Genomic DNA, 143,314 nt, shown 5'->3' with positions numbered 1-143,314 from the left:
TCAATTTTGGTTTTCAAATTTAAAGCACAAATTGATCTTGCACATTAAAAGCAACTTATACATCATTTCTTTTATATTATTCATGTTTTAATATACCTAAGGGATCGTAGTTGCCATGCAAATTAATCGCAAAATTTGCGTCAGTTAATTGAAAGACCAAATTTTTACTTTGCCTCGCCTTATTCCTGACGAAGGTTAATCATGCTGTTGTTTAATAGAGAAAATTTTCATTTAGTAGACCGCATTGCATAAATAAAAAGCTGCCTTTCGGAAAGTAAGGTTTTAAAAGCACAAAGTCATTCGATTAGGCTGCAGAATTTAAGCTGGTGGTTTTAATTTACCACCCATCGGTAGTGGTATTTCATAATACTCCGGGTTGATTTTCTGGTCCCCCGTTATAAGACTGAAAAGTCCAAGATCACGTCAATAGAACCTTTTCCCTTGCCGGTCAGTTAATTAAACTGTTTGGAGAATATAAAAAGGAGTTGGGTGGTCCAGTAAAAAAACCGCCCCCGTTGAGTTTTGTGGAAATTTCCGTTTTGAAATATAAATTTCAGCGATGCTTAAATCATGTAATCAGTTAATGTGCCACTTAAACTCGTTTCAAGAAAAAATGAGCATATTTATGAATTCCATTTACTAATAAAACTCTCCGATAAGAAAATCAAGCAGACACTCTTCCTTGGGGAGTATATCTGTATATTTAAACGGAAGCGCATTTAGATAGAAAGACGTGCATGTTAAAGCCATTACGGAACTACTATGTAATGCATAGGTAATACACGACGTGTTCGAAATGTTCAACTCATATTTGCATCCTTTGCTGCCACTCTAAATTAGTTGGTTAAACATTCAATACGAAATCGAAATTTTCCTTTTGTTTTTTGCACGGTGTATAATAATAACAGGTGTATAAACTCCCTATCACTAATATAACACACAAGGTGAATCCAGTTTAATTTATGATTGATGCACTGTAAAAGAAAGGGAAAACTATAGGCTCGGTAATTTACGCTGTTTCGTAGGAAAATCAAGATCGCGAGCATTTTCAAAGCCCATGGCAAACCTTTGACTTTTACAAGTTACAACTGACTATAACAAGTAAATCTAAATAGTACAATAACGGGGGTTCCAGAACTGATGTTTCCAGGAAAAAATTCCCGAAGTTTTTTTCTCAACGGGCCTTGACCAAGCCATTAAGGGTATTCAAGAGCCTTTTAGAACGTTTAGTAAACATTTAGTCTTTTCCTGTGAAAGTACAAAATGAGATGTCAAAGAAAATTTAATAGTTGATAGTTACCTTTACATGAATTTCTGGTTTGTGCATTATATTTTATAGTCATATACTGGCTAACGGCACGTAAGAAGATCGATAAATTTGGCACCTCCACTTTACCCAAATCAAATATAACTATGCTTATAATTTAGGACTAATTAAAGACAAATTTTGTACCCACAAAATCAGAATTTGTACTCATTTCGTACCTCCGGAAACCCGATATTTAAAGTTGGAGTGCTAATTTGAAATCAAGCTAGCACCCACGATTGATTGAAATTGTATTAGTATCAAAAACTATAAATTAACGACTAATTTTCACCCACAAATATTTTTTATACACAAATTATAAATAAGTCGTCTGAGTCAGGGCGCATGTTGAGAGGGAATATCGAGATTGAAAGAATCTAAATCTGCTAAATTATTAACGATCCTTGAGATCTGTTTCTGTCTGTCCGTGTGCACGATAACTTTGTTTAGAAACGTCCGATCGTTTTGAAAATTGCTACACATTTTCCTCAGGATATAAGAAAAGTCTCTAATGTTTTTCAGCTATGTATCGGCTCAAAAAGTTATTATAAAAATGATGGATGCATGAAGATCTTGAGGATCCCTCGGTATTCAGGTGTATCAGATCTTTAGTTTGCAAAGTTTAGGACAAACTCACATCACTGGTACAATTTATTAGCAAAACTTAATACTATCTGTTTAGCAATTAGGCATGTTCCGTATACTTCTGCTCAAGCTTCTGCTTCTTCGTTCCTGTCTCGGTTAAGCCGACCAGTTTTACTACGTCGAGTGGGTGAAAGGGAACAAAGATTTTTCCAAGTAGACTATCCAAAATGTTTCGTTTAGTAACATTTCCAGATGTCCCAAAATGTGCAATTTTTTCTTTCATCTTTTTTCCAGAAACCGTAAGAGCATAACGCAAACCTTAATTTCCTATATGATGTATAAAAAAGACAAAATACGGCATCGTGTAAAACCATATAGAAAGAAATGGTTTCTTATTATGTGGATCGGAAGGGACATTTCTACAGTTAAACATACCCTAAGCTTTTATCTTAGTATAAAAGCTTTCCTGTCCAACTATTTTGTCTCGAACACGAAGATAAAATCCACAAAAGAACCTTTTTCCATCGGTATTCTAATCAGCAATGCGGTGAAAACAAGTGGAACTGTTATTGCAAGGTTTGGTTTATTATTAGAGGCCCCTTTTGAATCTAAAGTGTGCTATTTTAAAGCAAAGACAGTTAAATGCTAAATGCCACTTTTGCAATTGTAAGAGACCAAATCGATTCCTACAGTAAAAGTATCGCCCGAGCTCATTACGAAATGAATTTTAATACAACAGGATGGGGATGGTTTTCTTCATTGCCTTCCGCCAATCGACATCGCATATCATTTTTACAGACAACAGCGAGTTTATTAAGGAATAGTCCATCTGGAAGTCCTGTTTTATTCATCGAGCGTATGCATACGAAAAGACTCTACTTGGGTTGCTGTTACAGGATTTGACATAAAATTTGTATCTCATACGTCTATTTAAGAAGCTATGCAGGGAAATGTATTAAGAAGGTTGTTTCATAATTCAGACTTGGGTGTGGATATTGTACATCGTTTACTAGGCGTTCTCCCAACAAATGAATATAATTATAATTTATAATGTAGGATTGTAGGTACGTTTCGTGTAGAAATAGAGCTCAGTCACATAGAGCCAAGTTAACAACGTCAGGCATTTTACAATGAAGAGTGTAAGGTGTTTCATTGGTTGGGGCGTTTCTAAACTCATTAAGTACTCAAATTGCGGAAACGGGGAAATTCTAAAATAGGTACGCACAATCGGAAGATAAAGAAAAAAAACCATAACAGAGTATAAAGTGTAAGTGCAAAGATGTACGTTGACTTCCTAACGAAAGTTTAAATTATTAATTTATTATAAAAGATGCCAGAATGCTAATTGTTTGCACTAGAATTATTTAAATCTCGTTTAATATGATTTTCTGTATGTAATTTTATATGTATTTCAATTTACAGGGTGAACATTTTGTCTGGAACACTGAATACATCTTTAAAACAACATTTTTAGCTTCCTAGCATGTGCTAGGTAGCTATTGCGATAGCCGTTTTTTGAACATTTCAAAATTTCATCAAATGTCGACGTTTTAGACCATTTTAAGCAACTTTTAAAGAATAAAATGTTTTTCCGTCTGTATGTACGTACGTACGTTTGTTGGCAATTTTCTGAGAAAACGGCTCGACGGATTTTGTTGAAATTTTGTTTATATGTTTTAGGCATACCGAACAGAAAAATAACGGGCTGGATTTTTGAAAAAAAATTTTGGAGCGCCGTAACGGCATCGAACTTTTTTTTCAAATAGCAACCTAAAATCAAATGTTGACGTTTTAGATCATTTTAAGCAACTTTTAAAGAATACATTTTTCCCGTCTGTAAGTGCGTACATATGTTGGCAATTTTTGGTTTCAGCTAGGAAGCTATTCTGTCAAGAATTTGACACCTGGTTTTAAGAAACCTTTTATAGTATCCAAAATTATATACAGGTACTACCAATCTAGGTTCTTAAATTTGTGGTCAGTGGCGGACTTGTGCATGATCAAAGGGGGCATATTTTAAGTAGTAACCACTCCTATTTTTAATAAAAAACACACTTTTTTGGATATAGTAATCAGTAGCATAAAATTTTAATTTTACTATACTTAGATGGAACAAAGTCCCTAATGTAGCCAAAACAGACAAATGGAGTTTGTTAAAAAAACAGGAGAACAAAATTAAATTAAAGATAAATACAAATATTAGCAACTTCATTATCGTTTTACATTGTGCGATTTTTTCATGTGAGGATTGAAATGCGTCCATGTAACCAATACTGCTAGATCACGTGCATAATTAATTACCAGTTTAATTTTGTAGGCGTTTCACAATTTTCATAAAATAATAAACGTTTCGGCGCAAATTTGCATATTACATCTACATATAGCATAAAGTGGAAACGCTTGTAAAATCTGGCATTTGAGCAATTTACATTTGCGGGAATCGCTGTAACTCGTCGGATTATATTTGAAGTTTACCAAGCATTTAGATTTAATTAGATAAGGTTATGAATAAAATTGTTTCTATAATAAATTGGCTGTGATCGTGTGTATGCATGTCCAACTTAACCTATGGTCAAACTTTGTTCCTCACTTAATAAAACCCAAGAAATGAGATCTGCCTCTTATAATACTCTTCAGATAACAACTTTCCAATAAAAATCCATTTCAAAATGTGATGTTCTGATATCAAAGCTCCTTCCAAGGAGTCAATTAAATTTAGTGGTTCTTTCAGTGTGGGACAGACGGGATCGTGGAATTAAAAGCCCAGAATGTCAAATTTATTCCCTTTGCCATGTAGAAAAGGAACTATACTCCACCTATTTTAACACAGTCAGTCAATTACCTATTAATCGAGATCCCAACTCTAACCGTATTAATTTGACAATGAAGGCCAAATGTGGTCGCACGATCCCTCATCACACTGGGTTTATGATTACAATTTTCGCTTAAATTGGTTTTGAAATTAAAATTCGCGTTGACAGGTGGTAGCATTACGTTCCGTGATAAAATCGAACGGCCATTTCCGTTTCTTGAAAGAGAGGTAGATGCTAATGATTCCATAGCAATTCAATTTCGAGTTAATTTGTGATAGTGTTTTTAACTAATTTGGAGTGGCAGCAGGCGATGCAAATAATAAATGTAAAAGATAACACTGCATCGTTGAACGTCGCCGTCGTGTATTACCTATGCATTAGATAATGGTTCCGTAATGAGTCTAACAAGCACGTCTTTCTATCTAAATGAAAATGCCTATAGCACATCGCGCTCTTGTGTAAATAAAAGCTATTCCTAAGGAAGAGTGTCTGGTTTTCTTAACGGAATTCATAAATATGTTCGTATTTACGTAAAACAAGTTCAGGCAGCACATACCTAAGGATAATTTCAGCAACTGTGCAATTTACGTTCCGAAAAATTGACGTAATTCCAATTGGTAGCGGAAACTTCCACAGAACTAAGCGGAAGCAATTTTTTTAGTGGGCCACCAAATTCCTTTTCACATCCTCCAAGCAGTTTAGTTAACTGATCGGCGGCGAGGAAAACGATTTCATTGACGTGATCGTGAATTTTTCAGCCTCATAACGTCGAATCGGAGGACGGACCAGTAATTGGGGTGATAAAGTAAAAGTTGATCTCGGATAACAGAGAAAAATCACCTGAAGTCTGCAGCTCAATCATCTGTAAAGAAGCTGCGGGACTTTGTGCTTTTCAAAGTTTATTTTTCCGACTTCCCGAAAGGCAGCTTTACTTTCACTGTTTACAAGAAGGGACATGGATGTTATATAATTATCAACTTTGCGTACTAAAAGAAACTTTTCTCTATAAAACAGCCCGATAAGGTTCACCAAGAAAAAAAGGCGACTAAAAATTTGCTCTTGCAAATGGAATTTAACTGACCCAACAAATTTTTGCGTGGAAATAGTGTAAAAGGTCACAAAACCCTTCAATTGCAGGTGACATTGAACTTCTGAACTTCTATTATTGAACTTGAAAAGTAAAATTGATAAAATGTGATTGCTCCAAACACGCACTCGCCAATTTAATTAACAATTTCGGCAATTTTTAACCGAACTTCACCACCGCAAACGTTGATGATTACAACCCTACGTTAACCAAATCAACCCCATCGCCGATTACTTGCTTTGAGGTAATATCGAAATTGTCCCTTAGGGATTTAGTTCCTCGAGAAATTTGTGGGTTATCTAGAAGTGATTATGCGAAGGTTATACACGAATTGAGCAAACACTACAACTTTTAGGTCTCTAAGGTACTGTCGTTTGTTAATGTAGTTAATACATGTTAAGTTTAGGTAGCAGTTCAGGTCCCTACCCTGACACTGCCTTTTTTTGAGCCCCGAAAAAAAATTTTTCTTATAGAATGTGGCCTGTAGAATCCATAATTTCAAACAGTTGCAAGATTGGGCTACTAGTTCAAAAGTTACAGCCCTTTGAATTTTCTTTCGAAATTGGTTTCTAGTCTATAACTTTTGATTGAGAAGTCTGATCAAAAAAGTACGAATTGTTTTGGATTCTACGCACCAAAATTAATAAGAAAAAGTGTTTTCCCGAGAAATTTTGGTGCAGTCGATTTTTGGTAAAAAAGGAAGGTTATTATACACTGCCTTTTTTTGAGCCCCGAAAAAAAAATTGTCTCAGATCGACCCGGAAAAAAAATTTTCTTATAGAATGTGGCCTGTAGAATCCATAATTTCAAACAATTCCAAGATTGGGCTACTAGTTCAAAAGTTACAGCCCTTTGAATTTTTTTTCGAAATTGGTCTATAACTTTTGATTAAGAAGTTTGATCGAAAAAGTACGAATTGATTTGGATTCTACGCACCCAAATTAATAAGAAAAGGTGTTTTCCCGAGGAATTTTGGTGTAGTCGATTTTTGGTAAAAAAGGAAGGTTATACACTGCCTTTTTTGAGCCACGAAAAAAAATTCTCTCAGATCGACCCGGAAAAAAATTTTCTTATAAAATGTGGCCTGTAGAATCCATAATTTCAAACAGTTCCAAGATTGGGCACTAGTTCAAAAGTTACAGCCCTTTGAATTTTTTTTCGAAATTGGTCTATAACTTTTGATTAAGAAGTCTGATCGAAAAAGTACGAATTGATTTGGATTCTACGCACCCAAATTAATAAGAAAAAGTGTTTTCCCGAGAAATTTTGGTGCTGTCAATTTTTAGTAAAAAAGGAAGGTTATACACTGCCTTTTTTTGAGCCCCGAAAAAAAATTGTCTCAGATCGACCCGAAAACAAAATTTTCTTATAGAATGTGGCCTGTAGAATCCATAATGTCAAACAGTTTCAAGATTGGGCTACTAGTTCAAAAGTTACAGCCCTTTGAATTTTTTTTCGAAATTGGTTTCTAGCCTGGGTCATACCTTTACTAATTGCTATTCCAGAAATCCGGATAAACATTAAGGCGCCATGAAAAATATGTCACCGGCGATAAAGAACGTAGGCGAATGTGATGCAATCTTTCATTTTTTCATTTCATTTTTTTTTTAATTTTAGGACTCGACAAAACTTGACCAGACGTTACTTGATTTTAATCCGTACGATTAGTTAACCAGGCTAGACCTGAGTTCTGACAGGAAACACCGACCATAATTTCATTACCTTGCGTAAATATATAAATTAAAATAAGATATAAATGTAAAATAAAAATTTTATTTAAGGTAAAGGAACCTATAGTGGCGAGGGTCAGCATTGAGAGAGAGTTCCACTTGCTGATCTTCCACCTATATGACATGTTTGTTTTAGAACATTCTGAAGCGCCCTTGAACATTCAAGAATATTCTAGAAGGAATGTTGTTTGCGATATAACCAAATCGAATTGTGGTTCGGGTTCAGTTCCAAGTTCAATGCGCTTGTGTTATCTTATAAATTGTAAGCGATACATAATAAACGCTGTTATAAATTAATCCATTTTAAGACTGTTATAAATTTATTGTTAGTTAATCCTAAATAAATAAAACCGCGTAATTAAATTTACGTTACAAGTTTCTGGTTTTGAGTACAGTATTGTCAACACTGCAATGGAATTTCGCAAGTAAAAGGGTTAACTATTGCTTCTTTGAATTAAATTAAACTAACTAAATGAGAACTTGAAATTTTTTTGCTAAATAAATAATTAAATGATAGAAACGTGTCTCTTGCTTAAAATTTTACGAAAGTAGGTTTACTGAAAATGTCCCCTTTGACTGAAAATGTTGTTTCTCACACTTTGTTTTCTGACTTGCTTGCTAGCAATAATAAAAATACAAAATTAAATATAAAATAGACTCAATTACATAAATTTTATATGTGTTCTATTGATATCGTTTACTACTAATTTCAACCAAACTTAAAGCGAATTCGTGGTCACGCTCTTTTTAACTATCCTTATACTTTAATATCAAAGACAATATCATTAATCGGTAAATTTCTATACAAAATGCACTTTATGACTAGTCAACGAATCCATTTACATGGGTATTCTTTTCCTTGCTTAACTATAACTAAACCTATTAAATAGGAAATAGGAAAAACCAACGTTTCTTTCAAAAACCACAGCAGATTATGTTGAACGTGATGACTTACTCGCCACTTTATCCCAGTTAATGGGGCGCCATCTTAGACAAAATATTTTCAAAACCAGAAAAGAGATAACCCAAAAAGAAAAAAATTAACGGAAACACGCGCATTTTGGGAATTTTGGGAGAGAGGGTAACTCCCTTTGCGGCATAAATTTTGCGACATACGTAACTTGATACACCCCGTATATGTATACCCACAGAACATAATTTCCTAATCAGCTTTGTTTATGAACTATAACTTTACTTTGGCTCTCAGAAACCGATTTCAAAATCTTAGCCTCAACATTCCTCTTCAAACTACGCCCGTTTCTATTCACTTAGAGAAGACGTGAAACCAGTCTTCGGCCGCGAGGGAGATATTCCTTTTGCATTGCGGCAAAAAGTCGAAAAAGAACGTACAGTACTGGTAGCAAAAACAAAGCTTGGAAGTGCTATGGTGACTTTCCAAGCGCAGCATTTGTTCCAAAACGCTAAATGAACGTTGCTAAACACCATTCCACATGGGTGCCTAAAAGTAATAGGTAACAAATTTCAAAAGTCTGACAATACGATGAAGCTTTGAATACTTATTCAAATAATTCAAAATTGAAAACAGTTCCGAGCCCCTACAAAGTGAATCCGTCGCGTGTTTACTCAATTATGTGCGCAAACAAACGACAAAAATAAATCCGATTTTCCGACCAACAAAATGTCAAAAATAACAGCTTTTTTAGGATTTTTCTTGCGAATTTAATCGAACGCTAATACTATAATCGCATTTGGTAATTTATGTACGGTCTAAATTAATCCTATACATTAATCAGATTGGAAAGTTTTTAATTATATACATTTTCGAAAATTTTAATTGAGTTTAAACAACTTAGAACGTACTTTGAAGGCAAGTGCGCCATAGCGGGCAACTTAATTTAAAGTGCAAAATTAGAACAAGTTACGGATTTAATGCCGAAGTCGCCCTATGTTTGCGAAACTGTTATTTAGTGGAAATGCGTTATCATAAACGTCTAACAGCAAACTGTTTCCAAATTGAATTTATTACCCCACGGTACTTTGTACGTTAAGTTCTGAAAGGCGGTTTCGGAAGCGGTCGAATTTTCTTTCCGCTTGTGATGCTAGATTTTAAACTTGGAAATGCGGAAGTATAGGAAAAGTATATTGTAAGTAAATGCAAACAATCTGCTTCATGTGGTGTAGTGTAGCTTACTTTATGTCGATTTGTGAAATAATTAAAGTTGTTGATACTGTACAATAAACTAAAATTAGTTTTTTTATTAAATTTAAACGTCCTACATCAAAAGGTTGGCCGCAGGCAATTTTCTTCAAGTTTTAAAATATATAAAGTTTCTGTAACCCTGGGGATGAAATAAGTCAAAAGTAGGCTATTTGAGGGTCACTGAATTCAAATACGATTTTCAGAAGGTAATTCAAACTGGGCCACATGGTGCATCTACTGTATCTGGGTTTTCTAAATTTCTCCTGCTGGGTGACAAATGTATCTGGGGGTTCGTTTATTTTCCCCTCGCTACTCCCTTGGTAGAAAATAAAATTCCAATTCTGTGTCATAAAAATACTAAATTGAAATTAATTGCACCGGTTACTAGCACAGTCAGTTCTAGTTTTTTTTATTTTTTTACCTGTCTCACGTTGGTTTGCTCAAGGGACTTTCCACAGCTGAAATAATTACTACAAAAGTGGGAGTTCTGGTGTATTTCACTGTCCAATTCAATAGCAACGACAGGAAACTGTTCATTTTTTGATATATTGAAATTAAAACGGACAAGGAAAATATTGGGACAATTAAGTATACATCTCCCTAATTACAGAACTTCTTTAGGTAATGGGTTAAATATAAATTCCTACCTATCTTAAACATGAGCAGGTACTATTTCCGAGGTAGAAATGGCCACCTCTGTCTTAAATTAAAAAAAGTTTCGATATTGATACTTCAAAAACTTCAAATTTGTTGATATCGATACCATAAAGAGTGGAAATTCTCTGAGTTCGACTTCCTTGGTCTGAAATTTAATTGGGATTGTCTTTGATTCCCGAAAATAAAAAGTCTGTTAAGACGGGTTGCAAACGCAGAGATTTCTTTCGTTGGAATTACAAAAAATTATACGCACAATTTTACATAAGTTTTCCACAACTTTACGATCCTTCGTCTTGATTGAATGTTAATAGTAATAATTCAAAATTCTTAATCCGACGATATGATTGACTCCAACATCTCTTGGAAAGAAACGGCTTTGAAAAGGATCGGTTTATCTGCAGATTTCGGTCGTAGTTCTTTTTGGTCAGTAGTCAGTACACAAACTTGAGGTTGTAAAAGAAACGAGCACTAAGATCTACTCGCTTTTTAATTTTTATTTCTGATTTTTAGGTTTTTTAGCGTGTGGAAAATTTCTTTCGTAAACTTCTCACCGGGTTTTAACAACACAAAACTGGACATAACATTTTATATAAATGGGCTACCACTACCAGTTTCTTATATTGAAATTTCACTTTCTGCTGTATTTTTTAGCGAAGAACTAAAACACTCGTGTAAATAACCCAAAATGGGAACTGGACTTTTTCCACTTGGGCTAAATACTAACTTCCAAAAAAACTATGATGGATAATAACTGTCACTTGGAACTGGATAAATTTCTTCTCGCTCGAATCTCGGTTTATTCCGATCGCCATTTGTAGTAAATTTTAATTTTAAAGGTAATACGTTCTGTATAGTTTTAGACAATCGCATGTATGTATTACTTGCTCGGCATATCTGAGCATATTTTAAAAGCAATAGTTTTAACACAATGCATATTACTGAACAGAAAACCGATATGTAGAATTTATTGACTAGCTTACCAATTCGAATGGATTGGAACAATTGCCTCAATTTATACTTTCTATTATTTAGAGATGTATGTTTCGGACGTACATAACGGTTTTTTATTTACTTTTTTTGATATGAAATAAAATCTACATTTCTTTAACCGTTTTATTCATGACATTTAGAAAATTCGTTCTTGACTCAGTTGTTTGGAAAAAACCAACGAACCTATTGTCATTATCTTGCTACGAGAAACATTCCAGAAAGTGAAATTTCAACAGGACCTTAATTAACATATCGCTCGCAGTTTTATGGCTACACCGCTAAAGAGTCGCTATTGAACGAAATAGTCATTTATTCAGTGAGTAAGTCTATTAATAGAACTTAATTATAAATGAAATTGAATAAATCAATAAGCGCTTTTATATGTGCCACAGTCTTGCATTCAATGTTGAAAATATAGCTTTACTGTGGCTTTCTAATTACCAAAAGTTGAAATGTTAAACGATATTGTGTACCTACATCGATAGTTTTCAAAGGTTTCTTGCCAACCAAATATTTGTTGAGTCTCTCCACTTCTGTCATACCAACAAAGCAACCACAAGGTCCAGGTTTCAAAAATAGATGGGAAAATACGGAGCAGTAATGGTTTAGGAGAGAAATAATGGTTAGCTTTTGAACAAGGAAAAATGAATTTTTTTTCATGGAACTGACTCGATAAGTGTTGCTCAAAGAAGACGTTTTCAAAGAAAAAATCGATTGAGGTAGTTATAGAAAAAAAAGATGATTCCCAAATGATTGGATGAACGTGTTTTCAAGCTTCAAAGGAAGACCAATTTTCCAGGAAAGTTTTGTTACAATAACAAATTAATAGAGACCACCTTGGAAACGCGGAAACTTTTTCGATAACTGCCTCTAATATCTTCCAGTTTCTTAATTGTATTTTATACAAGCATTCTAGTAAACGAAATCGAATACGTTCGCTAATTGGAACATGAGAAACTTGCGGCAAACTCGCTAACATATGTTCTCCGTAAAATCGCAATAAATATCAATCTACCTTTGCGGAAAAGTTATCCCCCTCAAGACATTAGTGGTGCCGCACCTACTAAAGTTTTTAACTTGTAAAATAGGGCAAGGCGAAAAGTTTGAAAACTTACCGTTGTCCAAGTAGGGACCCGCCTCAACCTCTTGGAAAAGTTGTCCCGTCGCGAAAATGAATGATACTAGCAGCAGCCAGGATGTATGCATGTTGTTAAATTAATTGGGAAACCGCTTAACAAAACTAAACGAAAGATTAAAGTGTCGTGTGTTTCGTAGGCGGTGGTACAAGAGAAAACCGCCAAGAACTGACCGTCTGTTAGCGTCGCGACAAGAATATATTGTGGGTCGCGAATGCGCGACGCCACCCCGCCTTTAATATCAACAGGCGCAACCAGCATGCGTATATTCATCTAGCATTATTTTTTTTCGCCCCTTCTGATAGTTATGCCTTTTCCCAATTACACCCCATTAGAGTCTAATAAGCAGTATAATAAAACTCTCTATAATAAAGTTCGTTAAGTCAGTGGGAGCCAATAAAATTAGTTATTAGTTCGAGTAAATACCCGCTACATTTCTTTAATTTTAATATCGCACAATTTAAGAATGGAAACATTGAAACCGTGGGAGTAGCGTAATACCGGGGCTTATATAAACATCTGGGAGCATTAAATTTCATGTTAAGTACAAAAAGTTAAAAGAAACGAGAGTTTTTGCGATTTAGAGGTAACAAAAAACATGCTGTTATTTATTAATTTCGCAAAAAATAATAAATCAGTTATTAATTTTTATTTTTACCTACAACCCCTAACGTTATTTAACCTATTTTCATAGAATCTCCACCTCGAAAACCTTTTTATCATCGGCATTTTTATGGTGGAGCTCTAGATCAAGAGCTTTGAGACAAAATTTAAACAAACTGGTGGGGAAGTGACGAAACGTGACGGGTAACGGTACTTTCTAATATAGTCCCAAATTTGTTCGCTTCTGTACGTATGTATTACCCGTGTAGAGGCGGGAAAGAATAACCCTACCGCACAGGGCACTGCTTGTCATAAGAGGCGACTAAACAACAGCAAGTCAGTCGTAACCCTAACGCTGAAAGTTGGAGTGTTTGTGATATGATAAGGTTTCTGACTTTTATTTTACCGATTGTGACTTATGTAGAAGGCCACCAGGAATGGTGAAGATCCTGTAGGTGATGTTGTGGTCGTTTAAAGATGTAGAGGGTTCAGGATGGGAGTGTGAATTAAAATATATAGTTTTCATGAATGTTAGGTTCCCTCTGTAGGTTCCCATCCCTCTGTTTCAAGTTCAATCTTTGTTATTGGTTAGTTGGAAAAGTGGCGTTTGCAGATTCAGAGAAGAAGAATTTTTTAAAGGCAACTGACAAAAAGTATAGAACGCCAATTTTTTGTTCAGATCATAATTGGAGGCTAAATAGTATTAAAAGTCCTGGAGAATCCACTTTTCACTACCCCCTTTCCTTCGCCAACAACCCTTTTAATATTTTGGGGATTTTCTCAAAAAATTTCAGCTGAACGGAAAAATGTCAAGTAAGAATTTCAGAAGCTGGTAAAATTCCCCTTACAATGACGTATTGCGAGCCCATATAGTACCACGGGGTACACACCAGTGCCGTATCAAAGGAAAGTCTGACTCGAGATTAAATTTCTTTGCGAAACATATCGTTACCAATTTTTTTGTAGGTTATAAAATTGTTTTAAACTTACAAAAAAATTGGTAAGTTTAATTCGACGAACTCTTTAAGAAATTTCAATCTCGAGTCAGACTTTCCTTTGATACGCCACTGGTGTGTATCCCGTGGTACTATATGGGCTCGCAATACGTCATTGGAAGGGGAATTTTACCAGCTTCTGAAATTCATTCATGTATAGAACGACCCCCATAGAACCAAAATATTGAAACTGTTGTCTAATTTAATTATTGTTTAGTTTCAAAACAGCATTTTAAACATCTTCCTCAAGAGTAGAATCTTCTGTAACGGTTTCACAATATTATTGCATGTTTCGCCATTGGAAGGGGAACAAAATGTGCTTTTGGTCTGAGTGCAGTCTACGTGAGCACCTACCAGCACAATTGGTTTTGCAATGGCAGTAAACCAGAGAGAGAGAGAGGAGTGCAATTTTGACAGACAACAATTGTCCTTCGACTATCTTTCATCCCCATTCAGTAGGCGGTAACCTTTTTCCCAGCCACTCTTGTACCTTAAAAAGCGACACAAATTCATTTCTGTTTACCCGTTGCTCATCTGAAGGTATACTCTCAGCGAATGTTTTGTGACCGGCAAACTGGATATCTGAAGTAGTTATGATGAACTTCTAAAATATTCGCAGTAGACCACCTTCTGAGGATCGTTTTAGAGAAAAATTTCTTCTGAGAAAATGTTGCATAGATAGCAAAAAGTATATTTTTAAAAAGTAACTCTTCATTTGATACGCCACTGGTGGGTGCCATCTGCTACTGAATATGGACTGCGATATGGGAATTTTATCAGCTTCAAAAAATGCTCACTTGAGATTTTTCCGTTAAAGTTGATTTCGAGAAAATCACCAAAATATTAAAAGGGGTGGCGAAAAAAGGGGATTACGGGTGGAGGATTCTCCGGGACTTTAAATATGTCGCAATTTAGCCCGCAGAAGGGCAAAAGTTGATTGCGAGAAAATCACCAAAATATAATAGACCTCTGCCAATTGAAGACTGGAAACCTTACACCCAAATACAAGTGAAAGCATTAGCTAAATACGAATTTAGCCGGCCGTGCTAACTTAGTGCTTGTCCTGTCCTGATACGATTCATTCCAGTTACGAATTTTGACCTAGCATGTCATCTCTTCTTCTCACGTGATTTAATATCAGTTTCACGTAATCCTTAGCTCCCAGGAGCACGTAACTGATGTGTGTGCTGTTTATTTTGTTGTGCTACTGGCGAAAAGCTTCCTGTTTTCTTCGTCTACTGTGGTGCACAGGCACATTGACCTAAATCGCATCAGTTGTGGAAACTGTGGTTTTTTTTCTTTTTTTCTTTGGCGAATGCATGCAGTTCGGAAGAGAAAGAAAGTTCTACTAGCAACGGCGGTAGTTAGAATTAATGACTTCTTCGCGGAGTTCCACTCACTATAGTTATTGGTCGACCCAAGGTCGCAGGCATCGTTCAGAATTACTAAAACTACTAAAAGTAACCATTCAGCTGAGGCCAGGAGGACCATAATGGTACAGACGCACGGACTGACGCTAAAAAGGATTACGGAAAATCTCCTTATGAGACCGTTAAATGGAAAAATCAATCATTAGTCACGACCTATAGGCGTGCTCCTGAGAGCTAAGCACTGCCCGAAGCTGGTAGGTATTAGATGACTCGAAGAACTATTCTCTTAAAAGGAACCAATTGATAAGCTGGTCAAGAAAGCAGTAAAAGATGGCCTTGTGTATAATAACTTATTAACGCAACCAAATAAAAATGATTATTTTTGCCACCAATGGCAGCGACACTGGCAAAATGCGGACTTTAGCCCACTCAATACTTTCCTGTAATCAATAATGTAATATGGAAAATTTCTTAAGTCGAAGAGACTACCTCCATAACACCGCTTAAAATTGGTGATGGTAAATTTCAGAAAAACAAAAGCTCATTAGTAGTACCTACCTAATGTATCCTCGTATTATGAAAATGATTGTCAGAAATTCACCGATACTATATACTTGACAACTCTACGTTTACCGGATATGAAGCTGTGAAATATGAATTCAAATTTATATATACGAGCCAATCTCATTATGGTTATCATCCACCTCAGAATACTTGTTAGAATCGTAAATAAGGGTAACCGGTGTATGACAAGTCAAATTTGGCTTTATTAAGTCACTCGAGTAATTTTCCTAATTGGTAAGTGCAGAAAACGCAAAACCCCATTCGTACAGGCATCTGCGCTTTCGCGTTCAATTATAGACTAATAAATTTGTATGAAAGGGGATCACTTATCAAGGCGCGCAACAGGATTATACGTACCATGGGGTTTAATTATATAGAATATGTATTTGATACGTGTTGTACGTCACTTCTAGAATTTAGGGAATTATTTTTTCGTCAAGGCAAATATTCGGTGCACGTATTTCATTTTCACGATAAGAAAGTAACTATAGCTTTGTTTACATATTGTAGGTCTTACGTAACATACGCATACGTATAAGGCTCAAAGAAATGCAATATAGGGTACGAATTCGTTGTTTGAATGTAGTAGATTTTGTTTTGCGATCTTTTTGTACACAAAGTTGCAAGGAAATACGTGATTCTAGGATCGTTTCAAGTGTTCCAATTTAGAATATTTCGCTTTTATCCTGTCAATCGTACACCGATTTTGTTTCTCGGCATGTTTTCGCCCACATACTCTTCTTCTTATGTAAGTTTTATTTGAAATTCCGTTAAACATGTGAAAAATCTAAAATCTAAAATTTATTAAAGAAATCGAACAGCTAAAAAACGGCGCTTCTAGCTATACTAGTGGAGGCAAGGAAATGTTTACCACTGTTTTAGATCATGAGGCAACAAGGTGTCTACCTTTGTTTTTCCTAACGGGGTAATTTACGATAGATAATTAATTTTTTAGACAGTTTTTGATTGAACCTTTAATTCCATGACTTGCGAAATGAAAAAAAAAACTGTGTGATTTAGAAATGAGAGCGGGCTACCCATTGGAATGATTTCATATTGTAGTCCAGGAAATAGAGACTGAAAATGGACCATTTCCTGCAAAACGAGAAGTAGTTCCAATTTTTTTTGCATGTCATGAAAGAATATCTGGTGGTTAAGAATCCAAGTTTTCGACCTCCCACCCCCTGTGCTTCACCCGTACCACCCTTAAAACCAAAAAAATTTGGTTGGTTTTTTAGTTTTTCAATCATATCTTTTTATAGGTTCATATTACAAAAAAGAAAACATGGATACCTACCCTCAATTTTACAAAAAAATGTTGTTACCAGAAATTGTAGACTATAAAATTCTCCACAATTTTGATATACACTATTTTTTGTGAAATGTTTATTAAAAACGATATAGAGCTTCAGAGTTGTTTATATTTTTAAGAATTCTAAAATTTGTATGTAGATGTTTTAACCAAATTTCATACTTTATCTCTATAATTAAGAGTTGTATGAGAAAATATCTTGAACTTATCGTATATAAATCCCCCTACGCGGCACCCTTATCAACGGGGATGCATAATAATTCAACTTTCAACCCTTGCTATAGAGCATTCGCACCTTAGTATGCAGTATATGGGGTCTTATGGACTATATCCCTCCTTTACTAATTTGCGTCATTCTTCAATAACGCTATCCTTATTCCTTACCGCAATGATGCCAAACTTACATATGATTGAATTTAAGCTTTAAAACAAAATATAACGTCAAATCTTCTTGTATTGTCATTACGTGTGTGGTTCGTTTTTGTCTTTCGTATTTAACACATTTTATTGTCTCATTGCTTTAAAAATCGTTCTTTTAAGAACGCCTCCATCTCGTACTTTATATACAAGGTAACTTTGAGTGTTCTTGTAGAACCGTTATTTGATTTCATCTTTTTAGAATATCCCATTAAATGGAAGCCGAAGCTGAAGCAGGATCTGCTAACGTGAAACGCCATAAAGGAGAGTGTTTTAGCCGGAAGGAGAAACACCTCATTATCAACGTGCTGAACTATTTCTCGGGAACGATGAACGTTACTGCAGCTGTGAAAGAAGCAAGTAAAGCTTTATGTTGTTCTGAACGGAGCATCTATGCCATTAAAAAGGAAGACGGAAACGAAGGTGTATCAAGCCCGAAAAAACGCAAGCAAAGAAAAGGGAAACAAAGCAATGATCGTCTTCATGTGTATGATGAAAATGTGCAATCAGTTATTCGACGTAAAGTGCATAACTTCTTCATTACAAATATTCCACCAACTATGAACAGCATCTTAGCTTCCGTAAATGACGATAACGATCTACCCAACTTTAAACGCACCACATTATTCAATCTCTCGAAAGATATGGGTTTTGAATTTAAGAAGGTTGGCCGCAAGAGTATCCTTATTGAACGGGATGATATTATACGATGGAGACATAAATACCTACGTCGCATCAGGAAGTTGAGAGAAGAAGGTGCTTAATCTTTTTATTATATTTAATTGCAAATTACATAATATTTATATTTTAGGTAAAAATATTGTGTATACGGATGAGTCATGGGTTAACATTGGTCATTCGGTGAGCAGGGCGTGGCATGACACCACCGTTGAAAGCAATCGTCAGGCATTCATCAAAGGACTCAGTACAGGTTTAAAATCACCCACTGGTCTAGGGCCTCGCTTTGCGTTAGTACATGCTGGTGGTGATAATGGTTTTATTCCGGGCGCGGAACTGACTTTTCTCTGCAAAAAGAACACTGCTGATGCACACAACGAAATGGATGCAGACACTTATGAAAAGTGGTTTTTTGAACAGCTTCTACCAAATGTGCCACCGAATTCAGTCATTGTTATTGACAATGCCTCGTACCACAGTAGAAAGTTGGAGAAGATACCAACAATGTCGTGGAGAAAAGAACACATTATAGATTGGCTTCGTGAGAAAAATGTACCGATTGAAGAAAATCCATTAAAACGAGACCTACTGGCTTCTGTTGCGCATGTTCGGCATCACTACGACAAAAATAAGCTTGATGTTATTGCACAAGAAAAAGGTTACGAGATTCTCCGTTTACCTCCATACCATTGTGAATTAAATCCCATTGAAATGGTGTGGGCTCAAGTTAAACATCATATCAAAATGAATAACAAAACATTTAAAATAAAGGACATGGAAGAATTAATAAAAATGGGTTATTCACAAGTTACGGTTCAAAATTGGCAACATTATGTCAATCACGTGAAAACTATCGAAGATGGCATGTGGGCAGCAGATTATCTTCAAGATGATGTTGAAGAATTTATAATTCAAGTGTCGCAGTCATCTTCCGATGAATTTCAATTCGATTCCAGTGACTAATATGTATACTGTACATTTGTAAATTTTTGGGACTTAATAAATACAAGCTGTTCTCGGCCACATTTGACAAACAATTACAACTTGTTATTAATTTACCTTTTTGACTTCTGAGGTTAGGTTAAAAAGTAATAAATAGTGTCTAAACTACCGTTTTACGGTGCAGTAATCGATCCTATAATAAGTTTGGCAAGCATGTACTGTTTCTCCATAAGCCCCATACTGCATACTAAGGTGCGAATGGTCTATAGTGGGGATATTTGAATCACATTAGTCTAATTACCTACCCTTTCTAACTTACATTAATCTGATGGTTTATTATTGTTTCAATTCCAGCTCTCATAGTAGATATAAACTATATCAGTGTCGTTAAACATACCTACTATAAACTATAGTGCATCCATTAACAGTGCAATTTACACATATTAATAAAATGCAGACAGGTACCTATTTACGTACTTTTTACTTACAATAACAAATAGACTTGTAATGTAGGTACCTACATTAAATTCCTCAAGTGCGCAGTAAATAGATTAACTTTCTAATCTAAGTACTAATGTACCTAGTTCTCATTTTTCTTTCTCATTTTTGTGTAGGTATGGTTTTCATTGAATTGCCTAATGCCTATATGTAAATATATACCTAATACAACGAAAAACTTTGCATCATTTTCAGGTCTAAAGGAAGTCTATAGTTTGGGTTGCTATGACCCAAAAAAGTGTACATACATTTAATGAATGTACATTTATTTCTCACAACAGGCAATGGGAGGACACAACTTTATACTCGCGTTTATACTATACTATTCTCTCCAGGAAAGTGAGTTACAAACCAAATTTTTGGAGTACTCCTAACTAACTACTACCATTGAATAAAATAGTTTTTTTTACATAGTGATTAAATTATCGGACTTTTTTTAACCAAAAATCTTATGGAAAGTGGTACTTTTTTTCACGATTTTTACTATGCGTTTCCATGGAGTTTAGTCCTGTCTATGAACAATAGCATCCATTTTTGAGTGACAGTAAATTATCAAATTATTCAATTGTGGGTTATTATGGACCACTATGCAAAAAAATTTCGTGTACAACACGTGTTGAAAGTGTCTTTTTTCCATGAATTTGCTTGATTAACTCGGGCTTCGCCCTCATTAATCAAACTGCAAATTCATGAAAAAAAGTATCACTTTCAAAACTAGTACAAATAACTATTTTTTTCAATGCTACTACTTATTATGACGACTTACTAACGATCTACGAAGAGATTTTTAATTTTGCAATAAACCCACTGCTAACTTCCTGGTTCCCAAGTTAAGTCCGTCCGTATAAATCTAATCTTGTCTGTAAGCAAAAGGTAACAGCGTTAAACGCACATTTTTGGCTGTGTACGTAATATGATAGGTAATCGCAGGGAGAAAGAATCTTTGCCAGTGATGGCGCAAAATTATTACATTTTTATTAAATTTATAGACCGCCACGTTAAAACACTATTTCCAATTTTCGATACAATTGAATACTATTATGATTATCAAACAGTCTCTGTTACGTATAAACCAAACATCAACAACAGAAAGGTAACAATAAAGGTGAAAGCAGAAAGCAATAATGCTTCATTTTAATACCTCCCACCAATGTAATATCTATTTCGTTTCATTATTGCTTCGTTTGCTGAATTTATTGTAAATTGTTGTGTGTTTGATAGCTCCCGCTTTTATTAAAATTAAAGAAAAGAGATTATTTGCATTACCTTATTACATATCCTTTGTCATTTCTAAGCCGTCGAAAAGATCTCTCTTGTTGGGTAATTACACATAGCATTAAAATTTTGAAAGAGGATAGATAATAGGGGATTATAAGGCGCTTTCATATAATTAAGTGTCAGCATCCATGAAGGACTTTAGAGAAATTGCGCGATTACAAGCTTATAAATCACTCTACGATTTAAAGAAACGGCTTCCTTCTTGTAATCGAGTATAAGACGTTTCATTTACTCACAAAGCCGTATTCTCAAATCGATTAGTTCCTTTAGGAATTGGCAATCTAAAAGAATGGTTGTGGATCAAAATGGCGTTTTATGCTAAAAAAATATTTTTACCCAAAATCGTCATGAAATCTTATTTTTCATGCCTACTTTATGCCAGGAAAGTTTAGTTTCCATGACAGAGGCAGATCAGACTGTCACATTACTAAGTGTATGTAATGACTCCTGTCATCACTGACTATTTGACATTAATCAAATGTTCTATATGAAAATTGAAATTTTAGATTAATTAATTAATAATTAGAATTGTATAATAAAATTTAATACAAAATCCGCCAGTAAAATGACATTACTTGACTCGGAAATTAAAGTACTCGGCCCCAAACTATTTCTACAATCGATACCCAAAGTAGACATTTGCGCTCGGATCTAACAACGCAAACGTCATCTTTTTCGAGGAACGTCACTTTGTCGCTTATAACCGACTGAATAAAAAAACGCTTGCTCTCCCAATTATTAACTATAAATCAAATATGCATTGCTCAGACTCTCAGAGTATCCAATGACAACGAGTAAATGACATCTTTCATTTGAGTGAAAAATTAAAATTTTTGGAAATATTTGAACTGCTCGATTGTAGAAAAAATCTAGTGTGTAATTCGAGCGCAAATTGACTGTCTCTTTCAATCGTAAATATATCATTTGCGCTCTTAATACACAAATATAGCTATTTCATTATAGCGACGTATTTTCTAAAGGAGAGCACAATGACGGGATCCCTTTATTTTTTAAAATCATTGCAGGTTGAAGTCCAATTGTACCGTAATGGCTTCAATTTCATGGTGAATTTGCCACAGACCTTATTGTGCCTTTGCCATATGCGTTACTGAGTATTCGGTATATTTTTCAGGGCATAGGTACTAGATGCATAGGTACCTATACAATATTGAAATGTTCGCGTCTGAATAAATCAACACTGTAAAGGCAATAACTGAGGCGTACAGTGATTTGAAAAATTTCCGAACTTTAACAAAGGATCAAATCAATTGTGATTTTATCGGAACTAAAATCGCTATATCAAGTAAAATTCCCACAGATTCTATAAAAAATGATCGAGCTTTTCATACGATAGATGTTTTCAATCATGCAATTTTTAAAAGTCGTTTTTAGAGTATTCCCAATTGACTGCATTTTGAATTGTTGAAACTTTCAATGCAACAAATGAAATAAAATTGCTCTGAAATGAGTGCAATACAGACAAATATAGTATATTAAGTATGGAGAACGGTAAGGGATTTTTACCGTTCGAAGACAATTGTTTGGAGGAGGAGCGAAGCGACGACTCCAATTATTGTCTGAGAACGGTAACCCTTAACGTTCGACGTGCTTATAACATTTTTTGCGCGATCGAAATTAAAATTATGCAACCAATATAAATATGCACTAAGAAATTAACGAGCAGAATAAATCGAAATGATCGAAGTGGTATGGTGTACATCACTAGGCAACCAGTTTAAATGTCAAAATTGAAATTAATAATTTCATAAAAATGTGCATGTGTCTGATGTAGTTTACTAGCTTTGCACTTCCTTTATGACTTTATGAGCGTCTTGCTATAGGAAAAACAGCAAAAATTGTACGTTTAATTTACCTAACAATAATTAAAGATTAAATGTAATGTAAGACTGTTGATTTTTAAAAAGGCGTCGGTAAGTATTTTTGCTGTTCTGTTTTTAGATCGGTAAGTAATTTTGGCGTCGTCGTAATCATAGTAACTGGTAAATTCTACGTACTGTCATGGAAACACCCATGGTAAATAGTCAGAAATGACCGATCGCGCAAAAAACTTTATTAGGCAGCTTGAAAGTAATTTAATACTGCCGTAACTACACTTGCCATCTTTGCATGGATATCTATTGTTGATACAATCTTGATCCGATATAATCGAACATTATTTGGGCCAAGGAAATACCAGTTCTTAGTGATTGTGTAATTTCTGTTCCTTAGTGCCGAACTTTGACTAACAAACCATTAGTGGGTTCTATAATTAGTATCAACGAGCATCTTACATACCTAAAGATAGGGAAGTGTTGCACTGAGTTTCTTTGTGAGAATAATAGCAAAGGAACTTCTCCGCAATAATGAGAAATGCAGGACCAATTATAAATTTAGATCCCACTCAAACAAGCTCGCCGTTAACCGTTTGAAAAGGAGAACCCCTTTGGTTACAGGGCCAACATTGAAATGAAAACTTGAAGTTAAACAGTTGCAAATTTATTCAACACTTTCACCCCCAACTTGTGTTTTTCCTTATAGACTTTCGTATCGTCTACTTACCTTTATGTAGAGTTAGGTCCGTTACGTTTATTTCAAAGTGATCAGCATAATAGGGTAGGTACAACATAGTTACTGTTATTAGAAAAGTCGTTCGGCTGAAATTGTTAACTTTGCCCATTAAAACGGCAGAACTGTTCAACAAAGCAAAGTTTGGTTGATTATTGTATATTAGTGTGTTTTGTGGCAAATGAGCCACAGAAATGATTGCGGCTTCCATAGAAACCTGTAATAGTACGAGTATAACATTAATTTATTGTCCAACAAACATTATTCCAAAATTGCAGGGCAAAATCAACATCACAACTAAATATCTAAGGTTGTCTATCAGATACATTTAACAGTAACTTGAAAGATCCATCGTTAAGCGTTTAGTCTTTCGAGTGTTTGGCTCTTGACAGTGAATGAGGTTTAATCCTAAGACACTCTCAACAGAAATGAGACTTCTTTCATTAGGAAACGTTCATTTCTCCTACCTTCTCGAACCGCCCTCCTCTCTCTTCCTTCCCCACCCACATTCCTTCTTCTTACTACCATATATAATCAATGCTACTACCTTTTTCCGATATACTGTTTGTTGTTTGTGTTCCTTCCTCTTTTTACCGACGCGACGCATGTCCTATTCCTTTTACTTTTCTTATCATTCAGTATACCTCACTAACACTTAGTTTTTCTTTCTCTAAAATCTTAAAATTTTGTTAATTATCATTTTTAGGGCCTTTTGATTTTGAGTTTTGAAACATCCTCCACATCTTCCACATCCGTGCTTCTCGGTGTTCTGTTTATTTTTTGTATGTATGTATTTCTATCCTCTTTATCATTTCCCCTACCGTCTTCTTTTGCTTCCTTTACCCCTTCCTATCTCTTTGGACTACCGCCCTATGTGATCGGTTTCATTTTTTTTTCATTAGAAACCTTTGAATCTTCAAAATGTTTATCATCTTCGGAACTCTTCCCATGTTTACGAGTTTTGGTATATAGGAACTATGGAGATTCTGATTTCAGGGATCTCTATCTTCAATAATAATTGGAGAAGTTTTCTAAAGTGTTTCAAAAAAAGTGTAAAAAAACATGAAACAGTCTTCAGGACTATTTTAATAATAATTTAAAACGATCTGATTCCAAAAAAAAAGGTTTGAAAAATTCCATGGGGGTTTTTAAGGTGACCTTTTTCAAGAAGATTTGCAGCGATCTGGAATCCTATTTTCTTTGGTGAAAGTGGAAACACATTTATGAATTTTCACGATTATTCCCAGGTTTTCCGGGCAAACGTTGATAGTTTTCCTCGTCTCATTGCTAGGCAACAGATTTTCATTATACAACCCAAATTTTCTCGGCAAAATACAAACCTCTTGTGCAATTATAAGTGAGAAAACCTAAAACGAACAAAACGACACCTACGAAGAATCGCATACGATTTTCAGTATGGGAATTTTTTGCTTTTCGTTCTCAAGTTAGACGAGGAACAGACGGACGGACAGACAAACGTACAAATCCATCACATAAGGGGAATTTTTTTCTTTCGAAAAATTGCCCTAAAATGCGTATCATTTTAATCGTATCGTTTTAATAGAAATGATCGGATTATTTTGACAGCGTTTTCATTACCCTACTTTAATGTACGCATATTTACAAATTACCTAAAAAAACAATGTATTGAAGGTCCTACCAATTCCGGATCGTTGATATAACGTCATGATTTCCGTCAACTTGTATTGTGGTACACAGGATTCGATTTGTTTAATTCTTTCAGAAACTCTTTGTAGTACTCCAACAGAGGCGTGGAATCCTTTCCGAAAATAATTAAAATTGGGCAGGTAACAGGATGTTCTTTTATCATTGAAATACAAAAATCCATACTGGCAAACAGACAATGATTTTCTTTTAGTCTTAGGTCGTTTGTAATTTAGTATTGATCTTCACCGATAGGCACCATTTCAATAAAGGTTCTGCAGCCTCTGGCTTTAGTTTTCCATGCATTCGTCCATTAATTACGGCATGCTTTGCTTTATCAAACGAATACACTGGAGGCTTACTCGTTTTGGATTTATCTAGTAAAGTTATGGTATTATCAACATTGATAATACTCCGTGGTGCACTGCTTAAAGTAGTCGACCGACACAGGTGAAAAATAGACTGCGTCAATTAGCACTAGTCGCAAAACATGCTCCGGGAAAAATTGCGAAAATAACATGGTCAGTTGTCCTCCCCGGCTATGTCCGATTAGAATGATCTTTTCCCTGTTGATGTAATTGACCACCATGTTAACGGAGAACATGTCGTTAATTTCGTGTAGCGGCATGTTGCCAGGGAAATGACTTGATTTTCCGTGACCGGGAAGATCAAACGCAATGTAGTAAAATGTGTCCGGCAAATGAGAAATTAATCTATCAAAAGATCCAGTGTTATCCATATTTCCGTGGATCATGAAGACCAACTGGTTCTTTTCATTTCCCCATGATTTAGCTAAAAGGAAAACAACTAAACAATCGTTTGATCAATTCAAGGCAAACCTGCAATATGTCCCCAAGGCACCGGAATTTCGAACTCTCTTTCTTCCATTTGTAGATGTTGTTTGGTTGACTGTTAGGATAAAACGGTGACTCTTTCTGTTATCGGGCAAACATTTTGTCTCTTCGATTAACAAGTTAAAGGTTAAGAACCAAATAATTTTTTTTATAATCACCAGCTCCGCGATATAGCATTTGATATTATAAGAGACTTGTTTTGTGTAATACACGTAAGATAGAGATCTTTTGTACCTAGTATGAAAACTTATTCATATTGAAACATTTTCAAAGACTATTCCTAAGAATGCTTCACAAATATACTTCATAAAGCACTCTAAAATATTTTTTAAGAAGATTACTAGTAAAACACCTATTTTCTAAGAATTTTTCCCACGATTGATAGGCAAACTTCGAATACGGATGTAGGGCAGTTTACAAGAAAATGATTTCGAAACTAGTATCCTGAGGATGTGACTAAGATACTTAAGTCTCTTTAATAAACACTTCTACGAATATTTGTAAGAAAACATATTTACAAATTGCTAATAGTTAAAAAACTATGTATTGGAGGTCCTACTAATTCCGGATTATTGATATGAACGTCATGATTTCCATTAACTTCCATTGTGGTACACTTAGGATTCGCATTCTTTAATTCTTTCAGAAACTCTTTGTAGTATTCCGACAGAGGTGTGGAATCCTTTCCAAAAATAATTAAAATTGGGCAGGTAACAGGATGTTCTTTTATCACTGAAATACAAAAATCCATATCGACGAACATACAATGTTTTGTTCTTAGTCTCACGTCGTTTGTAATCTGATATTGGTCTTCGCCGATAGGATTTAGGCATCGTTTCAATAAAGGTCCTGCAGCCTCTGGCTTTAGTTTTCCATATATTCGAGCATTAATCATGGCATGCTTTGCACTATCGAACGAATACACTGGAGGCTTGCGCGTTTTGGATTTTTCTAGTAAAGTAATGCTATTATCGATGTACTCCCTGGTGTACTGCTTAAAATATTCGACCGACACAGGTGAAAAATAAACTGCCTCAATTAGCACTAGTCTCAAAACACGCTCCGGGAAAAATTGCGAGAATAGCATGGCCATTTGTCCTCCCCAACAATGGCCGATTAGTATAACCTTTTCCCTGTTCATGTAATTGACCACCATGTTAACGGCGAGCACGTAGTTAATTTCGTGTAGCGGTATATTGCTAGGGAAATGACTTGATTTTCCGTGACCAGGAAGATCAATCGCGATGTAGTAAAATGTGTCCGGCAAGTGCAAAATTAATCTATCAAAAGATCCAGCATTATCACTATTTGCATGAATCATAAAGACCAACTGGTTCTTGTCATTTCCCCATGATTTAGCTAAAAGGAAAAAAAACTAAGATCTCATTTGATCGATTCAAGGCAAACCTGCAATATGTCCCCAAGGCACCGGAATTTCGAACTCTTGTTCATCCATTTTTAGATGTGGTTCGGTTAAGTGTTGGGATAGAACTATGACGCGTTCTCTTATCAGCCAACTATTCTAGCTCGTCGATTAATAGGTTAAAGATTAAGCATTAGCAAATATTTTAATTCCTATTTTCGCAAAGTGCGCAATATAGCGAAATACCTATTAATATTTCAGCTAGATTGTCACAGCGACATAGCTTTTAACTCATTTTCAAAAAAGTGTCCCACTTTCAGATCTTTGAGTCCTACTTTTTTCTTATTTCTATATAGCTTTTAACCTTTTACAATGTAAACACGTTGCGTCGTCTTCTCTTCTATAGAATGGAAAGTTTTATTGTGGTTCAACTGACATTTCATCTATTTGGTTTTGCTTACATTATGGATTGACCATAACGAAACTTTTTCGACCAAAGTTTTACTTTCTATTATGTATCATTCTCGTTGTACCTCCTCTTTAGTTAAACATTTTACTCAGAACACTTATAAATACTGCCTGAAGCTGTTTGACAAGAGTGATTGAGTATCATTTGCGTTTACATAAGAATGTCCCCCATTACACAAAACGAAAAATCTGATTAAATGAAACAGAAACAGTACATGGGATTATCTAAAGTCCATTTTTAGGTTGTTTCCAGTTCCATGTTGGAATGTTTTTACGTCGATTTTATAACGATGTAAAAATGAAAATAGTAAATAAGTCAACATTACGCTCTTATTCTTGTAAAAATCCTCTTTAAGAGCGTGTTCGTATATAACTTATTCTACATATGTCTTGTAACGAAGCACCCGTTTTCCGCCTGGTATTTACCCGTTGTACTGTTTTAGCAATCACTCTATAGATGAACACCCGGTATCTGGCGCGTTTTAAGGTGTGCTCGATATGCTCTTGTAATTTTCTCAGTATGGTTTTGAAATCTTCTCGGAATGTTGTTGAAAAATATCTTGAAACTCCCTCAAAAACTGCTCGGGTTGCTTAGGTTTTTGAAATATTAACCCGAAGTTTTGCTTTAATTCCCTTGAAATCTCTCTGAAATGTTCTGAAATTTATCGAAACCTTTTATGTGTATTTCAAACTTTATCGGAACTTTAACAAGGGAATTAGGTATTATATCAGACTCTATGGGCAGAAATGATGAAGCCCTCTGATCACACAATCTTTGGAGGCTCAAGTGGACTACAATGGGAACATGCTGCTAGCCGAGGAAAATTTGCACTTCCAACAAGTTGGGGCTTCGTCAGTACTCTGACTGTTAGGTAGTGTCCTGGTAAACGGATTGGCGGAGGGGTGCCATAATTGCTACCACAATCTTCCGACTTGACTGCTTGATTGAAAACGGTAGTGTACAAGACTCGACCTGACAATATTTCAAGAATTAAGGCACAGAATGCAGACAAATTACAAAGAAACACTTTTGAATGTAATAAATTTTTTGCAATCAAAATCATTAATTTTGCATTGGTGATGTTGACGCATATTAAACTTTTAAGGTCGGGTAGCTGAGGGTGCAGAGTGAAAAACCTTTCATTAAACTTCCCCCTATCTATCTAAATGGACGTCTTATTGCTTTTTTTAATTTTTTATCAAAATTACATGTTACAATCTGTGGTTCCTTTTCCAAGGGAAGTCCTGTATGTAAAAATGAATAAGAAACTTATACAAGTCCGTAAATGTACTTTATTAATAAGTGCTAAATATATCTATCAAAAATTATAACATATCTTTAGCTTGATAATAACGACGATACACACTTATGATATCACTACATCTTACCTTCCAGAATTATTGCCAAATATAATAATCAACAACAGTAACATTACTTAACATAACAATTACCCGTTACAGTATAAAGTTATACAAATTTGTTACATTTTACATTTAGGATTCTTAGGATACTTTTTTGATAACCTTTTAACAATTGCAGTGTATTGTCTTGAGTTCCATAATTGATGCGGATATCTCCACTTGCTTACGCTTTTCGATTGCGGAGATTTCCTTTTAATTCCGGGCCAATGGACCAAGAACGCGCCGTCCAGTATCAGAAAACGATAACCCATAAGGCACATCTCCAGCATCTGAAACAAGTGCTAATGTTATTAAAACGTTCGAACCGCAGCTACCATCATTCCCACTACCGTTCCATAAACGACTTGAAACGAATCTATTCCATTTAGTTCATCAAATTAGGCAACTTCTAAATGAACTTTGCAAAACGCTCTGAGAAGAGACTTGCAAAGTATATCGGATTAAAAAGTTTTGTGCTGTGACTTTGAACGTTATACAAGCAGAGGCATACATCCTGCGTGAAAGAAGATAAATTCCCTTGTAAGGATTATTTGTTTTTTATAAACTTATACCACAAGTTAATTCTCCTTCGTTCTTATTAAAAAGTCAGAGATATAGTATGGAAGTTTCTGCCCGAAACCGTATAAATTAAAATCAGTTGAAATAACGGGTAATAACATCAAATATTACAAAATTAGTCGGTAATTTGACTTTTGATCAAAGAACCATACAAAGAGTTTCATTTAAACGACAACGTGCGAATTCTCTCCCAGCGGAAACGTTTAATTTCTAACGGAGTTGTCCTAAATTTGCCTGAATAAGTAGATAAGGGAATGCAACTAACGTCGCGGAGCAATCTAAGAATTTACATCTTTCCAAATTTAAATGCGAGATGGCAAGCAAAGCCCTAAAAGTTGTAATGTCGACTTGAATGTGCTAATCTTTTCTAATTGCGTTTGTAACACTATAATATACAAATTGCAGATTCGGCATTCAACACTTTTTGTCAATTCGGTAACGGATCAATAATAAGTTCGTTCATGATTTTAAAATAAAAGGTTGCAACGTTTCTCCAAATTTTTGATTCCTTTCAAATATCAGTACTAGTAGATGCTATCAAAATAAGCATCGTTGAAATGAAATTCATTTGCACATTGGCCGCTTACCGTTTTTTAGACCAGGAAAATAGAAATGTGGTTTTTTGTTTGCTTCGGATGGGAATTTATTTATTTATTAATGGGTCAAGCATACAGTGACCCAGTGACCCGGTGACCCAGTTAGTTTACTGACCCAGTGACCCGGTGACCCAGTTGACCCGGTGACCCAGCTTGACCCGGTGACCCAGCTTGACCCAGTTTGACCCGGTGACCCAGCTTGACCCGGTGACCCAGCTTGACCTGGTGACCCAGCTTGACCCGGTGACCCAGCTTGACCCGGTGACCCAGTTTGACCCAGTTTGACCCTGTAGCCCAGCTTGACCCAGTGACCCATCTTGACCCAGCTTTACTCAGTGACCGGTCTTGACCCGGTGGCCCAGTAATTAAATTATTGTTAGGTATCATCCAAAACAATTTCAAGTAACTTTTAATTTTAAAAAAAACTTCCTCAATAATATTCGCCAACAAGCACGTAGCCCAATTTCATTCAAGAGAACTGATACCTAAAAAAATCAAATGCATTTGTTTATAGTTTGTAGTCAAGTAGTCAATGAAAGTATTTAGAGAAAAGATTTATTTGGATTAAGCTAACTAGTAGAAAAAAATTAAATGTGAATGAACACCTGTAAGCAAACTGGTAAGCCCTGAAGCAAAGAAACGAAGGAGGGAACTGTTTAGAAATAACATTATTCTAATACAATTCGGGACATGGAAAGTTTTTTACGGCAGTATTAAAGCAAACATCACAGAAATGGCAGTTGTCAAGCAATCGAGTATTATTTTCAACAAACCAGCATTTCATTTATTTCATAATCTGTACACTTGAACCGAGGGGACTGACTTAACTGCGTTATTCGATCAAACTAGTTACTGGGTCGAATTGGGTCTCCGGGTGAAATTGGGTCGCTGGGTCAAACTGGGTCACTGGGTCAAACTGGGTCACTGGGTCAAGTTGGGTCACTGGGTCAAGTTGGGTCACTGGGTCAAACTGGGTCACTGGGTCAAACTGGGTCACTGGGTCAAACTGGGTCACTGGGTCAAACTGGGTCTACCTGAAAAGAGTATGACGTGACCCAGCGACCCAGTGACCCAGTTTAATTTAGTGACCCAGGTGACCCAGTTGACCCAGTGACCCAGTGACCCAGTCCAACTCTGGGCACTATATAATTTCAGCAATACATCAGTAAATTTAAACAATTTGCAACTTCTAGTTATATAACCCAGGACTTTAATACTGTCTATACATAATTGTATAATATGAGTATAATATAAGTCAATTTTTTGTCTAAGTGACACCCAAGTCCTTAATTTCACACACTCTCTCTCTACAGAATAATTCTGAAGTCTATATTCATAACAAGTGTTGTTCATTTCATGTAAAAAGTGGCCCCAAATTGGATCCTTGGGGAACACTGCTTGGTGACACATATTCAAATGAGGTGTACCCATTTACAACCACACATCTGATGTTTTCTATTGGTCAAATATGATGAGACACCATTAATGAGGTTATGATTTACACCCATATTGCGCATTTATGTAGGCATAGCGCTCTGGATCTTTCTTTAATACTTAATTGGCGCAATATATCACCATTAAATCAAGGAGGATACTTTAATTGGTTTTTGTTTCCGGTTTAGGACAAATTGGTCTAAGGTGGAATACACATTCTCGTACAAATATTTACAAGCAATATTGACATCAACACAAGAATAAAGGACTTCCCAGTCGATGTTGGCCAAAATAACTAGCCTTTTTAAAATTGCAGGACGGTATTATGCATTATCACAGATTTAAATTAGTATATTTAAATCTGTGGTATTATTTTCCGTCGGAAATTTATTGATTTAACTTTGCTAGGAACTTGCAACCAAGACATTAGGTGTGGGTGATAGCTGTCAACCTTCACTAAAGAGAGAATGTCCTGTATAACGTCACACGTTAGCGTTCTAGGTACAATAATAAGATCAAGAGTGCAATTATTTATATTAACAACTTTATTGATTTGAATATAATCTCCGAAATGACATGAGACTCCGTTACAATACCTTCTCCAATGCATGAAAGAGCTTTTCGTAAATATGTGCTGTATTTGGCGGTATATAAACATTCACAATGATGAAGTACTGACTGGCATTAATTTTTAATTTAATCCAAGAGTTATTTCCTAGTCTCCGATATCACTACCTACAAACGTTTCGGTCGAACAGATAACATCAAAGTCAAATTTAGGTTCACGTTATTTAAAAGTTCGTTTGTTTTAGCGCCATAAACCTCGCACATTTTGGTAATATAAGCAAATGGTCAAAGGAATCACTTAGTTTTTTTGTGATTGAAGTTTAATTTAATTAACACAAACACAACTCCGAGGCATTTCCCCTTCTCTTCTCAAACGGAACATAGTTTTAATTTTTGCAGCACCGACAATGGGTGCTACAACGGCATCAACTTTGATAAAGTCTTCATTTTTATATTTATATTACCTATATTTAGCATTTCCGCCTTAAATGTTGTAAAGATGGTATCCATCAATCAAATAAAAATCGCTTCCTGCTTAGCACACATCTATTACAAGGGTGACATTTTTACATCAGCTCGTCAAACCTTCTTTGATTGTCGGTGCTAAAAAGGATCACCTATATATATCCCTATATAAGGGATCATACATACATTTATCATAAAAGGGTTTGCCAACATCCACTATACATGGTCATTATTGACGAGAGATATTGAGAACCTTTGAAAACGAAACTAAACTGTGATAAGTCTCGTACGGGTTTTGGCACATGATGAATTGAACTAAAATATTTTCAAGAGGCCACCACTTCCGCAAATACCGGAAGTATCCATCAGCTTTGTTATTTTAAATAAGGACGCCTTATTTTTTCTACATTTTCGGATTCTACGTCGAATTTGGAGTACAACGATACCCCATAGTTGACCCTTTATTGTAATTTCATAATATGAAGAGTGATATGAGAAGACAAAACCACACAATCACGAATCGTTCAAAATAAAAGGTGTTAATGAATTGAATGCATCTCTAACTCGTCTCTCCATATCAGCTTTTGTTCTTGGTGCTGTAGCATAAACCATATCTTTGATAGTTCCCCAAAGAAAAAAGTCTAGGGGCGTAAGATCGGGTGAACGCGCGGGCCATGCATAAGGACCTAAATACCCGATCCAGTTACCATTAAAGGTTCTCTCCAATCCTTTCAAATACAAAATTACCCCAGCATTATGACCTGGCACCCCATCTTGTTGGTAAAATACAATATTCGATTTCCTTTTGTGGCACAAAAATCAATAAACGACCATGTTATTTGATGGTACACTTCAGGTGTTACTTTCGGATTTCTATAAAATGAGAATTACGATTGCACAACATACCATTTTTAGTGAATCTTGCCCTATCAGACCAAATCACATCACTTAAAAATCCAATTTGTTCTTGAAGTTTTACTAACATCCACTCAGAAAATTGAATTCTGCATTCATGATCGCCATCGTAAAGGCAATGCATTTTCTTAAACAAATATGGGTGCCATTTATGCTTTTTGAGTATTCTTTGTGCCCTCGTGTCTGATATGTCAATTTCTCTTTGAATATGTAGTTGGATTTGCAGCAAAATAAGCCAGTACAGTTATTTCTTGTTCTTCAGAGTTCAACAGGCTTCCTTTTTTGTATTTTTGTTTGAAACATACCGTTCCTATAATGTTGTAGTAATTTGCGAATTGTATCCCGGGGGTCGCACCTTGTCAGGGTATCTTTCGGAAGCAAGACGGCAGGTCCTGGCCGCTATTCGATTTCATTCACCGTGTAATTACTAATAAATTCAAAAAAACTGCATTTGTGTAACCTAAACGAGCCATTATTGACGGGAAATAAATGTTCAAAACTGTTCAAAAAGCGAAAATTTAATAAAAGCAAAAACGACTTAATATCTTTAACAATTTGCTACAAGAAGTAAACCAAAACATGGAATATCTCGGAAACCGTTTGAAGCAGCCCTTGACATTTGTGTATCAAATTAAAGGTCTCGGAAAAAGGGAAGGGTGCCATTTGAAAAAATGGAGTTACGGAAATTTAAAAATTTTAAAGTTTAGAGCTTTTAAAAAGTGACGTAACGTAGTCTCACTTTTTTAGACGGTTACGCTTCCCATAAGAAAATTCGATCTTTCCTTGATAAAGCCGTGAAAACTGTTTTGCAATATCTCTTACCGTTTTCGAATAATAAATTTTTAAAATAAATCCTGCAAATTCAATTTTTGACATAAAAACTTGAATTTTGGAGCAAAGGGTTAATATGGGGTATCGTTGTACTCCAAATTCGACGTACCTAGAATCAAAAATGTAGAAAAAATAGATGGTCCCTATTTAAAATAACGAAGTTGAGGACTACTTCTGGTATTTGCGCAAGTGGCACCATCTTGAAAATATTTTACTTCAATTCAACGTGTTAAGGGACTTATCAGTTTAGTTTCATTTTCAAAGGTTCTCCGCATATCTTTCCAACTGACGCTCATCAAGAATGACCCTGCATAAGTTTGTGATTATAATTGTTGTCACGTTACACTTGCCCTCTTTATTTTTCATGCATAGAATGTAACTTGCAGTTTGTCTACAATTAATTTTTTTTTTTTTTGAAATATGAATTTAATTATTTTGTTGTTGTTTAGTTATGTTAAGATTTTTGAGTTTTTTGTTGTGTTTCTTTCTTTTTCTTTTTTCTTATTACACTAAATAATTGCGCGTTAACTATTATGTATTGTCCTGTAATTGGAATGTCTGTTCTGTTGGGCAATAAATCTCTATTATTATTATTATTATTGTCGGTGTTTCTTGTGAGAACTCAGGTCTAGCCTGGTTAACTAATCGCACGGATTAATATCAAGTAACGATTAGTGTTTATTAATTGTTAAAATGCAGCCCCTTTTAAATTTTTTTATAGAGGGTGAATGGTGCTGCCTTTCTAGTTACAAACAACTTGGTTTTCACGTTTTTAATTTAAATTATCCTATCTGCTTCAACCGAAAGTGCCCATGTAAAAACAGTTTTTTTTTATATCAGTTAGGTTCACTATCTGCCGAGTCAAAACCCAATCTCCCCTGTTCCCCCAGAGAAGTGGGTCCAGAATAATTGATTCGCCCGCGTGATTTTAGCGGGGGTATTTGGATCCACTTTGCGATCTCTGCTCCCCTCAATTTTCTCCAAGGAACTGGTTCTACCCTCTGTTCCTTTCTATGAAACTCTTTGAAGTCTGCCATCTTCTGGAATTTGTTCAATTTCCTCGAAGTGCCTGTTCCATGAGTCTCCTTTTGCCTTCCTTAGTGTAGTGCGGTGTGAACTGCATTCCCCCGTGTTTTTGTTTTATTAAAAAGCTTCCTAGTCTCTGCCCGAGTGACTCCCTCGTGCCACCAGGGCCCTTGATTTGAGGTTTTTCTTTCTTTTGTAGGACAGCTTTGCCTCGTAGGCATCTTTGATATGGCCATGCGAAGATTTGATTCCATGACCTCCAGTTCCGCTGAATGATTGGCTTATGCGGGACAATTCTGGAAATTGATCTTTAGATTCTCATTATAGAGTTCCCAGACAGTATACGGAGTGTTTTTTTTAAAGATGGGCTATAGAAAGTACACATCTAGCATAACGCAATGTAAAGGCGTTGAGTTATTTAAAATGGGCCATAGGGAAATTTACATTGCGCCAATTGTTCTCAAATCTTGGCCTTGCGCTTAGTTATTTCACTGACAGTTCTCGATCTGATTTCTTCAAACTGCATCAACGAAGCAGCAACATGTATTCCGCCGCTCGAAAAGGTGTTCATGTAGTACAATTTGTACAGGAGTGGGCACAGTAGCTGTGTGATAATGCGAGGTATTCAGTGCCGAGTACCGGATATTGTTTGGTTGCCGGTGGAAAACAATTCGAGCACCGATTGTAATATTATACGTTTTCATCTCATTTGAATAAATTTGGCCTATGGCTCATTTTAACTAACTCAACGCCTTTACATTGTCGTATGGCCCATCTTTAAAAAAAACACACTGTATGTAGACGTTTCACGCCTTTGAAGTAGATGTACGAAAGTGAATTCTCCCTCCCAGATACCTCTGATTGACCATTAATAGAATATTTTACAATTACCTACTATGATAATCTTCAGAAAATTGTAATAATAAAGAACTATGTTGGGTGTTTATTTGCGAGAAACATTGAAGGCTAAGGAATACAAAAAGTATAAAACAATATGTGTTGTGCAATCAGACGCGTTCACATAAACTTCCTGTATTGTGAGGGAGTAACTGAATGGACGCCGGACAATGGTATAAATAAAACATATCTTCAGCTTTCTGTCAAAAAAAGATCTGCTAAAACGGAAACCGTGTAGCGCTTTTTTTTCTGTGAAAATATAAAGCGCTTTCGCGAAACTTAACTAGAGCACAAATTATTTTTCGAGGACACTACAGGCTGCAAAGTATACAATAGATGTAACTGATGACCCACATGTAGAATGGCGGTATAAGTATAATGATGTCAGTCTGAACAACGTAAACATTAGTGACAACTTAAGTGCAGAAAAATTTATTGACAGTGCTATTTCCGTCGAGAACTGACATTAATTCGTTTGTGGGTCGAAATATGTTTACCTACATTTTGAGCAAAGAAAGTGGTTGGCAAATTTTATTTATCTCAACTAGAAATCGCTCAGATTTGCAGTACAGAAATCGGATTTTCCATGAAAACCCATCCAAAAATTAGTTAACTTATGCCTTAACGATCTTCTATGATGATTTACCAATTTTAAAGGTCTGGGTGCAGAAAAAAAATGATGCCTCACTGAAGATAATGAACTATTTACAACCGACGGCGCTTTTGAAATACAAGTTTCAGTGCGGGAATAATCCTCCACACGAATCCTATCCCTTTTGATTCCTTTTTTATATACTCGTAATTCTTGGTGTGGAAAAGCTTTTGTTAGACTAATTTGAATTAATGGCAGTCTCAAGTTTCTGTAGTATATCAGTAACGTAAGATTGAAAGGAAGAAGTGGAAGTAATTGAAAAAACTAATTTTAAGCCTAATTCAAGCGTTACTAAAACTGTGGCTATTACATTTATCCGACTTTGTGCAATCAGTAGACGATTGTAAGTACATGGTGCACAACTTTACTACGTACCTACCTCTAAAAATGGCTTTGTCTTTTCATACAAATCTTTGTGTAAGTAAGTAATTTGAGTTCCGTACAAATTCCTCTCTAATATATAAAGAAAACCCAATATCAAAAAGTAAATATAAAGGCAAATCAAATTAATTAGAAACCAAGTTTTTGGATCACGAGAGAGTAAATTAATTACTTCTTTAGAGAAAGTTACGTTAGTTACATTTATACATCAATTATTGTTAACTTGAATTAAGCCTACCTGCAGACTATAATGTTACTTTTTGTCTGCATTTGAAGTTGGGTAGGAGATGTTTGAGGAATTTACCTAATCAGACGTACGGTTTCTGCTTTAACTTGATTATAACTTATTAATTATAATTTTAATTTAATACTCAGCGAAGGTGTTTATCGAGCTTTCATCGCATAACTACGTAGTACCTACCTTACAGCTTGTTTCTAAAAAAACCATAATGGAAAAATTCCTCCAAAAAAATATTTAACGCGACCATTCACTAAGAAACAAACTGTCGGAGGAATCCATTCAATTTGCAATAAAAGTCGGACACCGATTTTGGATTCATCTCTTAAAAAATTCTCCAACGAAACATTTTGTACTCTCAGTTTTTAGAAAATAGTACTAATTTTGGTGCTTTCCATCACCAATTTACTATATATAGTAGTGCAGGATATGACGGGAAAAATGTAAGGCGCCTCCGAATTTTTTTAATAGTTTCAAGTTTCAAGGCATCGATTTGCATTAACATTTCTAATTAAACTAAACTCATTTTAAAATCTACCATACTCCAATATCCGCTTATTAGTTTTAGGCTCCGTCTTTTCACCTCTCAATAACTTTATTCTCCGAATAAATTCCATGGATACCATTGTTATCCAATCGTTGTCAAAGTACTTATTTGCCAAATAAATTTATAGAGAAGTGGAAAGATTGGCCCTGGCCTTAAGAGATTAAAACCATCCATATATATTATCGCCAAAACATATAAAAGTACCAATTAAAGCTTATAACAGATCGTAATTAAGTAGCAATATGAATTATGGCTCTTTGATATACTAAAATCTGATTTCCAATTCTAAACCCCTCAAAACCACCTTCTACTATGATTAAATTTTACGAAATTATTAATTTGCTGACATTTTCAATTAATTTAACATTTCAATCCAACTTAATTAGCTGTAGCGTTTTAATAAAACGTAATTTACGTAATTCATCGCTACTTTGTCTTAAAACTCGGGCAGTGCAATATTGCAACCCTCAGATACGCATCGATTTGTTTAACAATATCTTCCACTTGAAATCCACCCTATGCCGATGGGTGCTTTTTATTTTATAGTGGTGAAAACTATTTCTTTGAGCCAAAACAACAAATTAACGCTTATAACAAACTAAAATCATATCCAAATAAATTGATTTATTATTTAAATTTGTATTTTCTATATTTTCTTTAAACTATTAAAACCACCAGGCTCAAATATATTCGTCCAATTACAACAATAACAGAAACTTAATTTTTTAATATAACAAACTCAATAACAACAATATAATAAAAGTGATGTCGACTCCCGATCTAACTGGAAGTCCCGCCATCTTAGGGCATTAAGGCGATATTTATTAATCGGCAGAGCAAAGCGATGCAAGCTTTATAGGGGAGTCGATGGTGTCCGTCTGTCCTTGAACAAGATAACTGTAAACTAGTTGACCTATATGCCACAAGTAATAAGCCTAATGAAAATGGGTCAAATACAATGATCCCGTGGGGTTACGCTTCTCTTCTCTGTCTCTGCCAAACGCTTGAACCTATCCTGTTGAAACTTTGCACAAATCCAAGGTGCTCGGCCGCTTTTTTAGACGCTCTTTATGGATTTATTTATATCGAACGCGATTGAGCCCGAGGGATTATAGGTCGCCCGATGGTTAAATATAGATTAATGCCTGAGGTGCATACGGCATTTTATTTTTTATAATTCCAAATAATGTATTTCCATATATACCAATGTAATGATTATTGTTGCACAACATAAAGTGCTTCATACGAATCAAGTAATATCTTTTTTAATACATTATAACCCTATCAATATATTTGGCAGGACGTCTAATGAGATAACGGATCGATTCTATTCTTTTATTGAGAGAGTCTTTCTTCTATTTCTCGTTAATCTTACAGACGTTTTGCTTTGTTAGCCGTTACCGATAGCTAAACAAGCAACTAAATACCAACTTTGTGGGTAAGAAATAAATTTGTCTTTAAAAATCTTTGTTTGCTCAGCAAGTTCAAGGAATATTGAATACAAAAGAATTTTTTTTACAGTTAGTGTAAAATATTCCTCTCTCAACTCCTGGACTCTCCAACAATGCGGCCCTGACGCCACCCACTGAATTGTAAACTAAGCAGCCCCATCATTTCCATCTATATGGAAACATTTATCTCTAAAAACCTTTCACGTTTCAATAAGTACTGATAAAAACCTATAAAAATAAATTCATATAGAAAGTTATCTTAGTAGAGATTGTAGGTAAATATTTTATGTGGTCCATAAAATCCCTAATCGGTTTCGTCTGCTCCTTGAGTTTGTGTTAGTAAATATTTACCTTATACGTATACTTTTACAACCAGATAAAATGGAAGTTTTATGGCCGCTCATGGCAGCATTACCGGGATTTTCGTTTAATAATTTCATTTTAACAACGTTATTTGGGAGCAAGAAAATCTAGTCCAAGATGTATCGATCACACAGAAGCTTTTAATCAGTATCAACTGCTTGTTTTAAGTTGCGAGCTTTATTTTGTTATTTTATTTTATTGGTGACTCTAGACTTTTGCCTATGGCAGTAGATGAGCTTACTTGTGTCATCTTATCTTGTTTTCCTTCCCATGAGAGGGTTTCACTGTAGAGTGGCTCGTCTTTAGTTCCAATGTAAACGGGCTCCCATCTGTGATAGGGGTAGATTCTCTTCGTTGCGCTGAAAATCTGAAAACAAAAGTGTGTGCTTAATTCTTCATTTTCTTCTGCGTAAATAAAATTCGCAAGCAGAGTACAAATACGTAATTCATTGCGTTTCAAAAATTAACTCCATGTTCGACTTCATCAATATTCATGTAATGTTTTACATGATAGCAGATACTTGCATTCACTATTTCATAGTAAACCAGAACATCAATGCAACTGGGAAGCAATATAATAATTTTATAAATTACAAGCCTCCCCCGTCTACTAAATTGACTATTTCCGTTGTCTGCCATTAGAAGTTAGTAATTATTTTATGCATATTAGCTATTATATGTCTCCAATAGAAGATTTAATTTGCACTTTACCCCACATATTTGCATACCCACCAGTGATTGCGAATAATAAATTAAGGCAAGTTGTGAATATTCTAAAAGGCCTTTATCAGCATCAGTCAACTTTTAGCATGATTAATATTTGGTATCTGACACGTAATTAATGACACTTCTTAGCTAAATACTAACCAAATTTAAGGTAGGTATTCGGTGTCTTGAAAACAATACTTTTAATGCTAAAATATATACATGTTTATTAGATTTCACCAGTAATGTATAATGTAAACAGTCAGAAATATAAACGTGTGAAGCAAAAATGAGCATAATATTTAACTCCTGCGCACTAAAACAATGTATTTAGTTTCCCTAATGACATTGGTGAACAAGTAACAGGTTTGATAACATAACCAAAAAGGCTCTCTCGTGACCATCCTGCATGTAGAACACTACAGCGGCCATTCCAACTTGGTAGCGTCTTGAATAATCTTGATCGGCTTCAATTTTAGCTTCCATCAATTGTAGACTAGCTTCGATTTTATCTTGACCGGTTTCCATTTCTTGCATTAACTGCAGCAGAAGCTGTTCCATTTTTTTGGTCACTACTTTCAATAATTGTCCACTTAAACATAATTTCACAACCCGACGCTTGACACGAGTGTATTATTTATTAACAATTAACTAACAATAAATTTTTAACAGTAATTATTATTTATCACTTACAATTGATAACATAACACAGGCGCATCACATTCATGGCGCCTCGATGTCAATCGGGATTTGTAGAATATTCGCTACATTCAAATTTGGGGGCTAAGCATACTAGGGGGTTAGAGGTTAACGCCCTGTATTTAGCGGAAATGTTTTACCGCGAGTATTAGCAATTCAAATTGCACAAAGGCGAAGGTTCGTAAGGCAATCCGCGTCATACTTTTCAGCTCTAGCGAGAAAAAGAACGTGGCGAAGTTTTTCGCTGAGGCAGTAGAATAATTGTGGCATGCAGTGTGTATGTGTTTGATTCGCAAATATAGGGAAATGTATCGTTTATTTTTTCTTTTATAATTACAGTAATTAGCATAGGATGTAATTGTTCTGTTTTACTTGCTTGTTGATTTAAGAGGATGTGTGCGTTTATAAATTTGAATTAGCAGACCCTTTGTTTTAAAATTGCGCAATAATTGCGTAAATATGACTAGTTAGGGTAAGGGCCGTATTTACAGGAGTAGATTTATTATATGCTGTAGTTTGCGCGTACGAGACGTTTTCATTATAGTAATTTTGGAGCTCACCTAAATTCAAGTACGTTATTAGGGATTGCAAGTTGTGCAATTGAATTAATGTTTTGGCATTTTCCCGTAGCTGGCATATGTTGACTACCGAATGGATTGTATTACTTGGTAGGAGAAGGTTGAAGATTTGTACCTACAGTGTATTTAATACAATTTGGGGCATATTGTAGTTTCTGATTCGTAACAGCGTAAGAATGGAACTTTCCATATGTGTGGGTGACATTCATTTGAGATAAATATACTGGGTGTTTATATAATTTAGAGTATCTATGAGATGTTGTGTTCGTGGTTAGAGTTTTTACAGGTATTTTATATTTTAACAATGCACAGGAAGGTGACTTTAAAATTCAGTTACTATGATTGTTGTGTACTATGGGCCGGGGGGGGGGGGGGGAGGGATGTGGGGCGTAATGTATTTATTGAATTTGTTTGCAGTGGTATTTTTTCCATATCTTCTTTTGCATATGTGCCAAATGTGATTATTTTGCATGACTCCTCAATATTTGAATTTTTATGTTATATGAAAACAGTTATGCATCTCAGAAACCCTAACCTCGCCCCTAACTCTTTACTATGAGACAGGTGGCGAAAGGAGGGCGCCTAAACTAAAACAACGGTGGAATGCATCGTTTAATTTTTGTAGAGCATTGTTTTATTAATGGATTCCGAATGTCTGTAGCCTAGATGTCCAGAATTCGGATCATATTCAGTTATCTTAATTCGGGGTATTTCATTACAACTGCGAATTCGGTATACAGCATCGTGGAAACTGCAATGTATAATGAATGCGTTGGTCATGATTCTTCTTCTTAATGATTGAAAATAATTGATTACCCTGGCTCTTGTTTAATGCGTAGGGCTGGAATTATGTAATCAAACCAATTAACCATGTCCGATTTTGTTAATAAGAAATCATTTTGTAGGCTTTCTTTAATTAATAACAAATTAACGAGGGGGGGGGGGGCTCATGCCGGGAGATTTTCTGTTGACTCGGTACTGAACGGAGATATTCACCGTAGAATTCCGAGTAAAAATTTTATTTCGAGATTAAGGTTGAGACCCCGATATAATAGATGCCAAGAAGTGAAGCATATATCAATTTTGAGTTAGGGAAGCTTTAACCCCACTGGTAAAAACATACTTAGTTTCTTTTTTGTGAAAGTGCGCGAGATATATCATTGTCGGTGATCGCGAATAAAATTAATATACATTCATTCATTTTTATTTAATTCCTTCGCCAAATAACATTTGTATGGAACAAGTCAATATAACATTAATTAAACAAACAAACAGTACGAGTATGTACAGAGTGAGCAACAAAGATTGAAGCGTGCCGCTTCAGCTAAATTGGCAATGTGCCGCTCATAGCATATGCTGATTTGATACAAGATACGAAATACGAATAGACGCACGTCACTGTGACAGCGCAGAACGTCATTTTCGTATACAACTCCATACAAAGAAGGTAGTTTTGATATTAATAGGAACAAGCGGTGATGACGCACGCTTCAATCATTGTTGCTCACTCTGAAGGAAAGGGTGTGTAAAATATTTAGTAAAATTCATATTCTAATTTGGGATTCGGCCATACCGCTTGAATTTTAAGTTAGAACCCAGGTTTCGGAAAAGCGCGAATAAATTATGAGACTCAGCTCAGAAATATTATGTTTAAACGAGACTATTTATAAACACTTTTTCGGTGTGTGTGCGTACGATAAAAAAAAGTTAATTAACTCAGACTTACTAACTCATTAGGTATATATTATATTTCATGTAATAATTACCTTAGCAGGTGACAGTTTAATTTAAGAAAAAAAACAATTATAATCGCGGTTAGACGTTTTTCGTTAAAGTAGGATATATTCGCGCAGAAAGCTATGAAAAACGAAGCTTTTCTTTTCGAACATTACTGATTTGAGTTATTAGGAAGCATTTGACAGCATTACAGTGATTTCTATTACTAAAGAAGAATATAAAGTGGCGAAATTTTCCTGGCTATGTAAGATACCTAGTACCTAATTAGAATTTGGGGTGATTACTCTGCGCCAATTTGTAGAGATTGCGTATAAAAACAATCAGCAAAATGATGACAGCGGCAATTGGTAAAAGACTCAGGCAAAAAACAAAAAACAAAAAACAGTCCCGCTCATCCCACTTTATTTACCAACGAATAAGTATAGAAATTCAAAAAGGCAATGCCGAATGTATTTTAGGAACTTTACCTTTTTTTTGTAATTCTTTTGATGAAATTTATTATGTTTTAAAACCCCGTTCTTATATGTAGGTAATTTGTTCTTATTCTATTATTTTCATTAAACGTTTATTTAAAAAAAATCAGCAATTATGTGAATTGTATTTATTTAACAGGGATATAAATCTTTTTGAAGCAATTTCCATAAAAATTCCGTACTGGTTTATTTATTGTCCATGTACTTAAATGGATTCGAATTTATTATATTAAAATAGGAGCTTCTAATAGGAAAATGTAAAAATAAATTAGGAGTAGATCAAATCCAGACAAAAACAAGGAAAAAATTATAAGCGAAGTAGATTGTGGATTGATATTTTGTTTTATCAATATATTTGTGTTAATATCACTTGGAAGATTTATTGTCTGTTAACCATGAAATCAGAAATGAAAGTTAATTATTTTGCCAAAGGATTTCATAAATAAACTCAAATTTTATGTCAAGAGGGAAGGTTCAACCCCCCCCCCTTCTTTCGTGCTGCAACTACATATTGGGCTACAAACTGCACCCTCGGAATTAAAACACACATTTTAATCCCTTGGTATAAATATACTATAATAAAATGATGTTCAAGCAACAACTTTTAAGTGAAATATATTTGACATTTGTAATATTAGACCAAGCCCAAATTTTTGGAATTTATCTAGACATTGCAGTGGCAACAACGTAACACTGTAGGTGTAGAATAAAAGATGTGTTGAATTATTGATATTCAACCCTTATCATTAGATTAAAATATCAGTCGTGACAATTATTGTATGCTTTGCTCTTACAGTAATGTATTATTTTACCATTGAAGTCGGTATAATTCATTTAGGTACACTTATTATTGCTCTTCGACAAAAAAGACAACTACCAATGCACGTCACACTTTGAGAATATTTAGATTTAGTTCCCTTAATAGCAAATCTGAATGTAGATTATTAGTTCAAACCAGCGATATGGTGTTAATTAATAATTAGATGGAGAGATATGGTTTCGCATATATTAAAGCGAATGACGTGCATCGGAAGTGTACAGATAAGTACCTTAACTGCTTTTCCAGAATCCTGCGAAAGCCATTGTTCCAAACCAGGAAACTTCTGACAGTGGGAGCAGATATGTCGATGAAAGTACACAGCCTTCTCTCGTCTAACAAGCTGAATTAAATCCTTCTTGCTTCTAGGAACGCTCTCGTAATTATCGACTTCGAACACGGGAATCACAAAGACGTGGTGCCTGAAGTGGAAATTACTCATTTTCGCAAACTTTAGGATCATCTCCAGAAATCTCGATGCGAGATGCTTGCTGGGTATAAGTTCGACGTCAGATACCAGAACGAGTGTCGTTGTTGCAGCATTTCGAGCGACATTCCTCGAGACATTAACGGGGTAGATCAGCCCTTTTCTATTTCGGAACGTTATTAAATTGCTTGTGTCAGTAATGACGCATAGGTCCGTCGGACTCGCAGCGTTCAGGAATTTTCCAACGTAAGGCGCATAGAGTTTGGGAAATACGTAGTGCACCGAAACCTTCGACATCGACGGTAGGCATTGGCATAATTGGATTAGCTGTTTCGTTAAAATATCTGCGTCAGAATCTGGCACGAAAGCGGCAATACTAACAGGACCCTCCCAATATCGAACGACTTCAGTAATATAACTCACAAAGTCAGGTGTTATGTGAGTGACATAGGTCACTGCCGCAACATCGCTCAAGTTCTGTTTAGCTCTAATGACGTTGTACAAGACTTTGTATGAGCCATTAACACCCAGCTCTGGACCGTACTCCAGATGCTCTTCTTCGTAGGAAAATTCGTCGGGTAAGTTGTACATAAAATTGCAGTAACTTTCATTGTTGGGCTTGTAGTCCTCTAGGTAGCTTCCAGGATAGGATTTGCGATATTTGTACAATTTAGCGTTATTTACCGAACTAAAACTGAATAAAAACGGCCGACGGTTTAGAAAAAAGATTATTATCACAATAAGGACGCCAATCGTTACATACAACAAAAACAGTCGCTTAATTTTACCGTAAATAGTCCTGCTCATACATCGCATCCTTTCACTACACTTTCGACCATCTTATAACCTGAAACGTTTCCAGTTTCCCTTTCACATTTCTCGCGCGCTAAACCTGGACCATTATTGCCACCATCACTAACCTACAGCACCAAAATACAGACATCCCAGTAATTAGGCCACTTATCGACATTATTCACAATATTTACATTCAAAACAAGAGCATGTTCGGTATATTGCGCAATCTAGCGGTTATATACTAAGTCAGGCAAAATGCGCCTTTTACGCCGGTCTGGTGCGAGATGGCCGCATTATTTGATCAATACTTTCATTTGTTTCATTTCAAATTAACAATCCGCATGGACTCTATCGATTTGCTGTTAATTAATATATATTAGTGGAGCACGACTGGTAAGAGCCAATAAAAGTTGTTCTGCAAACACCGATGAGAGAGGTAAGGGTTACAATATCCACCCTGCGAGCAATATTCACGTGTTTAGTGGTTTTGTACATGTATAAGGAGGGGTTAAACGTATTAACCTTCGGTCATTTAACACTGCAGGAACGTTTGATACCTATATCAACATTATTGAAGTTAACTTAAGTTATCGATAAAAGCTGCCACTTTAATGGAAAGGGCCAATTGCATAAATAAAAATCTACGCCAATCAAAGCAAACAACCTCGAACTTACTCAGCAGTGTACGATCATAATAATCACAAAAGCCAATGTTAATTTCGGCTATTTACATGAATTGCAATTAGTGGCTAATTGCAGTTTTGACTGAAATTTGTACAGGGTGGTTCAAATGCGTGACTCGCCATTGGTATCTTCGCAGCGGTAAGAGAGACAGTGTAGGTTAAATGGGGGCAAAGTGTCCCTTTTTGTGACTAAAAAAACGCTTTTGAAATTTTTAAAAAATAACTGAAATATCACCGAAAAACTGAAAATGGCAAATCTCGCTGGTTTTCATTTTCCCAAGATTAAACGGTCGGAGATGGATGGTTCCCGTTAGCATCTTTGGAACACTTTTTCGCGAAGAATCTGAATGTTATAAGAATTTTGACAGCACGCTAGACGTAGAAGTTAGAGGCAACTACTTTCTTTTTTCTTATGGACACCATATTGAACTTTTACGAAATGAGATAGAAGACAAAAAAAGAAATTCTTTTGAATGCATCGCCATCATAGCCATGTTGATTCAGCAAGATCTAGTTACCCGTGGATTTTTTTGTTGAGAAGTGAATGTAAAACTTTTGATTTTGAAACTTTTCTTGTAAATTTATGTAAAGGTATAGAGTGTGACTCATTATTTTTCGTTTTTTATTCTCTCATTCCGTAAAAATCATATGTGGCGCCCATAAGAAATAAGAAAGTAGTAGCCTGTATCTCAGAGATTCAGATTTTCCGAAAAAAAGTGCCCATAAAAGCTAGGGAAAATGAAAACGAAATTGATATTTTACGTTTTTCGGTGATACGCCAGTTTTTTTTCAATACTTTAGGTCAACTAGAACCTTTGGTCACTAATCTAGTGTTAGCCGTATCTATTTTATTTTGAACAATAGAGCAAAACTTGTTCACTGTTCAGTTACTTGAATGCTGATCTTACGAGTACATTCGCTTCTATCATCGCCCACTTCTCATTTACTAAAACTACACTCGCAATTTTTAAAATGTCTAGTCCATTGGACAACTTTTGAATTTATAGACGTAACATTCAATAAAAATGCAAAAGTGGCAAACGACAGTAAAGTTTGGTGGACAAAGTTAAATGGGTCGGGGTATGAAAAAGTATAGTTGCTCTCTATGATACATGTAAACACAGCGAACCCTTTATTTTTGCTACATCTTTTTCTGTATCGTTACTTTTACGTTATGAGATCGTAATGTCTGTCAGTCCGTCAAGACCATAATTTCAAATTTGGTTGGTCACCCTTACCTTTTCCCATTATGCAATCGAAGATTTTTTTGCATCTATAGCGCGTATAATGTACGAGGATTGTCTTAGGGGTTATTTAGAAAGATTTCAGATATTTCCCCATAGGTATTTCAGAACTTCTTTACGGACTTTTTTCAAGTGTCGTTCGGCAACAGAAACCAGCGCTGCTGTGCCAAACTGATCCACCTATTCTATTGCAATTGTACCGTCAAAATTAATTATCCCTTAAAGTTAGGCATAACGTAATCTTATCTTAATAATCGTTGCCATAGATTTTAAGTTTGACTTAACTTTAAGCATCAAGGCTTAAATTTGTTGGTGCAACTGGGGTTAAGTCTTTGGGCAAAAAACACTAACATTTTGCCAATAAGCTGTTACATTTAGTCAGCTGACATGTATAATTTAAAACCTTGGTTATCATTATTGTCATTACTTGAAATATTTCTCTAAAATATCGCCCTTCTTGAGGAGTTCTTATTTTTTTATAAGTAGTAAAAGTATGCAATTTCTTTAAAAAAATGAAAAATGGTTTAATAAGACATGTGCCCAGTTGTTCAATTTCTATATCCTGCATACTCATTCTCGAAGCAATTTGTTATGCCAAGCGTAACTTATCATTGGCTGAAAATCAATTTAACGTACACGATTACGCTATATATAAATACGTAAAATTTGACTATGTTATTATCTTTTATTAGTCAGTTTCTAAAAGTACCTTTTGTATTTGGTTTGTAACATTTTTTAATGACAACTGTAAGTGTATACCCACACGAATAACGGCATAATAATAACAATAATAATATTGTTATACCATATTTTATATTCATTTCATTGAACTCTACAATATGGAGTCAAACTAAAACCGTTGAGTGAAATTCGTTATTCAATGTCATAACGCACAAGTACAGAGAATTATATATCGAAAATTAATATCCTAATTGAAAAGCAATTCGTAACTAACTAAAAATAATAATTGACAAACCTTTTTTTAGCAACAGCGCGCTATATTTTTCGGGGGTAAATACACAAGAGCTTAATTTTTAATCGGACAATTTTATTTCTACACGAAAGTTTTGTTGCAACGGAAAAAACTAGAGATTAAAAGCGACAGCTTTAGCTGGAGCGATTTTATCTTTTGCTTTTGATCGAGAGATTTTTCCAGGAGGCAACAAAATTTGAGTGAATTAAAAATAAAATTATCCTGATTTAAATCCAAGATCGAGTGTATTTTAGACAGATTAATACAAAGCAGTAAATTTCACAACCAGTATATTTTACGCATTCCTGCAAGCATTTTTATCGCTGATAAAAAGCTACCTAGCTTTTAATCACATATAATTGCACAAGAGGTTTGTATTTTACCGAGTAAATTTGGGTTGTTTAGGTAATGAAAATCTGTTGCCTAGCAATTAGACGAGAAAAACTGTCAACTAATAAAAATGCGACACCGCAGGTGGAGCATTTTTAGGTTGACAGTTTTTCGAGTTCAATTGCTAAAAGGAAACAGATTTGAATTGCAACAACCCAAATTTACTCAGTTTAAATACAAACCTCGAGTGTAATTCGGCAGGACAATTTAACGAACAAGAAATTCACCAAATTAATCAATTATTGACAGACGTCAAACTAGTCATATGGGAAAGGATAATGCGATAATTGGTCCGAAAATGAATAAGTGAAAAAACCACTAGTGCATTTGTCCCTGGAAAAGTTGCAGGTAACTTTCGCCGCTGTCAAAGTGACAATTGAGCTGCGGCTTATGCGATTTTTTATACATGAGTTGAATTGTCACTTAAAAAATCGTCTGATTGGGTAGAATTTGAAACAATCACCAAGCTTATTGCTCGAATATTAATGGGGGAGTATTAATCGACTTAATTCCATTTTAAATTGAGAACATAAATCAGACGGGTGAGCATGATGAATAAAGAAAATATTAATGTCAATTTAATCTCCTAAATAAATATCCTAAATACCTGTTCAAAATGTTTTTGAGCATTTAAACGCATACAGATAACCAAAAGCCGAAAAAACACTCTATTTTGGACCCCATCTCACTTACTTCCGGCCGGAATTTCTAGTTAGCAGACGGCATTTTCGGATTCAACGGGGTCGGATTAGGGGATAACGGTTTTAACTCAATTGTTACATGAAATGCTTCTTGAATTTGGATTTTCGCAAAACAGCACCCGACTATTGGTCTATTACCATTGGAATTGTAAAATTTACAGAAAGTTGGCGGAGCACCTCGATTAATTCATAGCCACAATCCCGATTTGATTTTGAGGGTATTTTGTAAAGGGAATTTTATGGTCTTTAAAATGATGTAGCACTCGATAAAGGAGTACATATTACAATTTTAAGGTGGGGGTAGCTAGTGATACGGGGGTAAATGCTAAACGAAGGTAAACCTTGCATTAAAGCATAGATTTACTGGGCGTATTTTTATCGCAATTATATGCCATAATTATAAGTCGGTGGTTCGTTTTGGAATGAAAACCCTGTATTAAACAAATGGAAAAGTAATAATTCAAGGAATTTTGTGTCACACTTGATATAACGTGAGAAAGTGTAAATTACTTACAGACTGTTTTACGTGCTTAGCTCGCACAAGTCAAAATATTGACTTTCCAATTATTTACCCTAATAGAAAATCAATTCCATCGCTTAAATTTTTAAAAAAGTTTCTTTTCATGCGGAAGATATAATAGACATCTAATTTTCTCTTTTAAAAGAAGCTTAAGCTGACGTATTAAAGTAAGCCGAGCCACCTGTGTCAATTATCTTGGTATACACAAGAAGTACTTATATGCATACCGCATCGAGTTCTCCCTAAGGGTATAAATATCTAGTTTAGAATTCCAAATATATCGTCTATATCAGAAGTACAATTTTCTATCAGAAGAGAACTCTCAAATGCACTGACGTCACGTTCGATATCATTTAAATTCTGAGAGTAAACGTGTTGACATTAATGGCATGCCAGTGTCGTGCGTTTAAAATAAAATAGTAAAGGAGAATTTTCTTTGTGGTTTTTATTAGTTGTAAACCAATGAATTTTCATTCTCTAACTTCTCCCTAACTTGCGATACGTTTGTTAAAAGGAGCACGCGAACTTGGTTTGTACTAGCATTTTTGCTGAAGATATCGCCCCTTCCGCAGATTCCAATTTGAGAAGGATTATCGACCCCATTTTCCAATAGCCATAAGATCACATTCACATCACGAAAACCAATCGTAAGTCAACTAAAATTTACATTTAACAATAATTCTACATAAATTGGACATTCTTGTCCTTACAGTTGAATCACTTTTTTAAAGGTCCAATAACACCTGGGTGTTTTATTCAGAACTACCATTTTATTACAGCTTTAAAAACGAATAATATTTCAATGCTGTTTAATTTCAAAGCAGTCACTTACAAATCAAATTTAGGAAAAATAACTACTCCTTTATTAATCGTTCATCTGTCCGTTCTCCAATTTTGAACTACATTATTGGAAATTGTCCTACATTTTTTCACATAAATAGCTTTAAATGTAGGTATGCTAGATGCCCTCTAATTTTTAGAGAATCTTAATTTTCTTACAGATGCCTTGGAGAAATTGATACAGTGTTGCTAAACGTGAAACCGAATCATAAAATGAAGGGTCTTTTGAAATAACTTTTTTGGTTTTCATCATAATTTAATAAATCTTAATTTTACGTTGGCCGGGTTCTTTATTGTATAGCCTGGTGCTTACTAGAACACTTTTAAGAAGAATTTGGTACTGTTTTATTATGCATTTTGCAGGATGGGGGCTCTCGTGTTTAATTGAAAACGGATTAAAGACATTATCTTGATCCAGTCATCAATGAATCGAATATCATTATAAACTGATGACCTAATCAACTTTTTTACCACTTAAATTAATTCGTAAACGATTATAATAACTCAGAAATAATGGAGAGCTTACCCACAAGACTCGCTAGCAACATTCATCTAAATCATTTTCTTTGTAAAATTGACTTCTGGCGACAAAGTAATGCAAATGTCATTTTGTAATGCAGATTTTGATGTACACATATCTCATGAAGCTCAAGCCCGATTTGCGGGATTTTTTTTCTTCCTGCACTCTGCATTCTAATTTTCAGTGTAACCTCTCTGACGTTCCGGTCTACGCATACTTAGGTTGTAATTTTGCTGCAAATAAGTTCTTTGCAGTTTATTGTGTACCTTATATGGGTTTTATGACATTCGATATAATAGGAAAGGCAAGTAATTCACCACCAAGATTGAAGGAAGTATATTTTGATAGAAAGTAGATATGATTTGCAAGTTATATAACTTTTCCGTTACAAATGCATGAAATTCGGCTGTGGAAATTGTTATAACACGCAATATTTGCATCCAAAGTGACAAGTTAATTTATCCGCGATTGGCCCTTTATTTAAAACTCGAATGACATACACCTCTTTAATCTTTGATTGCTTAGGTATTAACCTAGCTTAAGACGCAAGGATATATTTTGTAATTTTGATACGAAGTAGAAAATTGAGAAACCGTTCGTTTGGCAGATTTCCAATCACAGAGTTTCAAAGGAAGGTTTTGCCTTAAAACATGTAATGCAATTATGTAGCAATGCTTCGGCCTGAAATTGAATGTATTTCTGATACATCGTGAAGAAGCGAGATCCAGAAAGCAACATACGGTGTGGTTTTCCGTATGACCACGGAGAAAGTTTGAGTCTACCACCAACACATATAGAAAAGGCGAAAGACAATAATTAATACTACCCTTTTGTCAGTGGCGGATTAACCAGCAGGCTGAGTATGCTGGAGCCTAGGGCAGCAGATTTTAGGGGGCGCAAATTTGTCCCCAAAATGTTTGTCTTACAGAAATAAAAAAAACATTCTTATACAGGGTGTGCTTTTTTTCATTTTCACCATGGGGATCTCGTAAACCGTAACAGTACAAATGGGTAAAGTTGTGCAAAATTTTATGCATATTAATTTTCCCTTTTAAAGTTTCTTGTAGCTCTACAAATAACAAAATTATGGCCAATAAAACCGAAAAATTATGATTTTTTCTCAGCTTTCTGATGGTGTTGTAAATAGAGAAAACGAGTCTCTAAAATTTAACAAGAATCGCAATATTTTGGTACTGTACAGTACACTGAACGTCTGTATATGAGAAATTACCTTGGAAATTACTACACGCTCTGTAAAGTATGTATACTTTAGTGATCATGCAACATTTTTCGAAGATTATTCAGTGCCTCTGAAAGTTCTCCATTATTAAATAGCCTATGTAACTTATATTAACCACGCGACAATAGATCTGCAGGGTTTGGTGTCGAATTCACATGAGGCCAATTTTCTGGTACGGTTTTGCTCCTAACTTCAGAGATTCTGTTAGCAACATATGGTTTTAGTGAAGATGATGTCATGTTTATCCCACCTGGCACAATTGTAGTCTGTCCAATGAAAAATGCCATTAAATGATACTATTAAACCAAATATTTGTGAAATAATAATAATGTTTATTCGTTTTCAACAACAAAAAATAAAAATAAAATGTAACAATAAAATTAAATATATCGAAAATAATGCTGGAGAGAATTATGCGTTTTGTGCCTTTAATACACCATCATGTGGCCTCTGGAGAATAAACTAAATCAGCACACTCCTCTATTTCACAGACGCGAGAAAGCTGACTTTGTATAGTTAAATTTTGTATATGAATTTGAGAAGAGTTTCAACTATTCGAAGAAGCACTTTTTATAAGTGGTTCACCCACTATCCATCCATACATAGTCTTATGAAGAAACGGACCTGAAGGTTTGAGACGGATTTGATCTATACATAATGATTCCCAAAATAAATTCGAACCTATCACTATATCAACTGGTTTGTATTATGAAATTGAGGATCTGCCAATTTATGACATGTAGGCATTGAAAGAGACCGTAGATCTACAGGATATTCAGGAACAACATCACATATTTCCGTAACAACTATGGTCAAGAGGTAAGAGGTAAATTAAGTATTTTTTGAGCAATTTTGAGTTTTACAAATGGAATGAATTCTGGATTCCACCTTAAAAGCCCCTGAAATTGTAATATTAATGGGGTTAAGTGGTAATCCAAGTCTTTGACTAAAATCTGAATTAATGAAGTTAGACTGGGTCTAAAAGTGCTTTGCAGTCGTGACAATTTCATTTGTATCTATTAGTTCCAATCTGTTGATGAAAGCACACATTTGAAAGTAACCGAAGACTGTTGCGCATGTGTAGTAGATTTTGCTTCTGATGAACGTCTAAAATACTTCACCGTGCATTTTTTGCAATGACCGAAATAGCAACCATTTAACTGAGGCCTACGACTTAAACAATTTACACATAAATTCGATTTATTGACCAAATCAATTCTTTCCGGAACGGCCAACCTTAAGAATTTTGTACAAGTGTTAATTTTGTGGTTTGTACGCTGAACCATAGTGTATAGTAAGTTCTATTATTACACTATGGCTGAACATAAACGGTTTGAAGTATGCAAGTTTGTTCTGTTAGGAATTGAATTTTTGTTTAAAAACTGTTTGTAATTTGGACGATAGTGCTTTTACTCCTTTTTTCCGCAAATTTTTTAATCATTGTTGCCTTTTGCTTCAAACATGAAAGGAAATTCTCTAAATTGGATTAATAATTCAAAAAGTCTTTAGATTCTCACTCCCTGATAGTCCCTGGATCAAGTTTGGTACATACTAAATATGTAGGTAATTAAAGTATCCCTAATCCCTAGGTTCTGTGAGTTGTCCTAATACGTTTAAAGACTATTTACCATTTGTTGTATTAATGACAACAAAGTACATAAGTGAATTCGATTAGTGCGTTAATAATTATTATGCCGTGATGTCATGTTCATAAAACATCTCGATAAAATTAAGCTTAAATGAGAAAATCAATGTAATGTAGTGGGTTACGATGTCAAAAAATAATGATCAACATCAATTGCATTTTAATTCATTTTTCCAGCATGAGGCCGCCACGTAATTCAGGAAGAATACATTTTTTTATGAAATTCAATTAATTTAGGAAGCATTACATTTTGCCATTCTCTTTTTAAATTATTTCAAAATTAAAATCGTTTTCAGCGTAAAGAACAAAATCGCAAAACAATTTTTGGGTAATGTTTAATTCGCCTTGCACTTAATAGCACAGATGTAATAGTTTACAGCTGTGATAGTAGTAATTATGATTTTTTAAGCTAAAATGAGATGCTCATTTAAAAAAATATAACATTCAATAACATCATACTAAACAATACTATTATCAATAGTTGAACTAGTTTCAGAATCCTTGAAATTTCTTTTTATTTTGTATAAATGTTTTATGTTGTAGCACAAAATGTATAGATATACATACCTACGTATAGTCCAGTCAAATTAGCTTTAAAAGTAGTATAAACTGGATGTTGTAATTTCACTCAACGAAACCAAGTGTATCTTATGTAAAAAAAATCCGCTGAATCGGAAAATCATAGTCCCCCATGGCCGGAAACTCCCGGAACATATTGTTATTAACAAAAAACGAAGAAAAAATGAGAAAATGTCGTGTTGTTTCGCATTTGACTTCGAATATCTCGTTAACTATTGCTCTGAGGGAAAGAATGAATAGACATGAACTTGTTTAAAATAAAATTTTCTATAAGATACAGTTGGTACGGAAGGCTTATTTTCAATTGTTATTGTTTCTTATGGAAAAATGTGGAAAATTGATCTCTAAAATTAACAGTTTGCTATTACCAAGTGAAATTCATCAGATTTTTTTGAAAATCCGTATTTAGTAACTTCTTTTGATAACAAAACCATATGACAAACCCGATCACCGTAGGTTTCATAGTAATTGATTAATTAAATAAACAAGTAAAAAAAGGGATGCTTTGTCTTTCAAACTGGGGGAGTACAAGAGCGTTCCCAATTTTTTTATACATAGTTTAATCCTAAAACAATCTTTTCCAATAATTGTCCCGATGATTCTTGCAAATCGTGTTCAGTGTAATCGTAATGAATAAGACATATGCTGTTTTCGACAACATTACACCACACCATTCAATAGTTTCAGAAAGTCGTAGCGCTACTGATCAACCACTCCAGATGAAGGTTGTACAACGCCACAGATATACGTAAAGAAAATATCTGTGACAACGCTGAGCTTCATCTTGGTCATTGAAAAATCTTAATTGAAAAGAATATTTTAAAGTACTAACGGCGTTTGCATCTTTAATTAGTAATGATTATCGAAGTATATAGCATTTCAGGATTTTTAACTGTAGTCTTTGTAGTACATACGCCCACCCTGCACGCCACGGCGGGGTGCGCCGCGACGCTCCTATCATTCTCCGTTTCGGCTCGACAACAAATTACGTTTTTGGAAAAAGTTACGAAGGGTAAGTTCTTTGTAGTAAGTTTCATGCACTTTCTACCGCTAGTTGATGTGGCGTGAGTTATACGTGAATGACGTTTCCTGGTATTTCTAACGGCGGCGTAAAGCCATTATATTCGCCTTCGTTAGGTAAGAATTGCAAATTTGGTGGGGTATATTTGTGTATAAAGTTCACATAATTCTTTGCAATGCCTATTTGAGGTGTCCACTACCAAAAGTTTAGAGCAACACTACTCTCTTTAAAATACTAAAATAAAACAGAGAGACATACGGATGGAAATAATAAACAGTGCATAAATTTTAACTTAAAGATACAAATTTCTTTTGTTCAATCATTGAATTAACTATAATTACTTATTCAATGGTTCAATTTTTAAATTACAAGTAGTGCATGCATTGATATGCCCGACAGTTATGCAATCCACTTTACACACAAACTTGACAGCAGTGCAAGCAAAAGAAACTCAATAAATATTTTAGATACCTACATATTCGGTTGATGTCTTTAGCAGATTCGACTTATTACCGATTAACCCTATTTTAATGACTTAGGAACTTTAGAATTCTAAAAAATTCACATTTGGCGCAATACGTGACTGTGTGAAGCCCCCCCCCTCCTCCCCATTTCTTCAAAATTCATTTTTTATTGCCTACTTATGTCGGAACTATTTCTAAGGTTTATCAATAACTGTAGAACCAAAAAGTATTTATACGGGCCTCCAGGACTCTACATTTGCAAAATGTTATAAATGAGGGGTTCACTTCATACCTACGCGCCATAAATAGAAGAAATTTTTGTAGTCGTTTAACTCGAGTCTATGTAACCACAGCTTAACAGGAAGAAACGTCTAACCACGTTGTTAGACGTTTCTTCCTGTTGAGCTGTGGTCCGCTTTGGGGCCTCCCTTTTAATTTAATTATGTTATAAAAAGGATTGTTTGTTGTCCTTCAGACACAACAACCTGAAAAATGTTTGAAATTTAAATGTGTCATCTTTAAACTTAATTAATTTTTTACATCACTTTTTTCCTCTTGGTAAGTTTCACTCATGATTGAGTTAAGTTCTAATTTTAATGTTTTTTAGCTAACACTCATGTAATGATAAAAAATTTTATGTTTTATGGAACGAGGTTCGTTTCGAAACATGTCGTGTTTTTCATCAAAAACTACCTGTCAACTTTAATTTGTCATTAAATTTTGGATACGTGGGGAGATTTAGTGTTTTACCATTCCTGACATAAAATATAACCCTATGTTTATAGTAATTGTATGAGGTTTTATTGTCTGCTGATAATATACATTTTATAGTCTGATTCATAGCTGCGATTTAAGTGTACCTACGTAGAAGGTGTGTCATCCTCATCAGACGTAACTTCTGTCTCCTCCAAATCATCCGACGTGGAGTTAGAGGAATTTGGCTCATACGGGACTCCTGTGTCATCCCAACTAGAAGGCGTGGAGGCGTCCGAAGTAGTCTCAAGAGCACAGGCTCGAATTTCCCAAACGATACGCTGAATATCTCTTTGAATTGCTCTGCATTCGCCCAAGACACATCCCGTATATTCCTTAACAATCCGTACAATATGCTTCTTCCTCTCGCCATTATCAGCAGCGACGCACTTCCTTATGTATTCGCACGAAGCCAAAGGTCTGTTTATGCACCTCTGAGTGTGCGAGACTGCATCTCTAAAAATGGACTTGATATTGCCAGCTTGGCACCTGCTTGCTATATTAACTCCATGCAAATTGAGTGCTTCCTCAACGCGCGCAACTAATGGTAGAATACACTCATCGACGTCGCCATTACGACTCGTATGTTCAACAGCTTCCTGTACATCTTGCAGTTGGGCTACAATACCACTGCTACACGTACGATTCAACTCATTTATCCTATGTAAGTCGAAACTCCTTACAACATCTTCCACGGCCTCTTTCAAAATGCGCTGGACTTCTGCCCTTCTGCAGGGTAGTAGCCATCTGCAGGAAACGACCTTAAAATGGAAAAAAAGATTAGTTCGCAGTAAAAACGGTAGGACTTACTTGAATGGCCAACAGTGACACAATGATCAGTTTCATGTTGCATGCGGGGTTAGTACAGGTTCAAGCCTTCCTGTTTCTCAGGCTTATATTCGAGATGTTATCGTCAGTTTTACTGCACCTTTATCAATTTGTGCAATCGCCAGAAGAAAAAGTACTATCATATCCAACGTTTCATCACTTATCAATGAGTATTCACGGAATGTTTGTTGCATTTTAGTATAAGTCATACGTTGCGTGTGAATCATACTTCAATAGCTTTGTTGTAATTTTCCTTTCCTTTTCTGCAACGATAATTTTTGACGCATTTTGTCTGTACTACCAAAGAATGTACGCAATTATTCCTGCCTATATTGAAGGTGGAACTGTTTTTTGCATTATCGATGTTGACCGAACAATCTTGGAAGAAGTAAAACAATTTGAAGATTACGAATCAGACCCCTGTAGGTTAAAGAATTTGAATCTTTGACTGTAAAGTGATGTTCAAGAGCAATTGTGATCATTAGTTGTAAATTTACGCTCCGTTCTAGACGTACTCCTAAATATCCTAACAGGAGTTTTATTCCAATTTCCAAATTAATTTAACTTTAATCTTAGGTTTACTTTTATATTTTTTATCAATTTTTATAAAAAATTAAATTTAAGACTTATGGGAGCATTAACTAGACAAAAGATTACTCACGCAAAGATATTCGATCATACGTTCCATTTTCGGGGGGGCACCAACCTGTTGAAACCACCCGCGTTTCCAACTTTTCTTTTTTTTGGTGCTGTACATCGTTGTATTCGTAATAAAAAATGCTGCTCAATACAGTATGTATTTTTTTTGCGGGCCGTATAAAAAAATAAATTTGATGATGGTTTCTAAGGAACGAAACGTTGTATTGAAAATCTCTCAACGGTGTTTTGTAAAGCTCAAATCGTGGCAATGAGAAGTTATTTTTATTTTTTATATCAGTTGAAATAAATGAAAAAAATAAAAAGGAAATTGGCAAATATCGGTTTGCCTGGCATAAAGTAATCGGAATTTTGTTTTCTTCACAACATTAATTTAATTGCACAACTTTTTTCTAATTTGACCATTGTCGTATCTTCTATGATTTCGGAGATCCCCATGATATACATCCTTATCTAGAACGCAGAGTATAAGTACCTTCATTCAGTCGGAAGAAAAACGGAAATGAAGGCCACCAGTAAGCTACCTCCGCCTCTTAAAGACACCAAGCATCCAAACTATTCCGACACTTTGATATACAATACAACAAAAATTGAGGATTTGAACAAATGGAACGATATGAAAAAATGGATGGAACCAAAGAATCGTAAAATACTGGTGGATCAAAAAAATTTGAAGAAATCCTGAGGAATTGCAAGAACGCGATGAAGTTTAAAAAGATCCTAAAAATATGATGAATATGAAAAATCGAAAAATCTCAGCTGTACTCTTAGAGTACTTAGCTGTTTGTTATAGTTTGAATAGATTTTATCGGTTTGTGTATGGAAAAGATGTGGTGGTTCAGTGTATTAGTCTGACAATAAGCTTCTAGTTAACCATTCACAAGAATAGAACAGCTCGAGTATTAAGTATCTATGATATAATATCTTAACTAAAAATGTTTAAAAGCATTATTATTGGATTTTTAAAAACATAGCGATCAAAAATGAGTGATCGTCGCATAAGTATGTGCGGTACAAAACGAGACCAGCTATTTTACTAAAAGTCTCCGAATGGCATACTTCAATGTAATTTAAGACGTTCGAGATGGTTGCTAATCACTTCCAACAATTCTTAGATCTTCAACAACAAAATTTTCAACGATGTCAAATTTTACTTCGAGAATTTAGCAACCAATATTCGACATTTTCATGCAAGCAAATTTGATGAGTTCGGTAAAAACAAATAAACTATTGAACAATACAGGAAAGGTTCGATAATTTTCTTTCTATGAATGGATTATTGACAGACAAAAAAAATTTACTTACCTACTGATCACTTGACACAAAAGAAAAATGTTTTGCTAGAAAGACGATTTTGTCGTTCAAAAGGAAAGACTTCAAGGCTTTGTAATTCAACTACATACGTAAATTTATTCCCGCCTGTGAATCTAATTGTAAAGGCAAATAATGTGTCGCTACATTCTCAATTTTATATGTAAAACTGTTCGTCATAAATTGTTACTAATGGATCGTTCAGAAACGTTTTCGAATGCGTATTATAAGAGCTCAAATAGGTATATACATCAATTATAGCTAATCAACAATCCTATATACCTTCTAAAAATGCCCTACAAGTGTAAATAGAGTGAATTCTTCATAATTACATTGTTCTGTAACGTGTTTGTTTATTTAAATTCCATTTAAGTAACATTTTTTTCGCATCTTACTCTCATTTCAATATTCTTACGCCATCTATGTATTTCCTCTGTAATTCCGTTTAGTTTAGATGTAAGTTAGTTCTATGGTAGAGTTGCTATTACTTTAGTTCTTTATTTTGCAGAGGTCACGCTATATACCTTTCTCCACTTAATTTTATCCCTCCCTCTGTAATTTTGTCTTGCTTGCAAGTTGTACTTACTTGTTCCTTTCAGAGAAGATTCTCACTCTCTAAAAGTCCTCGTGGCCATTGGCAGTTTGTCTATGGCAACCAGGACTCTTTTATACGCTGCCAATGCCAACGGACATGACGTCTAAAATGTCAAACTTTTATGTCATGAAATGACCTGTTTCTACTGACGTTTGAAGAAAACTGCAAGAGCTTTTTTGATGAGGGTACTCTTTCTGCCAAGGGACTAAAGTGCAGGTTATTGCCCAAAACGAAGTTGGGATTGAGACGCTTTTTGGGCCTGTGATATACAGTCTGTTTGATTTGAGCTGTCACAGCGTATTAGAGATATGACAAAATTTTATAGAAGAAAAATTGTTCTACATTTATTTTTGTATTCTGTTATGACCAAAAAGACAATTGAAAATCAAAATATTAGGTGCAGAAAATAATTCAAATTTTATAAAATCTACATATTCTGAAACTGTATAAAATTCTGTTTCTAACGATATATCACATAGTTTCAGAATATGTAATAAAATTTTGCAAATTTCTTTTCCGCTGTGACAGTTAAAATCAAGCAAACTGTACCTATACGCTATTTCAAGTTTCAATGTTATGTCCAAATTTCAAATTTTGTTTGATTGTAGTGTCGTAAATGCTACAATTGTTACAATACTGTAAATTCTTCTACAAAACATCTGTGCCAAAAATGTATACTTGAAACGATGAAGACGAAACTATGAGCTTTGTTATAAACAAAGCTATGAGGCAATTAATTACTACCTCCCATATATTCAAGAATACATTCCTATCGAAATCGATATAACGACTATAAAACATGGTACACGAACCAGAACGCACATTTGAAGGTAACCATTAATTATTAAATTGTGGTCTATATTTCATTATCTACCTACTACCTACTGTCACTTTTAGCCCTTCATTGCTTTTCAATTCCAGCGAGAAAAAACTGACACTTTAATCCCTTAAATGCAAGACAAAACACGTTGATCCACCGAGTACAAAATTTTTTTTGCTTTACGTAACAGATTCAATTTCCCATATATCCAGCTGTTCATTATTAATTATGATCAAAAAATTGGTTGTTGCTTCAGATTATTATATTGAAAACACATCTCCTTTTATAACTTTTCTGATGTTAAGAATAACATTAATCCGTTAAGGTCGATATATTTGCAATGAAAATCCAGCCCACCTCGAACTTTCTTACAAAAATGGCGTTATTGTCCGTTTTTATTACAGACAGCCCTTATTATAAGCCCACTTTTGATTGGAGGGACACTCGCGTTTCATGGCCTGGTGAAAAATAATTGCCATCTTTTGTCGATTTTCTAACATATCGTGATCGAAATGAGAGGTCGTTCAAGCCTTTTACTTGCAGGACTGTCTTCGTTGACGTTGTAACCTCAATAAAATTATACGATTAGTTTTAACAATTTTTCGCAAAACAAAATTTCATTGAAAGGAGTCTTACTTCTCTTCGATCGAGTTGCAGTGGTGAAAACTATCTTTAACTAAAATTGTTTTTAGAAAATTCCTTGTTTTAATGATTATACTCGAATAAGTAAAACGTTTGTGCGGTTTTTCATTTTAGAAATCGCCATGCGTGCAGCATGTAGCAGCAGCAGAGTTCAGATTATGTGTTGAGACATGAGGTTCCATTGACAAAGTCTATGATCAGGTTGTTTCATGTTTTGAGGATATAGCACGATAAGACTATATAAATCGGGCACTTTGTAACGTTTTTGCTAAAAAATTAGTGCTCAAATACTTATACTTTAAATATTGTGTTACCAGTAAACAGCGCGCAGATGGAATTTCATTTGCTATAAAGCTCATTCAAATCTGTGGAACTTTTATTCTTTTATTAGCTTCATTTTTGTGCAGACACTAGGATAAATTTAAAAAATGTCCCTAGAGCTAATTTAATTTAATCGCAGGCAAGGGCTTATCAAAGATAATTGATGAATGTTCTATGATGAATAATAGTAAGATAATTTATGTACTTAGCAAAATCGATATATAAATAACAATACAAGGTCATACTATCCATCATTTAGTTCATCAACGCCATGGTATTACTAATTCAAGTACGCCCCGATGTGACAGAGTGTCATCGAGGGTCTTTGAACCGGCATATGGACAATTGTCCAGATTGTAATTATATAGTCATGTGAATGGTGATTACGTGGATGGCTTATCACTTCACTGGAAATAACATGCCACTCCAGGAAATGTACGATTTACACGCTAAATGCGCACTTTCGTTTTACATCCCATATATTATTTACAATGTATGAAACCAACTTAAAAATTGGTTAATGCCATTTTTGCTCTCTACTATTTATATGCAACTGACTTAAAAATGGTCAAAGATTCTGAAGCAGAAAAACGACCCACGGTTCTTCCTGTTTGACTATGGCAATTGTGGACATTTGTACATGTAAAGAAGATTTGAAAGATTTCAAATCCTCTGAAGTTAATTGCCAGTTTGAAAATGGTAATCTTATGGTTTGTAAGATTGGATACAGGGTGGCCTACTGAAAACAGTCGATGCCAATTTTAACGACAGTTTTGTCAAGAACGTCTAAAATCTAAAATCTAAATTAAATAATACTATTTACATAACTTCAGCCCCAAGAACGGGGTGAATGAGAAGGAATGTTCATTATGTTTCCAGCACTATTTTTATTTTTCAAATCCGATCAGTAGTTCCAGAAAAAAATCGATTTAAATGAATTTGCAGAGTCGCTAATAGCGTGGGGGTTTCGACAGAAAGGGTACATCATGCATTGCATGTGAAAAACGCAGCGTGTGATGGGTGTTGTTTGCTGACACCGGAACAAAAAGTGCTCGGGCGCTACTAAAGTCCAAGAAAACTACAGTAAAATTAGGTTTTGACCTGAACATTTATAATTACAAAGCGGGACCTTTTGGAATATTTTCGGATATCTGCCAGGACAAAGAAAAAATCTTATATCACCACGACAATGCATCCGTGCGTTTGTGATACCTTGTGTTCCAGCACTTTGTGGGTTTGCGATTCCAATTGATTTTTCACCCTCGTGATTTCGCTTTGTCAGACTTTCACCAGTTCTCAATATTAAAAGCTTTGTTCAGGTGGCGTTTACATTGGAAAACTTTTGCACTTTTTGTAAACGCCACCTTAAGTATTTATATTTAGTTTAGTTGGTGCTTAGATACCTTTTAGAATTATTTACTATCCTGACTCCTCCCTAGATTATTTTATTACATCGGTCTGTTTCTCTAACACTTTTACAAAAAAAATAGTTCTTTGACTGGTATTAACTATTTATGTGATGTCATATGTCGCAGGAAGTATATCACATTCCGGACAAACAAACTGGAATAAAAAGCTCTCAATCTGAACTTTTATATAAATTGACTGCCATCCTATTATTATTATATGTCTTGTTCATGCAAAGAGAAAGCCATACCTATGCACGTTCCAATACTCCGGACAAACACAGATTTTTGTATATGCATTTGATTTGATTACAAAACAAAATCATAGTATAAACTCTCTATAGAGAGGAGGAGGCCCAACGATTGCTCTGCATAGAGACTGCTAGCTTCCATCTTACGCTACGTTGATAATGATCAAGAAGAACATGAGAATGCCAGCAAAAGGTTACTTAAAATTCACCTTCATCTTAATCGCATAAATAAGCGCACCTATCAGCGGTTTCATTACAAATGGAAAACACCAGACCTGCAAGAGAGAAATTAAAACAAATGTCAGTGTTCATTTATCCTTTTCAGCGGTTTCATTTTGAACGTATTTACCTATTTGTACCCTTCCAAAAGTCAATACAATAATTGCACACTAAATTAACTTACTCCTGTCTCGCAGTACTGGCATGTATGTGTTGTAAATTAGTCACAAATTATTGTATAAGTACGGAGCAGACGTTCGAACCATTGCTTTTCGTCTAGTATGCGAAATTAGTTTTGGAACTAGGTACAGGCCCACCCTGAATGCTGACAAAACTCCCCCGTTGGTGTCTTTCAATAAGGTTATTTAAAATGATCGCACGAACCGTTTTATTCTACCCTTCAACGCCGTTTTCAGCATGAACAGAACACTAATCTTTTCATACTATACGCGTATATCAAATAGCGAGGTGTCATTATCCTACTGCCTTCGATAACTGGTATAGGGAATGTAATAATTGATCGATGTAGAATTATTTTGGACATTTCATAGTGCTAAAAAATAAAGCATATTCCATTTGAAAAATGAACTTTTCAAAGTTTGAAGTTATTAAAGTTGACCATTAGTTTTTAAAGGCCCTGTAGAAGGGCGATCAAAATTTAAATCATTATCATGCAGCATCAAGTCAGTACTGTTGATTTTGTAAAACTTTTTAAAATTCAAGTCAACGGAGTCATAGGTGCAGGGCTCAAAAAGCAGTCAAATATCAAAAATTTTGAGAAATTTTGAATAACTTGAAAACTTTTGATGCTGGGTATGGGGAAATTGGTATCATACGACGTAGATTTTTATGTAGATTTCGAACGTGCGATAAAATACAGGGAAAGTAGTCCATTGCTTTGCTCTGCCGCAAATATTTTTTTTTCATAAACTTCGAGCGTAGCAAAATGTATTAGTTATAGTATTTCCAACAGCCTTTCAGTAAGTCTCATGGAATTCCTGCGTCCATCCATGGGGAGGTAATTTCGCAGCTATAATTTGTTTTTCATTACATGCCCTTTTTGTAACTGTTTACGCCTTGTAAGAAATTAATAAAGGCAGAATAAAATAAATAAGATAAATAAATATGGTCAAGAGTTCTCGTTTTATGTTTTTCTTCCAGAGACTTCGTTTTTTAGTTGCCGGGGGAGTGTTACAGTACACCCTGTATTTAGTATGAGAGCATATTAAAGGTGTTGTACCTTTGATAGTATAGGCGAATACTAATTATCGAAATCAGCTATCGGACCTACTGGTACCTTTACGACTGCACGCAGGCATACTGTTTTAATTTTGAAGATCGTTTATTAAATTTGCGTATTAACGCACTTTACGGGCTATAGTTCTTCCTCCAATGAAATTTATTATTTCACAGATTTGCCTCATGCTTGGCGTAGTTTTAACCAAATGTTGCTTTTAGAATGTCTTTGGTATTGGATGTAATAAGTTACGTTGCTGTGGTGTGTGTCTACTGCAAACTTCTACCCCTCAAAGAGATTCCAACGTTGCAGCTGAAACTCCAACGAAAAATAAATATTTTACCGGATTTTCGCGGAAAGCAGAAATTCACTATTAGCGTTGGTATATCTCAATATCAGCAGATTAGAAATATTGTTATATCTAATCACAGGTATTGCATTACGAAAATTATGGCTTAGTAATAATATGTTTTATTAGATATTTCCCAAGAAAAAGTTCGTGAATCTTATTTATGCGTTAACCGATAAAATATAGTGCAATGAAAGTAACTTTAAACAATAGCTATTTATTTATGTCAGGAAAATGGCACATTTCTAGCGAGAAAATATTGATTTACTGCGAGCATTCGATCACCTATTAAGGATTTCTGTTCAAGCAATCACTAATGTAAAAATGAACCCTGAAAATTGGGAAATTGCAACACTGCCAATCAAATTTGCAGCTTTGGGAATTCAATCTGCCGAAGAACTAGCTGGTCTTGCCCTTTTGCAGGCATCAGTTCATTCTGTGGTCGATCATACTTGGAGGAAAGAAAAGGCAACCTATACACCTATATTGGTTGAACATAAACTACAAAAGAGTTGGTAGTTTAGTAAAAAAAAACGTCATGATTGAAAATTTTCTTATAAAATGTGACCTGTAGGATCCATAATTTTAAACAGTTCCAAGATTGGGCTACTAGTTCAAAAGTTACAGCCCTTTGAATTTTCTTTCTAAATTGGTTTCTAGTCTATAACTTTTGATTGAGAAGTCTGATTGAAAAAGTACGAATTGTTTTGGATTTTACGCACCAAAATTAATAAGAAAAAGTGTTTTCCCGAGAAATTTTGGTGCAGTCGATTTTTGGTAAAAAAGGAAGGTTATACACTGCCTTTTTTTTCGGGCCTCAAAAAAAATTGTCTCAGATCGACCCGGAAAAAAAATTTCTTATAGAACGTGAGCTGTAGAATCCATAGTTTCAAACAGTTCCAAGATTGGGCTACTAGTTCAAAAGTTACAGCCCTTTGAATTTTCTTTCTAAATTGGTTTCTAGTCTATAACTTTTGATTGAGAACTCTGATCCAAAAAGTACGAATTGTTTTGGATTCTAAGCACCAAAATTAATAAGAAAAAGTGTTTTCCCGAGAAATTTTGGTGCAGTCGATTTTTGGTAAAAAAGGAAGGTTATACACTGCCTTTTTTTGAGGCCCGAAAAAAAAATTGTCTCAGATCGACCCGGAAAAAAAATTTTCTTATAGAATGTGGCCTGTAGAATCCATAATTTCAAACAGTTCCAAGATTGGGCTACTAGTTCAAAAGTTACAGCCCTTTGAATTTTCTTTCGAAATTGGTTTCTAGTCTATAACTTTTGATTGAGAAGTCTGATCGAAAAAGTACGAATTGATTTGGATTCTACGCACCAAATTAATAAGAAAAAGTGTTTTCCCGAGAAATTTTGGTGTAGTCGATTTTTGGTAAAAAAGGAAGGTTATACACTGCCTTTTTTTGAGCCCCGAAAAAAAATTGTCTCAGATCGACCCGGAAAAAAAATTTTCTTATAGAATGTGGCCTGTAGAATCCATAATTTCAAACAGTTCCAAGATTGGGCTACTAGTTCAAAAGTTACAGCCCTTTGAATTTTCTTTCGAAATTGGTTTCTAGTCTATAACTTTTGATTGAGAAGTCTGATCGAAAAAGTACGAATTGTTTTGGATTCTACGCACCAAAATTAATAAGAAAAAGTGTTTTCCCGAGAAATTTTGGTGTAGTCGATTTTTTGTAAAAAAGGAAGGTTATACACTGCCTTTTTTTTCGGGCCTCAAAAAAAATTGTCTCAGATCGACCCGGAAAAAAAATTTCTTATAGAACGTGAGCTGTAGAATCCATAATTTCAAACAGTTCCAAGATTGGGCTACTAGTTCAAAAGTTACAGCCCTTTGAATTTTCTTTCGAAATTGGTTTCTAGTCTATAACTTTTGATTGAGAACTCTGATCGAAAAAGTACGAATTGAGAATTCTACGCACCAAAATTAATAAGAAAAAGTGTTTTCCCGAGAAATTTTGGTGCAGTCGATTTTTGGTAAAACAGGAAGGTTATACACATTTGTTAGGTATGCGATTGCGAAGTGAGGCGGCGCATCCAACGAAATCGAGAGTATGTCCCATCCAAGAAAACGTGATTTCCCAAAAGCGGTTCGAAATTCACGGAGTCTGCTAGTTTATTATATTTTTATTGTTTTAGGATCTTCTACAGGCTTTCAATTCACAGGTCTACTATATGTATATCCCTTTCATTGAGTCACCTCACTCGCAACCTACTCAGTCCTCCAATTTTTCAAATTTTACACCCAAAGTCGTTTTTTGGCTTATAACTTTAGTCTAGCTATAGGGAATGCAATACCGAGATTGCAATATCCCCACAACGACTTTGCTGAGTGAATCTTGTAAGTATCGGGATCCTGCGGGATTTTAGGATTGGAAAAACTAACCACCAATGAGTCGCAACGCTAAAATGAAGAGGGTGTACACGTTAAACTATGCGTGTATTTCACAGTTTTTTCTTTCATTTCTCATAGGCATCCCGGTGCTAAATTTTCTCTCAACAATACTTAGTGTTCACACCATCATTTTCGAGAAAAGACTATGGAATTTAGAACTGCGATCGTGTGGAAAGGAAGATGCCCTATCTCAAAAAAATAATCTTGGGCGTCTTTTTGTGGGAGTCATTGCCTATATAGTAATTGATTACCTTTTCCCAAAAGTGTTACACCATGCAAATACTATGTATGCTTAGGAATGATGTTTCATAACTCCTGTATGGATCAAACAGATATTGAAAGAAGAATTATGGGCACAAAAGAAATTAGTAGAAGGTAGTACGAAAACAGTCTTCTGAAAAATATCGCTCCCTTTAAGAATATGGAAATAGACCGCTGCAATGGTACAGGTAGTACCATTTGGTTTTCAATGCTCCTCAGCTTTTGAGTAACTAAACGCGACTCAATATCTAAGTTGCGTCTAGATTTTTGAGGATTCGTGTTGCTTTTTGGTACAAGGGTAGTTATCCTTATTGATTAAAAAGACAAATGCTATGTACAATGTTCACCTAAAGGGTGTATTTTGAGAAGGGAGTGTTGTGTTGTTATATTTTATTAATTGTAAGTAGGTAGTAGGCGTAGGTCAAAACTAATCCATACTTTCAATGACGCTTTCAGTAAAAGAAATTAATCGCGCTTTAAGGGTTGTTTTGGACATAACGAGGTCACCTGTTGGGGTTATCGTAATTAAGGAATACTGCTTTGTCTTTAATCCCTGTTGCTAAGTAATATATACGATACAAATTTGGTTTTTGTATCTGTCTCGAAATTCGTGTCTTTACATTTGTGCGTCACGAATGCGAGTGTGGGTGTACTTACATTTTCAATAATAAAATCCTAAGGGTGTGTTGTTTATTTCAGGAGTAAATCGTCAGAAACGCCGGGCGCCGCTTTGGAAGACCCGGGTTCATCCACAGAGGATTGCGATCGGATCGAAGACCTCGAGGTTCGCCTACCAGAGCGAATTGAAGGTTTACCTACTTATTTATTTAGAATCATTTGACCGATCTATAATTATTAATAATTACAGATTGTAGAGACGAAAATGTACGAACCAGTATCGGACGGTTGCGTCACAATCATCAATTCAAAGTACGGAAACAAAATAACGTACGATCAGAGCGACGCCGAAGAAGACTGCACTAACTCTTCACATGAAGATTGCGGCAAAAGTGACAGTCAGCAACCACCATCGGAAAAGTCTCCGCGACGCAATAGATTACCATCTACTCTCGATTGCATTGTACTCAACCGTAGAAATTGTGACAAAATGCGAACCGGAAGTGGCGATAATTACATCGATGTTGACCATATAACATTAGAATCGGAACGAAATTATAAAAATCGGTTTCATTCCATTGGAGTGCAAACTTCGCAATTACTTCCTTATAGACTGCGCTTGTTACCAAAATTTTCGGCAGATATTAAGTGCGATCCTTCGGGTAGCTGTTCGTTTAAAAGTAAATTGTGCTGCTGGGGAAAAACATTAAGCCAGTGGATTTTTTCGCAAATCGGATTAACGCTTATTTTACTTAATTGGGCCCTTTTAGGGGCTGCCGCTTTTTATCACACTGAAGGTAAGAGCTTTCTCGTTGTAGATAAAAGTGTTGCACAGTTTTTTTGTTTCGAATTCCAAGCACCACTTTATTATCTTTCTGTAATGAAAATGCGCACCCCCGTAATTTTGAAATCGCCGGCTTTTAAGACTAATTAGTGCTAATTATTGTAACTGTTATATAAGGGCATGACGTACCTATTGTGTTTATATAGCAAAAATATATAAACAATGGGTAATGGGTGAAAACGGCGCGCATGTCGGGGTGGTATCTATAAATAATTAAAGCACATGTCCTACAAACGATGAAGGAAATGTATGTCAGTCGATTATATTTCAGTCATGGTCAAAACGTTTTCCTTGCTTTTGGTTACCAATAACTCAAACAAACTAATTCGATTTTGGTCGAAAGCACGAAATGATCTTTCCCACTTCTTTATTCAAAAATCCTAAGCATACACTACGAACAATGCACTGGCGATTCTCTAATGTGCGAATCTGAAGTGATTTGAGTTATTTGCCTACAGATTTGTATAATTTGTACACCCTGTGTGTGACCTTCACGCATTGTTACTTTGGGTAATTTTTACCTCGGAAATCCAAACCAAGGACCAGAAAAGCTGTTTATGTGCGGTTCTATCGCGAACAAGTGTATTGGGTCTTGTTAAACAAACATATACTTATGAGAATACTTAATCTTACAATAAAATTAAAGCTATTTAATGCAAATTTGTTAATCACTAACACACCATGAGCATGAGAATAACATACAACAATACAAGTATACGAAAACAATAATAGGCAGGAAATATATACCTATTCGGGTTATTAAAAATATATTTTATTCATAGTCTCGTTTGCCTCATTTCCATATTTATTGTAGTATCAGAATTAACTAAACGATTTAGGTAAGTGAGCCTATATTTATTCAACGCACCGTGTACGTCCATCATAGCGAAAGCTAATGAAGCTTTTTGCGCTTTGAAAATTAGGCGCTTCACTATAATATTTAAATACTGTCAGGTGACCCCAACGCTGTCTTTCAAGTACAGCTTCCATTAATCCACAATGATGTTTCTATTGTCTACCTAAATAGTTCCAGTTCATGAAAGTAATTCGAATTTTGCTTTGTTTTATAATTCGCGAAAAGATGGGTACCTACCCTTTTACCATACAGTTAGGTAAGTTTTCTTACAAAAAGTGAACACAAATCGGTCGACCTAAAGTTATACTTAAACTGAAATTAAAGAATTGAACAATTCTGCTGACGTAGTCCAATTCCGGTCGTTTTGGATTATGCAGAACAAAATATACCTATAAGGAAACTGAAATTTGTCGATTTTCGGTAAAATAGCACGACCACCCTATAAATACTTACACTTGCGTATATTTTCTGTCAAAAAAATTATCAACCGAGAAACTTTTTCTTGTAGATTTTGTCCTGTAGAATCCAAAACATCAAGAATTTTCACAATTGGACGACTACATCAAAAGTTATGGACAATAACCCGTTTTAAACAAAATACGAAAATGGTGTATACTTGACGTAGTAGTCCAATCATCAAAATTCTGATTGTTTTAGATTTTACAGGCCAAAATCTATACGAAATAGTTATTTGTAGATCTAGTTTTGAAAGTGATACTTTTTTCATGAATTTTCAGTTTGATTAATGAGGGCGAAGCCCGAGTTAATCAAGCAAATTATGGTGAGATTGGGTTCTGTAATACCACAGACATAGTATATGTTGTCTGTGGTAATACCTAACCATAATCATAGAATCTAAGGCTGTTCATTTTGTATCTTTTTATATTTTTTGAGTTTATATTTCGTAAGGATTGTACCTACCTATAATTGCAAGAAATAAATGTTAAAATAAAAGTTTGTGGCATTTACCTATATGGCTAAACGTTCCAGAAAAATTCAATTTCACTATTTATCACTGCTATCTCTTCATTACCAATACAATAAGGCACAACATTTGGTTATTTAAAGTTTAAACCAAGATTTTACCTATATCATATTTTTCAAAATTTTGAAACTCGTTTTGAAATTAGATGTTTCTACCATCAGCCATTTTTATTGATTGGTATCGGCTGCCTTAACTACCATGGTTACAATAAACAAAACAAAATCTCAACGAATCCATGGCCTACTATTTAAAAACAGTAAAAAATAAGGTTTTTATTGATTTTATTAACGTTAAGATATACAGGACGACATGCCGCGTATTTGATATACCTGACCTAGAGCAAAACCCATTATTGAACATGAGGCTAATATTGTTAATGTCCTTGGATATTTCACGGCGTACTCCACTATTTCGTTGAGAGACGCTGAAACTGATTTGGGTTTAAATATTAGTTGCCTCCATAAAATCCTAAAAAACTACCACTATCGCCCACTTTTCTTCTATAATGTACGAAAGCGTAGAACGGACAAGGTAGTTAAAATTATGTAATCCCGAGATATAAGTCGGGATTATACTTGATCCCGAGATATAAGTGAGGATTATACTTAATCTCGAGATATCAGTGAGGATTATACTTGATCCCGAGATATAAGTGAGGATTATACTTAATCCCGAGATATAAGTCGGGATTATACTTAATCCCGAGATATAAGTCGGGATTATACGTAATCCCGAGATATAAGTCGGGATTATACGTAATCTCGAGACGTAAGTGAGGATTATACTCAATCCCGAGATATAAGTGAGGACTATAGGTACTTCAAAAGAACTGAAATTTCACGTAGAATTCAAAAATGCGATCAACATAATAAGGGCTGACATTTAAAATAACCATGTTACTACGGAAGTGGCACCATTTTGAAAATGTTTTACATCGATTCAGCCTTCTGAGTAACTCTTACGTACAAATTTTCGAAAACCTATCTATTATTCACTTTCACAAAAACGTTAAATAAAGCTCTCAGAAAAACACTGATGTATTCACTGAAGAAAATCAACCAAGAAACAGCATTTCTAATACATTTTGCCTGTTTGCCCTGTAAACTTCAAACCATCAAGAAATTTCACGATGGCAGGACTGCATCAAAAGTTATGGGCAAAAAAACCGTTTTAAACAAAAAAAAAAAGGTAATGGGGTACGTATCTCTTTTGAGGTAGTGGCCAAATGTGAAAATTGTGGTTGTTTTAGATTGATTTTCCAGCCCAAAATCTATAAGAAAAGTTCCTTTTCCGGTGATTCTAATTTGTGTCGATTTTTGGTAAAATAGCAAGACTTAACAGATTTATCTCCAAAGAAAAAGAAAAGGGGATAAGTTTTGATACTACCTAGTCTAATTCTTGAAATTCTGCTCGTTTTGGATTCTATACGTCAAAACCTTGTCTTGTGACTCTATAGGTACCTACTTACCTATCCTCCTCATTAAACACGGTTTCGGTAGCGAAAGGAAATCTAGACTATATATGAGTCAATCACAATATGTCATTCGTTAGCACGAGTGATTTGCAAAAAAAAACATGCCGATTTGCATCGTACAAAATATATCATGCTATTGAATTCAACGATAAGTAATCCAATTCCAATAATTAATAGCATACAAGTCAGTCAATTATAATTGAATTATCGATTTATTTAGGATGCCGCAATTCAATACGCCAGGAAATGTCAATAGAACTTCTTTGTAGTTGTGGGAAAAATGCTGCTCAACGTACAATGAAGATTAATTTATTAGACGGATAAGAGTTTTTTATGCCAAAGGTTAATGAATAATTAAAGAAGTGTAATAAATGACTTCATTGAGAATTGATAACATCGTTTTTGTACTTCTTTATTCAATGAGAAGAGCGTCACTTATCACACTTAAAATATGAAACATATTGCATACTTTCATCATTCAGTCGTTTGTATCATGACCATTACACGTCTCTAGTTTGCGAACCAATTTCTTTATCTATTCTCTCACATGTTCACTGTACATTAAAGAGAAAGAGTTGTTAGCAATTTGAAAAAAGTTAGGACAGGGTTCCTTGTGATAGATGGGCCAAGGCAATTAAGCTCTAAATGAAAAGTAGGTACTTTACGTGTAGTGACGATTACGGACATTATTAATGAACCTATACTGTGAAACTGCATCATCTGCCTATAGACATATGATGGTAGGCATACGTCTATGCACCTGCGACACTGCTATACTAACATAATTATGATAACTGCGAAAGATCAGGAATTCGAGGATCAAAAGTTATGGCCCTTTGATTTTTTGCCTATAACTTTTGATTTAGATGTCCAATCGTTAAAATACGACACGTTTTGGAATCTACGAAGCTAAATTAATAGGAAAGTGTTTCTCCGAACATTTTTGGGATAGTCTATTTTCGGTGAAAATGCAAAGGCTATACACTTGCCTATATTTTAAGTCGGAAAAAACATTTTCTTATAGATTTTGGTCTGTAGAATCCACAATTACCAACAGTTTGAAGATTGGCCCACTAGATCAAAAGTTACGACCCTTTGTTTCATATTTTAGCCGGTCATTGTATGACAGCTCACGCTCACCTTACACCAAGCGGTGGGTCGTCGATCAGTCCCCTTTTGGCCCACCCTAAATAGTGTGCAGTGCATGCATACAAAGTAGATAGGTACGTACTACAACTACAGGTCCGTAGCCAGGGGGTGGTTGAGCCCCACCTAGAACGTGCGGTCTTCCCCCCACTGGAAATTACGGTTGATGATTCCTTTACAAAAATTACATGGGAAGTTTTTATGAAAAACTTCTTAACCCGCCCTAGAAAAATACCCACCACTCCTGCTATTTCATTCTGGCTACAGCTAGGCTTGTACAACTATATCTACCTAATGTTAAATCCATTGCACAAAGAATAAGAGAAAATATGTGGTATATGAAGGCTCTCTTGCGCCTTTTCAGAGATTTCTAGTTCCAAATCTTTCTATAGTTAACTGCTAGGTCTAGAAATAGCAAAAGAGCTGAACGCTCTCAACAGTCCTATAGGCTCCCGGAGCATTATGGACGAGTCTCTCTCCAGAGCGTACAAAAGGTTTTCTAGTTTTATACATGGCCAAAAAATCCCTGCAAAAGGTAACGCAACGAAATCGCGGTTCATGTGCGCCAATAATCAGTCACGCATGCTTACATTTACAGGTCCTAGGGAAGAACAGCAAACAGAAGACTTACAATCCGTCCAAAAGGAACTCTCAATCGATCTGGCGACAGAACTTCGCCAAGTTTCTCAACACACCGAAGTGTGGCCTCAAACAGTGCAAAAATTTATGGCGCGTTATGAAGGTCTGCTCCTAAATGCGGTTAGTTCCGGCTTCGGCGAGGGGGGTGCCGGTTTTATATGGACGTACCCAGGTTGCATTTTATTCGCCGTGTCCCTGTTAACCACATTGGGTAAAATCGTCGAGCGTAATGTGACAATATATCATTTAATATTTCAGGTTTTGGAGCCCCAGTACCTCGTACGCCGTTGGGACGTGGTGCAGCGGTTCTATTTGCCGCGATTGGAATTCCTCTACACTTCCTCCTCATTTTGAACATGGGAAATCTAGCGGCTGGAAAATTACAAGTTCTTGTCAAACATTACAGCGAATCAAACGAATCGTGTAAATGGCTGAATGGGTTAATAAAATGGTTTCCTTTAGTATCGATACTATTTTATTATACATTAGGTGCAATATTATTTGGATTTGCTAGGCAAAGAAGTGTTGTAGATAGTTTGTTGTTCCCATTAGATTTTACACCTGCTGGTGGCGTCGCGAAAACGTCAGGTCTAGTAAGGGTATTTTATGCTTTGTATTTAGAAGTTGCAGTTGTACTAGCCGCCACAATCGTTTCAATCATTCAAACATCTGCCACTAGAGGCGTTGTAGACTTAGGATTAAAATTAGGATTGTTGACAAATACTTAAAATGTGCCTTAGGTTTTGAAACATAATAGCGCACAACCGTGTATATTTTTAACATCATTTTACATATCGAAAATTTTTAATGTGACAAAACAGTGTACTACTAGTCATTCTTAATTTTGTTTACGTTCCGCTTCTTTTTCTTTAGGATAAGTATCATCTTCGTTAACCTCAGGTTTCACGTGAACTTGCGCCATTTTAACGTTCTCACCAACATTTGGATCTGTTGTCATTTTTCGATCTAAATACAAAAATGTTATCCCTACAATACGAGCACAATGTGATCTTACCTGATAATGCTAGACGTATCGCTTCTAAAGTATCCTGATCTTCAGCAATAGATTGTTTGTTGCCTGTAAAAGATTTTAGAATATTTATAAACAACTTTGTTAACTATTTATTTTTATTGTATTGTTGATAAATAATAAACACACTTTAAGAAAATTGTCTACTTCTTAACCAAATATTGCCGTTTTTATTCTGGATAATATACTTCTATTTTCCTTTTCTTTTTCTTCTTTGGTCACATCTGCCTCTTTATTTAAAGGTATTTCGTCACCTTTACCTGCTAAAGAAAAAGTGCGTTTAGAACAAATATACACAACATGCGTAACAGTAAACAATTGCAGAATATTTAGTAAGTATAATGTTCAACGCACTTGTTCAGAAGCAGAACAATTAATACTGACAGTATGTAAATCGTAAATGGTAGACAATGTAATCAAACACTACACCTACTAACATTTGCACCACTTAATCACAATGTTCATAATCAGTTCCATTAGGTGGGAAATATAGGGGCTTGAAAACAAGTGAATTCTGTGTTCTTCATTTCACCATCAAATTTAATAAATTACTGTTTTTTGCTTTCCTCCTTTTCTAAAAAACAACCAAATAAATTAGTTATTACTTAAAACTGCTTAATCTCAGAAATGCTAAACAAAATGGTCGCTTCACCAAATGACCCAGACAATAACGATTCATAAATCAATTGCAATTTTTATTAACTTAAAACTCATAGACTTGGCAACTGAGATTAAAATTTTGACACCTTGACACAATACCTGCCAAAGAAGTTCATATCTAAACAAATCCAAGGGTAAATGTAACGGGCTTGTGCCCATCTTCCTTGATGATTGCGTATGTGTTTCGGAATAATATTTTTGTCATTGTCAATCAATTAATTCTGTATTTATTAGAATCGATTGCTTGACCCAGATAGAATTCTCATGTTCAGATTTTTCTATTTGGGCTCAACATTTATCTCTGGTGTTAAACAAAACTTTGTAATAGAATTCTTTGGAATTTTAGGAAATAGATCGTAGCTACTGAGTAGCCTAAATTAAACAAAATTCAATAAGTTTAGGGATTGTTGAAGTGGGCCCATAAAAGAGAAGCACGATTAGAAGTGAAAATCATCCCTTCTTGCTATCTTCATAAACTAGGTAGACTTCTAGTAGAACTATAAATACAAGCAACCCTCACACTCAATTCAAATAAATGAAAGAAAAAGCATATTTACATTTACTTCTTACCGTCGTTCTTATATGTCATTCCATATATCTGACCAGGAGTATCCTGTTCCAATTCTGCATACGCGGTTACTAACGCCTTTTGGTTACTACTCAAATTTTTGGGAACAATAATTTTGAAATTCACATAATGGTCTCCATAACCGTAACCGTTTGGTTTCTTCATTCCTTTGCTACTTAGTCTAATTCTGGTATGTGAAGAAGTTCCTGGCATTACCTACAGACCAAAATGACAAATTAGCAATTTACGTAGGTCGGTGTCACCAACTTGTATAGTGTGATCTTCGTATAAGCCCTGTATCCGTATTGTACCGCCTAACAGCGCCTGGGATACCGATATATCAGCTTCAGTGTGCACATCGTGGCCGTCTCGCTTAAAATACTTAGATTTTTCCACTTTGAAAGTTACAAACAGTTCATCCTTCCCAACAGTCATCCTAATCGTTTGCCCGTCATCGATCCCTTAAATGGATTTGTAAAATGTGACGGCCAAAGTCAAACCAGTTACCTGCCGGAACAGGAACAGTAACCGTCTTCCTCTGGACTGTCGACCCTTTGCCCTCACACTCGGTGCACTTAAACTTGATGTGCATTCGAGTACCTTGACAATATCGACATGTAGAGCTCATAATAAAGGGCCCTCTCGAAATGGATTCAAACCCAGTTCCATTACAGTATGTACAACGAACAGCTTTAGTACCAGGTTCACACCGTGACCCGTTACACTTGTTGCACGTGTCCACAACATTAATATTGATATCCTTCGTCGTGCCTCGTGCAGCTTGCGTAAAGGTCAAACGAATCACAGCCTGCAAAGTACCCCCTTTACATCTAACTCCACTCACAATCACCCCTCACCTCTTTTGCACCGCCAAATCCAAAACTGGACTCAGCAAAATCATCAAACGAACCACGCTGGAAACCGGACTCTCCAAAGATTTTACGGAACAACTCCTCCGGATCGATCGAAGATTGATAATTCCACTGTTGACTAAAACCTTGAGCGTTTCGTCCCGCACCTCCCATATTACCCATCTGCTCGGCAGTTGAGCCCCACGTATCATATTGTTTTCGTTTAGTGTCATCGCCCAATATCTATCAACAATCTAAGTACACTTGGCAAAACACATTAGGTACAGTACCTCGTAAGCTTCGGAAACGGCTTGAAACTTCTTTGCAGCACCCGGATCCTTGTTCACATCTGGATGGAACTGCTTGGCGAGTTTGTAGTAAGCCTTTTTTATTTCGGCCGTCGAAGCGTTTCGACTAACCCCCAAGGTTTGGTAATAATCGTCTTTGTTGAGCAGGTTCGTCGTATGAAAGTTATTATACTTTGTTACTTGCAAGTCTACAAAATGAGCTATAAAGTGGTCAGTAAAAAAGACTTGCGAACTTACGATTATTGGAAGTGTTCCAGAATCCTAACCTAAAACTAGTATTTCTATGTGACTTTATGCAGTGATGGAATAACCTTTGGGAAATTGTTGTGTTAGGCAAGTACGTAACTAGTAAATTTACGTTGCGAGGATTAAAAGTGGAGATTAGACATCTTGCTGTTGCCATTGCTGTTGTAATTTTTTATTGCCAAGTGTACTTAACATAACATTACGGCAATTAAAAGAGAACCTTGCTCTTGTTTAGTGTATTTTATTTGACATGGGACATTTTGTGTAGGTTGGTGTTATTGCTTTTCAGGTATACCACTACACCAACTTAGTGACTTTAAGACCAATGAGTTCAAATAGTACGATAAAAGCTTGAGCTCAATGCATAATGCAACAATACATTTCCACAAAGTCTACAGCAACAATACGAGAAACATTGATCAGCTCAAAAAGAATATCTGTAGTGAAATGGCAGTGAATACACCAGCATTAGTGAGAAAAGTCGTCACTCATCTTCGCTCACGAGGAGTGCCGTCGTAGAGAGGGTAGGGTTAAATAATATTTTTAAAAAAACAAACTTGATTTACTCCCTATAAATTCATTTTTAAATTTTTTCCAAATATCAACGTTCTATTGCGCCACCCTGTACAATAACATTTAAATTTTTTTTTAGCAACTTTAATGCCCGCAAGTTGGCGACAATGTGGTGTTCTTTATTCATTGGTAGGTTGGAAATGCGGAATCTGCTCATTTTATGTCAGATGTCAAAGTGTCTTTTCAAATTTTCTTATCAAAAAGATACTCTTTGAAAAACTAGGTGCATTTTCTAAGGAATTTTCTATTTCACCTCCCTTTAAAATCCTCTAACGAAAACAAACCGTAACACGCAATATGGCGTAAGTAACTACACTTCTTCCATATGTTTCTTAAAATTCTCCTACTTTCAGGTCTAAAGTAACATTCAAAATTACTCTTACATCGGATCCTAAGCTCCCTTATAAAGTGTAAGTATTTGCTAGCAAATCTAAATTGAATTGGTTTAGTTTCACTTGCCCTTGCTTCCATAAATCGAGTACCGAACAATCACCTTATTTATGCTTGTATAATTCTACCTTTTGTTAGCAGATGCGCCCAACTGTAACGATCGAGAAATGACGACTTACGAAAGTATATCGACAGACATAACAAATCTTTTCGCCTCATTCGATAAATACGTTAATATGTACGAGACGAACACATGGTTAAATAGTGTGAGCATTGAAGAGTTAAAAAATGGCTTTAAGCTAGGAAAATTGATTGAAGATAGTGTGCGTAATCTTCAATTGAAGCAGTGTACGAACACATTTTTCTCAGTGTTAAACGCATGGTGGAAACAGAAATCACGAACTAAAGTTTACAGTGTAGATTTCTTTTTAAAAGCCTGTGATAATCTGTTGACGAAATTTTTTCAAAAAAACATTCCGATACAAACTTTAGATAACGCGATCCGTATGTACACGTCCTTGTTTCCACGAGAACGGTTTGAAAAGGTGATCAGTAGATTAATACTCATGTCAGCCTCCCACACCCAAATTATCGATTACACAATCGCCAACAAAGATAATATTGACATTCAATTCCTTCAGTGTCGTCTTCTCTTAACGAATTGGCTGCAGGAGTGCGAATGTGGACGAATAGAGAATGTTAAAGGAGTTATTTCGAATATGTTTTTAAGCTATAAATTACAATCGACCCTGCCGTTACTCGTAACAATTTTAACTGTAAATATTGAAAATGAAGCGCCCGTTACAAATATCATTTTAGAAAACTTGTACATGAAAATGGAAGATCGTAGTGTATTAAGCAAACAGTTTTGGTTAAGCCTGTTTCGGTACGTTGATAGACAAAGGTTATCAAAAGTTTGTCTTAGGTACAACGAATTTTTAATTAAATTATTCGATTTTATTATATACATCGGCTGTATGATGAATTATATACCGCATAATTCCGAAATGAAGTGGATGGGTGATCCCGAAACGTCAATATGTCCTAATTTAATGTATGAAGATTTAGTGAAAGTTGTAAAGTTTTTATATCGCGATCATTTAGATTTAGGAAGATATATTGATTTACGTATAGCGGAAGCGAAAAAGGGGCTGAATGTGAAACTTTGGAATCAACTCATGTCTGATATTGTTGTGTGAGTAAATGATTTTCGTCTCCAGGCTGAGCGTACCCGAAGCGACACCCTTCACTGCAGTATTAAAATTTGCAGCCGAAGAGTTTAGAGTACCGCCTGCCACATCTGCAATTATCACGGATGATGGCGTAGGAATTAATCCACAGCAGACAGCAGGTGAGTTTTGATTATTGCAATTTCATCTGTGAATTAGGTTTTTTTATTTCAGGAAACGTTTTTTTGAAGCATGGTTCAGAATTACGAATAATACCCCGGGATCGTGTTGGCAGTCAAAATTAATAACTTTTTTGTAATGTATTACATTTTATATTTTATTAAATATGTTATGTATTTAATTATTTTATATTTACAAGCTCAAAATAAAAATCCATTCTTCTACCTTAATTTTTAATTAAAGATTACCAGCTTGTAGCAGTTTTTTTTTAGCTGTTTTCCTGGATAAAATTCTATCCTGGGGATTTTCTGAAATTAATCACTACTAAGTAAAACTATATGATGCATTCCCACTCCACAGGGAGGATAAATTGGTTGCCACACTTATCTTCCTGCATTTGTGGGGACCAGCAGTCAATTTTTGATGTCAAGTAAGAAAGTAGAGGAGTGTGGGTCAGTCTTTTTGTAAATTTTTACGAGAAGTTTTTCTCACACCATATTTTTCTTACATTTTCTATAATGGGAGAGATAAAAGTAACTTAAGAATCATGTGGGTAGCAGGAACTGGAATTTCATGTAGAGTCCAAAATTGCAATAAACAATAGGGGTTACCATTAAAAATAGGTACTTCCTGTATTTCCGGATGTGGCGCCATTTTGAATTATTTAAGATGTGGTATCCTCTGTAAAGTGGGTTACTAAAACATTGTAGTCCTTGTAACAATAAAATTTTGCTATTTTTATCACTCTTGAGGTTCTTATACTTTTAATCTTTGACCCCTATAGGCATGCTTAGGCTAAATTAATGTCAAATTCCTAATTGCTTATCTGATAAGTCACTGAAACAAAGAAAAGAAATTCTAAGTCTGTGTAATCAGCTACAAATATGTAATATTATGGCAATACATAGCAATTATGAGTATACAATAAAATATTAAACCTACATTGTCACACATCAGCGATAGTTTTACACTTACATTTTACTCATACTATAACCAAAAAAATAAACAATACATACCCACAGATGTAATACAAATATGTTGAAAGCTAAGTGTATGTTCCATTACCATCGCATTGGCAAGCTTTAATAATATAACTTTGTTGTATACATGAAATATAAAAATTAGCAGTTTTACGAAAATGAGCAAGACTTCACTTGAGATCAACGTTTACAATAGTTTGTGACTTACATTTTTAATTACAAATGCCTACAAAAATATCTAAAATGTCATGAAAATTACACAAAAATTCCAATAAAAACTGTCACAATCACAGATGAAAATAACTTATTCTTGAGCAAGTTACACTTCTCCAAGTCAAAAATGAGTAGATATTAAATTACAGGAAGCAATTTCTTTTACCTCTATGGTTCCTTAAAACTGATGATGCTGTCGGGACAGTCTTTTTTGTGAAGCAAATTTTTTATCACAGAAGTAGGGGAATAGACATAGATTAATGACAAAGAACATTATTCTAGCTAGAGGAAGCAGGCAGTTTTATTTGTTCTTAGTTCACTAATATAATTTTACCATTTAAATTATATCTAAAGATTGGTTGCAACACAATAAATATTGACTCAAGAATCTTTGACTAGCATTTCAATTGGGGAAATTGTTAAATAAAACGCAGACGTTTTTTCTGGAAATCTAGTTTTTATTCGTATTTTCTGTGGTGATCTATTTCAGGTAATAACCCATCATCATGCCTAGCTGTAATTTGCGTAATATGTTACATTGAAGTTACATTTATTAATACGGTATACCCTCAAGCGTCACATTCACGGCGTACCGTTATAAATGTATTATTATACAAATCACAGCTTGGTCTGATGATGGCTCTTAACACGAAATCAATCGCCTTAGAAAACACAATTAAAAACTAGTTCGCCAGGAAAAACGTCAGCGTTTTATTTAACAAGTCCAATAACTGCGACTAAGGTAGTATGGAACAATTCATAAGTCGTGCACATTTTAGAAAAAATGATTTCTACTAATAATAATGTTCTTCATCAATCTATTCATGCTCATTTTGGAGTAAGCAGGAAAGCCGAATGATAAGCATTTATACTGTGCTTTCAACTGAAAGTAATGACCAGTACTGATCACATCATCTCCAAAAAAACAGAAAAGTAATAAATAAATGTTGTACATAAAAAAGAATATCAATATAAATACAATATGCAATAAATATAAAACCTACATGTAACGAACACAGCAAATATCATGTACAAACAATATTTAACTAAAGCACTTTATCAAAGGACTAGATGCAAATGATATTATGCTTAATTGAAAATGGCCCTTTACACCTCAATTATGAGTAATTAAAAACACAAAAACTTGGAATTTTGTTGCCAATTTAAAAATTATTCTAAGGCCTGATTAGTTCACTCATCCCACTCTTTCTCGTCCACTCCTTCCATATTGTCCTGTTCCAATGTCATATTAACTTCAAGACGGCTACTTACGGACTTCTGAATCTAAACAGAGAAAATTTTGATCTACTGTGTTGAAATGTAAACTAAAACAGTTGGAGAGTACAGCCACGTCAAATAATTAACTAATTAACGACACAATGGAATAGTCACTCAAGCTTACAATAGAAATCAAAATATATTCATAATTAAGTTTTCACAATCACCACTAGTTTAGACGAATCCCTCCTCCGACAATCCACTCGAGGGATATGGAATTCTAACCGATCATGATAATGAGTCGAGGGGGAGTATGGTTTGTAGAAACTAATTCCTTTCATCGAGACCTTTCATTGGAGTACCATGAAGAAAAAAGGGGGTAGCCCCTCTTATGACAGCAAAATTTGAAGGCCGTCTGGCATACCTTCAAGGTATAGGCTATCTATTGCAAAAAATTCCAGACCTCTAGGATAATTCCCCTAAACTAATAGTAGTTTAAAACCGCAGAAGTAGGTCCGGACCGCTAAGAAGCAAACCTATATCTATATATATCTATACAAAAACATTGTAACAGGCAGCCCAACAGCTACCTTGAGCCATCTGTAACAAAGCTTCCGATAATGATACAGAACTTTCCATCTTTTAAATCTGCACGATTAAAATTTTACACTACATACCTTCAAGGTCAACTGTGGAAAGCAGCCCCTATGTTAAAACACAACTGCGATCACAGTTAATTAAACCATCCCACTCATGGAGAATTATTTTAAGTAAGAAGTGACGCAGCTACACTATTTAAATAATAATAATAATAATACCAACCTCATCCTGTTTTGTTTTAACTTGCCCAGTCAAGTCCGGCCCCCATCCTAAACGACCGATAGCAGGCGCCGTGAAGCTTTCTGATGACTTATTTGTTTTATCGGATGCAGACGCTTGCACATCTGACACTACAAAAAATTTGTAAATCATTTAATAGGACTTGAAAAATTAACTTACATAAATCCATGCCTTCGGGTTTCAAACTAACTCTTAAAGGTTCCTTATTCCGCCCCGCAAACCACTCTGAACTACTAAGTGTGGGTTTCCAAGTCACTATTGTTGGTGGGAAAAGATCATCTTGGAATAGCTCCATCTACATTGACCATAATTAGACATTGTGGTAGCGTGGAAAAACAATTACCTTAATGCGAGGAACAGTGAAAGATAGGGGTTCGATTGTGTTATTTGTCAACCTCAAAGCTTTGGCGAATTCAACGTTACTCACGTCACATTCGTTCTTTGGTAAAAATGACAATCCCTGATGTAGTGTACTGCATCGATGGTGGCTTAATGGGCAAATATATGGCGCTTCTTCCGTGACTTCGTACGCGTAGATTGTAGAATCACCTTTACCAGTTAGGAACAGGGTAGAACTGTCTTCATCGTAAAAAGGCATCAGAATGGCGGGAGAAACGTCCAACCCAACTGTGTTAAGTGGAGCACTTAGGTCATTTGCCTTATAAACCATTATTTGCCTTTCAGACACTTTATCAAATCCGGTCACAACAATACAACTGCCTTCAAGAGCCCACACAACACGCGCACCTCTACTACCCACGGGTCCCTTTCCAGTGTAAATAGGCGAAGTACCCTTTCTTGGATTATAAATTCTAATTTTACCATCTTTGCTGACCGTGGCACAATAAACCCCGCAAGGCGACCACGCAAAACTAAAAATATGCTCGGTATGTCCCTCAAGCACAATGTTTTCACTTGTATTGCTCAAATTCCAAATCCTAACCGTCATATCGTACGACCCTGACGCTAATACATTTTGCGCCAAAGGATGAAACTTAATAAAATAAATTTTATCCGAATGCGCACTAAACTCCTCTTCAGGTGTATTAATAGGTTCACTTAAACCGCTCTCCGCGATACGCCACAGTTTAATCATGCCATCATCGCAAGCCACCGCCAGGCGACTGTTGTCAAACGGATCCCAATAGAAATCCATGACGTTGCTGCCGTGTACTAAAGCCGGTATAACGCCATCTGGCAACTTGCCTCTTTTGCTCAACTCGAATATCGCAATTTTACCACCGGGTCCACTTAACGGCACGGCAACCCGCTCGGGGTTAGCTAAAACTAGATGTAAAATACCAAGCTTGAGTATAGTTCTCTACCTTGAAATCCATCACATTCTCCTGGAATCTGCCTGCTAACGTTCCTTATGTTTTCGATATGTTGAGACTTGTGCGCCGGTGTTCCTTTCAGGAGACGAAATTTGGAAACTCGCCCTGTTAACAAAATCAGTTAATGTTGACCCTGAACACCACTGGGTGGAATTAAATCAAGAATGCAACTGAGATAATTAAAAATATAATATAAAGAATAGAATATTGGAGACGATGTCTAAGTATAATTTGATTGATTGATATTAGACAGGACCTAAAATGTCCACGGGCTTCTATCAATCAAAATTTTGTTGCTCATACCTTATTCAATAAATACAAGTTTTATAGCAAAAAAGGGCATTTCCCATTTGTTTGCAAAATCTTCTTAGCTTTCCATTAGAGAGAACATTGGTACAAAATTTCAGCCAAATCGGTCAGCTCCTTACAAAGTTATCGATTGTATTAGCAAAAAGGAAGGAAACGTTGTACTTTAATTTAAAATTGGCCACTCTCGAAACACGTCAGACTTACCCCCTTTCGGTTTCTCTTTTTCTCTATAAGATGGTCTCCGTATTCTATTCGTTATCCTATTTTAAAATCACCTTTGGTCCACTAAGTATGATACTTACGACCGGTTGCAGGAAAGCGAATTTTATAATCAAAATTCTACATTATTTGCCAAATCCGAGTTTAAACAAAAATTTTGACATTTGATTGGCTGCCTACTGCAATATAAAACCAATCAAATGTCTTAATACCGGATTAAACAATAATATTTTTTTGGCTGTCAATCAATTGGAACCAAGCAAAGGTCAGTGGAAGAAACTAATTAAGGTATGAATTTCAAAGCAAAAAACTAACCAAAGACGGTAGATGTACGTTTCGGTGTTGGTGCAGGGACAGCAAGCGGTTCAACCTTCTTCCCCATCTGAGGATCCAAAGATTGCTGCTTAACAATCTGCGAATTTTTCCGATTTTCTTCAGACTCATCGTCCTTCTGATTTTTAAATGAACCCTTACGCCTTAATAATATCGGAGAGGCCGCCATTTTGTCACTGTTCGTCTCCTTTACCGACAGCGAGCGATTCTCGTACATCTTCCGCCGCTCCGCGATGCTGGTTCTTTGAGCAGACGCTCTTTCAAAATTACCGCCTAGATCATTTCCGTCAAAATTATCTTCGGGGTCATTCTCTTTGGAGTCATTGCGTGTCTCGAACATTTTTCGTCGTTCTGCAGTGGTGGGTGTTCTAGGTGTCTCTCTGGAGGAGTCTTCCTCGTGATTGTCTTCAACTTTGAGCTCCTCTTCCTCGTGCTTGGGTTCAAATAATTTTCTTCGTTCTGCAGTTGTAGGCGTTTTCACCTCTGCCTCGCCACCATTTTCATCTTCTGCGCTTAATTCTAGTTTATGCAAATTGTCTTCACACGCCTGCGTCGTACCTTCAACATCTTCTCTAATTTCAGAATTTGATATGTCATTTTCGTGAACACCATTTTGAGCCTTACCACTCGGTACTGGTGGAACACAGAACACTTTGTCGAAGCTCTCGCTTTCGTTTAGTTTAGGAGGTGTGAATGGTTTTGGACCTAGACGAGGCTGCAACAGAAATTTGCAATTACATTACGCCATCACTGTAAATAGTAGCACACGTACACACAAAGCTAAGCTAAACATAAAAATTTGTACATCACTAAACATGCTGGACAAAAATGGATGTCTACTAAACAGAAAGAGAAAGCTGCACCTTGTAACCTCCAACGATGGGTAAATTAGGATTAACAGCAGTTATAATCGGAGCACAGCTATTTGTCCTTGGTCGCGCCACAGGTTTCGGTGTTGTGCTACTGTCTTCTATAACTTCACAAATCGATCCAGTTCTCGAGGTCCTTGGCATTGGTTTCGGTGGGACAATGTGAATCCCATTTTCTAATTCCGATTTTTCTGCTGTACTGAACTCGTTGCTATTAATTTTATTATACTCGCTAATCTTATTGTCGGAAATATGTGCGCTGTCGCTTTTCGCTTTGTCACTAGGCATTGGCTTGTGTTTGGAAGAGTTCTCTTTAAAATTGTCCTTTTCTAAGTTACTAATCTTTGCCTTAATAGGCACAAAGTCGTTTTTGACTATTGCGCTAGTTACTTTTGGCTGTGTTACTTTGGAATGGTGTTGCGTTTCAATGCTGTTCTGAGAGTTTTCCATTGCTTCTTTTAATTTGCTTAATGGACCTCTATGCACCTATTGAGTGAAGGGATGTTATGTTAAATAGTACTCGGTACCATATGTAAATCAACGGATAAATCATACACACATATCTAAAGATATTACTCACAAGTCACAACAGACTACTTGTTAGGTAAAAGTGAGTTTCCTTAAAAATTTACAATTTCTAAAACGGAGAAGGCCTATACTTTAGTGTGCATTTAAAGGGCATGTTGTGTACCTTCTAAGCAAAATCAAAAAAGGAAACCGAAGTACTTGATGTACCACAAAAATCACAGCCCTTACAATAAGACTACTTATGGAAAACCGAGATTTTTGCTTGTAATTTACAGAAAAACGTTAATCTGGCCCCAGCCTATCTGCACTCTTAGAATCTATCTGTTCTATTTTTTCAAACTTGCTAATCGCAGACGTCCCACCCCCGTACATACAAGTGTTGACGTTCCATTGGTACACTCCAAATAAGATAAATTGTGGATAGGGTTGAAGCAAAATTGATACTAATCATTAATCACAATCTATTTACTATAAAAAATTGGCATATTTCCAATGATAAGCCACGTTAAAAATTTAAATAAATGAACAGAATGGAACCAGGATCAATGCAGTAATGAATATACCATATACAGTTGAATTCATGAATAATGAGTCCTGCGTCACTAGTTTGTGAACAAATTTAAAACGAGTTATTCTCTATCACATGTCAACACATGAGCGAAAAGCAGATGGGAACAATTTGAAATAGTTGGAAATTGGTTCATAAACTAGTGACGCAAGGCTCACCTTTAGTTTTTCATGATATTATATTGCAAAAAAATATCATAATTGTTTCACTTCCGGTTTTACCGTATGTGGCTAGCAACTTTCTTATTTGAAATAGCACTCCCTGTATTTTATTGCATTTTCGAGATCTACATAAAAATCTACGTCGTTTGATACCACATTTTCCTATACTCTTCATTGAAGGTTTTCAAAATGTTTAACTGTTTTTTTTAGCCTGGTACCTATGACTCAATCATGGTACAATAAGACAAGGTATGCCTATACGTGGCGTCATTGGAATAACTTGGCTCCACCGTTCAATAAAGTAATGGGGTTTGTGTAGTCCTACCAGTTAATAAAAATGTATCCCCTTTACGGATGTGATAAGATTTGTTCAATCCATGTCAACTGCGTCAAGTTTCTCACATTAAACTTACAAAGTATTAATTATTGCATGTTATCAATACAAATATTTAAAGTTACAATAAAACATGTAAGTAAAAAAAGGAAACATTATATTAGCGTTTTCAAAAGGACGAGACCTCTAGCGGTAATTAAAAAAACTTAAAAGGCTAATTAAATTTCTGAAATAAAGTATGTGGTACGTTTAGCTTCTCTGTTGCCTTATATTTATATCTAAATGCATTCAGTATTATTACTCAACCAAATTAATTGAGTAATTGCAATGGCACTTCTAATTCAAGTATAAAGTGTATGTCATTTTCAAACTTGGCGGTGATTCTTGTGACGTCATTGGGATAAAAACGTCATCTGCGTTTAGTTATAGGCATACCTTGTCTTATTGTACCATGGACTCGATTATTACATTAGCTATACCTATCTGTTATGCTTTCCGTTTTATTTTAGATTTTCTAAAATTATGACCGTTAGGAATTTATTTTTAACAATCATAGATGTCAATGTACCATTCTAGCAGACATTACTTGGGGAAAACTACTGGTTGTAACTTGACGGAGCGCCGGCTCATTGTACCCATGATGCTTACATGTCTTTGGCAAACTATTTTGAAGAGGTCCGCGGCGTTAGACCCCTAGCTCTCCAGATATAACGCCACTGGACGTTTATGTGTGGGATCATATATGATTGTTCCAGACTAATGACTCACTATAAAGGGAATTTTTTGGAAATGCGTGCATATGGATCGACTGTATAATTTTTAAAAACCATGTCAACGCAAGGAGTAGATGGCTCTATACCACTAACTATGAATTTGTTTGTAACTTAAATGTTTAATATCAACTTAGGATTACCTATTCTTTTTATTATTAGCAAGGAGAAAGAGTGCTGTTTATTATTAGCATCAAATTGTGATTTTTTAACACAATAATGTATAGCAAAGGCGAAATACTATTTCAACATAACCTCTTTGTATAGAAAAGGAATTAGCTTGAAAGGTGAAACAATTAAAAAATCATGAAATTTATGTATGTCTTCATATCCGTCCGTGGAGTAATTAAGGTTATTATTTTCGTCGTAGTGATCAATTTCGGGGTGTCTTCAGGCAGAATCAATGAAATTTCCACATCAATATGATTGTAAATTTCAAGATTCCAAGATGGCGGCCGTAGCATAGCATGAATATATGTTGATTTTTGATAAATGTTGTTACTGATTCCTAGTACTACTATACATATGCAAAGTTTCACCTTTTAAGGAATTATTTCCAGGTAGAGGTATTTTTACCTAATATGACTGGCCCATTAGTACCACTATTCAAAAAGTTGAATGAACTCAACCAAGTCAAGGATCCTTCTACCAGATGGTTCAAGGATATGGAGCATACTCAAGCTATATACTGTAACCTTTTAAATACAGCAGTATTGCTCCATAGAAAAATACAGAACATAAAGTAACATTAACAAATGACTTAGTTTTCAAGAGAGAAAAAAAGCCCTGTTAAGCCTTGTGAACCTATTTGCAAAGCAGGAATCAAGCAAGCGATCTTATAATATTACAAAAATTCCAAATTGCATAAAAATATAGATCTTTTTTATTTAATATTTCCCTTTTTATTCATAAGGTCACCAGCACCACCAGGTCTCCACATTACACCTTTACAAATGCATTGACATACAAGATATAATAATTAGTTTGAAAGATAGCCATCTCCCATATGCAACACAATGATAAGATAATAATACAATGTTACACAGTGATTTCATTTTTTTTTTGTTCGTAACAATACAAAATCTACTTGAAACTGCCAGCAAAACTAAATGGTATTTTCTCTGAGAAAAATTGTTTCGATCTTACCTCCTAGATACTAAACCAGGCACTAACTTGACCTGTCTTATGCGAATCCCTAAATTCATTCACACTTTCCACCTTACTTAAATGTAAGATACACCTAAAGGTGTCTTTCTACCAACTTACCGTAATAGGAGCCTCTCCATTAGGCCGTTTAGCTGGATCTAAACTAATTTTAGCAACTGGAATGTTTTTACCCTGGAACCAGGCGGCAGCGGTAAGATCCGAAACATACCCTGTCGTGTCCGGGTATAAATCGGCGTGAAAATCCCTGCAAAATGAGTTATAAACACGATACGGACACGTCTAAAGCACCTGTAAGTTTTTCGTGGCACTTGGTAAGTGATTGGTATAACCGATCCGCTGGTTAGCTGCAGAACTCGATTGACTTCCCCTTGCATAACGTTCAAAGCACGCTTTGGCACTAAACAGGCACCTTTCGTTTGCTCTCCAGTGTGACGCAGACCTTCTATTAGGTAAGGCTCTTTATCCGATATTTCCATGTAGGAAATTGTAGTATCACCTATGAGTACAAGTTACTTATACTAATATAAAAACAGGAAACTTTACCTTTCCCTGCCAAAAATAGCATGCCAGTGTCAGGATCATACAAAGGAATTAATATTCCAGTCGAGCAATCCAGTTCCAGTGTCTTCTCCGGGTTGGAAAAGTTTCTTAAATCGCGAACAATAACCTGCCTTAATCTGGATGCATCGAAACCAGTGGTCAATATCTTGTCATGGTCCCCCAACCAAACCACCCGCGAATCTTTAATACTCTGGTGACTATTCGCCGACTTCACACAGGAGGTTTCTACTCTAGGATCGATTATACGAACTTGCTTATCTTTACACGAGGTGACTATTAGACTGCCGTCCTTTTTCCAGCTGGTAGATTGAATTATATCGGTATGATCACTGTTGGTAAAGAAGTCTTGCTGCGATATCAAGTCCCACAAGGTTAACGTGGTATACGAAGTGGAATGGAGAAGGAAATCGGCGGTCGGATGAAATCCAACCCCTTCAACCCGTCTTTGTTTGTGAGAGAATGTGCATTCAGAATTACTGAGCGATTCTTGTAGTCCCGCCTCTGGAATGTGCCATATTTTAACTAAGCAGTCTTGTGAACCAGTCGCTAGTAGGCCATCGTGGAATGGTGAAAATTGCATGTCGGTAACTGTGTCCGAGTGTGCATGCAATAGCGGCATGAGTTTACTTTTTCTCCCGCAGTCATCGATGGGCAGTACCGCGAGACTTGATCCAGCATGGTCCCAATTAAATGCCATAAATTTGGCAGATGCTGTGATCGTATTTCCATAAGTTTGATAAGAACCAACACATATATCTCGAACATATGTTTCGGGTTTCGGTACAATTGGAGCTGCATTTTTGTATTTGGAAGCTTTAAATCTCCAAGCCATTTCAAGGGATGAGGTGTTTTCCAATATCAGCTAACTACAAATGATGATGTTTTCATTGTTTGCTAGGGTGTAGGTGTATTAAGCTGAAAAGGCTTACTTTTTAATGAAAAGGTATTCACTGGTAAAAGAATAGTATGACACGATTCATTTACAATTTTATAGGGACGCCCACAAAATTTCATTTAAGTTTAAACCTTATGGAAATGACGAACCCTTTACATCCTCGAAAAAAACGGTGACTGATTAAGGAACGCCGGTTATGCTACGTTCACACTGAAAAACAAATGACCACCTTCTCGACAAATGCCATCTTTGGTTTAAACCGTAAACTATACACCTTACCTGAGTTACCAAAGGTTCGAGACAATACTACTTGATCTCCCTCCCCGCCTGTTCCTTTAACATTTTTGACTACTTCCTCGGTTTTGTCCATGTTGTCGACTTTCTCACTTTATCTAACTCCGTAAGATGCTTCGAACCCTTGGACACCAAGCTTCGGACTTCGTACTTCCTCGTTCTCTTCAGCATCGACTTTTTATCTGGGCTACATCGGATTCTTTGATTTCTTGATATCAGACCTAGCACCTAGGTATCTTTAGTCATCAAAGAAATGACTTGTCTTTAGCTCATGGCATAATCTTCAAGAAGTTCCACTTTGAACCTTGAACGATCTCTCAAAATTTTTTCAGATTACCATTGCGAAATTGCTTTGGTATTGACTCGGAGTTTTCTGCACCGTCCATGACCCATGTACACTGCTCATCATCTTAATTTTTTAACTATTGCTCAATCTTCTTTAGAATCATTATTTTTCTGATTCTTCAGTTCAATGAACCAAGATGCTGAGATTCAAGACACAAATAAATTAAAAAAGATTTTCAAAAATCTAATAAAAGGGCATCTACCATCTACTTTTAATAAGATCCGATAGTGATGAACAAAGTAGGTACCTATATAAAATAATGATGTGTGAACTCTTCCTTACCATCAAAGGCTATATTTTGATGTGATATAATAATTATCTTCTTTATTTTATAGCAAGGTCAGGGTTGTAATTCAATCATTTATTTAAATATTATTATTACCTTTTTTTGTATTAGCAATGAATAACAATGGTGGTAAGTATTTGATCAAAATATAAAGTCGAGAATAAGAGATGTGTTGTACCTAGCAAGCGTTTTTAAGGGTGACAATTTCTACCGTTTATTTGAAAAAAGGGGGAAATCCTAGAAAAGTCATTAGAACTGATTCATTAACTTTCCTTTTCTATTTTTGTAATTGGTCACGAATTTCCCGCGCGCAACGTAAGAGGCTCTCGATCCGCTAACCCGGCATCGACCGTTGCCTACTCGCCAGGGAGTGGTAGCCATCGCCACCAATACACAAACGGGTTCATTCGTAGTGCGTGTCGACCATTGGTCTACAATTTGTCGACCAATCATTGGGAAACTGTTGTAGAAAATATCCAATGTAAGTTCACAAATTATCAAACAACTTCTTTGTATAGTTCGCGGGGTATTTTGGCTAAATCCATTCGTTGGTAAACTATTTCCAGTGATATTGACAAATTCAATGACGTTTCAGTCGAATGTTTTACTTCCTACAACTGTAATGGCGCATAGTCGTGTAGAAAACGAAAATCGCTCATTTAATTTCGTACGCGATTTACGCAAAGCGAATGTAGTTTTTTCGTGTATTTTTCGGAAGTCAAAGTCTTATTTTTGCGCCTTTTGCAGCACCAAATGGAACAATTGACAACGGCTGATGGCCAAGTCGTTATGCAGGCAGTACAGAATGTTTCACCGCAAGTACAGGTGATGCAGATGAACGCAACGGGGCAAGTAATTCAAGGCGCGAATGGGCAACAAATAATGGTTCACACCGTACCTCAACCGGGCCAGCTGCAAAATGCTCAGGGCATACAACAAATCCAAGTCGTGCCCCAGGGACAAATACTACTTCAACAACCTGCACAACAAGCACAAATTGTGCAGACAGCAGACGGTCAAACCTTTATTTATCAACCTGTTGCAATAGACAACACGAATATAACTCAAAGTCAACCAACAGGTAGTCAATAAAAACATTATAACACCTCATCTACCAATCGAAATTTTAGTATTAAACATAAATGGAAATCTTGTACAATTGACCAGCCAAACCCCAGCAAGTGCAACACCAAGTCAGTCACCAACCACAGTAGTGCCACAGTCAACGATAACAACACCAAATCAAATAGCTATGTCAAACGGCAATATTGTAATGGTAAGCCATCTAAATAAACCGCGAGAGGGAAACCATTTACTACAAATCTGTACATGTATTGCATATTACCTGATTTTTGTTCCTGGAATGTTAGTCCCAGATAACTCCTCTAATGTGCATGCCTTGCATCCATATAAGACGGTAGACTGTATAGTGGAGTACAGCCTCCAATTTCGGCTCTTGTTACATTTTCCCCTCTTAATAGTCTTGTTAGGTCACCCACACTTCTACTTCCTTTATAGGCCTGTTTTGCATTCCCTCACTTCTTTATTCCTTCATTTTCTATGCTTCCATACCTAGTGTTTTCTTGTTGCCTCTTCAAATTCTTGTACACTATACTTCTTTCTCTATATGGCACCTACTTCATTTACACCTATTTATACTGCACTATAATCCCTAATGATGCCCTTATTGCGAAATAATTCTGAGAGTTCCGAACATGTACATATCCCCCGAGTGGTTTCCCCCCTCGACAAACTACCCCACTGCCACTAATTCGGTTAGATGGTTCCGAGTACAAGCGGCAGCAGCGTGAACCAGTTCCAAAGAATGCCGTTACCGACGAACACCGAATTCTTGGAGGAGGAGCCACTGTATGTCAACGCGAAACAGTACCGCAGAATCTTGAAAAGAAGGCAAGCACGAGCAAAGTTGGAGGCAGAGGGTAAAATTCCCAAAGAGCGACCGGTAGGTCACGTCCCCCCGCTTGCACTCTTTCTATCTCTCTTCTTTGCAGAAATACTTGCACGAGTCCAGACATCGGCACGCCATGAATAGAATTCGTGGCGAAGGCGGACGTTTTCACTCTGGCTCGGTTAAAAAACGAAAGTAGGCGCTCGTTTTGCAAGCGTCCAAGCTGACAGTTTGTGTTTTAGGGAGGAGGAAGAGCAGCTGCAACGCTCACAACAGAGAAGCATCGGCGTGACATACAATAATCCGTTAGATAATGCAATAATTATAGAGGTAGGTCAGTAGTCGATGCCACTTTTACTAACAATCGCAGCTATTGCAGCCGGTAGGAGTACCTGTTATGACAGAAACCCTTTCGTCAGACCCGTTATCAATAGGTGATGCGAATTAGCTCTTCTTTCTCTTATATAAGTAAACAAAACTGTTTTAAGGCATTTTTGATAACATTTTGTAATGTATATAATTTTCAAGTTTGTACTTTTTAGTGTTATTGTAAATAATAATCTCACTTGTTTAAGTTAATTTATGTACATATATTTATTTAGTTATTAATTTTATATTGTTATTGACCTTGTTGTAAAAAGGGGAAGACTGGTTCATTATTTAAGGATAGTTTTGATGTCAATATTGTCAATTTTTGAATACATTGTATGTAATATTCGGCAAAAAGTAAATATTTTACTATTAGAAGTATTATTATGCATTAGTATTTAAAATAAATTCACGGTATGCTTGTTATGTTAATTCATTTTAGGGCTATTGATAATATCTTCATAATTATAATGCACTTTACATTATACACTTTCTTACCAAAGAATTTATTATTAATTCTCCCCCCTATTGGTGCTCAAATTCAGTGTGCCCTTACAACATGTCCATTTCAACTACCTATTTATTTCTGTTTAATACAAGGAGAATAATTACGAAATCATCGAAAATTGTTTATTCAGATAAATCCAGGTAGGAGTAACAGCCATTCCTGATGGGAGGTAACTTGCGTATTTTCCACAAACAGATTAGCACTAGAAACCAATTTCGAAAAAAAATTCGAAGGGCTGTAACTTGGACTAGTAGCCCAATCTTGGAACTGTTTGCAATTATGGATTCTACAGGCCACGTTCTATAAGAAAATTTTGTTTCCGGGTCGATCTGAGACAATTTTTTTTTCGGGGCTCAAAAGAAGACCTTCCTTTTTTACCAAAAATCGACTACACCAAAATTTCTCGGGAAAACACTTTTTCTTATTAATTTTGGTGCGTAGAATCCAAAACAATTCGTACTTTTTCGATCAGACTTCTCAATCCAAAGTTATAGACTAGAAACCAATTTCGAAAAAAAATTCAAAGGGCTGTAACTTTTGAACTAGTAGCCCAATCTCGGAACTGTTTGAAATTATGGATTCTACAGGCCACATTCTATAAGAAAATTTTTTTTCCGGGTCGATCTGAGACAATTTTTTTCGGGGCTCAAAAAAAGGCAGTGTATAACCTTCCTTTTTTACCAAAAATCGACTGCACCAAAATTTCTCGGGAAAACACTTTTTCTTATTAATTTTGGTGCGTAGAATACAAAACAATTCGTACTTTTTCGATTAGACTTCTCAATCAAAAGTTATGGACTAGAAACCAATTTCGAAAGAAAATTCAAAGGGCTGTAACTTTTTAACTAGTAGCCCAATCTTGGAACTGTTTGAAATTATGGATTCTACAGGCCACATTCTATAAGAAAATCTTTTTTCCCGGTCGATCTGAGACAATTTTTATTTCGGGGCTCAATAAAAGGCAGTGTATAACCTTCCTTTTTTACCAAAAATCGACTACCAAAAATTTTCTCGGGAAAACACTTTTTCTTATTAAATTTTGGTGGCGAAGATCCAAAACAATTCGTACTTTTTCGATCAGACTTCTCAATCAAAAGTTATAGACTAGAAACCAATTTCGAAAAAAATTCAAAGGGCTGTAACTTTTGAACTAGTAGCCCAATCTTGGAACTGTTTGAAATTATGGATTCTACAGGCCACGTTCTATAAGAAAAATTTTTTTCCGGGTCGATCTGAGAATTTTTTTTTCGGGGCTCAAAACAAAGCAGTGTCTCAATTTCTCGGGAAAACACTTCTTCTTATTAATTTGGGTGCGTAGAATCCAAATCAATTCGTACTTTTTCGATCAGACTTCTTAATCAAAAGTTTAGACCAGCATTAGAGCATAAAACGAGTGAAGTAAGAAAGGCGACTAAAAGAGACAAAATAAGAGATAGAAAAGATGAAGGATAATAAGGTTGAAACCAAGTTTCCAACTTTTGTTTTTTGTGTGAGACATACAGGGTGATTCCTATAGTACCTGCCACCGTTTGGGAGCGTGTAGGTGGTGCGTAGGGGAGTATTTTGATATAGGACACTTGGGGTCGGAAATCTAAAATAAGGGTGCCAGAGCCAAATTTACCTTCTGGAATTTCGCGCCTGTAGGTAGGCAACCCAACCGGCGGCGGTGCACACGGAGCGATCTCAGGCGGCGATGTGTGGCTGACACTTGATCAGAATTTTGTTTAAACCCACGAAATCCCGTCTGCAACGACGCGTATCAAGTGAATAAAAACTATGGCAATAGTATAATAATAGTTGGCTAGATGTAGGAAGTGCATTGAGAACAACGGTGGCCACGTTGAACACTTGTAAACGTTATTGCTTTTGACTGTCGTTTTCCCTCCTTCCCTCCCATGTCGCTTCCTCGCGCTAGGTCGCTCTGCATCGCTCCGCGCGAAACGTCGGTCGGTTGGGTTGCCTACATACAGGCGTGAAATTCCAGAAGATAAATTTGGTTCTGGCGCCCTTATTTTAGATTTCCGGCCCCAAGTGTCCTATATCAAAATACTCCCCTAGGCACCCCCTATACGCTCCCAAACGGTGGCAGGTACTATAGGAATCACCCTGTATATCGTGGGATTTGTAATAAAAATGATGCTAAATACAATATGTACTTTTGTTATGGTCTATATAAAAAAATAAAGTTGATGATGATTTCTCCGAAACGAAATGTTGCTTTGAAAATCTCTCAACGGTGTCTTGTAAAGCTCAAAAAGTGGCAATGAGAAAATGTTTTCGGTTTTTTTGTTGGACAGTGTATAACATGGTTTAGTATCACATACTTAGTCTTGAATCCATGCTGTTGAGGAAAATACTGGCTACAATAAGTACTAATAAGATTAAGCCCTTGGTAACGATCGTGTTTTGTACTTGTCGGTGCCCACGTGAGGATATTTTGAATCAGAAAACCCATTCAGATACAATTGTCTTTGTACCTGCGGTGGACTGTCTGGTGCATGCAAATGCCTAAAATCCCGCTGGTTTGTTTCAAAATAAAGAATTTTATAAATATACCATTTTGAAACGGCTGTTTAAATTATCATGATGGCCCATATAAAAGCAGTGGAGATCTAGAATCTTCTACAAAGAATTTGTTTTTGTAGCCTGTACACAGTCCTCTAATAGAGACTAATTTGATTAAAGCCCACTCCTGAAATCACCCACAGCAATATTTGATAGTTCTCTGTTCTAGCACAGGTAACATATACTATGTTGTCTGTGGTTCGAGACAAGGTTCTCCCAGTTAGATAATCGAGTGTAATAAAAAAAATCTGTTTATTCCCTTGTATTTTCTTCTCAATGCAATTGCCTTGGCTGAGCTCATAGGCCGATACTTATTCCACCACAGATTAACTACAACTACAACCGCCTTATGGACTATAGACAAGAAAATACATACATCGAAGACACTAGACACAAAACAAAGAAGTACTTATCACAATATGGTGTCAAAAATACCTGGATTAAATTAGATTTTGAAAATTGTGTATACTTAAAATAGTGAAAGTTCAAAGTATCAAGGTAATAAATTTATTATCTCATAAATATTGGGAATGGGAAACAAAAATTTGAAAATAAACCACCAAATTTTTTAGAAAAGTATCAGAAATGGTCAAAATACTGAACAATATAATTCAATAGCAAACTAGACTAATTAATGACAAGATCATAAAAACTACTAAATTTCCACATACTGGGGGTAATTAAGAAAACAACATGCAAGAAGAGGAGGTAAAAACCTATGAGAAAGTAATTAATTCAGTTGACTGAGAAAATAAAAATTAATCGAAGAATGACTATTTATTTGATACCAAAAGTACATGTAGTGGCTACAATGACCCACAACGTCTATCTATTAGCAGTATAGTTTTCACTACATATAGGTACCAATATTATGACAAAAAGGCAACATTCATTTTATTTATTTAAGAGAATGAAAAACATTACTAAAATAGCTCAAATTCTATGCAAGCTTTACAATTATAAATCTATTTTACATGCAATAATTCTATATTACAATAAATTACAAATGGTTTGAGGCCAAATCACATTAACAGTCATTATTTTATAATAGTGAATAAAACACCCAGCGTGAATATCATCGCATCGTATGAAATGTGTTGTTTTAAATAGTTGGTCCAACTAATTTGGTTATGGCAGGTCATGCGACACAGTCTGTATATTGTGCAGTCAAAAGTTTAACGAGTAAAGTTCTGAATTGCCCAGACAGTAGTTAAGAGTAATTTTGTGGCGTGTCACATTCAAATTATATGCTGGGAATTCAGAATACATGGACGTTAATAAAATTTTTTTTAGAATTAGATGCACTACATTTATGTACCCTGCTAATGTTCGATTATTTCTAAATATCCACACGATTAAACGGAAACATTGTGTAAACGTAACTTCGTCTGATTATTTATTAACTAGTGGAAAGTATCGCTTGATATGTAACGTTGAAACTTTCACGAAATATAACACATTAGCAGTATACAAGCATCAGACCTTCTATTAACTTTTGATTCGCATCATTTTTAAAGACACAAAATGTTTTACGTGTTCGGATTGTCTAAATTTGCAACAGGGAAACACTTAGTATGTAGTGCAATGTAATCGAAAGATTTCTTACTATTAAAGCGGCAAATCTCAATGCTAATTATCCCTTACTATTACAATTTAAATGTCATCGAGAAACACCGCATGTTCTAATTTTATATACTATTTCAATGTGGTAAGATTAAAAAACAGCTGTGATAAAATTCTAGTAATTTTTAATAAGTAGGTATTATTATAACCATAGTTTTGTACTCTACAAGTTAATAAATATACAAAATCACCAAATGGATTACAATAGATTAGACAATCGTAAGCTAATGGATTTTCTCAAATTAACGAAGGTATCAGTATGGCAATTATCGAAGTCGATTTTAAGACTAGATTGGATCAGGGAACTAAACAAACTCTTGAAATGGAAGCCAATTCTACATCGTTATTAACAAAAATATAATTCTAATTTATTGTCATCACTTTATTAATCTCCTACCCTACAAAGTAAGTGGCGAGATGTTGCGGGAAACTAAACCACTCTCGTAGGCATTACGTACTAGATTTGGAAAGGATTTGCCATACTAATACAAAAGAACAGATATTTTCCATTTTAAACATCCAATACAATCAAAGGTTAGAAATATACCAGAAAACCCATTAAAGTTGATAACATACAAATACCACAACTAAAATACCGACATTCCATATAAAAAATTGTTAGTACATTATTAACATTATGCAATAATTATTATAAATCGCTACTACAGCCTATCACCGTTAAAGTGGTGTATACACCTCTACATAGCTATTGACATCAAAAACACCAGTCTTGAGTACACACTAGTAATATTAATTACTAAATATCGAGTTTACAAATATATAAACCCACACTAAATCTAAAATTTTCTGTCGTGCAGCCTTTAGGTCATTAAAAATGTAAATAGTTTGTGCTACACATAGATAGTTGATATACATATAAAAATTAACATTCAAACAAAAAAAATAAGATAAATGTGAGGTTTTGTTAAGCAATAATATACATAAATGGTAACTAGAATAAATCAACCCAACATCCAATTAGTATACGCATAATATAAATGAATAAAAGCATCTAAGCACGATCAATGTAGTACGTTTTAGAGAGATCGACAGATATAGTGTCGGATAATTGAGGTACTAGGTTATTTTTATTGTGCTAGGTTTTGATATATTCCACAAGCGTAATATTAAACTATAACACCAAACGAAAGTAAAAGAAGCAATATGTACAAAAGTTAAACCAGTAATACTGCGAATTTTTGAAACAAAAATATAGGCCAACCTTACAATGAAAATGATTCGATGCCCAAAATAACAATAATACCTAATTTGGCAACAGTCTATTATAGTAACACTAATGAAGTGTTAATTCATGGGACACCCTGTGCTTTTTTTTTAATTAGTTAAAGAGACATCATTCGCTTCCTAAACTTGCAAATTAAAATCTTTGGTGCGACTACAAGAAAATTTTATTATCATTACATATTGTTCTGATTAAGGCAATAAATTGCATTTACTAAAATTGAAAGAAACAATCCTACGAAGCATACAAACACACCAACACACGAACCATTAATCTTATGACTGTTTAAAAGCGTAAAGGAACAAAGGAACCTTAGAGATGTAGTAAGACGACGTATATGTACAAAGTATGGTAGACTACGCTATTAACTTTTTTCATAATATTAACACGCAAATACTAAAAACATCACCAATCTAATCTACACAATCCAAAAATATTTTTATTTGTACAACTACCAATAATATAAAACTCTGTAGAGTTCTCGGCATTGTACCAATCTACTTTGAATGTTAAACCCTCTTCGGTGGGTTCGGACATATTTTATAAAACCCACCATTTTATTATTATTAGGCATATATTTATATAATATATATACAATTTAAAATGATCATCTTAAATATCACAACTATTGCCGTAACTTCATTGACGTTAATAAAAGTTTGAAGAATGACATACAGCTATCTAAATCGACAAACGTCAAAACACCAACGGTTAAGTCAAACTAAGAGGCACATCGAGTTATATTAATCAGTACTAATAATTCAAGTAACTATAATAGCCGTTTCTTTGAAATTGAAACATTTTAAATATATTTTCATTATAAAAGTGACACGTTCGTGGCACCGATCAGCGATATGCAAATACTAAAATACGAGTTTTGAGCATAGAATTCGGCACAAATAAACTCAGGAAAAAGAAAATCAGCGATGGGTTTATCTACAAGTGCGCCCGCAAAGTTGTATATCTCACAGCTCTTGGTATTTCCTAAAGTAAACTTAAAAAAGCTAAATAAATAATAACAAAAAAAAAGCAGAGAGATAAATAGTGTGCCTCTAAATGTAAATTATCACAAAATAATAGTGGAACTGACACAGATGAAAATTACAAACTAGGGAACAAAACGGCCGATATGCGAATTGAATTCCAAATCGTAGCCCCCACTAAATTCACATGAAAAGACCATCACTGTGCTGTCCCACCCTGTGATTTAATGAAACGTCCCGAAATGGCGAGATTATTTAAATATGATCTAAATTGACTAAATTTTTCAAAGAAACAGGACATTTTAACTACACGCGAAAATATTAAAGCAATTTTTTAAGGCCATATATGTATATACCTACATTTAAATAATTTTTTATAACACGGCCACCTAAACTAAGTCTGTCGTGTGCTATTTAGTGAATAGTTACGAGAATTTTAGGCAGATCTTAAAATATTTCACTATACATCTACCCTCATAAATACATTCAACACACAACATGGTATACGGCTAGCGAGAAAGTACCGTAAAAAGTAAAAGCGGAAAAATTTGTGAATTTTATATCCTAAAATTGTATGCAATTAATTTGAATTATTGTGGTTAAAATGCGTGTGATGTTAGTAAATGTTTCTTAATTCGAGATTAAGCGATTATAAAAATTAAACAACTAGGATGCATGCATTTTGATTTTAGACATGCATACTAGACATAGAAACACTTACCTACATTAATAACTATAGCTAACATAAAAGCATTACAACACGAATACAAATAAAAGTCAATTACACGAAATTCCAGATTTGGCTAAGATGCATAATCCGTAAAAATAAATTCAAAGTTTCCCTTAAAAATAAAAAGATTAAAATATAACAGTTCACGTGTTCATTCAGTATTGTATCACATTAGCTTCCTCTCCGTCTTTAGATAAAATTAATAAGTATATAACTTGTTAGTTACAATAAAAGTTCATATTTACAAAGTTTAAAAAGTAAGATACAAAAACTACCTTTTTTAAAAATTAAATACCAGTACTTATTATATCACTTAACGTAGTACGCTTATTACAGTGCTGACACCAACAAATAACAAATTAAATTAAACCACTCGAGTATATAATTACAATACGAAATGCAGTAACTAAACTCTACTTATTAAAAAATTGCACTTGATCTTTATACAATGGTTTCAAGTTTAATAGTAGACAATACTGCATAATCAATATTTCAATTACGCGTTAAACTCAAAAAAAGCAGAAAACAACCCACTAATTTGAAAAAAATTAACTACGACTAGAACTAGAAAAAACTTTGACAATTATTATAAATACCCTTTAAAATTAAAAAAAAAAGAAACAAATCATAACCGGCGAAAAGCCATTTTACTTACAATAACAAAATAAATACGACCATTAATAACAATGGATTTCAAGTTATGCAATATTATCGGAGGATAATAAAAAATTAGTACTTACAAAACTAATTAATAATCTTCTTTCATCAAGAATTGTTTATTCGGCAAACCAGAAACTTGACTGATATTGATGGGTCTTTGCTGGACTGAGCGGAGCAAATCCGTACGGCGCAGCAGCGACTTGCGGATGAGAAGGAAATTGTAAATGTGCGGGTAATGGATGAGTTGTGTGACTTGCCAGAACAGGTCGAGCACTAGAATGATGCGCAGGAGGAGGAAGTGCACGACTGTTGGAAAATAAAAACAATTACACAATGCCTCCATTATCTACTAATAGAAACAGTCGCGAGAATTACTAATAATGTATGGCAACGATCCGCACATAACGGTCAAATATTGACCAGGGTACCTTAAATAGTGTTGATGTTTGTCACAGTCCGAGTTAAGATGCATACTTACCCCGCAGGCGCTACTTGGTGCGTGGCAGGAAGATATGCAGGTTGAGTGGTTGTTACGTAAACGGCCGGCCGACGATATAACTCAGTTTGATGATATAAAGGCTGGCCGGCGGCGGCGGCAAGTGAATGTTGCGGTGATAAACGAGGTGCACCGGCGAGTGGTTGTGGTGAAAGGTGAGAGTTGCTATGTCTGCAAAGTCGGGAGGTAAATTAACGGAACCGGGCGTTAAATTCGAGTACCTATAACTTTGATGAATCGTTTGAGGATGTGCCCAACTTTTGCCAGGTGCCAATAAGTGTTGTTCACGAGCGACAGCCAAACTATCTCTAGTCGAATGTGCAGCGGGTGGTTGTATGTACTCCTTATGTGCTTGGTTAGGTATGTTATAATCACGAAGATTCACAACAGGTACGGCGGAGTGGCGACGTTGACTCCCATGCGATGAGTTCGGGGCATGTGCAGCTGGTGGTGCCCAAGAAACTCTTTTGTCATTTGTAGCATAAACCACATGCTGATCTTGATTATTGATGTGATTCATAGGAGCTGCATTTATGTAATGGTACGCCTGAATTTGTTCCTTACAAGCGGATGTACAATGAGAGCTTGCGTGAATATGAGGCTGTTGTGGTATTAAATATTCATTCGAACGATGGTGCTGATGGTATTCAATGCCCGGTTCCTGTTTTGTGGGCACATTTAGCATGCATTCTGATTGTGCTTTGGCAAGCAACCGTTTCTTTTGAGACTGAGTAGAATAGTTTACATTCGGTGCAACCTCGTGTTTTATTTCTTGATGATACACTTGCCCCATTGTCTGCAAAGGAGAAATTCAAATATTACATTTCACCATATTTTCTGGCAGCAGTTCGATCTCCACAAATAATTTCTATAGTGGAATTTTTCTTTACAAAACAGATATTACCACCAGCATGAAACATTGATGGCGAAAGATATTCAAGTCAATCAGGAAACCTCCCTTTTGAAGAACAAATCAAGGTATTGATATACAAACTGAAGTGAACAAATTTAAGATCAAGATCCCTTAAGAAGGGGATGATGCAGATGTGAAAATTATGCAGAATGCAACAGGAAGGTATGCAAAATAACAGACAGGAGAGGGCTACATCAGAAGTTCTCAAAAATTCTAATCAACTTTTGCCTCAAAGTATTTGCCATTGCGCTGGTTGAGTAGTAAATACCACATGTGTCCAAAAGTTCAAGGAATCATTTTTATTATTTTTCCGAGGCCTTAACTACTCCTCCAGTTTTCAAGATTTTGTTGTTTTTAAATTCGGTAGCTTATAGCTCTGGTACATGAACCAAGAACAATCTTGATGATTAATATGCGAATGCGCAATGTCAACTTTCTTGATATTTGATCTTGATATATTTTTTAAATTTTAACCACACATTCTTCTAGTACAGGCAAACCTATCGCATGCAGGTGTGCACCGGCGCAGACTGCGCAATGCTAAGTTTCTTATTTATAAGAATATTTATGCCTTACCTTATTTTCCTTTGTACACATAAATAGTACGTTATATGATCTTTCGGAAAGTACTGATCCATTCATGGAAAATGCACTAGTTACTCGCCTTAGGGCGGAAACTTTTATTTCAGTGTTTGTTATTAATCCAGGAATTACAACCGAAATATTTATAAAATGAAAAGTTACATTAAATAGCCTGATCAACGTCACATAGCAATTAAGCGCTAATTATCCGCCCTTTAGCACTGTTGAAATGATTTTTTATTATTTTTTCATAGAGCCCTCGAGTTAGTCAGGTCGGCCAGGTATGAAAATTTCAGTAACTTTATAACTATTTTATAAAGGCTGCCATTTGAAACGTTCAGAATATACAATTAATCTATTTACAGGGTCCTTATTAAAGATGGAACCAAAGCTCTCGCGCTCAAACAATTTTAACAGGTACATGTTTAAGGGGATTTACGATAATTCAACCGCTTTAACCGGATTGGTAGAAATCACCATAGAAACAATTGGTGGCAATAATTGTAACCATAGCAAAATCTACCAACCCGGTTTAACCGGTTGAATTATCGTAAATCCCCTAATGTATCACAGGACCCATTAAAAAAAACAAGATGGTGGTTGCACTCAAAAACCATGTGTCAAAAAAACCACAAAATACATGAAACAATTTCAAATTTCATGTCTATATCTCAAACGGTTTTAGCGCGAAAGCAACCCCGTGTATGATATTTGATTTGTTGGATTCGTCTCTCCGACTCAAACAGCAAAGTAACCATTCAAATACAAAAAAACACGAAAACAATATAAAGAAAATAGTTATAAAACTAAATAAGAAAGACCTAATGACAACAACAGACAACTCACGTTTTCAATCTTGCGATTATGCAACAAACGAGACAAATCAAGTTTTAGTAGACATCTGTTAACTCACAATACTTCCAAGTGTTTAAAGTGTGTACAGTGTGCCGCCTAAAAATACGCAATACAGTGCTAGCATTGAGTTATGTAATCAAATCAAAAGAAGGAATTGTTTCTCTGCCTCTGCTAGCTTCCAAGATTTTTGAAAAACGAACTCTGTTAAAAATAAAAATGTTTGTGTCACATTTTTACCAACAAGAACAAGAAATAAACCTGGAAAATGAAAGGAGCCACCACTTTTGAAAAACATGTGGTGATATTTTCCAAATCTGGAATCTGGAAAAATTTTGGAAATATCTAAAACTCACAAAACTTGATTTAGATACCTATAGAAATGCCTATAAATGAAAATGTTATAGGCAATAATTAGTAAATAGTTTACCCCCTTAGAGTAAGCGTAAATAACCATGACACTTACCTTGCATCCAACCTTTTGATCTTCATTATCACTATCTCCGACATTAACACAGCTGATAACATTCTTCCTATGTTTAGTAGAAGCGCCAGTATTATTTTGATTCGATTGACCACGTCGATTTGATTTTCCCGCCGGCGTCGTGTCGTCCTCGCTATCCGAGATGGTAATCACAGAAACAGTAGGCGAAGGCGTGTCGTTTATTGTTATGGTATGTTGTCGATTACTTCCGTTTGCGTGATGGTGATTGTACGAGTTTGAGTGTTTGCCATGCGACTGGTAAGTATGCTGCCAGTGACCGTTGGTGGGACTGTGATTTCTTCTGCCACTGTTGTATCCGTTCATGTGTTCCGAAGGTGGTGTACTTTCTTTGACGCGTTTTTTCACGGGACTTAGTTGAGTCTGTTCTTTTTTGTCGTGTTGGGATCGATGTGTGGGGACCATTAGATGGTGGTGCCCGTGATGCGAACTGGGCTGTTGCATGTGATGATTTTTTGAACTTCGTTTGCTGGAAGTCCAAGGAGCTGTATGCTCGACGATTGCAGGATTGTAAACTTCGGTCGCCACGTCCACAGGAAATACCGGACGCTGTTCTTGCAAAATGGCAGAAGAATCTACCAGAAGTGGTCTGCCCCAATCGGCAGCATCCGATAGGATCGGTTGTTGGATCGAGGCGTGCTGTGGTGGTAATTGTTGCCAGGATGGTACAATTGCCATCTGCCTGTTTGCCGGCCAGGACGTTTGAACCGCATTGGTCAACAACATCTGTCGACCATTTGGTTCAACTACACTGACTGGGACATACTGCTGTTGACCAGGTTGGCTTAGTATAGGAGGTTGTATCTGTAGGGGAGGCTGTTGCACTACAGTGACGTGTTTAGCAGGGCTAGCGCCCATTCCTTGATAACCAGCAGGACAAAGTATGCTAGAGACAAGTTGATGTTGAAATGGATCTGCTCGACTACTGGTCGTATATTGCCTCCCAACAGACCGCCCGTTGTAAATTTGATATAAGTTATCATATCCTGAGCGTTCACGCACTAACCTCTGCACTTGATTGGTCAGTTGATTATTAATAGTAAATGTGACATTTCCATTGGAGCTAGGAACGAAATTAGCTACTAAAGATGGTGCCTGTTGCGCCGGTTGATGATGAGTAGTAGCACCGGTGTTATTATAATCGTTTCGCCGACACACCTCCATCATTTGAACACTTGCCTTAACGTTATTGCAGTGAGCATAATCGACTAAGTGAGCTAAACGTACAAATGGATGATTCAACGCTTCTCCGGGTGTTGTACGCCTTTCTTGGTCCATTGTGAGCATTCGTTTAAGCAAGTCTATAAACTCTTTCCTATCGACTTTCTCTGCCAATAACTGGCCTCCTTCTAAATCCGTCGGTACGTTCACCTGCCCAATATCGTCCAAACAATTAAATATGTACTTCCTCGCTTCTTTAGATTTAATTCCCGTTTCCGCCTCGTGTTCTTCGGGTGTTTTCAGTCGCCAAAATGGATATGTGCTGTCCATATCTCGATAGAAAAATTTTGTAGTTTTTGAGGCATTATTCAACATATGTTCGGTTGGTAACCCCTGTGTTTGACTAATATATCGAATCTGATCGTACTCTGAAGAACCCGGATACAGAGGCCAGCCCAAAAACAGTTCGGCCACAACACAACCCAAAGACCACATATCTATCGCTTCGCAAAATGGCAGTCCCAAAATAATCTCTGGCGCTCGATAGTATCGAGACTGCAAGTAGGTGTTACATACTGCCTTACTAACGTGACTTGCGCTTCCAAAGTCTATTACTTTAACACGATACGGTTGCCTTACCGGATCAACTAACATTATGTTTTCAGGTTTTAGATCTGCGTGAATGAGGCCTAGTTGCTGTAAAAAAAAATGATCGCTTTCAATAGTTACACATAAATACTCGATGACCCACCTTTAGTTTTAGCAAAGCAGTAAGGACTTGTTGCAGAATCGGTCGAATGTATTTAAGCGGTAGTGGACTAAACTTGTTTTGCTTCAGGAAGTCGTATAAGTTCTGTTCGAGCATCTCGAACACAAGACACGTGTGGTTCTTGTGCTGAAAGCATTCGTACGCCCGTACAAAATTAAATTCGTCCGCATTTTCTTGACTTAATCGTGACAATATGCTAACTTCTATTTGACCCTGAAAGGCAAAATTGTACAATTAATTTTATTCAATTAAAAACCAATTTAACTTTAAACAGTGTATGGGAAATATCACAAAAATTATTGTATAAAAAAGGTAGACAATACTGTATCTATACGTTGTGTCCAAGATAAGGATGTCTACCATGGGGATCTCGGAAACCCGTAAAAAAGTACATACAGTATTGAGTAGCATTTTTATTATGATACAACAATGTACAGCACACACAAAAACAAAAGTTTGAAACTGTTGGTTTCAACAGGATGGTGCACCCACGTACAACGCCCTAATCATGACAGAATATCTATCGGACAAATTTCCTGAAAAATGGAAAAATTCCACCAATAGGTATTGTCACATGATTAGGGGGTTGCGTGTGGGTGCACTGTCCTGTTGAAACCAGCATAAATATCCTTCTATTGGACACAGCGTATATTATTATTTCTGGTTATTTTGTTTTTGAAAAAGGTCACAGTAAGAAAATGAAATTTCTATAAAATCTGAGTTTTCTCACACAAAAAATTCCCAGATTCTTAAGAGAAGACGATCATCGAAATTCACAATATATTATGCTTGACAAGAACATTTTTACCAAATGGCACTTAACCTTAAAACTCTAACAGCTTCAAATTACCTTTCTACTGGGGAATAGATTTTAATCTGTTGAAGAATAATTTAATTTCAGAAAGAATAGTAATGCATTCCTATGTAAAAAAAAATAAGGTTGAAGTGGAACTACAGTGTTAAAAGAACTTTAAAAACAATACCAGTCTTGTAAACCCAGTGACAAAGAGAGATATAGGGTTTTCGCTATAAAAAGCGTTGCACGTCATTGATTTGATGACATCAACAATACACGACATTGCCAAATATTTCTAAGGTATGCTGATATATTAATCTTTTATTAAGGAAACACTTTTAGGTTATGTTTCTACCATCCAGATTCCAGAGGAACTAGAAAATTCAGAGATCATTTTGTGGGCTCTCTGTGTGAAACCAACCTACTGTGCATCAATAAAACCCATTCCTACTGTGCTGTGACGAGTTCAAGGAAAGTGCAGTCCACTAAGTGACAAGTGTAGTACCTACTATTAGCATTTTGTTTATAACGTATCGCTGCCGTTGTGAGCAGAAAGATGAGGAATGTGGGCATTGCGGCATTATGTAAATGTTTCGGAAGTTATAAACCATTGCATAGGCCATCAGCAAATAAATATCAAGTTAATGCTTGCTTGAAATCTTGACTGATTTTACGTTATTTGACCAACTCTTGCTGTAGTGGAATTTGAGACTAGTAAGTTCAACCGAGACAAAAAACACAAGAAATTTTATTCAACTACATAAAATGATAATCAACATAAACTGATATGATCGTAAAAAGGTGAAAGATACTTTTCAGACTACGTAACATGCCATTTTGTTAACATAAAGAAAATAAATTTTAATACACAGTTCTCGTGACTTAGGTAATTGCAGTTTTATTTATTGTCCAGTCAATCGTAATCACTCGACTATCATTTTCACCCAGTTTATAATAATTGGGACCATTTCTGCAATATCCAATTGTTTTTCGCGTTCATACCGTTCCTTTATTAACTTTTCGGTGTGATTAATTGAATTTTTCCACATTTCTGAGGTTACAATCGCAAGTGCAAGTTTATTGTGTAACCAATCTTGAAAATCTGTCCAATACGATAACACTTGGTTCTTCTAAATTTACTAATAATTGTTTTTCAAACCAATGTAAAAAGTTTTCAAGATTCATTTGTCCGTGGTAATCGCCAGTACTTTTAGATGCAAATACGAGATCTGCGATATCAAAGATTCGTTTTGTTTAAAAGCTTGGGAAATTCTGCTGACCGTAGAAATGTTTAAATGTAATGCTGCCGCAATGCGCTGAAGGTAATCACAATTAGTAGAAGTAGTCAGAAGTAATTGAAACCATTCTTACCTCTCGAACTGAACCTAATGGTAATAAGGAACCCCCATTATCTCGTTCCTGTTCAAAATATTGAATTAAAGAGTCAGGAGTTCCTTCACTTTACTGGTCAAATGTTTCGGCATTGTGGCGAGTACAAATGCAAATAACGGTAGAATGTACACAAACAGCAATTTTGTTCTGAACAGAACACATTTTTTTGCACTAAGAGTGAAGATGAATAATAACAACAACCACAAGAATAACCGAAAACTTTCACACGCAAAAACCGAACAAAAGTGTCAAATGTCAACAAATATTACAAATAACGTTTGGCAACATTGTAAAAAAAATTCCGAATATGCCAACTTATTCTCCCAAAAAGTAACTAAATAATAATGAATATAAATCCGCCAAATCTTGATTTAAATTGGCATGCCATTTGCTTCTGTTGATAACGTGCAACGCTATTTATAGCGAAAACCGTATAGTTGACAAAAAACATCCACTTCGACACGTTAAAAGAGCGACTTTAACCGCGTTTGCGAATATTGAGGGTGCTTTCAATAACATCTGGCATAAAGCCATCGCAGCGGCCGCTAGAAACAAAGGCCTCCCCTCCACAACAATACGCTGGATAAAGTCCAGATTGAGAAGCAGAAACCACCAATGATCTTAGTAAAAGTTGAGCAAACAACATAGTATTACAGGGGCCATGCGCAACTGTCATGCAGTCACTATGAAGGCACTGCTAGGCCTTGCACCTCTCCACTTAATTGCGAAGAAGCAGACGATGGGAAGCACTATAGCACTGCACTGAACCAAGGGGTTCTAACTACAAAACGTCAGAGTAGTAACTATCTTCTTCAATCGACAAAAATCCTTAGGTGATTAAAGGCTACCCTGCCTTACCCTCACATACCGGGTTGTGCCTAGCGCGACGCAGCATAGTGATTTCAATGGTAATTTCTTTATAGTCAATTACTAGCTCCCCTAATTATTTTAGAGCAAAAGTCTAAATACGTTTTCTTTAGAGAAAAAAATACTGCACTGTTCATACTATTATTTATAATTTTTCCGTTTTTCAAAACCGTAGAAATCGACAAAATAAAAAGGTTCATTTTACAATAAATCAAATATGCCTTGGAATTACCTAAAAAAACAGCGATCACGTTTCATTATTTGCCTTTGACGTATATTAAATTTATGTTTAATAATTAAAAATTAGTTAAGTGACTGCAAGAGCAATAACACTCAAAATGTAGGTCAAAACCATCAGGAAAACGACAATACTATCAACGTTTTGGCTGCATAGCAGAACATCCGAATATAAGTTTAGGAACAAATCTGCTTCAAATCAGTTTTTTTTTCTTCCATTATGTAGATACTCTGATTCTCTCTGATAAACAAATAGTATCTGATGCAGATGCAGCATACATTCTCTAAAAAAGCATTACCCAATTGCCGCTTTTTCTTGCATCGGATAGTTGTAACAGAATTAAATATGAAAATCGTTCGACGTCAAATAACGATAACTCAGATGCGCTTGTAGTTTGTTAAAAGATTCCAAAGCATCACTGATTTATAAAAATGTAATTTTTTATTTTGTCGATTTTTACGGTTTTGAAAAATGGAAAATTACAACTAAAAGTATGAACAGATGCAGTATTTTTTTCTCTAAAAAAAACTTATTTAGACTTTTTGCTCTAAAATAATTAGGGGAGCTAGTAATTGACTATAAAGAAATTACCATTGAAATCCCTATGCTGCGTTGCGCTAGGCACCACCCTGTATATAGAATACAATACAACATGCATTCTAGACAACGCTACATTTTCAGTGGATTTCCAATAATAACTCAGTACATGTACACCACCACTACCTACCCCAAAGTGGTGAAGAAGGAAACTCAATGAGAACAAAACCACAACAGTCAAATCACCTACTAGAACAAGAGTGAATATCCAACAGCTCCTTTGCAATTGAATGCAGAACAGTCTTTTGTGATTGCAGATACTTTGTTTGCCAGTTCTTCATACAACCAAGAGGGAATAAATACCCTTTTCATTTTTCTTTACCTTTCACATGTTTCGTACGACTTACCACAAAACTCACACAATAGCCAATTAGATAGCTTACCTGTCTAGCATAAGATGGATGATTTTTCAAAATTTTAATAGCCACAATTTCATTGGTACCCTTTTTCCAACACTTCACAACCTGTCCAAAGGTACCTCGTCCCAAAAATTCCAACACTTCATATTGATTTGTCATTGAGTAGAGCACCTCATGCTGCACTAGCTGATAGTCTCCATCAGCCCCGCTACCCGAGCCTCCTGCGGACATTGCATTGGGAGATTAGCAATTTGGGACAGTCGATTTCTTACCTTGAGGCTGCGGGTTGGCCCCAGGGGCCGCAGTAACCTTACTGTGGGCCGTCGTGGTGGTTTCGTTGCCAGTACTCGTATTAATAAGAGTCTCCCCGCTATCACCATTACCTTCCCGCGACCAAGCTTTTCGCTGCAAATTGAAAGTTAGTAAAAAGAAACTTCTCCCCCTACGCACTACCTTCTGGCCGCAGCGTTGGTACGTATCTAACAATTTAATAGTTGACGCCCGCACGAACGGTTGTTGATTATTAGGACTAGCATGATTTAAATCTGTTTGACTCGAACTGTTTACTGAATATGCGGTTTGCTGCTGTGCGAAAGGTTCGCTAATATAATGTTCTGTCTTGCGCTTCTTTGTTTGCACCACCCCGCTGCTACTACTTGTACCCAACTGCTGGGATTGGATGAACATGTCACGCATTCCCTGCAAACACAAAAATGTTGAAAACACAACAATTTGAGTTGTAAAGTTTTATTACGTAACATTTATCACATCCTTTACCACAATTAGTGGAAAAACTCACTTATCGTGCAGTGGTACGGAATTACCATTAACAATTCGTACTAGTGGCATAGTTACCGCAGCCATTTTGCCCCAATAGCAAAATAAAAGTTACATAATTGTTGTAAACGTAAAAGCGGGAAAGCACTCAATTAAATATTAGTATGTAAATATCATAACATAAACTTAACGAGCCATAGAGAGAGAGAGAGTTTATTTGGCAATGGGTAACTTAAATGCGCCGTAATTTAGTAACGCAAATACGCAGTTTGTAGATAACCACGTTTTATATTTCATTCAATTGCGCCTTCTACTCAAACTTTGACAAGTTTTGATCATTTACAGAATAAACTCTGAAGTGATATGATTAGACCATTCCTTTGATAGTATTCTAATTACAGAATGTAATGGCGATAAAAAGAGGGGGAGAATATTCGAGATAAGATAATAAGCTGGAATGAGTTCCTAATTAAAAAAAGAAAGGCATATAAGATGTTCTTGGTAAGTCTATGACCCATACAACAATAAAGGTCACAGACTTCATACATACAATACTATCAAAACTACTACTTCTTCATTCGAAACTAGCCGATACTGTCAAAGGTTAAACACTGGTTAACATATGCATCAACTTCCAATTTTTTTAAGACAATTAAAAAAAACGAGATTAACGGTCTCTGAAAAGTAATTAGAATTCTTCATGAATGGAGTACCAAATTTTAATGAATTGATGTGTGGTTCTCACGTCGACGTGTATATGTAAATCACCTTTAAATGGCGAGGTAAATGAAAACATACAATCTTACAAAAGAACATAAATTATGGGCGACGGCGCGTGAAACCGAAACAAATTGTACGGTAAATAAGTCATCTTAAGTTTAGCTTTTTCGCCTTTCTTTATTTCCAAGTGGCAGTTTTTAAAAGCCTTCTTCGTAACCATTTTTTTCAAAAATCTTGAAAAAAATGTTCTACAACAAAACCATCTTAATACCTAATTCACATTGGAAACTTTTCCCAGAAACCTTTTTGCAAAATTGACTAGAAATATTTTTAAAAACTTATTAGTAATGTTCGAATTCCGATACAGCTTTTGGGAAAGTAGCTGAAAAATCATTAGGAACCATTATAGAAACAATCACTTTAGAAATATTCTTTAGGATTTACACAGAAATCGTCCATTTTTAAACCATACTACTTGACAAAATACATACCTACACAAATTTGAACTTGACAAAAATAAAAGCAATAGTTACCATTACCCATGATGAAACACGTGTCAACACAGACAGACCAAATGGAGCATAGGAGTGAACTTGAAAGAACTGTGTAATCGTATTTGCCATTTCATTTACTAATTATATATCAACAAAACAATGGGCGGAATTGATCAAGATAAGTGTGATAAAGAGATCAATTTTGGATGAGATTACACTATACAGACACCTGCCACTCATGATAAGTAGGGTTTTAACTTGCTCGTGCCTATCGGGGCGTTTTTTGAATAATCAATCGATGGATGTTATTCAAAAGAAATTACTACCTATTTCGATGGATTGAATAAGTTTAACAATAGAAAATAAATAGATTTACTGCCTTGTTGTTGCTTCAGCCTTTCACTCGGCCTTTCACGACAGTCCAAGATGGAAACTGAACTATAATTTGCATTTTCAACATGATTTTTAGTAATTTCCAAGCTTTCCAAGAAATGAATAGTTTAAACTGTAGATACTGTTTCTTTTTGCAACATTCCCAAAATATTAAGTCATCTCTGGAAGTGTACAGGGTGGTTCAAATTTGTGGCTCACCATTGGGATCTTGTGACAGTGAGAGATACAGCGTAGGTTAAATGGGGGAAAAGTTTCTCCCTTTTTGTGACAATTTTGATTGTTTTGTCCGTCATCATCAGTTTGTATATTTTTGGTTTCCTATTCCTTTATAACAATGTTGGATTGCATAACACGTCTCCACCATGCATGCGCAAGCGAAACGCCTACACAAACTTACGCCTATATAATCAAGAATGGTGCAGTTCTCATTAAATTCATTGCTCGATTCTTTGACAATTTCCAGCTCATAACATTCGCCAACAATGCCAGGTTTAACCGATTATCCTGCTTTATGTCATCCCATAATTACACGATTGTCGTTAAGGCACACAGACTGCTGTTGATGCGACCTGAAAACGTCTGCACCTAGGGAGTGCCACCCTCGGTGCCGCCCATATGATACCATTAATGTATCGGTCATTTGCGGTTGATATGCCGATATTAATATTGATATCAGTTGATCGCCGTTTTTTTATGAAAAAAAAAAAGCTAATAATTTCTTGGGCCCGCAAAGTTGAGCAGTTTCCGAGATATTCACGATTTTCGTAAAAACGAACCTCTTTTTCGTCAACTTATTTTAATAATCAAAAATAAATAATATTATTCCGATAGACAAATTTCGAGAAAATCACCAAAAACTGAAATTTTTTATCCCCGACCCCAACGCACGCGCACAGTGCAGTTTATTGTGTTTTAGAGGCTGCACCTCGGGCTGCACGATTATCAGATGTTTATTGCTACTCGCTTTCGGTTCTGATAATGCCATCTGCTATTTGAATTAATTCGTGCCAACCCTGCTGTATAATAATGAATTATTTTATCTATTAATTATGTTTGCTAAAAAGCTTCACATGATAAGATGTTTCTTCAGATGTATCATTTAATCCAACTAAAACCCTGAAATGATCGTAATTGGGAGCAAAAAAAAGCTAAGCCACCATTAAACAATAAAGTGCTATAGCTACATCGTGGAATTCAGAATAAAAGGGCGCTTTAAGAATAGGATATCTGAATATCAGGGCCGTATTTAAAAAAAAAGGTTGATGGAGGATCCACAAAGAGAAAACGTCTGCTTAAAAAATTAACAACGCCACCTTAAAGAGCATAAAAAGTTTCTGCGAAGAAGTGTCATTGGTTTTGCTGTACGTCGAGTACTAACGGAAGAAAAAAATATAAAAAAAATCAAAAAATCTGATTTCTTTTAAATATTTCAAAAACTAGTTTATTTATCGTTTCCAATGCTCGGGAACTTTCGAGAATATTCGGAAATTTTTGTAAGTAATATCTTTTGCAAAATATCTTACACTACCAAATATACCCTGAAAAAATTTTTTTAATAAAGTTGTTTTTAAAAAGAATAAAATACATTAGTTTTAAATTGTTTATTTAACATACATAAAAAAGAAAAACTTTTCAGTGTCAGTTCATATGACATAACAAATACCTCGACAAATACTGACAACAAAACTAAAAATTCAGATAACTTAAATAAAACTTCCTCAATAATTCAAAACCCTCACAAAAATCTAATTCGTTTGCAAAAATGAAGAAAATTCCATTATGCGGATCTTAAAATTTTATAGTAAAAAACTGGAAATTTCGGAAGAATGTTTTTGTAATGTTTAGAGTATTTATCGCAAATATTCCCTTTAATTTCCGGTGTGCGAATATTTGTTCTTAGCAATGTGACTATTTGTGGAAATATTTCAAAATTCGCTTAGAAACATTCACCACTCACAAGTGCAGGCTTTAGACTTTTCGATTGCCCAACTTTTCTCCCATTTACTCACATGTGTATCTCTTACCCTTTCTAGGACACCTTACACCTTTCTAGACATTTTGACGGGCTTAAATTTAGTCTCAAGACCAGAGTCAAAACCAGAGAGAAAGAAAAGAAATGCTGCAAAGAGAAAAACATTAAAATAATTTTATTAGTCAGACCTAACGATTCAAATTGGACACTTGTAACACTTTCAATCTGTACTTAATCCTTAAAATTTTAATCTTGACATTTATGAGTTGAGGTTGAATCTTAGTATGTAGTTGATCTTGAAGTTGTGGACTCTTGCAACTTAAGCTTTAAGTTTGAAATTTAACACTCGAACGCTTGCATTTGGAGTATGGGAATTAAGAATCTGGAAGCTTACATCTTGACACCCGCTTTAGAGGGAGCGGTTAGGATCTGAAAATTGAAATGTTGAAAATCTTTTTGCTTGAATGCTGAAAATCGCTTCAACTTTACGGCCAAATGATGTCACAATCGACTATGCGACACCTTTCTACTGTTACACTTCATCTATTCGAGAAAGGAGTTCGGACAACACGAAAAGCTTTGGCGAAATTTTGACATCAGGGTCCAAGACAACAGGATACCCATTTTAAAACAATTGAATCACTCACATATGTACCGTTCGTAGCCTGATTATTCATGGAGACTTTATCTGATTGCTTATAATTAGCACATGCAGTTACCTCGACAATTATAAGGTAGTAATTATTCCTGACCTGAGACTTCCCTATTGATTTAATTATGCCAATTAACATTTTAGGCGATTATCATTTGTTCTCTTTGCGTTTATCAAAAACGGTATTATCTCCAGAGAGTTAGCAAAACTGAACCACTCAGACTAAAAGTGTCGCTTTTTGGTGCCGGGTACAAATCTTTACAAAAAATCTTGGCAAAACTCCCACTGCACATTTGGGAAATCCGAGGTGAAAACCTATACTTACAAGTGCAATTTTCTCCCATTTCCACTATCACCTTGTTGGGCACCGACTAACTGGATCAGGGTTTTCCGATAGCGTGAAACAATGAACATTCTTATGTAAATCTGACTAGTGTCCGCAACTTAACGACCTCACAGGTGCCAAATTCAAGCTGCATTGACGTTTAGTTACCCATTTTTTAACGATTTTCGATACGCAAAGTGCGAAAAAAATGGGTAGATAAGATGTTGCTAGTTGCTAGGGTAGAAACGTGTGGGTTTGACGGGCGTTGCGTGCAAGTTTATAGTGGCTGGGATTAATTAGACTCAACAGACGGACGGCATAAACGCGCAATAAAACAATAACAATATAAGACGAGGCCACGGACAACGAGGTAAGTTTCGCGGAGTAACTAGGGAGGAACTTTTTGCTATCAAAATATGGAAGTTGATTACATGTAGTGACGTACCTATTTTTAGCTTATTTCTGAGTGCGGCTATTCCTTAATGTGGGTATTAAATCAAAGTTTACCTCTCAATCTTTGTACCATCAGCAATCCACACCACTTTCATATTGACATTAGGGACAAAGAGGTCCTTCAAATTCCAGCCATCTTGAATATTGTATATATTTATATTGTTGTAGTAATACACTTTTAGTTCTTGTAACGTTTACACACATTGCCGTCAATTACACACATTTACACACTTATCATTTTACAACACAATTACTAATAGCACGATTTGTTATTCCATATTTAAATTATTTACTTCATGATGATCGACACACGTCCAACTCCCACGATCTACGTCTTTGCCCTAGTTCGCCAACAATCCGATACGTGGCGCTATTTTGTGTATATGAATGAAAATAAATTTCAATAAAATCCCGCTAAAAGTTGCCACATTCAGTTATCCTACGCCGCTTCAATGGCTCATTACAAAAAATAGATGCATGAGCGTCGATTGCTGACGCAAATACCGCTCGTAGAAATGATAAAAAAGTTCCAGGACCTAAACCACATAAAAGGGCAATACCGACATGCGACACCCATTATTGTCCTACTTAACAATGTAATAATATCCGAATGTCGACTTTCACCGGCTCACGACTCGACTTATGCAACACATGATACACATGCGCTGGGAAATCCGTGACGGAATGACGTCATAGAAACAAACCTAATCCCCATTATATAACACTCTATTAGCAATTGACGCAAATTAACAAAAAAGGCAGTACATTTCCTACAAGGTTGTTGGGTCGGGCGTAATAAATTTACTCATTGTGATGGAATTAAAGCCGATTATATGTTTATCGTTACATTTTCAAAAGTTTAATAACTGCAATAATAGTTTTTCTTGTCGGCTATAGGTATAAATAAACCCATTTTCAATAGTAACTACATATTACCATTGAATAAGCAATCATAGGTACTTATTCAATGATATTACCGATATAGAGGTCATTATTCAAAGCTAATAGTTCATACTATAGGCAACACACAGTGCACCGCACAATAATGACTGGGGAAGTTTGAATAAATCTGAATATAAAATATCATTTCATTGAATAATTGTTTATTCATTTGAATATTCAAAGGATTATCTTCAAAGCTGTAGTTATTGTAGCATTGAATTTATAACTATCAATTCAATGATTGTAGTAGCGTTTATAAATAATGGCTGTAGTTCCATTGAACTGAAAACTATTCAAAGAACTAAGTGCAGGAAATTAGAATGCAGCAGATTTCTTTCACACAAGAAAAGTTGATGCGACGACATCTACTGCAAGCTCGCGAGGGTAATAATGTAGAATCCTGCATTTATGGACATTGGCAAACAGCGCAGTATTATTTACGACAGATGTCCTAACAATGCATTTAATTTTGCAGTGGGTATTGAAACTCCATTCAGTCCTACTTCTACATTTTTCATATAACAGCACCTACAAAATGGAGACACATATTGGAAATGTTTGAGGAAATTAAACAATTTATTATTACCTGCTACACTAGTCATTTTGCATATAACAATGCACAAAGAGTTATTTACAAAATAAACTGTTCAAACTAACATAGACCACGAACGACAAACAGAGATGGACGAACAGAAAGTCCAAATGACCAAGATTTAGTCAATTAGTCCCTGACCAATGACCATTATCACTGAAAACAGAATTTGAGAATTCGAAACCGTTTGTGTACAAAGACGTACGGACGGACGGACGAGTAGAGAACCTCTAAAATCATGAACGAGCTCTGGGCCGCTCAGTAATCAGGGCGATTAACAGACAATATTGGTTCCAATATTTCTGTATCAATATTGTACCTATACTTAAAAACTATGCTATTATGGAAATGGTCCATGGTCGTATGTATGTTACAACTAAACGTTCTAATCGCTCTATATGAGTACTCTCTTTTGACTATGACCTACTCAGTAGATATGTTTCGTGCTCGTCCATTTTACCTGGTTTTCCCATGAAAAGTAGAACAATTGTTTACCCCGTCCCCTCCTCCCCCATTTTCCCCAATTTTCAAAAATTGAGATGGCAGCATTAAAGGAATGCGTATGCAAAATCTGAGACAAATTTTGTTCCACATAAAAGTTACGTACTTATCATTCAACGCTTGTAGTAAAAAGCTGTATATTTGTGCCAGTCGGACATTCCTCTTCTCTGCCGATCTTGGTTCATTTTGTTTCAAAATCAATACAGATAAATTACCCTATGACGCTCGGTCACTAAGAATGCAATTTAACTATTATAATCCTTTGTTACGGGGGCGTTGAGCTAAATGTAGCCCGGGACCTGGGTAGAGGTAGGCTTAACTGTCAACTTATGACAATCAGATAGAAGGATAAGGGGATGAACTACCACCGGGAAGTAATCTTACAACTCGTAACGAAGAAAGACTTAACTGGTAGTCGTAGTCCGGATGGAAGGGTAGTAACGGACACAGGCTACTTGTCGAAAATCTCCTTTATTCTTGTAATGTGGCCATTTTAAACAATTTGTCTTTTAATAAAATATTGACAGCGCTGGCTACTAACAATTTGGAGATTAAATATTGTTTAAACAAAGACAATCCTCTAAGAGCAGTTCAAAACCGCAGTAGTGGGTTCGGACGAACGAACAGACGGACAAAATGCAAACATTTTTTAATTCTTAAAGACGCGAATAAAAGGGAGAGTATTTACTAAAAATATAGTGCGAATTAGTTTTGGGGAAGATTTTGGGATGCATTCGAGTTTTGACTGCCAGCGTCATCGATGTGTACTCTAAAAATTAGAGTTGTTAATTAATTCCCGTCTTGATCACAGTAAATCCAACAGTATTACGTAATTCCTGGTAAAATTTAGAAAAGATCTAGGTACGTTTTGGAATTCCGTTGTTATTAGTGCGGCACGCTTAATAACATTTGAACTAGATTTGATCAATTGTCGTCGCGGCCGGTATTGGTCTTTGAAACGTAAAATATAACAACGGGAGTTTTATTACTTATCATTACAAGACTAAAATCTGTGAAGTAAATAAATTCTAACGCATCAGTTTTATCCACGCAGAAAGAAACACATTCCAGGCAGCCAGGCGTGATGAAGAACAAACTAAAAAAAACGCGTCAGTATATCTGCGTTATAGCAAACTAACCATTTGTAAATCAATTCCTCAATAAAGTACGTCGACATTGTAAAGAAACAAGATACGAAAAATCGCATACGATTTTCAATAGAGGAATTTTTTGACGCTCAGCGAGGAACAGATGTACGGACAGAACCATCACATAAGAGGAATTTCTTTCGAAATATTCCCCCAAAAAGGGTTAAACTTTGTTGGAACTCGTAACCCTAAAATTAGTAAGTGTAAATGTGGGCCCAGTTGCAGTGCGGCAAATTTCTCCTTTGCCGAAACTAAATTAATCTAGCGAAACTCAGTACCTAATTTTAGAAGGTCGCTTGCTTGTACCATTGAATTGGACACCAGAGGAGTGAACCCTTCGTGAAAACTTCCTTTCGAGGACAGTCGTATCCGTGGTCATTAATAGAAAAAAATGTATCCGTTAGAGAGGTTTCTTGATACAACTTATACGTCATCGTCGATGTACGTATAGGGTGTTCCTACATCGTTATTGTATCCTCAGCATTCGTTACCTTGCGCGGTACTGTAATATTTACTGATCCATGTCAAATAAAGGGGTTGTATATCTTTAAGAGAAATCCATAAATTTGAGAGACTTAAAACACTTAATAAGGAGAATTTTGATTTGTAGTTTCTTTTATTATTATTTGTTCTCGGGGTGGTCCCATTCGGTTCCTGCACCGCGACCTTTTGGTCTATTGTGCTCCCCAGTATTCTCTACCCCTCAAGAATACCTGTATCTTTAATAAAGTCCAGGATTTTGGTAGGGTGAATCTTCGCTACCTCTTCTTGTGTAATCTTCTCGTTTCCAAGTAGGCGTTCTCTTGCCTTTGTGTATGCTTCACATAGGCAGATAACGTGGTGTGGTGTTTCACTTTCCTCACCACAGCCCCTGCATAGAGGGCTGTCAGTCAGTCCCATGTTGTGCAGGTGCTTGTTCAAACAACAATGGCCTGTGGCCATCTCTGTTGCAAGTTTGATCTTCATCCTACTTAACTTTAAGATGGATGATGCTAGCCCCTCGTTTGGGGTTTCCAGAAAGATCTTGGAGTGACTCTGTCCCGGAATTTCCGACCAATGTCTGCAATGCTCTTTTGTGAGTTTCGCTTGTATCTCCTTTTTGGCTGTGTTATATGTAATCCCACAGGCCGGTTCGGGTCCTACGAGTGGTATCGCGCTTGCCGCTCTCGCAAGTTCGTCAGCGACCTGGTTTCCTGCGATTCCCGCGTGCCCAGGTGCCCACACTAGCGTTACTGTATTAAGTCTGCCTAGTGCGTTTAGCACTTCAGTGCATTCAAGGACTAGTCCTGAATCTACTACATATGAGTTTAATGCTGCAATCGCTGCTTTGCTGTCTGTAACTATAAAGATTTTCTTTCTGTTAAAGTTCTCTTTTAATAGTCGAGAAGCTGCAGTCAAGATTGCATATACTTCAGCCTGAAGCACGGTTGCTTTTTGTCCTAGGCTTACAGAGATTCTGCAGCCCTGTCCATTGCTTCCGTACACTCCACAGCCAGTGCCCTCCTTAGTTTTCGAGCCATCTGTGTAATATACGATTCCATTCAGTTTTATCTTACTGGAATTGTCCTCCCAGTCGGATCGAGTGGGGATTGCCGTCTTAAACAGTTTTGTGAGACAAACTGTTTTGGTTATTCTCTCGGATATCATACCGAGGGTTTTATGCCTGGAGATTTCATCAAAGATGAGCGAGTGTCCCACCCTTGACGATCTCTCCTCGCCATTGACTCTCAGCCGGTATGCCCCTCTGAGCGCCTCCGCCCTAACTACTAGGTGTAGTGGCGGTAAGTTCGAGAGAGTCTCCATAGCTGCAGTAGTGGTCGTTCTCATTGCCCCCGTAATTCCAAGGCAAGCTCTGCGCTGCACCTTGGTAAGTGCCTGTATGTTCTTCTGGGTGAAGGTCTTATGCCACTACACCAGTGACGCATACGTAATGACTGGTTTAATCATTTTAGTGTATATCCAGTGGGTCATCTTTGGCGATAGGCCCCACTTGCTTCCGAACGCTCGCCTACAGGCCCACAGGGACTTTGTGGCTTTGTTCGCTATTTTCTCCAGATGTGATTTGAAGGTAAGCCCTTGGTCTAACGTGACGCCCAAGTATTTCCCTTCTCTCACTAACTGTAGCTTGGTGCCGTACATTGCTATATCCTTTAGCTTTGTCGGCCCTTTTCTACGTGAGAAGAGAATGAGGTTTGTTTTTGTTGGATTAACAGACAAGCCCTCTTCTCTACACCACTTTTCCACCAGAGTCAAAACTCCCTGCATCACTGCTGACACGGTCTCCTCAAATCTTCCGCGTACCACAATCACTATGTCATCAGCATATGCAACTGTAGTATATCCCGTCTCACTTAATCTCCTCAGAAGTCCGTCCACCACTAAACACCACAGCAGAGGAGAAAGAACTCCCCCCTGCGGGCATCCTCGAGCGGCCCGGACCACTACCGAGTCGTTGTTAAGCGAGGCTGTAATATTCCTATGTTTTAGCATGGTATGTATCCATCTACTAATGGTAGTGTGTACTCCCTTGCTTTCTATAGCCATGTTGATCGATTCTAGACTGGTGTTATCAAACGCCCCCTCTATGTCTAAAAACGCCCCTAGAGCCACCTCATTACTAGCTATCGCTCTTTCAGCTGCATCCACAACTCTGTGGATAGCCAGTTCACAGGATTTTCCTGGTTGATAGGCACATTGGTGTTTGCTAATGGGTTCGGACCCCAGTACCTCATCCCTTATGTGTCTATCAATAAGTTTCTCTAACAACTTTAGGAGAAATGACGTTAGACTGATGGGTCTAAACGACTTAGCCTGGGCGTAGGAGTCTCGCCCAGGTTTGGGTATGAATACGACTTTTACGTCCCTCCACGCCATAGGTATGTAACCTAGGGCAATACTTGCCCTTAGTAAAATACAAGTAGTTTCTTAAAAAGACTGTTGGAGGTTGAAACCGTTTCTGTATTGTATGTATTGAAGGAAAACCCCCACTCGAATTATTGGATTTGATACTGAGCCAAATTTAATTTTACATATAAAGTTAATTTGTTCCGATTTCAATAAAGAGAACTTTCAATTTAATGGACCTAATTATTGTTTAGGTGAAGAGTGTATATGTCGTGTAGTCTTTTAGTGAAATCCGTCATTTCACGAAAAGATTAGTAATTTTGTGAAATTTTGGGACAGTGTGCTTTCTGGAGTTAAGGGTTTGAGTTCCCCTTTCGCTACGAGATCGATCTGGAAGGAGATGGAAAACTACCACACACATCAAATTGTCAGCGTTTCACGAAATACATAGACTTTTCGTGAAATGACGGATTTCACTACGGCATATACAAATTTGTAATCACCGACATTCTTGTAGTTTTCATTGACATTCTCGTCTACTTGCTGGCTTTTTGTGTCTATTTTTCATTTACTTGGTGGGGTTCTCTGTCGGTTTCTACACCAAACCATTCACCTAGACCTTTAAATGTGTCAAAAATGTTAGTAACCGCGTATTCTTTGACAAAGGATTTATTTAATTGGCTAAGAAACGACGGTGATGGTAAACCAGAAGTAGTAAAAAATAACTCTTCTTAGAAGCGATCTAGTTTACCCTTCTCCTATGAACATTTACTTACCAATATTGAACGGTCTTTCCCATACAATTTAACCTAAGCTCTTAAATTTTCTAGATTAGCCTATGAACTTTTTCATAAGAATCTTTTCGGTTTTTGAATGTGGGGGAAGAACGCCAAAAGGGCACCCAATGAATTTCATAAATGAAACAGGATAAGTAACCATCTGCACTACGTGTGTGTTGCTTCCCACTTGCGCAAAATGACTATATGTCGATGAAACGCTGCCGTTTTTAAATGGAAATTTTTCTCATTAACTAAACATTCTCGCATATTTCGAATTCGACCTTGGGTAATATTAATTCAGAATTGATATGATCATGTGGTTACCATCTAATAAATTAATTAACCTGAAAATACTTCCTGTTTTCATGTGATTGTGAACTTACAATGCATTATATTATGTAATTTACGTATGCTTATTAATTTATTATACAATAGGTACAGCGTAAGAGAAAAAATTGTGAAAGAATAATTCAAAATTTGTTATTCGAATAAACCCTTGTAAAACTGTAACGGAATACGTAAAAGAAAGAAGCCACAACGAAAAAGCTTAAACTGGAGGAATAATAGTGGTACAGACGGATGAAATGCTGACAATAACTTTCATTACCTTTTGGAAAATGCGCTAAAAAATTAAATACGCATACATTTTTGATTATAGCTCTGATTTTATTACAAAAATACCCAAGGAAAAGGATGCTATTACGCCCTTTCTTGGTTATTTTATTTATGTACACTCTCCTCTTCCAGGCAGGTAATTATTTTCGTAATAACAAAGATTTTATGTTTACAAGTGTCCACTGAAGCCATGCCCTGTTTTTTTTTTGTTAAAGCTACAGAGTCTAGCATGGATATCTAAATTTGAAAGAAAAAAATTGGAGGATTGGCACTTTGGCAGTGTCTTTTTGAAATCAAAAACCTCGACTTCATGCAAAAATTATGAAAGCATGTTCAATAGAGATCCAAGATCGTAAAATAGCACATACAATCCAGTTTTGGGGGCTTATCTTCAAAAAGTAAACCGGGTTTGTAAAGGAGCACGTCCTATGTCTCGAAAACATATTAAAAATGGGATTATTACAGTAATTGCATTCTTATACATATCAATCCCGTGATAAATGCGGACAGTGAAAATAAAATGTGAATGTCGCGTTGGGGAGGGGGCGGCGATATTTTGATAATATTAAAGAATTCTGCACTGAAAATATCTTGGCAATAACTTGCACATTCTTGCATCCGATAAGAAGCACATAATAATAAATCGATCACTACGTCATGACGGAATTTTAATCGGAAATGCGGTTTTCAAATCACATTCAATCAGAGTTCCGTGGATAGAAGGTCCCCTACTCGTGCAGTAGGTACATTAAAAAAACTGTATCACTGTGCCGACATTCCACAATTTTATTATTGATTGTTATTTCTCGTTAAAAACTCTTATCAATTTTCTGGATATTAATAATATTAATAAAATCGTGTTAATTGTTCGACACATCGTCGTTTGCGTAGTTGCCATGTAATGGGGTTTATTATATCGAGGCATTGTTAAAAGTAGTGTAACGTGATTATTAAATTATTGAACACATAATTAAAAATTAATGTTTATCAACAAATTTTAATTGCAAAATGCAATCAAAACTACGTTTTTGTTGGATACGTAAGCAATTTCAATTGGTAACCTTCGCAGGAGCGTATTGTTGTTAAATGAAAAGTTTCCTGTTGAAGTTTTTTAAATAAATCTAACAGTATACTTGGCAACCGGAGGACTCTATAATTTTTGGGTAGTTTATTACTAGTGCAGACAGGCAAGTCGATTTAAACTTAAGGGTGCAGTGTCTGTGTCAGTATCTTCGTGACTGGACTTGGTTCTTAGTGCTGCTGGTGAGCAAGAAGATGTTTGTATTACTTATAATATCTGTTTTGGGGAGAGGTGAGTAAAAATACACGCATCAGTTCTTTTTTAGAATTAGTATAAGTAGACCTAGGCGAAACAATCTTTGAATTAAAGTGCTTCTGTATTTTTGGGTTTAGCGGTGAGTGTCAATTACGAAATTAAGTAATACATTCTTATTTGAATTTTTGAGGTTTTTAATTTTTAGTGATATCTATTTGCAACAAAAAGTTGATGATTTACGTTTTTAATAAGTAAATTAATGTCATTCAATGGCTTTTATTGAGGATGTACGATACCAAAGTCTCCACCTTTTCTTAAGAGCTTAAAGTCATAAAAGTGAAGAAGGTCCTTTCATAAACAGGATTTATTACTGAATTTGTACAACATCTGGTAGCATTGTTAACTTCTTAAAGAATATTGTTACAGTGTGACTAGCTGTAAATGGTTTCCATTTTTACTATCTCGTTTTGTATCTCATGGGTAAACGAACGAGATTGACGTTTTAAAAGGGGGCAATTGCCAAAAACATTTGGACTGATTTGAAAACTGATTATTAGAGAAAAATTTAGAACATGCTGAATACTTTTTTCTTGTCACTAATTTGATTAGGCGTCCAGGTATAGTGACTATACCTTTCAATTCTAAAGCGCAAGTTTGTGCGGTAGGTACGGATATTACGAAAACAGCAAAATGTTACATAAAGGATTGATTTTAGTGGTAATAATGTAACTAATTGGCTAGTATTCAACATGGTATGACCGAAACAAATTAGATTCGAATAAGGTAAGTAAATTATATTTTAGATCCGTTGTACTTTAACCAACTATTTTGTCATCAACATATTTTGAAGGTACTTTGTAATAATCAACAAATTAATTAGATAAAGTAGAATGAGGGGAACTAACAAATTATCACGATATGGCAATATTGCGGGATCGAGCTGTCCTGGAAGTGTGTGGACTTTTTCTTTGGGGACCAATATGCCATGTCCCAATTTTTCAGTAGGGCTAGGAATATTCCTACAATCAAACTAATAGAACGAAAAGACACTAGAAATCATATTGTTTGAAAAATGCTCTTTGACTATTAGTTAAATCTCTAAATACAAACAGGTTAACCTTTGCTACAAAATTACAAAATATAGGGAATGAAATATGAAATAATTAGACAGCGATGAAATAACACTTCTTCACTTCACTTTTATTTAGTTTTTTTTGTGGTAGTGTTTTGACTATTTTTGATAAGAGTGACTGCACTGCAGAAAACTCCTCCTCAACACATTTTCATGTACATAACTTTTTATTGATTGACCCTTGTTGACCGGCTTATATGTATAATGAAATAGATAAATTCCGCTGGTGGTTCAGACCCCCAAATGTCTTAATCCGCCATTCCCCCCCTAGGCCCTTCGATAATAAATGGAACAATTTTCAGCGTACTCACGTTCGTAGAAAGATAATAGCATAACAATTTGCGACACTCCGCTCTAGAGATATGAGGAATTATTACCAATCACGATAAAAGGTCGAGGAGCAGGGCTGTGGTTGGTGGTACAAAACAGTTCCTTTCGCCGAGACCATTATTTAATATACCATGACAGATCAATATAAGTTAATTAAAAAAATTCTTTACACTAAGATTCTACTGACACTTTTCTTCAAGGTTCACCCTGTGCCGAGCTTTTACCGTGTGGGTGGATGCCGGCGTTTCTCGTGGGTCCAAAATGTTTCGTTGAAATGGGGATGAATAGATGAACTATAAAGGTTTTTTTCTGGAAGTCAATACCTTTCAAACTGTTGAGGAGTGAAATTGTCAATTTTTCAACCAAAAAACGACGTTCTTAAACGAATTTTCGCGAATAACACAAAGTATTTTACTGAAAATATCATTCTTAGTATATAGGGTGATCCTAAATATGATGTCCATACGGAAGAGGATAATTCTTTGGCTTATTTTATGTCTAAAAGGCCATATAAACGTAGGTCCATCAAACGCTTCGTTACTGGTCTACAGGGTGTTATAATTTCACCCTACACTTTAAATTTAAACGTTTAATTTTAACATAATGTGCAAACACAAGATACAGTCCCATCATGAGAACTGCCAAAAATAATAAAAACAAGAGATTATCCAATAAAACCAGGGCCAACAGGGTCATATTAAACTGAATTAACAAAATTGATTTTTTATCTGACCGTTTACCAGCGGCAGACCAAAAAAGTTTAGGGGTTTTGAAAATGGAATATAACCTCTGAAATCACTCTGCAGATTCTTAGTACCATTAACAATGACCAATGATGTAAGCCCTTTAACGTAATTTATCTTCCAAATTTGACATAAATATCTCAAAAACCGGAAGATATAAAAAAAACTTTAAAAGTGTAAAATTATAACACCCTGTAGATCGGTAACTAAGCGTTTACGGACGTATGTTTATGTGAACTTTTAGTCATACAATAAGCCAAACAATTAGCCCCATCTGTATGTACAACATTTCTTTTTAATTAACAATTGAAATCCTCAATTGTTTTGTGGCCGGATGTATAGGGGTGCATTCTCCATGACCGGATTTAACTTGAGGTGAATTTACGCCTACTACGCAATACGCAGAGCACAGTGTCAATGCAATCCTTTGGGTTCCAACTTTCCTGATCGTGAATTTTCATTTGGGCGAATTCCTGGAGATAATGTAGTAAAGTGTAGTAAGTGTAGACCGGAATACTCCCTATTCCGGTCTACACTTTACTACACTTTGATCTTAGCCATAGGCCAAGGTGGGTGCGAATTTTCTAAGGGCAAATATTTCGATGGCAAATCTTTGCGCTAAGAAATTTCCGGTGGCAGCGAATTCTTAGGGCCGGAACTTTTCAGGGCGAATTTTCCATGGGATGAATATTCCGAATTTTCCGTGGCGAATCTTTCTAGAACCACATTTATAGTGATCATATCCATCCATTGTGAATTAGGGAGAAAATTGAAATTGCAGACGCCGGCCAACCAACCAACCAAGTTTTGTATTGTTATAGTTAACTTTATTACACTTTCAAATCAATTCTTGGATCCCTTTGATGTTATCATTTCGATTGTATGTCGATCTTCAATTTACGTTTGCTAAATTGACGCCAATGGGAACAGCAAAATATTTTTTCTTTGAATACAACATGATCACAGGGTATTATGTAAATTAAGTGAAACATCCTGTGTTTACTCATTAAAAATGAAGAATGCAAGTACGACTACCTAATTAAGCAAGTAAAATCTTGTATTGCAAATCTTCAAATTGTGAAAGATGTATAATTGTAACTTTTTGGTAATAGAACTATACAAACAATGGTGCGATAATTCGGATTTTAAACTATTTAAATTTCAGTTAAGATACTTAGGTCTCAAGACAACATCACAATATCATGATAAAGTGTATAGTTCTAGTTCTAAATGTGATTGATTTTGTCAGTAAGTACAAGTTTAGCTTAGCCTTCATGCAGTTAGCGAATTTAAAATTTGTCACACGTAGAAATTTAACAATGTTAATTATAATGATCGTAGTAATTTTTTTGTACAGTTTTATCAAAGTTTGATCCAAATCGCATGCTAATTCCATTAAATGTGGTCGGTTTGTAGGTGGCAAGATAATCTGATGCAATGAGTATATGGTAATAAAATATTTTGGTTGTACGTAATCGTCACAAAATTTTTAATGAGTGCGATCAAAGACCCCAATCGCATTTCCTAATGGAACGGATTAGATTAGTAGGTGGTATTAAACGAGCGGAAAATAAAAACAGTTTTTTAGTTTAAAAAGTAATTTAGACAGTAGGGAATACTCAATTGTAATTAAACATTTCTCTGAAATTTGCAAGGAAATTATTTATGTTGTAATCTGCTAAGGAGTTTAGTACGGCAGTAAAAATGGTTCTCACTCCTCTAAATCCGTATTTATGGTCCAACTTCGATATAAAAAAGTAATCGAATTGTTTTTTAATTGCAGATGTATCGCAAATTTTATTTATTTTTAGGTACTAAACTACCAAGTTCTTTTATTTTTTAATTTGATTTAATTAATTAAATCCAATAAAAGAATAATCGCGATCAATGAAACCCGAAGAACTTTTTTTTCCAGTAGGCAGCAAATTCCGCAATGAAATAAAAAATTTAATGATGCCATTTCGAAAATGTAATGATCAAAACATTCTCTGATCACCAACACATAATGTTGAAGTCAGTAAAGTAATCCAGCTAAATAAATTCTAGTGTTCATTCCTTAATTTGTTAATTTGATTATTAATTTTAATGTATATTGTCCCTGTCCCTACCTCGATTCTGATGTACCTACCTACTAAATTGACATCTCTATTTGTTATTAACCGAATTGCATGAAATACAATATGGGCATAGCTCTAACCATTATAATACGCAATTCCAAAAGATGAGTCTAATCGATTCAACATTCAGAGTGCACTTTTCGCATCTCGACCATTTATATAGACTGAATTGTAAACTTTTTTATTTATAAAGGTATTTGAATGAAATTTGATACATATGCATTTGGAATTAAAGGAAATGTAACGCCAGTTTCAAAATTTTGGTTGCATGCGCACTGCCAACTTTATTATTTATGCAGGCGTTTCCTATATTTGTTTACCTACACTTTTATTATTAAGAAAAAAAAATATAAATTAATATTTGTCTTTTTGCAGTGTTAGCCGATCCCAATGTGGACATCACAACAGAAACGGTCGCATCTCAAATCGACTCAACCGTTTCATCGGGCTTTTCCAACTTTACTGAGGGAATAACATCTACAAATGATGGACAGACACAACGGAGTGGCCTGGACGGCAACTTATCGCTCGCGAATACATCCCAGGATAGCGTGGAATACCCAAACGATAATCCTTTCGGCAAGAACGAAACAACTGAACAAAATACACCCGAAGTGTATCAAAACGATGAAAAAGCAGAACTCAACAATGACGATGAGCTTCATAAATCAACTGATGGTACCACCACAACAGAAGAGGAAGGTGAACACATAGACTGGCTCGATAACGGAAACGACGAATTTACGACTGATTCTGAACTACCAGGTGAAAATTTCAATGATACAGTAGATGGCACATTCAATGGCTCGGATAATGAAACCGCTGAAGGCGTTTTCGACAATAGTGATAATACAGACGGTCCATTTGATGGCATAGACGAGAGTTTATTCAATACCTCAAACAACGAGACAGCAGACGACATATTCAACAATTCACATACTGCGACAGCTGAAGATGTATTTAATAAGCTGAATCATGACATCTTCAACGACACCTTTAACATTCCAACTAACGAAACTTCTTCACCGTCAAGCACAAATCTATCAGGAATTTTGCAAGCGTGGCTCTCCGAACGGGCGAATGTAACGAGCGAACCGTATCCAATGCCTGTCACCAAACCGTACTTGGGACCCATCGGAGACGGGTCCTTATTTTTAGGTGCGCTGACCAACGGCCAAGGAGACGTATGCATCTCGCTCAACATCTCCATGCAACCCGTCTTGAACGTAAGTTCGATGTTTCGGTCGACATTAATTAACCACGAATCTTAGGGCACACCTCTTCAACTTTCGCACTCCCATGGAAGTACAGAGAGTTACGCAATGAATAACGGAAGCATTGCGTTCCACGCAACCGATAACGATAAAGCCTACAATGTCACAACCGAATTTCTTATCCATTGTTACGAAAAATCGTGCGGCGTTGAGTTGGTCAGTGTTGACGTACGCAATTCCACAAACCGACAAGGTAATCTCGGACTCCCAAACTCCAAACCTTATCGGTTTTAATTTCAGCTGTGGTCCTTCACACCGATCTGTCCATCAGCGTAAACTTGGGAACCACCTTCGAAGATATCAGTAAAAGAACGCTAAACGTGACGGATGAGATCCAATTAGAAATTAGTTACATTTCGGTTTTCGTTTCTGAAAATTGCGGTAAACTTTTAACCGCAGGTTTGTGCAAACTAAAAAATGACTTGCATTGAAATTTTTATATTTTAGGAAACTTTTTTGTACGCCATTACGTGGAGATCACATGTGGAGTGGGAGTTTTAGTAATAGCCGCGTGCCTCACCTTCTTTATTCTTAGGAAAATTCAAAGAAGAAAGAAGAATAGTTTTGATACTATGATGTAGTTAAATTTAATGAAGGTTATTTATTCATTTTTGTATAGTTTTATGAGAACTTTTCAAAATAATTCCGTTTTACTTGTCTTTTTGCTTCTCCAAAAGGACGGAATTTTTTTAAATAAATTACCAGTAGGAAGAAATGGCGGTTAGTATTGGTATGTGCACATAACGTATCCGAAATGACGTATTCTAGGTAAAATACGCATCCCCTAAATATTAATTTCCGAAAAACTAACAAAAAAACATAAAAAGGCGTTCGATTTCTAAAATTAAACCCTCCTTGCACTAATTGCACAGGGTCTCACTTTATCTTATTCTTTGATTCCACTAGCAAGCATACAAATCTACCTTCTGGTTCAGATGTTTTGTTTGTAGGGTTCGTTCCATTATCCTTCAGGTTCTTCTCGCCTTCTCCTTGTCTTTTGCGAACACTAGTTTTTTTCGGATCTAGCGAATCCCTCAGATGTTGCCTCCTCTCCTCTCTTAGTTGCAATATTACACTACATCGGGTTTAGCCAAAAGGATCGGCTGCTTCTAGAATCATTTACATCAGATAGAAGTCAAAGGGTATTTATAGACGGAAAAACATCACAATCCCTGGCACTTACTAGAGGAGTTCCACAAGGATCTATATTAGGGCCGCTGCTTTACACAGTTTATACCTCCCAGTTTCATAAGGTAATTCGTTTTTGCAAAAGTCACTTTTTTGCTGACGACACGCAACTACTGACTTCTTTTTCTCCTAATCAAATGGCAGATGTGAACACATTCATTAATGAAGATCTGGAAAGTTTGCTTTCAACATCAAATGATCACGGCCTACAAATAAACCCGAAAAAATCAATGGCCATAGTATTTGGTTCCGAGCGCAATAGGACTAACGCTATGAATAATTTGCAGTTAATATTGGGTGGGGCTAGGTTAACTTTTACAGATAAAGTAAACAGTTTGGGTATCATTATAGATCACAAACTTAGATTCACGAGTTACGTAACCCATATGCTGCAAAAGAGTTACAGTGCTCTCAAGCTAATTTACTGACATCGTCACATTCTTGGACAAAACCTCAAGAAAATTTTATGTGAGTCACTAGTACTATCGCATCTTAATTACGGTGATGTATTATATGCTCCTTGCTTAACCGTGTTTGACATTAAAAGACTGCAGAAGGTTCAAAACTCCTGCTTACGTTTGATGTTTGGTGTGCGACGAGGAAGGCATATATCCCATAAACGAATAATAGTTCAATGGTTGACAATGTTTGACAGAAGAGTTCTACATATGACATGCTTTTATTATAAAATCTTAAAGTATAAAACTCCTCCTTACCTTGCCAACAAAGTAACATTTAGAACCGATATCCATAATATAAATATTCGAAGGAAAGATCTTATTACAATTCCCCGCCACTACAAGTCAATTTTCAAACGATCGTTCTCCTACAACATTGCGAAATGGGTAAATCATTTTCGGATCAATGATCTCACTATGTCATGTCATACGTTAAAATCAAAAATTAGAGAAAGGCTATTGATCGACGATTAGTATGTGTAACAATTGACAGTCAGCATATAACATATCAAACCCAAAAGTATTTCTAACGCTTCCGTGATACATACATAGTATCTGTACTTTTGTAAACGCCCTATTTTGCTTGGTAAATAATAAGAAAATCTCTCTATTTTAAAATCACAACTCTACTGCAATATTTTACAATTAGGTTCATGCGGAAGAACAGTATTCTGGCTTTGAGTCAGTTGTCTGAGCTTGAATCCTTATTTCATTAAGTGTACAATACAAATGTTTTGTTTTCTTTTTTTTTGTAAATTATTGGAAAAACCTAATGAAATAAAAATTATTATTATTATTATTATTATTTTAGTTTTCCAATGCTAAGCGAAAACGAGCATTAAAACTGCAGGGCCGTGCAGTTTATTTCATTATCACAGAACGATTGACCCGAAATTCCACATAACAATTAGTATTACTAGGTTACCAAATTTGGAAGTTTTAATCCGATCAATTGAGTGAATATAATTAAAAGTAGTTAGTTAATTGCGTTGCAGGAAACTGAGTTAGATTATGGCAAGTGTCATTAGAGCGCGCTTAACTAAAATAGATTTTAAGGCTAGTCCGAGATTTTCAGGATAACGGGGTACCGAGTAATTAATTCAAGAAGTTTTAATTTTTGGGCCCCAGTACGTCGACCGGCTGGAAAATCCGAGTTTCATTTCCACATTTTTGGGAATTCTATATAAGGGAATAGCGCAATTTAGGGGGATATTTTTTTCCTGTCATTTTGGATTTTTAACGTACCCATTAATTTCAAGCCAACTTTGTGAAAGTTTGCTTGGGAGTACGGTAGGATTTAGGATCCTAACGCTACATTTAGTCCTTCGAGCCGGATGCAGGAAAATTTCTTGCTCGCAGTATCCACGTATTTTTGCTGCACCAGTCGGTATGTGACTTGGATTCCCGCTATGAAAGGATCTGGCTCTTACTAGTTCCATTACATCCAGGAAGGGACTGAGTGTATTGAGGGTTCCCTTGGTCACCAGTAGTACTCTACCGAGCTCTACTCGTGGAAGGGTCTTCTTCCACTTCATCCGGACTTTAGATTTTGCCGATAACTTTGAGGTTATTTGCCCATTTCCACACAACCTCTGCTTGTAATTTTGAACCAGCTTTCTTGCTCGCACTATCCTGTCGTTAATCTGCCCCCTACTCTTAGTAGTCCGATTGCACCCAAGAAAGGACTGACTGTCTTGATGTTGAGTGTTTCTTTGGTTCCTGTTAGCAGGTTGTCCGCCAGCGCTGCTCCACCGAGCTCCGCGGTTTGGTCTTCTTCAACTACACCGGGACCATTTTAGAATTGGCTGTTAAAATGGCGGTTTTTATTTGCCCATTTATACTCAAAATCTCTTGTGGTTTTGGGCTTGTTGGTTTTATCTCGTTCTGGGCCTCCTCTGAACTGCAGGTGACCGAAACATCAAATACCACATGTAATGTTGTGGTGGAGCTTTCCTCTTTGAACACTGTATGGTGGGAAATGCCGTATTTTGCAAGGGGCTGCATGTTGAACTTCCTCAATTTCCCAGAAGTTTGTCAAGGCGACCTAGTCCATACTCGACAAGGGGCGTTGAATGGGCAGTGCTTCTTCCCTGGGGACCTTTGTTTGCCCTGTACCCATCCAGCTCACTCTTGGTTTCTTCTTTGACTCGTAGATATACGAACGTACATCGAAACAGCGATTTTCCTCTCGTGACTCTTTCTCACAGACCGCTCTTTTGAAGTTTTGTAATGGACCTCAAAAATCTCAGATAATTCGTTGCTTACCATATAAATTCGAACATTTGTTGGATTGACAGGGAAGGGATTTCTGGGAAACCTCATTCTCCAGGTACTCCAGGCGAATGGGCGTGCATTTGTTCCCATCGTTGTCCCATTGGACATAATTGCTCCTTGGCTTGCTTCCATTTGGGATGTTGTCTCGTTAGGACTTACCGGAGCTGCCGTTGGCAGGTTGAAATGTGGGCGCTTGTAGACTTTCTTGGCGTAGTATCATGCCCTAGCTCTTGTTGCAGGTCCATGGTCTGTGACTGGCGTTGAGAGCTCGAACCGCTTCGTGGTCAGCCTTTCCATATCCATATTTGTTACTTTGGGAACTCCCTCCAAAATGTAATGTAGCACTTCCTTGGACCGGAACCCTTGTGCTAACGCGGCACCAATTCGTTTAAGCCTCGAAGCACCAATTGTAGCATTAGGGTTTTAAGACCTAATGTACACTATCCGGCTCGAAGGAACAAGATTTCCATCACATTTACACAAGATCGACGCAATCGACATATGTTCATCTGGATTGGTGATTTGAATCATTTATTGTTTGGTTGGCTAAAAATTTCCTAAAGCGTAAAATGGAACTGTAAAGTATAAGTCGATGCAACTGTAATTGGATTTGTTTATCTGGTTCTCCCTTTTGGTATTCTTTTGATAGGATCTCGTATGTTTTTCTATTCGCGTGGTGCCCTCTTGTGGTCTAAATGTCTTGCATTGAAGTCGCCATTGATCGGCCGTTTGGCGTGATTAGTAACCTACCTATCCTATCCTATCCTATCTCTTTTCCTTTAAAGTTGTTATTTTTACTGTGGCTAAATGGACTTTGATCCCAAAAGGCTTAAAACATTCTCGAGTTTAAATGTTAAATTTGAAATGGCAAATCTTAAGTGATCAAAGCTTCAAATTCGAAAGTTTTGTTTATTTCCAACATTCCCAAAATATGCTACACAGTCCTCAAACATGTCCAACATTGGCTGGATATTAATTAATTATTTTTTTTAATTCAGTTCAATTCAGTATGATCTTTGGATTGGTTCATTTGACTACTATAGTGTAGCGAAAAACATCGGGGCGCCAGCAGGTGCCATGAAGTCGATAACAGATTAGTCACTGCGTTTTTTACTAGAGACTTTTTGTTTGCTATATAAGCAGATTGAAACGTGTTTAAGTTCAGTTCCAGAATTGATGCCGAAGTTATTATTTGTGAAGTTCGCTTTCGTATGTGAAAATGTGTAGTAGTGAGTGACAAATAATTATTAACTGTTAAAAAACAATCAATTTAAGGGCTGCTAATGCTGCTATAAATCAATTACTTATTATTTGTAAATAAATAAATGGCGTAATTAAATTTTCGTTACAATAGTATGGACTAATCAATTTCCATCAGTTTGACAGATTAATCGATTTCGAATTTTCCTTAACGGACTGGTCGAATTTTCCACTAATCGAAAAATACGCTTCATAAATCATATATCACTGTTGTTAGGTAACAATTTTCATTGGCATAAACTGTATCCAATTGGCCGGTAATGATTGTAAATATTGCAAAATGACATAGTAAACTACCGGAAAAGATGGATTTCTAAAAGTAGAATAACTCACCAGGAGGCTCGACGATGCCAACGACCTCTACTAGTACACAAAATGTCTGTACGTAATTGGCGAGGCTAATTGTGTTAATCCCGAATTGCTTTATCATCTTTCATAATAGGCAAATCAATGCGACGTTGGAAGATGTGGGGAAATCGAAAACAAAAGCGTGCGGGAAAATTAGACGCGTCTATTTGGCGTGATTAAAACTAATAGCACTCGCGGCAGAACATTTTCAAAAGCTCCCTTTTATCAGTGCACTTATATTTCCGTTATTATTAAAATGTAGTGGGTAAAAATGTTGTATATCTTTAGAAATTCTGTTGATTCGCAGACTAAGCTTTCACGTACGTTTTGTACCCATATGGCTCGTTAGATTCGCACGTGTTTTGTTTGCTTTCGAAATGCAGGCGATTATGTGGATTTCCACAAAAATTAAAAAGCTGCAGTGGATTCTTTTTACTGGTTTTCAAACACCGGCAATGTTTGTCTACGGGGAAAATGCACCTGCTCACTAATACCTACAAGAAATTATGCGAAATGTGATGGAAATGTCGGTGCAGTTTTTCCCACCAACAATCATGACATCGCGTATGCTGAATTTTTTCTTTCTTGTTATTTGTCAATAGGAGAAAATAAGTCGCTGGCATCGGTCAATCATTAAGAGCAAGAGAAATTGCCTGCCGGTGCCTACCTTGCCAATGGCGCAGCCAGTGGTCATTTAATTGATACCCTAGTCAGTACAAAAAAAAACTTCCGCTGCAGTCATCCGAATCCTCACTCCTTTGAGATCAAAAGTCACTGGACTTACCTTTGGACTTGCTTTCCGGGTTACCTAATCTTTAAATTAGTTGACCCACGGCTAGCTCTAACATGAATTTTACAACAATGGTTTTAATGAAAGTTGTTTGCTTGCAAATAATAAATACGAAATTACCATGAAGATGAATATATTGATGACAAAAGAACCCTAATTCGTGACCACGTTCTTTTCTAACTGCACTGACTTCAATATCAACGACAGTAAACATATACGGCAATATTTTTTTTACACAAAAGTACACCTTATGGCTAACAAAGTTGAACCCATTTACATGGACATTTTCATTGACTGAAACACGCAAACTTAAATGGAAAAGCAAATCAAATTCTTGCTAAATGGTGATAAATTTATAGAATACAGGATGGCTTCAATCGGGCGATTGACACCGAATGGTACCTTTAAAATCTGATTTTTTGTTTGAAATTAGTAATACTAATAAAATATTCTTTTTTACATAGTGATGAAATTATCGGACTTTTTTTTAACGAAAAATCGTATGGAAAGTGGTCCTTTTTTTCACGATTTTTACTATGCGTTTCCATGGAGTTTAGTCCTGTTTATGAACAATACCATCCATTTTTGAGTGACAGTAAATCGCGAATGTCAATAAAATTATTCAATTGTGGGTTATTATGGATCACTATGGAAAAAAAATTTTTGTACAACACGTGTTGAAAGCGTCTTTTTTCCATGAATTTGCTTGATTAACTCGGGCTTCGCCCTCATTAATCAAACTGCAAATTCATGAAAAAAAGTATCACTTTCAAAACTAGTTGTACAAATAACTATTACACAATTTTCTTAAAGAAAATTTTTGCCTCATAAATAGTACTTTTTGAAAGCAATGATTTTTGTATAATACAAACTCGGTACGGCCCTTTTTGGAGAGATGATACCTTGAAATTGATCAATGATCTCAGGATTTCCTTGGAAATGGACGCGCCTGACGTGGCAAACAATATTTTTAAATCCGAACCACTTTTACGTGACTCTCTCATGGTTCGAACTTAAGCTCTTCCACAGCCCAAAACAAAATGCCTAAAAAAATCTCTTCTCCCTATTAGTCCCCTCTCATAGTTTTAATCTATCAAAACACCCACAAAATGGCGCCAAGTAATTAAATCAGCCAGTCTTAATCACGAATTAATCTGATTACGAAAGCACTAAGATCATAAATCATAAACAGGCGATCGGTAGGGAATTGGCGGAGGCCAAACTCACCGTCAAAGAAGATGGTGGTGGGAGGGGAGGTCTTCCATCACAGAGGCATGGACCAGCTCATGCAAGACAAAGGTATAGATGAGGCGGTGTATAACAGAAATAATTAAATCAGCCATTATTAATCACGTATTAATCTGAATTCCGACTGAGTAGTTTTGACCACGTAAACTTCTTTTCTGCTCTCCCAAGCCCGACAGATTGATGCCAGTAATTTCCTTAAGCCATTAAGCGGTCACAACGCATATACAACTCAATAACGCATACAGTTTACAGAGCGTCAACTTTATAAAGAACTGTAGGTAGACTTTTCAAAATCTAAATTTATTAAAATGTCGGAATGATCAATCCTCTCTTGGAAACACCCTGTATATCTTCTAATACCCAAAACATAAAACAGCGTAACCCTAGCGACGAACTTACCCGAAACATCGGTCGACTAAAGGCGACAAATCATGTTACTTTCCGCATCTTTTCCGTCAACTAGCCCTCACAAAGTTTAAAATTGACGAAACACATCCTTGTAACTTAATTCGTGTACATTGAATTTTGCAGCATTCGGAAAACTAGTCATGTATAACTTGTTCTTAATTTAACACAAGAATTCAAAGCACTGGCTGACTGCCGAAATAGGCGTATTCGAAAATTATACGCAACAAACTGTTACGTACGCTAAGTCAAATCACCCGAGACCGCCTTGCACAGTGGCGCGCAAAAATGACCACCTCCATTCCATTTTTCAACTTCGGTAAGGGCCGACGAAATGAGAGCACGCATTTCCTTATCTACAAACTTTGCACATATGCCATCGCTTATCTAAGTCAATTAAATTGTACCTTGATAAAGTCCCGTTATCCAACATCTGTTAAATAATTCTCGTATAGACGCAGTCATTCCTTTACCCACATGTTTCTTAACTTCTACGTCTTAAATTACAAAAACACATCTAAACGATTAACAATGTTTATAGCAAAAGTTCAACTACAATTCGAGAAATGCCCCCCCCCCCAATGCAAAATGAACTCTAATTAAAATAAATCCAGCTTATATGCGTATTTATCTACAATCATTGGAGTGTGTTAATAAATGATCCAGAATTGACAATTGACAAAGATATCGGTGATGGCGCGAATTAAAAGAATTCAAAATTCAATTCTAGGTAACCGAAAATAATGATGTTTGCAAAATATAATAAAAAGCAGATTTCAAGTAACGATACCAACGAGGAATGGAAGAAAGTGTATACAAGTGAACTAAATTTACAATTTCTAAACCCTTTAATGAGAAATTAATCACGTGTACAGACGGTTAAACAACGAAAGCGACCA

At 35.8% G+C, this 143,314-nt stretch overlaps 11 protein-coding genes and 1 long non-coding RNA gene across 23 annotated transcripts; 4 read left to right on the top strand and 8 right to left on the bottom strand.

Annotated features, from left to right (window-relative positions):
* Positions 1-23,913: 23,913 nt before the first annotated feature.
* LOC116169537 lies at positions 23,914-26,179 on the bottom strand. Its single transcript, XR_004144988.1, has 2 exons — positions 25,028-26,179; positions 23,914-24,974 (listed from the first exon to the last, which is right to left on the bottom strand). It is a non-coding gene; the product is annotated as an uncharacterized LOC116169537 (long non-coding RNA).
* A 452-nt stretch (positions 26,180-26,631) lies between these two features.
* Positions 26,632-27,736, bottom strand: LOC116169535 (serine hydrolase-like protein). Of its 2 annotated transcripts, XM_031485642.1 has the most exons (3): positions 27,614-27,736; positions 26,994-27,565; positions 26,851-26,938 (listed from the first exon to the last, which is right to left on the bottom strand). In XM_031485642.1, exons 1-3 carry the CDS (start codon positions 27,660-27,662, stop codon positions 26,936-26,938), a joined length of 624 nt encoding a protein of 207 aa, XP_031341502.1. In that variant the 5' UTR covers positions 27,663-27,736; the 3' UTR covers positions 26,851-26,935. The 2 variants fall into 2 exon arrangements, with proteins under 2 accessions (XP_031341501.1, XP_031341502.1); XM_031485641.1 differs by having other exon boundaries at positions 26,632-27,565.
* A 1,580-nt stretch (positions 27,737-29,316) lies between these two features.
* LOC116169256 (beta-1,4-glucuronyltransferase 1-like) lies at positions 29,317-46,888 on the bottom strand. The gene is made up of 3 exons (XM_031485297.1): positions 45,622-46,888; positions 40,622-40,747; positions 29,317-29,728 (listed from the first exon to the last, which is right to left on the bottom strand). Exons 1-3 carry the CDS (start codon positions 46,630-46,632, stop codon positions 29,519-29,521), a joined length of 1,347 nt encoding a protein of 448 aa, XP_031341157.1. The 5' UTR covers positions 46,633-46,888; the 3' UTR covers positions 29,317-29,518.
* A 10,037-nt stretch (positions 46,889-56,925) lies between these two features.
* On the top strand, positions 56,926-76,807 carry LOC116169257 (potassium channel subfamily K member 4-like). The gene is made up of 5 exons (XM_031485298.1): positions 56,926-56,958; positions 70,189-70,298; positions 70,358-70,904; positions 76,011-76,262; positions 76,310-76,807. The coding sequence occupies exons 3-5, from the start codon at positions 70,373-70,375 to the stop codon at positions 76,777-76,779; spliced, it is 1,254 nt and encodes a 417-aa protein (XP_031341158.1). The 5' UTR covers positions 56,926-56,958; positions 70,189-70,298; positions 70,358-70,372; the 3' UTR covers positions 76,780-76,807.
* On the bottom strand, positions 58,210-59,146 carry LOC116169260. The gene is made up of 2 exons (XM_031485302.1): positions 58,995-59,146; positions 58,210-58,945 (listed from the first exon to the last, which is right to left on the bottom strand). Exons 1-2 carry the CDS (start codon positions 59,028-59,030, stop codon positions 58,292-58,294), a joined length of 690 nt encoding a protein of 229 aa, XP_031341162.1. The 5' UTR covers positions 59,031-59,146; the 3' UTR covers positions 58,210-58,291.
* On the bottom strand, positions 76,803-79,954 carry LOC116169255 (protein tumorous imaginal discs, mitochondrial-like). 6 transcript variants are annotated; one of them, XM_031485291.1, is made up of 8 exons: positions 79,706-79,953; positions 79,451-79,656; positions 79,167-79,403; positions 78,817-79,117; positions 78,577-78,770; positions 78,312-78,525; positions 77,067-77,129; positions 76,803-77,017 (listed from the first exon to the last, which is right to left on the bottom strand). In XM_031485291.1, the coding sequence occupies exons 1-8, from the start codon at positions 79,869-79,871 to the stop codon at positions 76,890-76,892; spliced, it is 1,509 nt and encodes a 502-aa protein (XP_031341151.1). In that variant the 5' UTR covers positions 79,872-79,953; the 3' UTR covers positions 76,803-76,889. The 6 variants fall into 6 exon arrangements, with proteins under 6 accessions (XP_031341151.1, XP_031341155.1, XP_031341153.1 ...); XM_031485295.1 differs by lacking the exon at positions 76,803-77,017 and having other exon boundaries at positions 78,299-78,525; XM_031485293.1 differs by lacking the exons at positions 76,803-77,017; positions 77,067-77,129 and adding an exon at positions 77,159-77,341 and having other exon boundaries at positions 79,706-79,954.
* Positions 79,955-80,377: 423 nt separating this feature from the next.
* Positions 80,378-82,207, top strand: LOC116169259 (ubiquitin-fold modifier 1). 3 transcript variants are annotated; one of them, XM_031485300.1, is made up of 4 exons: positions 80,378-80,589; positions 80,641-80,697; positions 80,819-81,731; positions 81,782-81,915. In XM_031485300.1, the coding sequence occupies exons 3-4, from the start codon at positions 80,845-80,847 to the stop codon at positions 81,798-81,800; spliced, it is 906 nt and encodes a 301-aa protein (XP_031341160.1). In that variant the 5' UTR covers positions 80,378-80,589; positions 80,641-80,697; positions 80,819-80,844; the 3' UTR covers positions 81,801-81,915. The 3 variants fall into 3 exon arrangements, with proteins under 3 accessions (XP_031341160.1, XP_031341159.1, XP_031341161.1); XM_031485301.1 differs by lacking the exon at positions 80,819-81,731 and adding an exon at positions 82,081-82,207 and having other exon boundaries at positions 80,400-80,589; positions 81,898-82,028; XM_031485299.1 differs by having other exon boundaries at positions 80,819-81,891.
* A 671-nt stretch (positions 82,208-82,878) lies between these two features.
* Positions 82,879-93,541, bottom strand: LOC116169253 (coronin-7). Of its 2 annotated transcripts, XM_031485289.1 has the most exons (11): positions 93,360-93,541; positions 92,413-93,296; positions 92,158-92,365; positions 91,969-92,113; positions 88,336-88,827; positions 87,455-88,187; positions 86,603-86,716; positions 85,621-86,558; positions 85,437-85,572; positions 85,260-85,387; positions 82,879-84,503 (listed from the first exon to the last, which is right to left on the bottom strand). In XM_031485289.1, exons 2-11 carry the CDS (start codon positions 93,260-93,262, stop codon positions 84,411-84,413), a joined length of 3,837 nt encoding a protein of 1,278 aa, XP_031341149.1. In that variant the 5' UTR covers positions 93,263-93,296; positions 93,360-93,541; the 3' UTR covers positions 82,879-84,410. The 2 variants fall into 2 exon arrangements, with proteins under 2 accessions (XP_031341149.1, XP_031341150.1); XM_031485290.1 differs by lacking the exon at positions 88,336-88,827 and having other exon boundaries at positions 93,360-93,540.
* Positions 93,542-94,589: 1,048 nt separating this feature from the next.
* Positions 94,590-96,992, top strand: LOC116169564 (nuclear transcription factor Y subunit alpha). Of its 3 annotated transcripts, none has more exons than XM_031485687.1 (7): positions 94,590-94,732; positions 94,999-95,332; positions 95,382-95,527; positions 96,032-96,214; positions 96,264-96,355; positions 96,403-96,490; positions 96,531-96,991. In XM_031485687.1, the coding sequence occupies exons 2-7, from the start codon at positions 95,005-95,007 to the stop codon at positions 96,606-96,608; spliced, it is 915 nt and encodes a 304-aa protein (XP_031341547.1). In that variant the 5' UTR covers positions 94,590-94,732; positions 94,999-95,004; the 3' UTR covers positions 96,609-96,991. The 3 variants fall into 3 exon arrangements, with proteins under 3 accessions (XP_031341547.1, XP_031341544.1, XP_031341545.1); XM_031485684.1 differs by lacking the exon at positions 94,590-94,732 and adding an exon at positions 94,784-94,942 and having other exon boundaries at positions 96,531-96,992; XM_031485685.1 differs by lacking the exon at positions 94,590-94,732 and adding an exon at positions 94,784-94,942 and having other exon boundaries at positions 96,540-96,991.
* A 3,374-nt stretch (positions 96,993-100,366) lies between these two features.
* On the bottom strand, positions 100,367-120,574 carry LOC116168826 (homeodomain-interacting protein kinase 2). Its single transcript, XM_031484814.1, has 9 exons — positions 120,206-120,574; positions 114,819-115,064; positions 114,638-114,770; positions 114,390-114,586; positions 110,099-110,329; positions 108,151-110,043; positions 105,559-106,133; positions 105,320-105,508; positions 100,367-105,147 (listed from the first exon to the last, which is right to left on the bottom strand). The coding sequence occupies exons 2-9, from the start codon at positions 115,059-115,061 to the stop codon at positions 104,958-104,960; spliced, it is 3,651 nt and encodes a 1,216-aa protein (XP_031340674.1). The 5' UTR covers positions 115,062-115,064; positions 120,206-120,574; the 3' UTR covers positions 100,367-104,957.
* A 3,456-nt stretch (positions 120,575-124,030) lies between these two features.
* Positions 124,031-125,161, bottom strand: LOC116169197. The gene has a single exon (XM_031485227.1). The coding sequence runs from the start codon at positions 125,159-125,161 to the stop codon at positions 124,031-124,033; it is 1,131 nt and encodes a 376-aa protein (XP_031341087.1).
* A 3,138-nt stretch (positions 125,162-128,299) lies between these two features.
* LOC116168651 lies at positions 128,300-135,779 on the top strand. Its single transcript, XM_031484586.1, has 5 exons — positions 128,300-128,884; positions 133,546-134,396; positions 134,442-134,637; positions 134,685-134,843; positions 134,892-135,779. Exons 1-5 carry the CDS (start codon positions 128,848-128,850, stop codon positions 135,023-135,025), a joined length of 1,377 nt encoding a protein of 458 aa, XP_031340446.1. The 5' UTR covers positions 128,300-128,847; the 3' UTR covers positions 135,026-135,779.
* The last annotated feature ends 7,535 nt before the right edge of the window (positions 135,780-143,314 follow it).

The sequence above is a fragment of the Photinus pyralis genome, unplaced genomic scaffold (assembly GCF_008802855.1).
Source record: "Photinus pyralis isolate 1611_PpyrPB1 unplaced genomic scaffold, Ppyr1.3 Ppyr1.4_LG4, whole genome shotgun sequence".
Taxonomy (NCBI): domain Eukaryota; kingdom Metazoa; phylum Arthropoda; class Insecta; order Coleoptera; family Lampyridae; genus Photinus; species Photinus pyralis.
The sequence above is the reverse complement of the archived record's forward strand: the minus strand, read 5'-3'. Positions and strand labels throughout refer to the sequence as shown.

What these genes read in the sequence shown, in the direction of transcription:
- LOC116169260 (XM_031485302.1), bottom strand. Translation starts at nt 59,030, where the DNA reads ATGAAACTGATCATTGTGTCACTGTTGGCCATTCAA. An exon ending in TGTCACTGTTGGCCATTCAA is followed by an intron (nt 58,946 to 58,994) that starts GTAAGTCCTACC and finishes TTCCATTTTAAG; the next exon opens with GTCGTTTCCTGCAGATGGCT.
- LOC116168826 (XM_031484814.1), bottom strand. Translation starts at nt 115,061, where the DNA reads ATGCGTGACATGTTCATCCAATCCCAGCAGTTGGGTACAAGTAGTAGC. An exon ending in ACCAACGCTGCGGCCAGAAG is followed by an intron (nt 114,771 to 114,818) that starts GTAGTGCGTAGG and finishes TTCAATTTGCAG; the next exon opens with CGAAAAGCTTGGTCGCGGGA. An exon ending in CTGCTTTGCTAAAACTAAAG is followed by an intron (nt 110,044 to 110,098) that starts GTGGGTCATCGA and finishes TTTTTTTTACAG; the next exon opens with CAACTAGGCCTCATTCACGC.
- LOC116169253 (XM_031485289.1), bottom strand. Translation starts at nt 93,262, where the DNA reads ATGGCTTGGAGATTTAAAGCTTCCAAATACAAAAATGCAGCTCCAATT. An exon ending in ATGGAGAGGCTCCTATTACG is followed by an intron (nt 88,828 to 91,968) that starts GTAAGTTGGTAG and finishes TTCACTCAATAG; the next exon opens with GTGCATAGAGGTCCATTAAG. An exon ending in TTAAAACAAAACAGGATGAG is followed by an intron (nt 84,504 to 85,259) that starts GTTGGTATTATT and finishes TTCTCTGTTTAG; the next exon opens with ATTCAGAAGTCCGTAAGTAG.
- LOC116169259 (XM_031485299.1), top strand. Translation starts at nt 80,845, where the DNA reads ATGACGACTTACGAAAGTATATCGACAGACATAACAAATCTTTTCGCC.
- LOC116169564 (XM_031485684.1), top strand. Translation starts at nt 94,835, where the DNA reads ATGACGTTTCAGTCGAATGTTTTACTTCCTACAACTGTAATGGCGCAT. An exon ending in AAATTCCCAAAGAGCGACCG is followed by an intron (nt 96,215 to 96,263) that starts GTAGGTCACGTC and finishes TCTTCTTTGCAG; the next exon opens with AAATACTTGCACGAGTCCAG. An exon ending in GGCTCGGTTAAAAAACGAAA is followed by an intron (nt 96,356 to 96,402) that starts GTAGGCGCTCGT and finishes TTTGTGTTTTAG; the next exon opens with GGAGGAGGAAGAGCAGCTGC.
- LOC116169535 (XM_031485641.1), bottom strand. Translation starts at nt 27,662, where the DNA reads ATGGATGAACAAGAGTTCGAAATTCCGGTGCCTTGGGGACATATTGCA. An exon ending in GCCTTGGGGACATATTGCAG is followed by an intron (nt 27,566 to 27,613) that starts GTTTGCCTTGAA and finishes TTTTCCTTTTAG; the next exon opens with CTAAATCATGGGGAAATGAC.
- LOC116169255 (XM_031485291.1), bottom strand. Translation starts at nt 79,871, where the DNA reads ATGGCAACAGCAAGATGTCTAATCTCCACTTTTAATCCTCGCAACGTA. An exon ending in TACTGTTCCTGTTCCGGCAG is followed by an intron (nt 78,771 to 78,816) that starts GTAACTGGTTTG and finishes AATCCATTTAAG; the next exon opens with GGATCGATGACGGGCAAACG. An exon ending in GATACGTCTAGCATTATCAG is followed by an intron (nt 77,018 to 77,066) that starts GTAAGATCACAT and finishes TTTTGTATTTAG; the next exon opens with ATCGAAAAATGACAACAGAT.
- LOC116169197 (XM_031485227.1), bottom strand. Translation starts at nt 125,161, where the DNA reads ATGAGAACGACCACTACTGCAGCTATGGAGACTCTCTCGAACTTACCG.
- LOC116169257 (XM_031485298.1), top strand. Translation starts at nt 70,373, where the DNA reads ATGTACGAACCAGTATCGGACGGTTGCGTCACAATCATCAATTCAAAG. An exon ending in CGCTTTTTATCACACTGAAG is followed by an intron (nt 70,905 to 76,010) that starts GTAAGAGCTTTC and finishes TTACATTTACAG; the next exon opens with GTCCTAGGGAAGAACAGCAA. An exon ending in GTCCCTGTTAACCACATTGG is followed by an intron (nt 76,263 to 76,309) that starts GTAAAATCGTCG and finishes TTAATATTTCAG; the next exon opens with GTTTTGGAGCCCCAGTACCT.
- LOC116169256 (XM_031485297.1), bottom strand. Translation starts at nt 46,632, where the DNA reads ATGCGATGTATGAGCAGGACTATTTACGGTAAAATTAAGCGACTGTTT. An exon ending in ATTCTGGAAAAGCAGTTAAG is followed by an intron (nt 40,748 to 45,621) that starts GTACTTATCTGT and finishes TTTTGTTTTCAG; the next exon opens with ATTTTCAGCGCAACGAAGAG. An exon ending in AACAAGATAAGATGACACAA is followed by an intron (nt 29,729 to 40,621) that starts GTAAGCTCATCT and finishes CACTTGTTTCAG; the next exon opens with ATGCTGGAGATGTGCCTTAT.
- LOC116168651 (XM_031484586.1), top strand. Translation starts at nt 128,848, where the DNA reads ATGTTTGTATTACTTATAATATCTGTTTTGGGGAGAG. An exon ending in CAATTCCACAAACCGACAAG is followed by an intron (nt 134,638 to 134,684) that starts GTAATCTCGGAC and finishes TTTTAATTTCAG; the next exon opens with CTGTGGTCCTTCACACCGAT. An exon ending in CGGTAAACTTTTAACCGCAG is followed by an intron (nt 134,844 to 134,891) that starts GTTTGTGCAAAC and finishes TTTATATTTTAG; the next exon opens with GAAACTTTTTTGTACGCCAT.